This window comes from Brassica napus, chromosome C6, assembly GCF_020379485.1.
Source record: "Brassica napus cultivar Da-Ae chromosome C6, Da-Ae, whole genome shotgun sequence".
Lineage (NCBI taxonomy): Eukaryota > Viridiplantae > Streptophyta > Magnoliopsida > Brassicales > Brassicaceae > Brassica > Brassica napus.
In genome coordinates, this window is record NC_063449.1 from 11378259 (window position 1) to 11504284 (window position 126026).

At 35.2% G+C, this 126026-nt stretch overlaps 12 protein-coding genes, 2 long non-coding RNA genes, 1 other non-coding gene and 5 pseudogenes across 21 annotated transcripts in view; 6 read left to right on the forward strand and 14 right to left on the reverse strand.

Annotated features, from left to right (window-relative positions):
- The window catches only part of LOC125588955, a 1595-nt gene extending 1318 nt beyond the window's left edge, over nucleotides 1-277 (forward strand). The window contains exon 1 of the mRNA XM_048760957.1: nucleotides 1-277. This exon is cut by the window's left edge and continues 1318 nt beyond it. Coding sequence (XP_048616914.1) covers nucleotides 1-77 — 77 coding nt within the window. The 3' untranslated portion in view covers nucleotides 78-277.
- Nucleotides 278-608: 331 nt separating this feature from the next.
- On the forward strand, nucleotides 609-4725 carry LOC125588956 (putative nuclease HARBI1). The gene has a single exon (XM_048760958.1). It carries the CDS (start codon nucleotides 861-863, stop codon nucleotides 1461-1463), a length of 603 nt encoding a protein of 200 aa, XP_048616915.1. The 5' UTR covers nucleotides 609-860; the 3' UTR covers nucleotides 1464-4725.
- A 211-nt stretch (nucleotides 4726-4936) lies between these two features.
- LOC111211678 (F-box protein At-B) lies at nucleotides 4937-7226 on the reverse strand. Its single transcript, XM_048760956.1, has 4 exons — nucleotides 7005-7226; nucleotides 6731-6936; nucleotides 6523-6613; nucleotides 4937-6428 (listed from the first exon to the last, which is right to left on the reverse strand). Exons 1-4 carry the CDS (start codon nucleotides 7152-7154, stop codon nucleotides 5064-5066), a joined length of 1812 nt encoding a protein of 603 aa, XP_048616913.1. The 5' UTR covers nucleotides 7155-7226; the 3' UTR covers nucleotides 4937-5063.
- Nucleotides 7227-7718: 492 nt separating this feature from the next.
- On the reverse strand, nucleotides 7719-13497 carry LOC111211677 (probable WRKY transcription factor 10). Its single transcript, XM_048760959.1, has 4 exons — nucleotides 10461-13497; nucleotides 10050-10332; nucleotides 9816-9962; nucleotides 7719-9556 (listed from the first exon to the last, which is right to left on the reverse strand). Exons 1-4 carry the CDS (start codon nucleotides 10519-10521, stop codon nucleotides 8719-8721), a joined length of 1329 nt encoding a protein of 442 aa, XP_048616916.1. The 5' UTR covers nucleotides 10522-13497; the 3' UTR covers nucleotides 7719-8718.
- Nucleotides 13498-30286: 16789 nt separating this feature from the next.
- Nucleotides 30287-36564, reverse strand: LOC125588958. Of its 3 annotated transcripts, XR_007325144.1 has the most exons (5): nucleotides 33418-36564; nucleotides 33207-33298; nucleotides 32759-32881; nucleotides 32239-32658; nucleotides 30287-32128 (listed from the first exon to the last, which is right to left on the reverse strand). It is a non-coding gene; the product is annotated as an uncharacterized LOC125588958 (long non-coding RNA). The 3 variants fall into 3 exon arrangements; XR_007325143.1 differs by having other exon boundaries at nucleotides 32239-32881; XR_007325145.1 differs by having other exon boundaries at nucleotides 32239-32953.
- Nucleotides 36565-39412: 2848 nt separating this feature from the next.
- On the reverse strand, nucleotides 39413-43485 carry LOC106396427 (chloride channel protein CLC-f). The gene is made up of 8 exons (XM_013836813.3): nucleotides 42876-43485; nucleotides 42397-42799; nucleotides 41726-41920; nucleotides 41082-41536; nucleotides 40858-40962; nucleotides 40192-40620; nucleotides 39870-40102; nucleotides 39413-39783 (listed from the first exon to the last, which is right to left on the reverse strand). The coding sequence occupies exons 1-8, from the start codon at nucleotides 43314-43316 to the stop codon at nucleotides 39699-39701; spliced, it is 2346 nt and encodes a 781-aa protein (XP_013692267.2). The 5' UTR covers nucleotides 43317-43485; the 3' UTR covers nucleotides 39413-39698.
- A 112-nt stretch (nucleotides 43486-43597) lies between these two features.
- TRNAS-UGA lies at nucleotides 43598-43679 on the forward strand. Its single transcript has one exon. It is a non-coding gene; the product is annotated as a tRNA-Ser (tRNA).
- An 86-nt stretch (nucleotides 43680-43765) lies between these two features.
- On the reverse strand, nucleotides 43766-45584 carry LOC106391425 (pentatricopeptide repeat-containing protein At1g55630). 3 transcript variants are annotated; one of them, XM_013832063.3, is made up of 2 exons: nucleotides 45325-45584; nucleotides 43766-45161 (listed from the first exon to the last, which is right to left on the reverse strand). In XM_013832063.3, the coding sequence occupies exon 2, from the start codon at nucleotides 45107-45109 to the stop codon at nucleotides 43838-43840; it is 1272 nt and encodes a 423-aa protein (XP_013687517.1). In that variant the 5' UTR covers nucleotides 45110-45161; nucleotides 45325-45584; the 3' UTR covers nucleotides 43766-43837. The 3 variants fall into 3 exon arrangements, with proteins under 3 accessions (XP_013687517.1, XP_013687516.1, XP_013687515.1); XM_013832062.3 differs by having other exon boundaries at nucleotides 43766-45204; nucleotides 45325-45581; XM_013832061.3 differs by having other exon boundaries at nucleotides 43766-45584.
- A 13878-nt stretch (nucleotides 45585-59462) lies between these two features.
- On the forward strand, nucleotides 59463-61382 carry LOC106430389 (PRA1 family protein G1-like). Its single transcript, XM_013871169.3, has one exon. The coding sequence runs from the start codon at nucleotides 59809-59811 to the stop codon at nucleotides 60364-60366; it is 558 nt and encodes a 185-aa protein (XP_013726623.1). The 5' UTR covers nucleotides 59463-59808; the 3' UTR covers nucleotides 60367-61382.
- Nucleotides 61383-64867: 3485 nt separating this feature from the next.
- LOC106395812 (high mobility group B protein 10) lies at nucleotides 64868-68784 on the forward strand. Its single transcript, XM_013836161.3, has 6 exons — nucleotides 64868-65898; nucleotides 65983-66061; nucleotides 66214-66376; nucleotides 66475-66519; nucleotides 66596-66918; nucleotides 67006-68784. Exons 1-6 carry the CDS (start codon nucleotides 65714-65716, stop codon nucleotides 67174-67176), a joined length of 966 nt encoding a protein of 321 aa, XP_013691615.1. The 5' UTR covers nucleotides 64868-65713; the 3' UTR covers nucleotides 67177-68784.
- Nucleotides 68785-70161: 1377 nt separating this feature from the next.
- LOC106396448 (photosystem I reaction center subunit V, chloroplastic) lies at nucleotides 70162-70968 on the reverse strand. The gene has a single exon (XM_013836839.3). The coding sequence runs from the start codon at nucleotides 70800-70802 to the stop codon at nucleotides 70317-70319; it is 486 nt and encodes a 161-aa protein (XP_013692293.1). The 5' UTR covers nucleotides 70803-70968; the 3' UTR covers nucleotides 70162-70316.
- Nucleotides 70969-71255: 287 nt separating this feature from the next.
- Nucleotides 71256-74204, reverse strand: LOC106391844 (annotated as a pseudogene).
- Nucleotides 74205-75656: 1452 nt separating this feature from the next.
- Nucleotides 75657-78838, reverse strand: LOC106392225 (annotated as a pseudogene).
- Nucleotides 78839-86530: 7692 nt separating this feature from the next.
- BNAC06G07520D lies at nucleotides 86531-87642 on the reverse strand. Its single transcript, XM_013836123.3, has 3 exons — nucleotides 87321-87642; nucleotides 87157-87249; nucleotides 86531-86948 (listed from the first exon to the last, which is right to left on the reverse strand). The coding sequence occupies exons 1-3, from the start codon at nucleotides 87427-87429 to the stop codon at nucleotides 86770-86772; spliced, it is 381 nt and encodes a 126-aa protein (XP_013691577.1). The 5' UTR covers nucleotides 87430-87642; the 3' UTR covers nucleotides 86531-86769.
- An 11426-nt stretch (nucleotides 87643-99068) lies between these two features.
- LOC125588960 (F-box/LRR-repeat protein At2g40920-like) lies at nucleotides 99069-100781 on the reverse strand. Of its 2 annotated transcripts, XM_048760962.1 has the most exons (4): nucleotides 100585-100781; nucleotides 100473-100497; nucleotides 100256-100369; nucleotides 99069-100162 (listed from the first exon to the last, which is right to left on the reverse strand). In XM_048760962.1, the coding sequence occupies exons 1-4, from the start codon at nucleotides 100716-100718 to the stop codon at nucleotides 99188-99190; spliced, it is 1248 nt and encodes a 415-aa protein (XP_048616919.1). In that variant the 5' UTR covers nucleotides 100719-100781; the 3' UTR covers nucleotides 99069-99187. The 2 variants fall into 2 exon arrangements, with proteins under 2 accessions (XP_048616919.1, XP_048616918.1); XM_048760961.1 differs by having other exon boundaries at nucleotides 99069-100369; nucleotides 100585-100779.
- Nucleotides 100782-100872: 91 nt separating this feature from the next.
- On the reverse strand, nucleotides 100873-106348 carry LOC106391037 (annotated as a pseudogene).
- Nucleotides 106349-109396: 3048 nt separating this feature from the next.
- LOC125588952 lies at nucleotides 109397-114061 on the forward strand (annotated as a pseudogene).
- Nucleotides 114062-114589: 528 nt separating this feature from the next.
- LOC111198805 (proline-rich protein 27) lies at nucleotides 114590-117436 on the reverse strand. 2 transcript variants are annotated; one of them, XM_048760953.1, is made up of 6 exons: nucleotides 115815-116083; nucleotides 115663-115743; nucleotides 115446-115592; nucleotides 115242-115366; nucleotides 115082-115177; nucleotides 114590-115016 (listed from the first exon to the last, which is right to left on the reverse strand). In XM_048760953.1, the coding sequence occupies exons 1-4, from the start codon at nucleotides 115894-115896 to the stop codon at nucleotides 115329-115331; spliced, it is 348 nt and encodes a 115-aa protein (XP_048616910.1). In that variant the 5' UTR covers nucleotides 115897-116083; the 3' UTR covers nucleotides 114590-115016; nucleotides 115082-115177; nucleotides 115242-115328. The 2 variants fall into 2 exon arrangements, with proteins under 2 accessions (XP_048616910.1, XP_048616909.1); XM_048760952.1 differs by lacking the exons at nucleotides 114590-115016; nucleotides 115082-115177 and having other exon boundaries at nucleotides 115184-115592; nucleotides 115815-117436.
- Nucleotides 114590-118040, reverse strand: LOC125588953. Its single transcript, XR_007325142.1, has 2 exons — nucleotides 117974-118040; nucleotides 114590-114933 (listed from the first exon to the last, which is right to left on the reverse strand). It is a non-coding gene; the product is annotated as an uncharacterized LOC125588953 (long non-coding RNA).
- Nucleotides 118041-125498: 7458 nt separating this feature from the next.
- LOC125588341 overlaps nucleotides 125499-126026 on the reverse strand; it is a 3912-nt pseudogene continuing 3384 nt past the window's right edge.

The following is a 126026-nucleotide window of genomic DNA, read 5'->3' on the forward strand; positions in this document are numbered from 1 at the left end:
GAGGACTATTCAATATTTGGAGAACTACAGAAGAACCTAATGAAGAGAATCAATGTGGTTCAGGAGATGAAGAGTAGCAATCTGATTGTCATGTTTATATATTATGATATAATGTTATTATTTTTATCGTGTGTTATAGGTTTTCATGTGTTTTAAAATACTTTTATATTACTTTCGTGTGTTAATAGATTGTCATATTCTAATGTTCTAAAATATTTATATATTATTTTGGCGTGTTAATGCATTATTACTATTTTTATATATCTAATAAAATTTAATTTTATGTTTATTAATTTGCAGGCATTTCGAATCTGTCAGTTGCGTTCACAAAACATCCAGACACTATCTTACGAAGAGAGAATTGAGTTGTGGAATTTAGAAAATGAGCAATTTGAGGAGTTAATAATTCAACCAACTTTGAGTTATTATGATCGATATTTTCATAGAGCACCTGCCCGGACAGACGGAGGTTTAGGGTGGAGAAATATGTGGTCTCGACTTCAAGAAGATGATGCTGCTTGTCTTCAACTCCTACGAATGTCACTACCATGTTTCCGAACACTATGTAACATGCTACAAACGAATTATGGTCTGAAACCAACTTCAAATGTAAGCATTGAAGAAAGTGTGGCTATATTTTTGCGTATATGCGGGCACAATGAAGTTCAAAGAGATGTTGGGTTGAGATTTGGCCGAAATCAAGAGACTGTGAAAAGAAAATTTAAAGAAGTTCTTAAAGCGACGGAATTACTTGCATGCGATTATATCAGAACTCCAACAAGAAAAGAACTATACCGAATTCCTGAAAGACTTCAAGTACATCCAAAATATTATCCATTTTTAGTGGATTTGTTGGAGCTATGGATGAGACTCATGTTTGCGTAAAAGTACCACCAGAATTACAAGGAATGTACTGGAATCGACACGATAATGCATCGTTGAATATTATGGCAATTTGTGATCTGAATATGCTATTCACATATATATGGAATGGGGCACCGGGATCTTGTCATGATACAGCCGTTCTCACAATGGCACAAGAAAGCGATCCTGAATTTCCTTTGCCTCCAATGGAAAAGTATTATGTCGTTGACTCGGGTTATCCAAATAGGCAAGGATTTTTGGCTCCATATAAGTCATCACGAAACAACGTTGTCAGATATCATATGTCACAGTTCAACTATGGTCCTGCTCCACGGAATAAAGAAGAATTATTTAATCGATATCATGCGTCTCTACGTTCAGTTATCGAGAGAACTTTTGGAGTTTGGAAGAAAAAATGGAGGATTCTTTGTGGTTTTCCAAGATATAGTATAAACATACAGCAGAGAGTGGTCATGACTACAATGGGATTGCATAATTTTATAAAAATTTCAAACTTTTCAGATGCAGATTTTGCTGAAGTTATGGAGAAACAGGAGGATTCAATACACAAGCAGAGACTGATTTTCATACCGATTTAGATGATGTGGAAACAATTGAAGTGACAGATGGAGGACATATGTCGCAAATAAGAGATAATATTGCAAATATGCTATGGGAAAATCAATAAAATAAACTTATTTTCTTATTGTAATTTATTTCTACTTTATAAAAAATGTAAATTACTTTATTGTCAAATAGAATTTTATTTTATATATTCAGTACTATTTAGTTTATAAACACTATTCAAGCATTTTGATATAAACTTTTACGTTTTCTATTTTAAATAACAAATTTAATTAATTTTATTAAGTTTCTCTTATACAAACCGCAGTTAAACACCATTCAAACATTTGTCCCGCACTTTTTATTATTTTGGTCACCATTCACATATTTCTTAAACAGCTTTTATTAGATGAACCGCACTTGTCCCGCAGTATGCGTTTTTCTAACACAAACCGCTCTTAAACCGCACCGCACTAATCAATCCGCTTGTTCCGCACCACCCAACCCGTTGTTACCATTAGGAGCCTAAATAGTATACATGTTAACTTCAGTTTACGTATATTATATGGACAAAATAGCAGTGGTTACATATGTGATTTCATTTATTTTTTAATAATTAATTTTGAATATAATTTTATTTACAACAGTGACTAACCACACCTTATTTCTTTCTTTTCAGATTCAAGTGTGATTTACCATAAAACTTGTCCCGCACCTTCAACTTTTACAATTAATGAATATTTTATTTATCAAAAACAATGGCAATAAAATTGGTTGAATGTTGCCCCATTTTTCTTCCCGCCATGCGTTACACTTGTCCCGCGTTTAACACTCATAGCCTATTATTGCTCTAATGAGCGCTAAGTTATCGGAGTAAACTTTGAGTGATCTGACATGCAAAAAGACGATCACATCGGAAGAGTTTCTACAATCAAGGGTGAGTTGATGAAGTTTTAGACCTCAAATCCATGTGTTAGGGTTGAGATGGACGACTCTAGCGGGCTTAGTTGTATTAAATCCAACTTTAGGTTAAATTTGGGCCCGAGGCCTTTTTGCTTTTATTATAAAGTTGGTACACAACAAAAAAAGAGTTGAGATGGACGGTTCTGAAAAGGTTGAAGCCAATTTTCGTTAAAAGTATTTTTTTTTCATATTAAAATTAGTTACCAAATATAAAAATGTTTAGAAATAAATAAATAAAAACTAAAAGATTTCCTATATATTCACGCAAGATTGAATTGCAATAAAATATTTTTATTTTTATTTTAACTATAAATATATTTTATTATACAAAATCTATAATTTTATTTAAATTTAAAAATATAATTATTTGTTATTAAATGAATTTTTATTATATAATAATGAATTTCTATTCATAAATTTAAGATCTTGAGGTTAAAATTTTCCTGAAATCAAACAAAATTTAATTTCCACTTACATTATTTCTTATTTTATATATTAATCTCAATTCTTAAAGATCCAAAATTTTCATTTCTTTAAATATTAAAAATAAATTATGTACATATTTAAATCTGTCTTTTTAAAAATGAAACAGAAACATCTTTTAGAACTAGTCATACATCTAATCTACTAATCTAGAGTTTTATTTTTGGATTTAACTTATTAGCCATGTGTTCTATCTATTTTTTTGGACCTATTCAAACTTTAATTAATAGTTGATATACAGTGTTTTTGACATCTTGTATATATACTTTTTTAATTGGTTTCAATTATTTATCGAGTCTTCGTAGTGATTTTTGAGTCATTATAGTCTGGAGTTGCATATAAGGGAAGTAAAATCATCTGGAGCAAAAGAGTAAAAAAAACCCGAATTGAAGATTTTCACGAGCGGAACAACCTTGCAGGTTGTTCTCAAGCGTGCGGAGCAACCGAGTGTCTCTTCCCACAGCAGAGATTTTTATGGAAACTTATAATATTTTGGAATTTGCCGTAATCATCCCAATTTTCTTTCTAAGCCGCCAGGAACCTTTAGATATATTATCTTCATCTTTTATATGATTTCTCTACGCTATTTTTGGAGAAGAAACCAGACTCTAGAGCTCCATTGTTGCGATTTCATACCTTATAAAGGGACAAGGCTATCTCTCTCGATTTAGAGAAGAATCCTTTGAACCGTATTTCTATTTCTTTTATAATTGTAGTGATGTATTATTCAGTTTTTATCTCTCTGTTCTCTGTAGCTATGGCTGAGTAGCCACCTTTCTTAGTCTAGGGTGTTAGCAGGTCACAGATTCATGAGTTAAACACAAATAAGGATTGATGTTTTGATTGTCTCCATTCATGATTACGCTTACTGTCTGCATTAAACTAATCATTTAGTGTTTGAAACTAGGTTTAATTTGATCATCAAAAGTGTTTTAGGTTGCTAGAAATATCATGAATGGGCGATTTGTCCCTAACCATCGAAAATAGATATTAGGGCAAATTGTGAACTTATCAAACCTGGTCTTAATGTTTATCATCTTTCTCTTATTCGAATGACGGTTTAGATATTAGGAATGCATGATAAAATAATAGATGCCATGAAAGTGGATCGATCTTGCTTTGTTATCCGAGTTTAAGACTTGCTGCGAATTGTTTTTTGAATAGATGTTTGGCTCATGCTCATTGATTTCCAATTATTCACCCTAGGCTTAGCTTTTTTATAGTCTGAAAACCTAAATCAAATCTGTTACTTGCTCTTTACAATTTCTCAACCTTTAAAACTCTCATATTGTTTTAGCTTGATATTGATCCATAAAGATAAAGTGTAAACTGGTTCTCTGGAATTGAATCTCAAATGCTACATCTACACTGTTAACTTGCGGTAGATAAAGACACAATTTTAGTGTATCAATAGTAAATATAATATATTCTATTAATTTAGAGTCTTATTTTATAATTAACATTTACTTTAAAATGCCAAATGCCATTAATATTAAATAATCAATCTAGTTACTCATTAAAGATATTTTAGTAATACAAATTAATGGTCTTTTTTAACGCCTAGTTAATTATGCTATTATAACAATGAAAAATATTACATAGACGATTCTAAAGATAACAATTCTACCAACTTTATGAGAATACCCGTCTAAAAAATAGTAATACCTATAAATTAATGGTCAATATACATTAATGTTACAAACATAAGAAATAATAAAACAAAAAAGAAATATAAGTTTTTGAATATATTAAAAACTAATTTTACAAAATATTCCAACTAATTTACATCCACTCTAATATTCGGGTATTACAATTTTCAAATATAATAATTTATTAACACCTAAAAATATGTTTAATCTATACACTATAAATTTTGGTCAAAAAAATCTATACATTGTATATTAATTGTTCTAGATTTGCTAGGTGGCAACTAGCCGGATTATTCAAGGTCCAGACGTTAATTAATTAATTTTTTTAAAAAAAAATTTACATTGACATTAAATCTATACATTGTATACACACACTACTTTATATTCAAAACATTATAGAATCTCTGAAACTATCATTACACACTACTATCATTAGCAGATAAAAATCAAACAAATCACACATTCTACTGAATCATATTTGTGAGCGAATATATAATTGATAGTACAATACATAAACTGGTGAGACGACGAGCTTCTTCCTCAATGGCGTTGCGGCGTGTGGAACTCCCAACCATCATAGCATCCAAGCTCACACCCATCAAAACACAACGTGAGCCACGGTCTCTGCTCGCAGATTGTAGCTGTGACCGTCTCTCTTCGACCAGCAAACCGTGTCTGTCCCAATCCGAGCCAATGGAGACCCGCAAATGACGGTTTACTTAGCCATCTCAGTGCTCCCGTCGTCAAGCTAACACAGTTATGGACATTGAGCTTCCTCAACTGTTTGCGTCCTCCCTCAGTTTGTCTTTCCCTTGTGGCCAGCAACTCTATCGAAGAATCTGTCACATGGAAGCAACTCCTGAGGCTTAGCTCTGTTAAAGCCTTGCAATACCGCGTGATTGTGTGGATGGCTCTGTCTGAGATTCCTGGCATGTGACCAAGATCAAGCGTTGATAATGTTCTGCTGATTGTTCCTTCATTGCTCAACAGATGGGAGATTCCTCTGTCACTGACTCTCTTACAGCCGCGGAAGGATAGTTGCATGATGGGAACATCTGACTTACCGAGTGCAACCATGCCACTATCGGTTACATCAGCTCCTGCGAGATTCAGAGAAGTTAACTTCCTGAGTGCTGAGACAATGTTGAGGCAAGAATCGGATATGCTTTTGCAGCTGCCTAAGTCAAGCAGCTCAAGATTAGTACACAACCCCAGTTTCTTCACGGCTTCGCTGGTTATGAGAGGGCACGTGGAGAGTCTGACCTCTTGAAGAGAGCAAGAAGACCCTGTGACATCATGGAATGCCAAATCAGACAACAGGAAGGCACCTCGTATTTCAAACCTTTTCAGGTTCCGGCATGAGTGAAGGAGCGATGCAAATCCAGCGTCGCTGACTCTTGGAAACCCACCAAGCCTCACTGACTCTAAACCTTTGCAAGCCTCGGAAAGGAGAAATATACCCATGTCGTTGATTCTCTTGAACGATATCTTGCGGTTGTAACAAGTTCGAACTAGAGAGAGGCTTGTGAGTTGCTGGCAATAACCAAGAGACTGAAGCCCAGTGTAGGTCAAGTCATTGTCGGGAAATGGCTCTTTTTCAGGACGGTCTTCAAGGTCCAGTTTGACAAGTTGAGGAAGAGAAGCTGTGATAGCTATGATAAGCCTGTCAGATATCAGATCCAGGACAAGAGAGAGGCTTTGCAAAGTAAAAGAAGGCGAAGGAGAAAACAAGGCAGCCTTAGATAAACAACTTCCAGTGACTTTGAATCTGTTCATGAGAAGAATAGCCTCGGACTCAAGCAAAGGCTGTAACCTTAGAGATTTGAGAGTTTCTGGCAAGGAGAATCTAACTGACTGGAAAGCGGTGGCATCAACTAGGATACCTCGGATATTTAGTTGCAGAGACTGCAAAGCATCACAAGAATAATAAAACCCAATTCAATTTCACACTTTCTCAGCTTCTTCTGAGCAATGCCTCAGCAAGCTTTTAACATATTACCTCCAGAAACGGACACCCGTTAAGCATTTGCGTCAGGTTAGATTGAAAAACAAGAGGTGAATCCAAGTCTGCCATTTCCAGGGTAAGAACCCTGCAATAACAAACAATTGAACCCAAAAACTCTTCATTTTAAAAGCTTAAAACTCAGAAACTGAACCATGCCCTAGATGACATCTCTCTCTATACATCAATTTCCAGGGAGGTTTACCGGAGATTGGGGCAGAGGGTGCCGATGGAAGAGAGCACGGTGGAATTAAGCAGTGAACACCTGAGCAAGTGAAGTTCTAGAAGGTGTGGCCCGATAACCCCACGCACAGCAGCGACGCTGAGGCGGAGACAGTTCAGAGTTAGGCTCCTGAGCCCGACGCAACCACGCAGCACGTGATTCAGAGTCTCCTCCTCCGGCGAGAAGCCCTACCCAATAGAATCGATCAATTTCATCTCTTTCACATGGTCGAATTTGAGAGAATCGGGACACTCACAGATAGATCGAGAGCGGTAAGCGAAGGCAGGACGTCCGAGACGACGGCGGAGCGGAGGGCGGTGGAAACGCACGCGACGGAGCAGAGATTCTCGAGATCTAAGCGCTTCAGTATCTCCTCCGCCAACACAGATTTCGTCACTTCCTCCATCGTCGATCCACTTCTTCCATCTTCTTCCACGATTTAAGAGACGACCGGGTGTTTGGACGCTGAATTAACCATATCCTTACCAACTTCTCCCGGTCACTAACGACCGGTTTACGACAACCTGGTAAAACCCGGTTTCTGCTCTCTAATCCTGATTCACGGTTTAGTGTTCCTTTCCGTTTGAATCGAATGCATCAATACCTTTTTTAAATTTAATGTATATTTAAACATAAAATTGTATTATTTTTATTGATATTTTAATACAAATTTTTATTTCATTGTACATAAAATAAAAATAAAATAAATTATTTTATTTATTTAAAATTATATTTAAGAATAGATATGTATATATTTAAAATTATATGGGAAATTCTCTCAAATACCCATTTTAAAGTTTTTGTCACAAAAATAGCACCCAATAAAGAAAATGACTAAAATAGCGTTTTTTTATTTTGAAATTTTTAATATTTATATTTTTTAAAAAAATTTGAAACCATATCCCCAAAACTCTGCCCCTTAACTCTAAACCCTAAGTTTAGATCAGTTAACCCTAGTGTAAAAATATATTTTTACTCTTTAATAAAACTTATTTTGGTGATTTTTTTCATTGAATGATATTTTTGTGACAAAACTTTAAAATGACTATCATAGGGAATTTCTCAAATTTTATAATCTTAGAATATATTTTTTATCTATTTATTTTAGTTAAAACATATTAAATCAATTTGTATAAAATTAAGGAAAATATTGTTGATATAAAAATTGTATAATTATAAAAAAACAAATAAACCATATTTCTAAAAAAATCTAGATATATAAAAAACTAATGATATTATGATTATAATTTTTAATAATGTTTTTGTAATAAAATTGTATAGTTATAAAAATAGAATTTTGGAAGATAAAAAATAATTATTTGGAAGATATCAATATCCTCAATGAGAGTTTTCTTAACTCATAAATTATTCATGTACCAAAGACGCAAAATATTAAGGCAGATAGTCTTGCACGCAGTGCTAGACATCCGTCTTTTGTCGTTCACATGGATGTAGAGCCCCCAACATGGTTTTTAGAGTCTGTTTGAGTTTGTTTAAGTTGATGACAAAAAAAAAGAACTAAATGACGTTTTGAGATTTGTAAAATATGATTATATTTCAATTATTATATTATTTAATATCAAATTTGAATAAATTTACATTAATGATGATATATAATTTATTACCATATTCTAAAAGTTTATCAAAAATATAAATCATCATTAGATATAATTGTACATGTCACATTTAACCATCACATTTAACCATGAGAGTGCAAGTGAAATCAATTTGCAAACAATGTCTAGAGATTAATTAAAGAGTAAGGATCCACTGTTTGATTCATATGGTTTATCTGGATTATAAATTAAATAGATAAACTCAAAGAGTAATATGCATTACAAATAATAGTTAAGCTGATCAGTACAAGTTTTTGCATATCTTGCATATTATTGTTTTATCAATGCTGAAAAAGGATTAAAAGAAAGGTCTACATATAAAGTTTTTTCTCTGATTTGTTAAAGGTTAACAATCTAACGTTTAACACCCAAGTTAGCCAACATACGCTCCATGAGCCCCTTGTAGACCTCTGTACCATCCGGTATCACATGATCAGTCTTCGGTTCATCATTCTGACCCATAAACACATGGTTCTGGTTAACCCATGGTTCATCATTCTGACCCATAAACCCATGGTTTTGGTTAAGCCATGGTTCATCATTCTGACCCATAAACCCATGGTTCTGGTTAACCCATGCTTCATCATTCTGGCCCATACACCCATGGTTCTGGTTAACCCATGGTTCATCATTCTGGCCCATAAACCCATGATTCTGGTTAACCCATGGTTCATCATTCTGGCCCATAAACCCATGATTCTGGTTAACCCATGGTTCAGCATTCTGACCCATAAACTCATGATTCTGGTTAACCCATGGTTCAGCATTCTGGCCCATAAACCCATGATTCTGGTTAACCGGTAATCTCGGCAGCTTCGGGAGTCCAGTCTTATAGAGATGAGTCATATCAACTCCTGGGTTCAACGAAGAAGGGAAGGGCCTCATGGCTTGAGGGGCCAAAGCAGAAGGATAACCGAAACGCCTCATGTCTCGAGGGGCCGAAGCAGAAGGATAAGGGAAAGGCCTCATGTCTTGAGCAGCCGAGGAGGAAGAAAAAGGCGGCCTTCCTAAACGAGCGGGCACTGATGAACGGGAAAGATTCTTTGGACCAGAACTGCTGCTACTGCGTGTAAGTGGTGCAGCGTGCCCGTGTTTCCCATAATATGTGACTAACAACATTCTCAAATCGTCTGCTGCTCTCTCCACGTGCTTCTTCACATTGCACCCTTTGTGTGAGCATTTGTAGTAACTCCTGCAATTACCATTTATACCAAAATATTATTTTTTTTATATTTAGCATCGAATATCTTAGATTTTTTCAAATGACTAAGTAGATATGGAGTGAGCAAGTATCTTGCTAGAGAGTTTCTCACAACCACACTACATATCAAATATTTGAGCTGAAAGTATAAGTGGGACCATGCTAACATTGAATATTATTGAGGCTGTAAACAAATAGTTAAATTCTTGAAGAAAATAAAAGACGGAAGAACATGGTGAAAGATACCAACCTCGGATTTGGATTTCCTTTGACAATTTTCTGACCGTATTTTCTCCAGCGATAATCATCGTTAGGTTGGTCTTCTTCAGTCTCCATACGAAGCATGACGTTGCTTGTTCTTAGGGCTGTCATCATGTTTGATACCTCATCATATTTCCTGCTAGAGAATTATGTAGTTTATATTAATGTGATTAACTACATGTTAAGTTTAGTACTATTGATTTATAAGATGTTAATTTGGGACCTTCTCTTTGGAGATGAAGGTTTGACTTCGTGTTCATCAGCAATGTCATCATCTTCCTCTTCATCTATCCGTCTCTTTCTCCCCAATTTGGATGGATCATCTGTATCTTCATCTTCGTTGGATTCTTCCTCGTCCTGGCTCTCGCTCTCATCATCCAGGGACATGAGCTTGATGGTATCCGTGTCATCAGCTACTTCAGATTCAAAAGAAGCGACTAAAGGAACACCAATGGGATCAACATGAGATTCATGAGATGGGATCAAAGCTGGAATAACATTTGAGCCTGATGATACACATGTAAATGAAAAAAAAACTTATAAATTCATTAATTTATAAAAAAAACTTATAAAAATCATTTTCGAAAATAAAAAATGGAAGCAGATTTGAGACACAAGCAACTCTATATATAACCTTCTTGAGGAGGCAGATCAAAGTGCATCGGCTGATAAGGAACATCGTTGTTGAATATCATCGTCTTTGCATGGTCGTCACCAGAATTTTCCACCGTCTCTGGAGGCTCGTCATTGGGGAATGAATACGGATTGATAAGCTGGCAAGAGAAGGTACCAAAGACAATAACAGTTAGCGTTTCGAATTGAGATTTTTCTTCTGATTAAAGATCTAAAGAAAATATAATTTTATGATTCATACATAGAGTTCGTATTGGCCGTGAAAAGTAACCACTCCCTCTGTCCCATTTTATAATATGTTTGATTAAATATGCGGGAGTTATAAACTCATACATGCTTTACTTTTTAATAAAAATGTTAATTAAAATTAAGCATTATAATCAATAGCAAAATCTGTTACAAAATATTTATAGCCATAGACAAAAGAAAATAAAAACATTTGCATAATGTGGAACATATATATATATATATTGGGACAGAGAGAATATAAAATAAAAAAATATGGAAACATACGTAATTATTCCTAAGTATTTTAATATTCAAATATCTATCATATGATAACAAATCACGTATTATAAAACAATCAGATACATATAAATACATTGTTACTTACCTGTGAAGGAGACTGCAACATTACGGATGAGCTCAATCCGGGAGAGATTTCGATGCCAAAAGGAACAGTTTTTGGGTTCTTGGATACAGCAAATGGACTCAAGTTGTCTGTCCTGATCGGTGGAATATTACGTCCTATTCTTGCAGCTACTCTGTCGACCAGACCGGGTCTTTGTTTAAACTGATTAGTTTGAAGGAAGATGTCGCTGATTGGATTTAGACCATTGTCACTTAGGCTAGTACTAGGAGGTGGAGCCCAATTCGACGACACCATGTCCATGAAGTTTCCATCACCATAATCACTCATCTTTTTTTATACGGAGATGTCAACAAACATACACACAAAACAAAGAGATCACAGAGTAGCATTTCGTTGTAAAAAAAAAAAATCAAAAACGAAATCTAATATCAAATTTATGAAAAATATTTACCGAAACAGCGTATAAAAGATGTAAAGGATAAACTGTTCTCTTCGGAGAGGGAAAGCTAGCCTGAAAAGAAGACGACACAAGAAAAATGGATGTGATGCATATGAAGGATATGATGAAGTCTTTATATAATAAAAACTAATCTTTTTTTTTTGTCGGCTACCCATAGTCATTCCAATTTTGGCAAAAAAAAATTATATGGTCAAACTTGTATCATCTAAATGACACAATGCATGAATATAAATTTCCTATTACGTTTTCTATCGTATTTGGTTTTTATGAGGAGCGTATATCCCGGTTCAGTTATATTAAAAATGTACCGCCATATCTCGGTTCAGTTATATTAAAAATATACCGCCAAACTATTGAAACCAAACCGGCTCCTTAGAAAACCAAAAATGATAGAAAAGGTAATAAAAAAGAACAGGGATATGTATTCTTTATAAAAACCAAAACGATAAGTATTAAAATATTTTCATGCAAAAACAATTTCATCTTCTTTGTCTGTATTTTTTATCACCAAGAAAAATGTTAAAAATGGTTAAAAAAGAATCCAGTAAATTTTTATTTGTTTTAATGATATTATGAATATCTTAGTTTTGTAAACATGATTGAGGTTTTTATTTTATATATCACAAACTAAATTAACTACAGAAACATGAAATATTATTTTCCAAAACCAAATTAAATCATTTTAAAAATATTCTTTTAGTGTAAATCATATAGTTATTAATTTTATGATAATTATCACTATAACCTGAACATCAATTGTGCAAAAAACAGAACATAGTCTAGTAGATGTTATTTGACATTAAATTCGATAGAATAGCATCATAATTTAAAATTTACTAATAGTTTATTACTAATAAAAATCAGATTATATATTCATTTAAATTAATTTTAAATAATACGATTTGTTTGTAAAATGTATTATTTTTATAAAAAGATTTAAACTAGATATGTTAGTACAATAAATTACTTTTATTAATAGTCTGAAATCTCTTATAACTATAATTTATACATACATTTTAATATGTTTTAGGTTGTGTAATTTTTATTAATATTTTTCAAAATATAATCACTATTAATATAACATATTTAGACTAGACAAAGTATCATCATGATTCTATATTTATTTACACTTTAAGATTTTGAAGAAAAAGAATCTAGATTACACACATAATTCAATGAATTTTGTTTGTAGGATTTTTATTTTGTTAGATCATCAGAAATATTTATAATGTTCTTAAAACTTACTTGATTTGTTAAATTCAATCGAATATAGTATAATTTATATAAAATACTAGTTAAAATTAACATTATTTAATATTTTTAGCTGAAAAGTAAGACATCAGTTTGATGCTAAGGTGAACCAATTGGATCTTCTTTAACCAAAAATTTTTGGTTAACTTTTATTTTCGTTTTAGTGGTTAGCATAGACATTGAAGTAGCATAAACAGATTAAAAGAAAAACTTTTGACTGAAAACATTGCAAGTGCATGAAATTGGGAGGAAAATAATTTTCCATAATAAGCCATGAGTCACCTAAAAAGTGAACTCACCAGCAGACCATATAACTAATACACTTAAACTCTAAAATTATTTATTGGATTATAATAATATTTAATTTATAGCCTTTTTCAAAAAAATAATAATATTTAATTTATAAATTTATCAATTTAAAGAGAATTCCTTTTTATTTATATTTTAAAAAATATAAAAAATATTTACTTATATGATCTTATATATTCACTAAAATTTAAATATTTAGCTTTCATCTATTTTATTAGAATATTTGATGTTTTTAGAGTATTAGAAATACATATCCTAAAATATATATATGTGTTTTAGACGTAATTCTACCAACTAACACTAAAATATTTATAATTCATTAAAATAAAAACATATTTTATATTCAACAAAATACAGTAGTTAATTTATGTTTATATAAATATGATTTAATAATTATAAATTTGTAATCTTAATAGAACCATGTACTTTCATTTTTCTAAATGTTATTATTTTTATCTTATCAAACTATGTTATATTTAGAGTGACCTAAATCGAGATTAATTTTTATTAATATAATATATTTACTAATTTGTCGACCGTTAATTTATAGAGTGTTTACTGTAGATATTAGAACTAAATTTTTATTTTTAAAAAGTATGGCTTAAACTCTTTCTTTCCATGAAAAAGGTTATATGCAGGTAAGATGAATTTATAGAAATTTATAGATATTGGTTTATGTTTGTCTGTGATGGATTGTTAGAAATAATTTGAAGTGAACATTTCATTTATATAATTAGTTGTATGTTAGGATGATGGAATATCATGTGCTAATTGAAAGATATTTTTTGTCAATGCAGGTATGCAATTTTTTAGTTGAATACATGGAAAACTACATGCAGGGTTTATTATATATATAACTATGATAATTCCACATGCTGCATGAATTTAATCTTCTAATAACAAAATGTGTAAAATTTTGTTTGTAATATACCGTAAATTACAGATTTTTAAATATTGTATTTTAATATAACTAACTAAATAAAATTATTAATAAAAATTGCTTTACAAAAAAATAATTTAATATATTATACTGATATCTTTAGTGTTCAAAATTTTTTAAAATTATGTTCCAATAATTTTTTTATTCTCGTTTATATGAATTTGAATTCAGTTATGAAGAAATAATATTTTTATTACTCAGTACTACAATTTAAAAATAAATAATTTTAATATTTTTTTTATAAAATAAAAATATTATTAATATATTGAAAATTATATAAAATAGTAGATCAGTTCTTCTTATAATCATGTTGTGATATAAAAAAACTTATGAAACTGGTGATAATTTTTTTTTTGTTGAAAATTATAACTTTAATTTTTTTGATGTTTTTAGATTATATATACATGTTGAACAATCATCATATTTTTGCGTAACTAATGTTTTTATTTTCTCAATATCTTTGATTACGACTTGAATATAAAACATTTTCATAATATCTTCGTAATAATTTTAAATTAAAAAATATCTTTTAGGAATTATGTGGCAGCAAGGTTTTAATTTCTTTTTATTAACGGAGGCGTGCAAAAGTTTCCTCGGGTTAAGGCATTTAGACATGAAATTTATTTTTAAAAAAAGTTTCAACCACAATATATGTTTATCTGAATTCGGTGCAATATACAAATTCGAAGTGATTTACATTAAAAGACGTTTATTGATGATCACATCGTGAATACGAGGAGAATTTGATGAGTTTTAAAATGTAAAGAGAGATACAAGCAAGAACAATAAGAATAATGTAAACTTTAGTTCTTATGTCGTGTTCCTCGAGTGAATACCTGTAATACCCCCGAACCGTCTTAAGCATAGGTCGACCCACCGGCCAACAATCAACCAAGAACATGACCGACGGACGATCCACACCAAGGGTTGGAGATGAAAGGCCAACCGGCCAGCGAACAATCAAACAAGAACATGACTGGCCGTCCAACCCAACACCATGTTCTGGAAGCGCTATGTGACGGGTTAGGAAGGATCCGGTCAGAGTCACAAAATTTACTCCACGACCTCGACCAGTTCATCTACTAACTCGTCCCGCTGCGTCAAGGCACAAGGCCTTGCAATCCGTACCTAGAGTTAGGGTTTTCCGTTAGATCGAGGCCTAACGCTTTTCAACCCGTACTACGACCTAACGTTGTGTTAGACCGGACTAGTCAAATATCAGAGTACTCATGAAGCGCATATAAAACAATTACCTTTATTGATTTAAGAAATATTCATACATTGAATAATACAAGACTGGACCCGACCTAATGCCAAATCGAGTCAACATAACACAATTCACAATACCGTTTACAAAAGGCATGAAAATCTACACTGGCGGTCCTAACGTCCAGCACCATGCTATCCAATCATTCTTACCTAAAGGGACCTGCAAAAAGGACAACAGAGTTGGATGAGTAATCTAGTATTACTCAGTGAGCTGGCGGCCTCTACCCGCAACCTAGACTCTAACCCATACAACCCAAAATAACAATCAATCTAGCCCTAGCATGCAATAAAAGCTAAGGCTAATCAAACTGTTACTAAGTTAGACTAGGCCTCCTGCCATAATCTAGCTTCAAGTAACGGGAACCTGCATTAAAACAAGTCAACAACCAATCCCTAGTTAACAATATATACGCTTGAGTTCAGTACTCATGTAGTGTTAGACACTTAGATTATACAAGTATCATTAACCGGTCGACCAACAATCAGACAAGAACATGATCGGCCAACCAATGATACCGCATAGCTTTAATATCCACCACCCTTCACAAGCAATCCTTCAAACGCATACAAGCCAACGTCAGGCCTACACTAACCAAATACACACCAAGCCTAATCCGGTACCTAAACCAGACTTAGGACTTAATATCAGAACCTGCAAACAAATCAATCAACAACCACAACCACAACAATTTATAACTCAGTAAGTTTTTAAAAAAACTTAGTTTTAAGTAAAAACCGAATTTAATAAATTAAATTCATCACCTATAATGTTCCGTAAACTATATTTGAAAACTCTCTAAAATTATATTTTAAGCATAATATTACTATTATTTAATTTAAGTTATTTTAAGCATAATATATGCTAAACCAACTTAAATTATATTTACAATAGGACCATCCTAAACCGGTTAATAAACCAAAAACAATACTAAACCAACATGAACCAATACCTGATTCGGCGAGGAAAGAAGTGTTTCGAAATAAACAGTTGAATGGTTATTAACTGTAATGGTTTGATCATGAAAGAGTTAGTATGAATATTAACAATTAAATTATCGATTAGATTAATTTAAATTTGTAAGAATACCTTTGAGTCTATGAAAAGCAATTCAATTCCCATGAATAAGTTTGGCTTTTGGAAGTTGCGAGTTTCCCAACAATGAATCCACCTAACAAAAAGTTCGTTGTTATAAAAAATCTTCTTCAAGGTCATTAAAGGTTTTTGGGACGGCAAGAGTTGATGGTGGAACCATTTTTTTGCTCGAGTGCTTTTAAGTTTTCCTTGATAGTGTGAGGTTGAGGTTGATGTTGATGGAATAATGAATTTTATAGGGAATTTCTTGATGTAAAACTATACAATTTTTTTTTTTTTTTAATATGGCATTTCCATTTTTATATAATTTACTACCATTTTAAAATAGATGTACATTTTAAGATAGATGTTTAAATCTTAATGTACTTTTTCTATTTTTAAAAATGTTTATTTCCATTTCTTATATTTTTTATTTACGTACTATCTATATTTTATATTTTAAAATAGATATTTAAATCTTAATGTACTTTTTCCATTTTTTTAAATTGTGTATTTACTTATATTATAGATTTTACATATTAAGATAGATGTTTAATGCTTAATGAACTTTTTCCATTTTAAAAAAAAATTGTATATTTACTTATTATTATATATATAATTCATATATTATATATTTACATTATTTACTTATTATTTATTTTCCTGTATATGTATTTCCATTTCTTGTCTTTTTTATTCACTTAATATCTCTATTTTATATTTTAAGATATATGTTTAAATCTTAATGTACATTTTCCATTTTCTTTAAATTGTGTATTTCCATTTGTTATACTTTGTATTTACGTAATATCTATATTTTAAATTTTAAGATATATTTTTAAATGTTAATGTAATTTTCCATTTTTAAATTGCGTATTTACTTATATTATATATTTACTTATTATTTATTTTTCTTTATATTTTGTATTTCTATTTCTTATACTTTCTATTTACTAATAATTTTATATTTTAAGATAGATTTACATTTTAAGATAGATGTTTAAATACTAAAGTACTTTTTCCATTTTTTTTAAATTGTGTATTTCTTTTTCTTATACTTTCTATTTGCGTAATATCTATATTTTACATTTTAAGATAGATGTTTAAATATTAATATACTTTTTCCATTGTTTTTAAGCTGTGTATTTCTTTTTCTTATACTTTCTATTTAGTTAATATCTATATTTTACATTTTAAGATAGATGTTTAATATTTAATGTATTCTTTCCATATTTTAAAAATTGTGCATTTACTTATTATTGTAAATATATTTATATATTTATTTTTCTATATATTGAGTATTTCTCTTTCTTACACTTTATATTTAGTTAACATCTATATTTTATATTTTAAGATAGATGTTTAAATCTTAATTTTTTTTTCCATTTTTAATGTAAAACAGCAATGTTTAATAGAAGAACTTGGACAAATAGTCAAATAGTTATATTTATGTTTTTTTTTCTTTTTTATAAAATGATAATGTTACATTATGGAGATAAGCCTTTTTTAGTGAAAAACGGTAATCTTACATATGTTTAATGTAGTTTTTCCATTTTTTTATGTTGTATGTTTACATATTATTGTTATTTTTAAATGTAAAATGGTAATCTTACATATGTTTAATGTAGTATTTTCATTTTTTATGTTGTATGTTTACATATTATTTAATATTTTTGAAATTATATATAATGTTTTTTTTATAAAATAGTAATATTACATTATGGAGATAAGCCGTCTCTTTTTTAGTGAAAAAGGTAATCTTACATATGTTCAACGTAGTTTTTCCATTTTTTATGTTGTATGTTGTAAAATGGTAATCTTACATTTGTTTAATGTAATATTTCCATTTTTTATGTTGTACGTTTACATATTATTTATTATTTTCGAAATTATATATAATGCTTTTTTTTTACAAAATAGTAATGTTACATTATGGAAATAAGCCTTTTTTAGTGAAAAATGGTAATCTTACATATGTTTAATATAGTTTTTCCATTTTTTATGTTGTATGTTTACATATTATTTTTAAAAAATAAAAATGTGAAATGGTAATCATACATATGTTTAATGTAGTATTTACATTTTTAATGTTGTATGTTTACATATATTTATTATTTTCGAAATTATATATAATGTTTTTTGTATTTTTTTTTATAAAACGGTAATGCCACATTATGGAGATAAGCCGTTTTTTTAAGTGAAAAATGATAATTTTACATATGTTTAATGTAGTTTTTCCATTTTTTATTCTGTGTGTTTACATATTATTTATAATTTTCGAAAATTAGTAATATTAAAATGTAAAACTATATTTTATGACACATGTCATCTTTCGGGAGAAGTTTTTTTGGCTGATGTGGACGCTCTATGGAGCCTCAAAAGGTCTTTTTTATTAGTTTCCATTTTTTATGTTGTATGTTTACATATTATTTATTATTTTCGAAATTATATATAATTTTTTTTTTACAAAATAGTAATGTTACATTTTGGAGATAAGCCGTCTTTTTTTTAGTGAAAAATAGTAATATTACATATGTTTAATGTAGTTTTTCCATTTTTTATGTTGTATGTTTACATATTATTTTTAAAAAATAAAAATGTGAAATGGTAATCTTACATATGTTTAATGTAGTATTTACATTTTTAATGTTGTATGTGTACATATATTTATTATTTTTTAAATTATATATAATGTTTTTTGTATTTTTTTTTATTAAACGGTAATGCTACATTATGGAGATAAGCCGTTTTTTTAAAGTGAAAAATGATAATTTTACATATGTTTAATGTAGTTTTTCCATTTTTTATGCTGTGTGTTTACATATTATTGATAATTTTCGAAAATTAGTAAAATTAAAATGTAAAACTATATTTTATGCCACATGTCATCTTTCGGAATAAGTTTTTTTTGCTGATGTGGACGCTCTATGGTGCCTCAAAAAGTCTTTTTTATTAGTTTCTATTTTTATGTTGTATGTTTACATATTATTTATTATTTTCGAAATTATATATAATTTGTTTTTACAAAATAGTAATGTTACATTATGGAGATAAGCCGTCTTTTTTTAGTGAAAAATAGTAATCTTACATATGTTTAATGTAGTTTTTCCATTTTTTATGTTATATGTTTACATATTATTTTTAAAACATAAAAATGTGAAAAGGTAATCTTACATATGTTTAATGTAGTATTTCTATTTTTAATGTTGTATGTTTATATATATTTATTATTTTCGAAATTATATATATTGTTTTTTGTTTTTTTTTATAAAACGGTAATGCTACATTATGGAGATAAGCCGTTTTTTTTTAAAGTGAAAAATGAAATTTTACATATGTTTAATGTAGTTTTTCCATTTTTATGCTGTGTATTTACATATTATTTATAATTTTCGTAAATTAGTAATATTAAAATGTAAAACTATATTTTATGCCACGTGTCATATTTTGGGAGAATTTTTTCCGCTAATGTGGACGCTCTATGGAGCCTCAAAATGTCCCTTTTATATAATGTTTTTTTGTTTTTGTTTTATAAAACGGTAATGCTACATTATGGAGATAAGCCGTTTTTTTTTAAGTGAAAAATGATAATTTTACATATGTTTAATGTAGTTTTTCCATTTTTATGCTGTGTGTTTACATATTATTAATAATTTTCGAAAATTAGTAATATGAAAATGTAAAACTATATTTTATGCCACGTGTCATATTTTGGAAGAATTTTTTCCGCTGATGTGGATGCTCTATGGAGCCTCAAAAGGTCCTTTTTATTAGTAAAATAGTAATATTACATTATGGAGATAAGCCGTCTTTTTTTTAGTGAAAAAGGTAATCTTACATATGTTGAATGTAGTTTTTCCATTTTTTATGTTGTATGTTGTAAAATGGTAATCTTACATTTGTTTAATGTAATATTTCCATTTTTTATGTTGTACGTTTACATATTATTTATTATTTTCGAAATTATATATAATGCTTTTTTTTTACAAAATAGTAATGTTACATTATGGAAATAAGGCTTTTTTTTAGTGAAAAATGGTAATCTTACATATGTTTAATGTAGTTTTTCCATTTTTTATGTTGTATGTTTACATATTATTTTAAAAAAATAAAAATGTGAAATGGTAATCTTACATATGTTTAATGTTGTATTTACATTTTTAATGTTGTATGTTTACATATATTTATTATTTTCGAAATTATATATAATTTTTTTTGTATTTCTTTTTATAAAACGGTAATGCTACATTATGGAGATAAGCCGTTTTTTTTAAGTGAAAAATGATAATTTTACATATCTTTAATGTAGTTTTTCCATTTTTTATGCTGTGTGTTTACATATTATTTATAATTTTCGAAAATTAGTAATATTAAAATGTAAAACTATATTTTATGCCACGTGTCATCTTTCGAGAGAAGTTTTTTTTGCTGATGTGGACGCTCTATGTAGCCTCAAAAGGTATTTTTTATTAGTTTCCATTTTTTATGTTGTATGTTTACATATTATTTATTATTTTCGAAATTATATATAATTTTTTTTTTACAAAATAGTAATGTTACATTATGGAGATAAGCCGTCTTTTTTTTAGTGAAAAATGGTAATATTACATATGTTTAATGTAGTTTTTCCATTTTTTATGTTGTATGTTTACATATTATTTTTAAAAAATAAAAATGTGAAATGGTAATTTTACATATGTTTAATGTAGTATTTCCATTTTTAATGTTGTATGTGTACATATATTTATTATTTTCGAAATTATATATAATGTTTTTTGTATTTTTTTTATTAAACGGTAATGCTACATTATGGAGATAAGCCGTTTTTTTAAAGTGAAAAATGATAATTTTACAAATGTTTAATGTAGTTTTTCCATTTTTAATGCTGTTTGTTTACATATTATTTATAATTTTCGAAAATTAGAAAATTAGCAAAAATATCTTTGATTTTCAAATATTAAGTATATAACTATTCTTTTGAATATTTTTTTTAAATTGTATTTTTTGATTAAATTATTGTATTATAATGTTTATGTAAATATTTTTTGTGATGTTTGAATTTGTGATGTTAGTATACTTAACCTAGATGATATTGATGTTTAACAATTTTTTTTTTCTGGAAATAGAAAATAATGATATATCAAAACGTATCTAATACTTGTTAAATGATAGTATAATGTAAATTACATCCATTATTTGAAAATAACCATTTGTTGTTTTCATTTTTTTTTAAATCAGAAATTATTTTTATTTAAAAACATTATTCATATATAATATAATAGTTTAATTTTGGAAGATTAATCTATATATATAAATTATGTATATTTTTTAAAAAATAATTTAAGATATTATATATTGAGTAACTGAATAAAAGCTGAATTTCTTATCTTGAAAATGAAATATTTATATTTTTGTCTTCATGTTATACTCACCAATCCAGCATTGATATTTATAACTCAGTATGTTTTTTAAAAAAACTTAGTCTTAAGTAATAAACGAATTTAATAAATTAAATTCATCACCTATAATGTTCTGAAAACTATATTTGAAAATTCTCTAAAATTATATTTTAAGCATAATATTACTATTATTTAATTTAATTTATTTTAAGCATAATATAAGCTAAACCAACTTAAATTATATTTACAATAGGACCATCCTAAACTGGTTAATAAACCAAAAACAATACTAAACCAACATGAACCAATACCTGATTCGGCCAGGAAAGAAGTGTTTCGGGATAAACGCTTGAATGGTTATTAACTGTAATGGTTTGATCATGAAATAGTAATATGAATATTAACAATAAAATTATGGATTAGATTAATTTAAATTTGTAAGAATACATTTGAGTCTATGAAAAGCAATTCAATTCCCATGAATAAGTTTGGCTTTTGGAAGTCGCGGGTTTCCCAACAATGAATCCACTTAACAAAAAGTTCGTTGTTATAAAAAATCTCGTTCAAGGTCATTAAAGGTTTTTGGGAAGGCAAGAGTTGATGGTGGAACCATTTTTTTTGCTCGAGTGCTTTGAATTTTTCCTTAATAGTGTGAAGTTGATGTTGATGGAATAATAAATTTTATAGGGACTTCTTGATGTAAAACTATACATTTTTATTTTTTTTTAGTTTAATGTGGTATTTCCATTTTTATATAATTTACTACCATTTTAAGATAGATGTACATTTTAAGATAGGTGTTTAAATCTTAAAGTATTTTTTCCATTTTTTAAAATGTTTATTTCCATTTCTTATATTTTTTATTTACGTAATATCTATATTTATATTTTATATTTTAAAATAGATATTTAAATCTTAATGTACTATTTCCATTTTTTTAAATTGTGTATTTACTTATATTATATATTTTACATTTTAAGATAGATGTTTAATGCTTAGTGAACTTTTTCCATTTTTTAAAAAAAATTGTGTATTTACTTATTATTATATATATAATTCATATATTATATATTTACATTATTTTACTTATTATTTATTTTCCTGTATATGTATTTCCATTTCTTGTACTTTTTATTTACTTAATATCTCCATTTTACATTTTAAGATAGATGTTTAAATCTTAATGTACATTTTCCATTTTCTTTAAATTGTATATTTCCATTTGTTATACTTTCTATTTACGTAATATCTATATTTTAAATTTTAAGATATATTTTTAAATCTTAATGTAATTTTCTATTTTTAAATTGCGTATTTGCTTATATTATATATTTACTTATTATTTATTTTTCTTTATATTTTGTATTTCTATTTCTTATACTTTGTATTTACTAATAATTTTATATTTTGAGATAGATTTACATTTTAAGATAGATGTTTAAATACTAATGTACTTTTCCATTTTTTTTAAATTGTGTATTTCCTTTTCTTATACTTTCTATTTGCGTAATATCTATATTTTACATTTTAAGATAGATGTTTAAATAGTAATATACTTTTTCCTTTGTTTTTAAGTTGTGTATTTCTTTTTCTTATACTTTCTATTTAATTAATATCTATATTTTACATTTTAAGATAGATGTTTAATATTAATGTACTCTTTCCATATTTTAAAAATTGTGCATTTACTTATTATTGTATATATAATTCATATATTTATATATTTATAATATTTACTTATTATTTATTTTTCTATATATTGAGTATTTTTCTTTCTTATACTTTATATTTTGTTAATATCTATATTTTATATTTTAAGATAGATGTTTAAATCTTAATGTTTTTTTCCATTTTTAATGTAAAACGGCAATGTTTAATAGAAGAACTTGGACAAATAGTCAAATAGTTATATTTATGTTTTTTTTTTTATATAAAACGGTAATGTTACATTATGGAGATGAGCCATTTTTTTAGTGAAAAATGGTAACCTTACATATGTTTAATGTAGTTTTTCCATTTTTTTTTATGTTGTATGTTTACATATTTTTGTTATTTTTAAATGTAAAATGGTAATCTTACATATGTTTAATGTAGTATTTCCATTTTTTATGTTGTATGTTTGCATATTATTTATTATTTTCGAAATTATATATAATGGTTTTTTTACAAAATAGTAATGTACATTATGGAGATAAGCTGTCTTTTTTTTAGTGAAAAAATGGTAATCTTAAATATGTTTAATGTAATTTTTCTATTTTTTATGTTGTATGTTTACATATGATTTTTTAAAAATAAAAATGTAAAATGGTAATCTTACATATGTTTAATGTAGGATTTCCATTTTTTATGTTGTATGGTTACATATATTTATTATTTTCGAAATTATATATAATGTTTTTTGTTTTTTTATAAAACGGTAATGTTACATTATGGAAATAAGCCGTCTTTTTTTTAAGCGAAAAATGGTAATTTTACATATGTTTAATGTAGTTTTTCCATTTTTTATGCTGTATGTTTAAATATTATTTATAATTTTCGAAAATTAGTAATATGAAAATGTAAAACTATATTTTATGCCACGTGTCATCTTTCGGGAGAAGTTTTTTTGCTGATGTGGACGCTGTATGGAGCCTCAAAAAGTCTCTTTTATTAGTATAGATTTTCGAAAATTAGCAATATTAAAATGTAAAACTATATTTTATGCCACGTGTCATCTTTCGGGAGAAGTTTTTTTCGCTGATGTGGACGCTCTATGGAGCCTCAAAAGGTTCCTTTTATTAGTATAGATTTCCATTTTTTATGTTGTATGTTTACATATTATTTATTATTTTTGAAATTATATATAATGTTTTTTTTACAAAATAGTAATGTTACATTATGGAGATAAGCCCTCTTTTTTTAGTGAAAAACGGTAATCTTACATATGTTTAATGTTGTTTTTCCATTTTTTTTTTGTGTGTTTACATATTATTTTTAAAAATAAAAATGTAAAATGGTAATATTACATATGTTTAATGTAGTATTTCCATTTTTTATGTTGTATGTTTACATATATATATTATTTTCGAAATTATATATAATATTTTTTTTTTTTTTTTATAAAACGGTAATGTTACATTATGGAGATAAGCCGTCTTTTTTTAAAGTGAAAAATGGTAATTTTACATATGTTTAATGTAGTTTTTCCATTTTTTATGATGTATGTTTACATATTATTTATAATTTTCGAAAAATTAGTAATATTAAAATGTAAAACTATATTTTATGCCACGTGTCATCTTTCGGGAGAAGTTTTTTTTCGCTGATGTGGACGCTTATAATATGTAAACATATTATTATTTATAAGCTGTTTAAGATTACCATAAATAATATGTAAACATACAGCATAAAAAATGGAAAATATACATTAAACATATGTAAAATTACCGTTTTTCACTTTAAAAAAAATTAGTAATATTAAAATGTAAAACTATATTTTATGCCACATGGCATCTTTCGGGAGAAGTTTTTTTGCTGATTTGGACGCTCTATGGAGCCTCAAAAGGTCCATTTTATTAGTAAGGATTTTATAAAATGGTAATCTTACATATGTTTAATGTAGTATATTTCCATTTTTTATGTTGTATATTTACATATTAATTATTATTTAAATTATATATAATGTTTTTTTTACAAAATAGTAATGTATATTATGGAGATAAGCCGTCTTTTTTTTAGTGAAAAATGGTAATCTTACATATGTTTAATGTAGTTTTTCTATTTTTTATGTTGAATGTTTACATATTATTTTTTTAAAATAAAAATGTAAAATGGTAATCTTACATATGTTTAATGTATTATTTCCATTTTTATGTTGTATGTTTACATATATTTACTATTTTCGAAATTATATATAATGTTTTTTGTTTTTTTTTTATAAAACGGTAATGTTACATTATAGAGATAAGCCGTCTTTTTTTTAAGTGAAAAATGGTAATTTTACGTATGTTTAATGTAGATTTTTCATTTTTATGCTGTATGTTTACATATTATTTATAATTTTCGAAAATTAGTAATATTAAAATGTAAAACTATATTTTATGCCACGTGTCATCTTTCGGGAGAAGTTTTTTTGCTGATGTGGACGCTCTATGGAGCCTCAAAAGGTCCCTTTTATTAGTAAGAGTTTTTCTATTTTTTATGTTGTATGTTTACATATTATTTTTTTAAAATAAAAATGTAAAATGGTAATCTTACATATGTTTAATGTAGTATTTCCATTTTTATGTTGTATGTTTACATATATTTATTATTTTCGAAATTATATATAATGTTTTTTGTTTTTTTTTATAAAACAGTAATGTTACATTATGGAGATAAGCCGTCTTTTTTTTAAAGTGAAAAATGGTAATTTTACATATGTTTAATGTAGATTTTCCTTTTTTTATGTTGTATGTTTACATATTATTTATAATTTTCAAAAATTAGTAATATTAAAATGTAAAACTATATTTTATGCCACGTGTCATTTTTCGGGAGAAGTTTTTTTGCTGATTTGGACGCTCTATGGAGCCTCAAAAGGTCCCTTTTATTAGTAAGGATTATTTCCATTTTTTATGTTGTATGTTTACATATATTTACTATTTTCGAAATTATATATAATGTTTTTTGTTTTTTTTTTATAAAACGGTAATGTTACATTATAGAGATAAGCCGTCTTTTTTTTAAGTGAAAAATGGTAATTTTACGTATATTTAATGTAGATTTTCCATTTTTATGCTGTATGTTTACATATTATTTATAATTTTCGAAAATTAGTAATATTAAAATGTAAAACTATATTTTATGCCACGTGTCATCTTTCGGGAGAAGTTTTTTTGCTGATGTGGACGCTCTATGGAGCCTCAAAAGGTCCCTTTTATTAGTAAGAGTTTTTCTATTTTTATGTTGTATGTTTACATAATATTTTTTTAAAATAAAAATGTAAAATGGTAATCTTACATATGTTTAATGTAATATTTCCATTTTTATGTTGTATGTTTACATATATTTATTATTTTCGAAATTATATATAATGTTTTTTGTTTTTTTTTATAAAACGGTAATGTTACATTATGGAGATAAGCCGTCTTTTTTTTAAAGTGAAAAATGGTAATTTTACATATGTTTAATGTAGATTTTCCTTTTTTATGCTGTATGTTTACATATTATTTATAATTTTCAAAAATTAGTAATATTAAAATGTAAAACTATATTTTATGCCACGTGTCATTTTTCGGGAGAAGTTTTTTTTGCTGATTTGGCGCTCTATGGATTCGAACCTCTTGCGATTATACTCTTAAGCCGGCGTAAAGCCCTAGCCGTTTCTGAGGCAGAGGGCCGACAATCCGAGATAATGGGCCGAGGTCACTTTATTAGAAGAACATGTCGAGAGATTCAATTCATCTCTAACAATATTCGTAACTGAATATGTTCTCAATTTGATCATCTTGCTTTTTGAAAAGAAAACTAACGAATATTTGATTATGTATCTGATTAACTAATTAAAAGGAAAAATACTCAAATGTTTTATGTTGGCTATGAATTCATTATGTGATTATTCGAGAGGTCGCTTATTATAAGATTCATATGTATTTTACTCAGTAAAGTCTTGCATTTAGTCACTTATTATTTTTAAGATAAATATTTAAATATTTTTTCAAAAATTTAATTAATTACTATCAATAATAATTTATAAATTTGTATTCGTATTTTAAATTTGTTTTAAAATTTAATACCTTTAAATCAGAAAATCTATTTAATTAATATCAGTTGATTGGCGATAAACACTTAATTACAATCAGTCAACCTAAAATGTATTACCATTACGTTTGCATAATTTACAGAATTAACAAATCTTGTTTTTAATTGATGAAAAACATTCAACTAAAAATCCTTTTAGGTGAAACTAATATCATTTCTATACTATATAATTGAAAATTAATACTACAAAATAATCATCTTAATTATATTAATTTTTACTAATAAATGTTTTCTATATTATTTGTGAGATTTTATATGTCCATTTATTAATTTTGATTTTATAAATATCACAATTCAAAAGGCTTTCAAATCATCTTAATCATAAATTTGTTGTATATTTACAACTTTATAATTTTGTTGATATTTAAATATTAAATTTTACGTTTGTGAATTGTTTCAACAAGATTTGTCTAACTTGCAAATATAAATATGTTTATCAGTAAATTGGAAAATAGATGTATCAAAATTTTGAAAAACACATGATAACTTGTCATACATGAAAAAAATGATATTTTCTTGGTTTTTAAAGAAACCAAAAACACACAAAATATTAAATCAAAATAAATAGCAATAAAATATGGAAAAGTAAAAAAAAAAATATTAAGGATATATGAAAATAATTCATAAATTATCTTTCCCACTTTTTTTTTAAACACAAACCTTTTTTCATTAACTTTAACTTTCTTACCTACAAATGATGGAGGGAATTATCCATCTTCTTTGATTAAAAAGATAAACTACAACAACATAGCATAAAATGGATAATTCATAAATTATCTTTCCCACTTTATTTTATTATATAAAATACATGCAATTCTTGTTAGTTCTAGAATAATGTATTTATAAGTGAAGGGAAATGATTTGTCTTCAGGATAGACATAATATCTGGATCTGTAATCTGAACTCGAATCGATCCAATATAAGATATCAGAATGGTTATTTAGTTAGAGAATATTTGATACTCGAACTTGATCAGGAAATAACTTATATCCAAGTTAATTTGAATATATCAATTATACAAGATATTGTTATAAAAATATTTATTTTCTTAAACCCAAACATGTTGTATAATTTGTTGCCATATGATGTGTTTTTGATTATTTTAATTTTAATTTATTTTTGAAAATTATGTTAGTTAGTACAAATATAAATTTGAAAAGAAAAAAATAAAAGAAATGTCAATGTTATATATTTTAAAATATTTAATTTAGAATTTGAATATTTTGTTATATCTGAAAATATCCAAACGCAAATTTATCAAAAAAAAAAAAATCCAATCCGAGTAAAAAATACACGAACAAGCAAACATGTAGTAAATTCTAAACCAAAATGCCCAAAAATCTAAAATACTTAAATAGGGTATCCGAATGCTTAGCTGTTATTTATTTTCTTCTTATTACTACGGAAATTCAGGATATTAGACTCATAATCTTCCATAAGCCCGAAATAAACTTTTAGAAATTCCGATTAAAAATATCATTTCTACTAAGGGTGGTTTGAACCCGAGACAAAAAAAAAAACCACTTATTTATCCCTCACAGCCGTAGTTTATCCAACACAAGCCTGATTTAACAATCAAAGCACTCATTTTTGTTGGAAGTTCATGGACTGAATTGGGATTTTGATGTTAATTTTTGTTGCTTGAAGTTACATTAAATGGAAATAGCTCTCCTATGTACCCATGCACATCATTGTAAGGGAGTTTTCTCTAAAACCTCATCTCCCAGGCACAATTATGAAGGCGCCAAATCTGCATGTTAAGTTGACAACTACAGACAACTGACGTCCAATCTCTGTGGGGTTTCACTTTTATATCGGTGTCTAGTTCAGGATACCTTTCGTAGCTTATGTCGTGTTCACTGTGAATCTCTTCTACCACCGCTACCCGACATGAACCTTTCTTGCCGGTTCTCCTTATGACTCCGACGAGAACGATAGTCTTGGCAATGTCTCTACTTTTTCACCAACAAACATCGACGGTCAGTTGAAGACCTATCATTCTTAATTTCATTTGCTATTATATATTTATGCTTTGTTTCCAAGAGGATGGAAAATTTGCTCTTGTGTTTGTATCCGAAAAAGTTGAATTTCTAACATAAGTAAATTGTTTTTTAAAAAAGGTTCTCTTATGTACCACTAGTGGTATTACGGCGCTACACGCCGGGTTCGTATGTTTTATTCTCTGATATTCGATGTTTAGTTTTGTAAAATATAAAGGTTGAAATTTATATTTATATTGGTGGGATTAGTAATAATTTATTGTTAAACATATATTTTCACGATTTCTTTTCAATTATGTCATTCCCATAGTGATTGTTCAGGTAGCTAATACGAACAAACCAGAGTCGTTTACTACAGTTGACATTTATCCATTATTATTTTTTTCATAGTAGAAATATTGGTTTGCAGAACGCAAAGGAGAATATCAGTAACATCAATTGAATGACGACTTGAGGCGTTGTGAAGCCAGATTTATAAAATCAATGTAATTTAGATTTAGTGTTATGGGTTCAACAATGTTAGGAGTAATGCAATGTGCCGTTAGACGAATTCATTGTCTAGATGTCAAATTAGGTGCCCAACAATTAAAAATAAAGTCTCAAATATGAAAACATGAGCCAAACGTGAAATGGCAGGTTTGGGGAGTACACACAATTTTGTGAACTTTAGACCTATTTATTTATGTTTAGTATAATGCCATGTTATTTCGCATTCTATTTTTTTTTTGTGGCGCTCAATTCAGATATATTTGTGTTTATGTGTTTATTTCATGATTTATGGTAAGTTCACTTTCACATCATGATCACTTTTCTTTTATTATGATATATCTTTTCATATTTTGGCTTCCTAGATTCCTAATTGTTTTTTTTCTTCTAGAATTGTAATCTTGTTAGAGATATTTCACTGCTGTTGGTAAAAAAATGTTTATTGTTGATTTATATTCTTACAAAATAATTAAACAATGGAAATTATTGTTATTATATGTCATATTATGTCGTACTTTCGATGTAAATTATTGTTCTGCATGTTTCTTTTGTTGTTTAGATTTTTTTTTTAAAAGTATTTCCAATTCTATTCTATTTTTCATTCTTAAATTGAGTTTGAAGTAAAAAAAGTTCAAATTTTACTATATTTTCACTCTTTAATAGAGTAGAAATTGGTGTTTACTCTATAAATAGATTAATTCATTGTTTTAGAAGTAAACATATTTTCTGAAGTAAAAGTATATTAAAAATTTGATAGAGAAGAAAGTCAAAAATTGTTTTAGAAGTAAACATATTTTGTGAAGTAAGAGAACATTAAAAAATATTTTAAAAACAGCATGAAAATACTATTTTAAAAGTAAATGACGAAAACTGAAGATGAATGGATCGAGCTGCTCCTGGATAGAAAAACGATAATGATGTGCTTTAAGGAAGACATGTTATATTTCAACGTTGAATTGGTCAATCATTTTCTGAATTGCCATGCCTACATGGAACAAATCCTTTTTATACCATAGGCACGCCACTGCTTCTAACGACTATTCATGTGTGACGTATGAATTTACATAGATAGTAACATTTTGTTTGCAGATGGAACATATAATTTTGATGGACATCAACACTAGATTTCTTATCTTTCACAGTTTCACTTTATCTTTGTTTATTTTAATGACTTTCATTGGATATTAAACTTCTGATTAGACCTTGGTGTATCTCTCTTTGTATTTTCTTTTCACGCATGCCAAATATTGTTTCACATCAGTAGTTATATTTAAACAACACCATGAACTCTTATTCTTTCTATCTCATCATCTTACCGCCATTATTTTTTGTTCATATCTAAATCCCACGGGAGCTGCTGCCGTGCTGCGTCTCATCCCGATGATGAAGCGGGTCTTTTAGCTTTCAAATCTAGTATAACCCAAGTCTCTCTCAAAGTTTTAAGTAACTGAATGAAAGGTATTAATTACTGCTTGTGGGACGTTTGCGTTGCTATAAGGGTGATCACCGAGTTGTCGAACACACTCTCCACATAGGGTCGATTAATCCCAGAATCTTTCTTACCGGCATTATCTCCCTGGAACTATACCATTAGGAATCGCTAATCTCAAGCTCATGACCTATCTGAAACCATAAAGCTTAATAGATTTGCTTGTAATTTCAACTAACACGACTCATAATATACTGATTCATAAGATAATAATTTCTTTGGTTCCAACTAATAAACAATACAAATCTTAACTAACCAAATAAAGACTTTGTAAAATCCTCAAACTACCTCCACGAAGAAAATACGTTGACATGTATGCAACAATACTCTCTCTGTAGAGTATGACACAATAATAACCTTTGGTCTCAGTTAACAGCCGAGAGAGGGTAGATCTTGAGTCCGACACAGCTGCTTCGTAAACAGAGGAAGCACGTATAAGGTGTTGCTGCTGCTGGTGCTGCTGCTTTGCATCACCACTGGCCTGCTTCAACAGTTTCCCATCTTGAAAGTTGAAACCCTTTAGTAAGTCTCAGATGCTGGAATTCTAAGTTCCTCAACGGACTCAATGCTTGGTATGTCGTTTGGTCTTTTCATGGGCGTTGAACACGAAGGTTCATCCACCTGTTTGCACCAAAGAACATTCCTATCGTCACCAGTATGTAAAAACCAGCTATAATGTTTGATATGGTTTTCCGGCTTTGTTTAATTCAGATTGAAATTTTGAAACTTACAAGTTTTCATCAAGAAGATATTTCCATGCGCTGATTTTGATCTCTACGACCTTGTGACTGTGATCACTCTTGGGCTCTATCAAGTCTTCACAGCATGGGATGATCATGGAGTTGATCTTAGCACATGCATCATTATTGAATTTCAACGAAACTGACAGAAGAAAGGGTAAATTTTCAGCAAAACAACGAATAATATTTAATACAAATCTGTAAATTCAAATGAATTAGCTAACTCAGATCAATGGAAGTAAGAAGGCTGGCGTTAGCAACATCAAAAACATCAAGAGAGGATGATACAGAACTGAGAGCTTAGGTTCTCATTGGCATCCATGCCTCCTCTGTTTAAGATTTTGAGGTGATATGTTACTGACCAGGGATTCTTAAGCTTTCCTCCATTGATGTGCAATCACATAATCTTTCCTAACATAAAATTATCCGTCTTGAAAAGTTAAGAAAACGATGAAAAAAGCCCAGGTTTTGGGACCGATGTATGTTATGAACTTTTGAGATTTGTTTATACCAGTTCAAGAGAACTTCTTGCATCGCCTTCTTCCCACTCTCAGCTGCTAAAGTGTAATTGTGATAGTTCGATTCTGTTTTCAGCATGTGAAGGTTCCACTCAGATTTAATGGACGAAGTGTATCTGTAGAAGAGAAGGAACAGTACCAACAGATTACCACAACAGTGGAGCCAAATCATGAAAGATCTCTCTCTTCTGAAAAATGAAAGCAAAGCAAAACCACACGACACATTATATTATTACAAAACATCAAAGCCATTTAACTTTTTAATTGTCTAGAGACTCAACTATTATCCTAAAAATCTGAAAGCATGTCCTAGATTAACCGAGCAAAACAAACCAAGGCCTTGTAAAAAAATTGATTGTGAACACAAAAACCAAGACGATCAGAATTCATAAGCAACGCTAAGCAAGTGAAGTTTAATTGCATAGAGAGATAATGAATAACCTTAGACAACTCGTGAAGAGCATTCTCCCTGAGTTCGAGGTTGCAGATGTCGAGCGCCAACGGCTCTGCCGCATAGAGCTTGCGGTCGTCCCCTATTAGTTCAAGTTAGAGTAACCAATTTTTCTTTTTTCTTACAAATACGAAAGAGTCCCAAAATAAAATAATAGAATAATGAAACATTCGCCGATTTAAAAAGCTTTAATCAAAATACCTTGGAATCTAGCAGCAGCATATCAATCCCCTCCCCCCCCAAATCAACTGGCCTCTTTTTGACATTCATAGCCTCCAAAAACTGGAGCAGTCGCGTCTGTACCACCTACTTGCACCGGCCTGCCTTCAATTTGTCTAAGCTTGCAAATTAAAAATCGATCGGAAAAATGTTTAGAGGTATTTGAAAGGCCAATGAGAAGGTGTATCTATATATTTACTCTGGAAAAAGCTCAGGATCGAGAAATTAAACATGCAATGAAGAGGAGAAAGTGTGATTAGCGGGTTATGTTGATTCTTTGCCATAACGGGCAGGGGTTACGTGACGGGAGGTGGAAAAAGAATCGTTAGGTTTCAGACTTCTGAATCCATTCAATTAATGATCCAAGTAGAAAGAAAGGCATCATTTAGTGGGCCTTACTTCATCACAAAACAAAAAATCCCAGAAAAAATTACATTCAAAGTTTTAACAAAGCCCAGCATACGAAGCGAACTAAATTTTCAGATCTCGATCAAAACATAAACTTACTTTAGGTGATGACAGGTGGCAGAAAACGTCCAATCCTCCTTGCTGACGTGCCGGCATGTGGAGAGAGGCAAACTTCCTTTATTGTAATAGATAGATATTTTTATGCAGTCCTCACAACTTAATTTAAGCACTTTATTTAACTCTATTCATTTTTCATTTCAAAATTCATTTTAGAATATAGTTTATATTTCACTATAAAATGGAATAATCATATATATGATTATTCCATTGTTTTAATCCTTTCATTCTCTTTTCCAAAATGAAGTAAAACTAAAGTTAACAAACTCTAGGATACATAAGTTACAAACTGAAGAGAACTTGGAACGACTTAACATGACCTTCTAGATGAAGCTTCTTCTGATATATACACACTAACACCAAAAACTTGGAACGACTTAACATGAGCATCCGATTCAGAGATTCTTCTATCTTAAGAAATCGAGGCTTTTCTTTTCCTCTGTATCAGCCTTAATTAGCTCTTTGAACATGGCCATCACTTGAATAATTGTTGGCCGCCTAAACGGTTGATCATCCAAGCATTGAGACGCGATCTTCCAGTATTGAAACAGCTCAACATCGCCTGATTTGGGGGTTACAAGCTCCGGGTCAAGAATCTCTATGCCTCTTTAGCTGTTTCGAGCACCCGACAAGGTTATTGTCTTCTCTAAACTCCTCTAGATCGATAGGTTTCTTACCAGAGGAAAACTCAAGAAGTATAACTCCGTAGCTGTAAACATTCTCTTTGGCTGTACACCGGAAACTCTGGTAATATTCTGGAGTACCTGCGAGCGTGCTCACAGCTCAGATGCATGTCTAGAGCGCTTAGTAGCATGGCCAGGGCCGGCTCAAACATATTGGAGGCCCTAGGGCAAAAATAAAAAATTGGCCCTTTAATATAACAAAATTTTTATTTTTATGATAAAACCAAGTAAGACTATAAACCTGTTTTCCCCTAATTTCTGCTATTTTATCCATTAGGTTGTCTAGATTAGTAATTACTAAGTACATTTCTATAACAACTTTTTGTATAAAAATCTCATAATAGTGTACTTCTAAATATTACGCATGTTAGTCAGCGCCGGAATACCATATAATTATGTATACGTGAACGTATATAAAATGTTTATATAATGAATATTATAAATTTTGCATAGGTTAAAAATACGGTAAGACGTTATAATAACTACAAATATAGTTAAGACCAAAAAAAACTACAAACATATCACTCATTTTATTTCAATGTAAAAGCAAAGAAAACGAAGGTTTACAAAACAAAACAAAAAGATAAAATCAATCATTCATTGGTTCTAATTAAACGATCAAATTTTTTTGTTTTAAAACGGGTACTAATCGTAAGGCTCATAAGACCATGTTTATCCCTAAAAAACTCAAATGGGTTTTTTAGGTTTTTTTTTATCTAAAAAAAAAAAAATTAAAAAGCAAACCAATCGCGGGCCGCCACGAGTCAGTGGGACCCGCAAACAGTGTAAGAAACTCACTAAAATCGGTTCTTAATTAGTAGTTTTTGTAACTGATCCTTAAGAGTTTTATGGGGGCCCACGCACTAAGAATCTCACTAAAGACCCCGGATAAACATGCTGTAAAGTCCAACCTTCTTTTAAAATAATTTTGTTGTCTGCTTCCTTTATAACTTATAGAACAATATTACGATATGTCGAGAACAGTATGATAATTTGTGTACATGGACCCCTTTGTCTCTGGGCCCTGGGCCGGGTGCACTACTCGCTAGGGGCGGAGGGAGTGGGGTCAACTGACCCCACTATTTTTTAATTTTTTTTTTGTTTTTGTTAAAGAAAAATTATTTTGACCCCATTTAATAATAAATTTTGACCCCATAAAATTATTTTGACCCCCGTGTAAATTGATCCTGGCACCGCCACTGCTGCTCGCCCTTGTCCCTAAGCCGGCCCTGAGCATGGCCATTCCAACGTCCGAGTGAGATGCCGCTTTTCTAGCAGATCATGTTTTAGATCTTTTTGCATGCGGGTGTGTCGTCTTGCCAGCCAGGAGATGGTTAGGTGATCCGAAAGTTCATTCAACTCTGGTTATTTATATGGGTTCTACTTTGTTGTTCAAATTTCTTCAATGGTACTTTTCATCGAAGTTAATTCGAAATAAACATTGATTAAAAAAAATAGTCGAACAAAAAGATCAATTAAAGTATGAGAATTGTTCTTGTGCTTATATAGAAAGATTAGAAATCCGTCTACTAATATAGGTACGGGTACATTTTTATCTCTGTTCGAAACAACACCAATTTAGTATCAATATATCATTTATGTGTAGTCAATATTAAAAACCACTTTTAGCAAAAAAAAAAAAAAAATTTAAAACCACCAATTTAGTATCGTTAATAAGTTCATCAATTTTAAAAGTTGTCTTTGCATAATTTTAAACTAGCTGATAATCTGCGTCCTGCGCGGAGTGAATTTTTATAAATATATTGTATTTAAATATTATAAATAATATATATTTTGTTATCAACAACATTTTTCACATTTGATCAGAGGTGGACATTCGAGTACCATTTGGTATGGTTCGGATCTTTGCGGTTTGGTTTGGTTCAGATCTTTGCAGGTTTGATTTAGGTTTGAGTTTGGGTTCGGATAACCTATTTATTTATTTTTTCAAAAATTAAAGCTCATATATACTTTTAATTTTTCAAAATATAAAAATAAAATAATATATAACATATAAATTTTAATAATGTATGCCAAAATACTTAAACTTAACATAAAAATTTGTTTAGCTTAAATTTTTGGATAGGAAATCAATAGATAGTTTAAGTATTTTATGTATTTTAAGTATCGTTTAGCTATTTTCAACATGTACTTATAACTATGTATATATATTTTCGAATATTTTGGACAACTTAAAAACATCTTATATGTTTTGTTTATTCTCTTAGATATTAAATTTAAAAATAATTAATAGATTTAAGTATATAAATCTGGTTCGTATATATTCAGATACCCGAAATATTTTGGTTTAGATCAGGTTCGGTTCCACTAGATACCAAAATTTTGAACCCATTCGGATATCTAACCAATTTTGGTTAAAGTTCAGTACTATATTTTTAGATTGGGTTTGGTTCTGTTTTTTGGATTTAGATTTTTTTTCCAACCCTATATTTTTACTGTAACAAAATTTTAAACAAAAAATGATGATGGTTCATATTGATTTTGGGTATGCAACAATTTTTAAACCAAAACACATTTTACTACGTACGTGCCCCATTTAGTTAATCATTAAAAACGGTTTAAGGCCCATTTAAAAAAAAAAAATGGGCTGACCTTAAAAAAATTACCATTTCAGATTGTCAATCAACACTTCTATATAGTCTATGTCGGTGTTGTGACGAATAGAAGGGGAGTTAGGGTTAGGAAATCAAATTTGTTGTGCAATCCATGTTCTCGCTAGGTGATTTTAATAGCTTCTAAATAAATCTTCGTTGTATCGATCTCTTGTAAGATTTTCGAAGAATATTAATTAATAAAATCATACACTTGCGAGAGTAATCAATTGTTTCTCAATTAGTATATTGGAGATTAGAGTAATCACATAAATTAAAATAAATACCTCTTGTTTATTTATAATATTTTTATGGTAAAATAAATCAAAATAATCATTTTATTTATTTTATATGGTATATAATTAAATTTAAATGATATTGACATAAATATATAATATATTTTAATATAAATATTTATTATCGAGACTTCATACTCATATGGTTTTCTTGACATTTGTATATTTGATGTAACAAAAAATTTAAACGATTAATCCCAAAATTTTCAATGTGATATTTTTTCGATGCAAATTTCAAAATTAAAATATTAAGGTTTCAATACTTTTCAAATACAAATTTAAAAATTAACATATTGATGTATTTTTAAATAATACATAGTTTAATTAAACGATATTAAAATAGATATACATATATATTATTTAATATGAATATCTATTAAATAAAAATTAATATTAATACGATTTTATGATTATGTATATCCTGTTATAGCAAAACAATTAAGCCATTGATCACAAAGTTTTCAATGTTGGATTTTTAACATGTTTTGTAATTTATAGTCGTTTAAAAAAATTCAAAATATAACATATAAGAAAAAAACTAATTTTTATTATATGGTTAATGTGATTGTTTAATTTATTTTAATAATATAAAATTAAACAAAAAGTGAGGAAGAATATAAAATTTATTATCAAATATTTATTCTTCATAATCATTAATTGTCATATATATGTTAATCATATCAGATAATACTGAAGCTTTTATTTAAGAAATGAATACGCTTTTCTTATATTTTAGGTTAATATAATGTTTCCTAACAATTGGAGTTTGGATCTACAAATTATTCAATTGATTATTATGTTGCCATGTAAGCTAAATTGACATCCTAATTAAATGACACATCACTAGATCTCTTTTGTAATTAGTACACGATATATGTTATAACTTTTTAAATGATTCTCAATTAATATATAAGAGATACAGAAAAAACCATTAAAAATGATTCTCAATTAATATATTGTTTCTAGTTATACTGAAAACCCATTACTTTCTCGTTACATTTCACTAGGTGTCTTCCTGCACCATGTGCAGTAAAAAAATTTAAAATATTTTTTAACAGATAAATATAATTATATTTTAAAATAAAATTTTATTAATATTTAAAAAAAAATTTCGTATCAATATTTTAATATAAATTTAATTTAATTAAACATAAAAATTATATTTAAGAATATGCATGTATATATTTAAAATTATAATCTTAGATAGATTTTTCTATCTATTTATTTTAATTAAATATATTAAATAAATTTTTAAAAGTTTCATAATTACCAAAAAATAAAATTAAACAATATTTATAAAATTTGTAGATATATAAGAAAATAATGATTTTACGATTAAATTTTTATAATTTTCTAAAAAAAATTGTTTACTTTTTTGAAAATTTTAGTAATAAAATTGTGTAATTTAAAAATATATAATTAAATTAAATTTCGAAATTTATAATGTCATATTTGAATATATTTATTTTAATGATGATTTATGAGTTATTTCCATATTCTAAAAAAAAATTCCAAAAATATAAATTGACATTAAATGCAATTTTTAGTGTTATTACTATATTTTAAAAAGTTTACCAAAAATATAAATTAACATTAAATGCAATTGTCCATGTCATATTAATGTATAAGACATGTCATCAATTTCAGTAACTATGTCATATTTGTTTTGTGAAATTGATTGTAGAAAGAACACTTGACAAATATAGTCTAATGGATAGCTAATCGCTCTTTTCAACCTCGTACGAAGAAAACAAAGTGTTTAAGAAAACTCCATCAACATTTTTTTTAAAAACTTCAAAATTCCTAACCTTAATTTAACAGTTGTACAAGAGTGAAGGGAAATATAAACAAACACGATGAATCAAAGAAACTATACAATTCATCTCATTTATAATAGATTGTCGATTCTGAATATCACAAGGTTTGCTAATACCTAATGATACAAAGTAGAGATCACCCAACACATGTCGTATATATGTTACACTCAATTTCTCTCCGATTACTATATGATAAAGAGTTTTACTTTGGCGAGAACAGTACAAACTAAATAAAGAGGTCTTTATTATACGATCATGCTTTCCTCCGTTCTAATCATTTTGACATCAAAATTAGGAAAAAGCTTTACCAAATGGTCACAAACCCCAAAATCAATGCCCATTTGCCGCACCAACCTCCTCGTACTTGTCTTTTCTCCGCTCCTTGATCATCGATCTCCTACGACTCATTTCATCTCTGCAAGTGCAAGCCACAGCAACAAACAGATAAATATGGAATTCAGATTGTTTCAAACATTTCTATTATGCTATTTTCTTGAATACCTGAGAAAAGTCCAGAAGGAGTCGTAATGAAGAAGGCCAAGCACTTTCCTTTTCTTCCCTTTGTGACTTGCTTCACCTCGTTTAACGACAGGTAATTGCTTCACACCTCTTGCCTCCATCAACTCTTTGGCCACACCAACCGTCGCATCGGGGTAACAAGTAAGCAAACCACGTTCTTGGCCGCGGTAGGTTATTTTCTTAGTACATACAGAAGAAACCGGACATGTGTTCTCCTGCAAGAGACAAAAGAGTTCTTTCAACTCAACTGCAAACAAAAAGAAAAAAAAAAAAAGAGGGAGTTTGATACGGTTTCACTACTTACATCTAAGATTGTAGAGACCTTACTAGACAAGTAACGTCTGATGTCTCCCTGTGTTAGGATTCCGGCTAGAAACTCATCTTCATCGACCACCATAAGGCAATTCTGGTGGCTGTCTTTCAGGATCTTTCTTGCTTCTCTTAGACTTGTTCCCAGAGAAACCTTCACGTAGTTCTTTGACATAACCCGAAAAACCTTTAACTCTTCCAGAATGGTTTCTTCATCCAAGAAAGATTTGTGGTCAGGGTTCTCTATGACGGAAAGCTCAAGGGAGTTTGTATTATCCGTGTGTCTCCAAGCTCCTTCTGTAGTTTTACGATCGGACGGTGAAAGGGAAGAGTATCCTCTTCCTGTGCTGCGACCCTCAGATGAATCACTCTCTTTGCCTTGGTTTGCCACCGAGGGAACCCATATTGCTAAGCCAACTGCTCCCTGTTATAAATAACCGACAGACAGACAGACAGACAGATCAGATCAAGAACAAATATTATAAAGATTTGCCCTCCTGTTAACTGGTTCATTTCATAGTTTCAAGAAAGGCTTTACTGCTCGATCAGTTAAACAAGCCAATTCGGAAATAATTTAATGAATCTCGCCATTCTTAGCGATTTTACGCCATGTATAACACGACACGAATCAGAAAAACTGAAAGTGAAAACGTTTGTTTACCATGAGAGGAAGCAAAATTCTATAATCTTTCGTTAGCTCGAACAGCAGTAATACTGATGTTAAGGGGACTGAGCACATGGAAGCTAGTGTCGCTGCCATACCAACCTGCATTACATAAAATGAGGGCATCTTGATGAGTCAAAATCAGTAACAACCAATGTTGCATTCTTAAATTTAGAAAAAGCTACATTGAAGTAAGGGCCTGCGACAAGGGAATACAATACCAGAGCGTAAGCTTGTGGTTGAGCAACAGCAGCGTTACCAGGAATAGCTCTGTTAATAATCTCAGCAGCCGAACCTCCAAACACAGCACCAACAGCAGCACCAATCATCAAGCTTGGTGCGTATAGGCCGCCTACAAGCCCAGAGCCTTTGCACAAAGCTGTAGCCACAACTTTGGCTGCGGCTAACTGAGCTAATAACCAAATTCCAGGAGCTGAAGCACTCTTTCCAGTATGCAGGATTTCTTCAACATTTGTAAACCCCCAATACAAAATTCCAGGGTACTTGAGAGCAATCATCCCAGCTCCAAGCCCACCTAATGCAGGGCAGACAATAGCAGGAAGACCAAATTTGTCTTTGATGAACTCGAATGACTTGGTAAACCAGGTGACGAGATGAGAAAAAACAACGCTGACAGCACCGCACAGCATGCCTAATATTAGGTACAGAGGGAGCTCTGGAGACAAGTGAAAACATGTTCGGAAACTTATAAGCAGCTGCTAGCTGAACCAAATTAATAAGATACCAAGACTCTTTATGTATGATATATCACCTATCCATCAGGACACTAAATCATAAGCTACTCCTACTACAGAAATTATACCACAAGACTAACTGAAAGATTTGCAATTGAGGTTAAAAGTACCTGCAGCGGACTTCAGGTCGTACGAGGGGACTGTGAAAGCTGATTGAGTCCCAAGCAACGCATTTGACACAGTCGATGATATAACAGAGGCCAAAATTATCATTGCAGTGGTAAATGGAGGCGAGTTCTCGGCACGTAGAGGTCTTAAAACAGTCTCAATAGCAAAGAAACACCCCGCCACAGCTGCATTGAAACCTGTAACCATAAAGAGATATCGGCCAAATCAGATTTATAACCACAAACGAAAGTGCAGCAAATTGAGTTCCTTATTGGGAAGAACAAATAATTGCAGTGGTCTCATATATAGTAAGAAACACCATTACACACAAATATAACTTCAAAAATAACCATAAGTAAACTATTTTCATTAATTAATTATTTTCGTAAGACACATTTGTAGGATATATAGTACACACATGTGTAGGCTACAGAGCACATACAAAATTCTGGAACTAAGAGAGTGAGCTTAACGAAGGACCATACAGATCGAATAAGCCAAAACGATCCCATGACCCTAGTACAAACACATATCGATCGAGCTCACCTGGCTAAAAATAATGTAAAGGGGCAATATACTAGAGAGAGTGAGCTACGCAGCTGTTCCAATAATTAACAATCCACTAATACATAAATATCAATTATGTACAATTTTAGAAGAGGTAGGACTATACCAGATGCAATCCCAGAAGCGGCACCAGCTGCAGTGAGAGCTATTCTCCTTTCTCTGTTGTTTTCCATCATTAGTGCAAAACCATTGGCACAGGACTTCCCAATGTCGACGCTAGGTCCCTCAGGACCCAGCGAACATCCTGTACCAAGGGTCACAGCAGCCTGAATAGCTTTAATCACCGGGAATATACCAGCGAGTAAATCAACTCCTTGTCTTTGAGAAGAAGTGGAGTGCCTGATCTGATCCAAGATCTCGAGCAAACCATGCATCATCCCTACGATAACACCCCCAGTGACAGGAATCAAAAGAATCCGATGCCACGTGTCGGCTAGTCTCTGTAGGCGAAGCCAAGCAGCACCCTCGTTGGGAGTACCAGCCCACGCCCACTCATGAATCACATGAACCTAGACAATAAAAAACTACTCTGTTGAATCAATTTAGATTCTAATTAGATCGAGATCTGAGATTGTACGTACGTACCCCTTTGTTGAAGCCTGCGACGCAGATTCCAGCGGCAACACCGATAAGGCAGCCGATGAGAAGGAGAGCCCACTCAGGCGGAGCGCTATCTCCTAAAACGTCGCTGCCGTCGTCAAAACCGTACTCATCGTCATTCCCGTAATCGCGATCATCGACCCCATCTTCTTCCCCGGCAACCACACCAGGCGAAGAAGAGGAAGGATGGTGGTGGTGCTCTCTATCAACTCTGACGTTCTCCAACCGTTTTAAGCTTATGCGACGCCCGGAGAGAGAAAATCTCCGATCCAGATGTTTGAAGAGATCTCTAACTCCTCCGGTGGAATTTCTGATGGCCGGAGACTGAGATTCAACATCTAGATCACCGTCTCCTCCGCGAATGCCGGCTTCATCGTCGTCAGTGGATCGCAACAGATGCCTGTCCTCGGCTCCTCCCGATGACATATCTAATTAGTAGCCTCAGTTACCAGCACATCATCCCACTCTCGCCGTCTGAGAACGTCTCCGGGATGATTATATAATGATAATCTACGCCTCAGAGATTCTTCGCCGGTTGTCTTCAGATTCAATCGGCTTTCAGATTTACCGTCTTGATGACGAAACACGCGTCATTCGTCGTTAGAGAGCCTCAGTTGTTAGGTACAGGATCCAAGTCAGCGCTTATGGGCCTTTATTGGGCCTTCGTTATTCAAAGAGAAGTTTAATTAGTTTTTTGTAGACAGAAAGTCGATATGTCCGAGTGGTTAAGGAGACAGACTTGAAATCTGTTGGGCTTCGCCCGCGCAGGTTCGAACCCTGCTGTCGACGCTTTCTTTTTAGCTTTTTTTTTCTTTCCTAGTTCGTTCTCTTGAAACAACACCCTATAGCTTATATAACATATTGAGAAAGGATAATGAACATACTAAAATTAGAACATCTATATTCTCTTAACAGTTACCACAAAAAAATGTCTTTTGAAACAAAAATTAGGATCTTGTATATTTTTTGAACTTTGAAATAAGATGAACATAATGCCCTTTCTCCACCATGTCCTTAACCACCTCATGAGCCTCTAAAAGCTTCCCTGCATTCCTCAGATTGTTCACCAGCGTACTATACACCACAAAGTTAGGGTTACACCCTCTTGACTCCATCTCCTTGAGCAACAACCGTGCCTCTTTAAACTTCCCGGCCATACAAAACCCACGGATCATTGAGTTGTACGTGAAAACATTCGGAAGCTGCCCCTTCACCGTCATCTCTCTAAACATCTCCTCTGCTTTCTCCAGCTCCCCACCTGATATATACCCTGTGATCACAACAGTGTAGCACACAACATCCGGGGTGCATCCAGCTTTCACCATTTCGTCCATAAAGTACTTGCAAGCTTCTAACTTCCCGGCCCGGCTCAGCCCATCTATCAGAGTGGTGAAATGGATCACACTGGGCTCAACTCCCACTTCCCTCATATGGTTCAATAGGTTCAGCGCCGCGAGAGGCTTATTCCCTGTTGCAAGATGGTGGAGGAGGATGTTGTATGTGTGCAGGTCCGGAGAAAACCCGTCTTTAACCATTTCATCGAGCAATCTGTAAAGCTTATCGGTTTTGCCTAACCTGAAGCTTGCAAACATTACAACGTTGTAACTCAGAACATCCGGCGAGAACCCGTCTTCTAGCATCTGGTCGTAGACCCACTCGATCAGCTTGTAGTGTTTCACCCCTTGCAAAGAATGCAAGATAGCGTTGTAAGAGTGTTTGAAAGGTCTGTAGTTGAAGGTTTTGGACTTGATGAACTGCTCCACGACTTCTCTCGCAAGGCCTGCTTCGCCGCAAGTGCATATCAACAGATTAAACGTCCTAGCCGTTGTCGGGTAACCGTCTTTAATCATCTCGTCGACGAGCCTGCACATGGCTTTATACTCACCACACTCCGAAAAGATCTTCATAAGCAGATGATAACAGTTCGCAGTGTGTCTGAAAGACTCTTGTCCACCACACCAAACGAAGAACTTGTAAGCTAGCTTAGCGCACCTTGTCTTGTTATCAAAGCTAAGTCTTTTCAAGATCCCAAGGAGAACCTCTCTCACTAAAAGTCCTGAGATTGGTACATTCAACTCATCTAAAGCTGACTTCGTATTGAAACCAGGACAGTCTTGCTTTAAAGTATCGAGAACCTGAGACGCACTGAGCTTAGTACTCTCCAGAAACGTCCTCCTAACAGAGATTTTCTCATGTTCCTCTGCGAACCCAAAATCCATCTCCCTAGTTTCCCATGTTATCTTCAACGTCTCTTCATCACCATTGGTGCGACTAGAATCGCAGAATTTCCTCGAGGTTAGAAGAAAGCGAGAAGCTTTACGGACAACACGTGTGCCCGAATGAGTTAAAGAGTTCATATCAAAAGCTTAATCCAATCTAAGTTTCTACGAATCCCATCTGAATTAGACGATTACGGAGAAGAGCTGCGAGTTACCTTTGACGACGAAGGAGGTGAAATCGAGGGGTAGAACGGTAAATTTGACGAAATCAGTTCCACTCCGGTCGTCTGGTACTTGCGCTTTCTTACCCAACAGAAGAGAAGATTCGCCGAACCGGATCCCACAGTTGTAATGAGGATCCGACCCGAGTTTCCGGGGCCGTTAATGAAAACTGGGCCAAGGCTTGGCCCGCAATATTATCAACGTGCCAGCACTGGGAATTTGAATCATTATCGGTAGCCCCGCTTCTTTTGACCCGTCACAAACAAGGTGGGTGCGGATCGAAAGATTTAAAAAATTTGTTTTGCAGATATGGGTTGAGTGTTTTTTACGCAGAGGGTACACACCGATCCACAAATTTAAAAAATAAATTTTTCATATAAAAAATATTTGGGCAAATCTCCAAAATAGCACCTTTCTAATTTTATATCACAAAAATAGCATTCAAAAACTAAAATGATCAAAATAGCATTTTATCTTTTCAAAATTTTAATTTTTTTATTTTTCTAAATTTGAAATCTTATCCCCAAAACCTCATTTCTCAACTCTAAACCCTAAACCCTAAACTCTAAACCCTAAACCCTAAACTCTAAACTCTAAACCCTAAACCCTAAACCCTAAATCCTAAACCCTAAACCCTAAACCCTAAACCCCACCATTTAACTCTAAACCCTAAGTTTGTGACTTTTGATAAAACATTAAGTGCTATTTTTGTGACTTTTGACCTTGAGTGCTAGTTTGGGAACAAAAACTTGATTTAGTGCTATTTTTGTCTTTTTCTCAAAATATTTTCCTAAAAATATATAAAATATTATAAATATATATTAGAGAAAAAGACAAAAATAGCACTTAATCAAGTTTTTGTTCCCAAACTAGCACTCAAGGTCAAAAGTCACAAAAATAGCACTTAATGTTTTATCAAAAGTCACAAACTTAGGGTTTAGAGTTAAAGGGTGGGGTTTAGGATTTAGGGTTTAGGATTTAGGGTTTAGGATTTAGGGTTTAGAGTTTAGGGTTTAGGGTTTAGGGTTTAGAGTTTAGGGTTTAGGGTTTAGGGTTTAGAGTTTAAGGTTTAGGGTTTAGAGTTTAGGGTTTAGGGTTTAGAGTTGAGAAATGAGGTTTTGGAGATAAGATTTCAAATTTTGAAAAATAAAAAAATTAAAATTTTCATAGGATAAACTTAGAAATGTGCTATTTTAGTCATTTTAGTTTTTGAGTGCTATTTTTGTGATATAAACTTAGAAATGTGCTATTTTGGAGATTTGCCCTTTATATTATTTCAATATTATTTTTTAGAAAACAATAATATATAATTAAAATAATTATTTTTAATATAATTAATATTATCAAAAGCTGTTTCGGCGGATTACTAGCAAGTTTTATCAGGATGAATAGCTAATCGTGAGAATTTGATTTTTGAATAGAAAAATGACTCGATCCGTGGTGGGTCGGGTCGGGGTTGGTTGACCCGCAAACTCAGCCCTGTAATCTCAGGAAAAAGAGCTTGACAGATCGTGAAACAGAGGACGTGTTACATGCACTGGTGGAAGTGTAACTTGCCGTTACAAGTTAGTTATGAGACGATGACGTGTCGATTACTCATTGGTTCCAGGATATTACTTTGGTGTGAAGCAAATAAGATCTGGAAGATTTGGGCTTATCACAATATTAGGAAAATAAGATATTGTGTTAAGGGTATTTAACCTGATTGCCTTGGGTAGAGTTAGGTCAGCCGTTAAAGTGATAAAAGCTAGAGCAAGAGGTTTGTTCTTGTGAGCTTATTGAAGACGAGTGACTTGTTAGTGCAGCTCGTGCTTCTGTTTAGTGAGATTAGAAATTGGTCTGTCTCTAGTCGTGTGAGATTGAGTGTAATTCGGATTAAACATATCTAGGAAGATTTTTTAAGAGATTTGTAATATACAAGAAAGTGTTCTTGGTATCTCGTGTTTTGTTCCTGTTACTGGTAGTATCTGAACTTACATTTGGTATCAGAGCAGGAAACCTCTGTGGTATCATATACTACTAACAGGTTGAGATCTTACGGATTTCATGGACACCATGAAGAAACTATTTGGAATTCAGAAACCTATCATGCTGGACAGCGGTAACTTCGGTCATTGGAAGGTAAAAATGCGACAGTTGATCAGAGGAATTGACGAGGATGCATGGACTGCAGTGGAAGAAGGTTGGTATGTTCCTACGATGATGACTGATGACAAAACACTGGCTCCAAAGCCAAAAGATAGGTGGACTGATCAAGAGAAGGCAGCGTCGAAATTCAACTCCAAAGCACTCACTGCGATTTTCTCTGCAGTTGATCTAGACCAGTTCAAAATCATCCAAGGGTGTAAGTCTGCTAAAGAAGCATGGGATATCTTGGTCAATCACTTTGAAGGGAATACCAGTGTGCGAAGAACAAGGATTAATCACTTAGCTTCAAAGTTTGAAAATCTTTGGATGGGTGATGATGAACCAATTGACGGATTCATCTCAAAGATCAGTGAACTAGCTAGCGAAGCCTCAGTTCTTGGAAAGAAATACGATGAGAAGGATCTGGTGAAGCAATTGTTAAGATGCCTTCCACCACGGTTTGAAGCATACAAAGCAGTACTGGATATAGCTGTCAACACTGATGAGATGAAGTTTGATCAATTGTCTGGCATCTTGAAGGTTCACGATCTGGAGAAGACTAATCGAAATGCAAACTCTCAAAAGAGCATCGCATTTGCAGCTGACTCTAAAGAGCAGGACCGAATCACAAAAATTGAAGAGAACTTGGGATTATTGGCTCGAAACTTCAAAAAATTCATCAAGCGAATGGAGAAAAGAGGAAATCGATCCAACTCACGTTTTCAGAAAAATGAATCAGATCGTGGCAACTCTCAACACACTAGGCAAGACTCAAAGAACTCTAAGAAAAAGAGTTGCAGTGTCACGAATGTGAGGGCTATGGGCATTTTTGCAGCGAGTGTCCTCTAGCTAAACAAAAATACTGAAGTGCATTGACTGCAAGGGGTTTGGTCCACACTCGAATTGAATGTCCTAACAATCTAAAAAATGACAAGTCACTCGTGTGCTTCAGTGATACAGACTCAGAAAGTGACATCGATAGAGAGGAGCTACATCTGAACTTTATGGCACTTATCTGTGAGGAAGGAGATCCGAAACTAGATTCAGCCGTGAAAGAGGATGAAGATGATCTCAACAATGATCTTGAAATAAAATACAAGTCTCTGTTCGACAAATTTGTTGAGCTCAGTCATGAGAACCTGCAACTACTAAAGGAAAATGTCATGCTAAAAGCTCAGATGAACATCTTGGAATTGGAGAAACCTTCGAATCAGGGTGCTGAACTATCAATCCTTAAAGATTCAGATCATGAGATGCTGTCACTAAAAAGGGCCATGACAGAACAAGAAAGGGTGCAGAAGCAGTTTGAGCAGAAGGTAAATCATCTGAATGACCTACTAACCAAGGAGATGGACAAGAGCACATTACTTGAAAACCAACTTGCTGAAAATCTCAAGAAAGTAACTACTGGCACCACAACTCTGGATCATCTTCTCACCATTGGCCAGTGTCCTAGCAGCAGTTGGGGACTAGGTTTTCAAGGTTCCACATCCAAATCTGCTGGAGAAATTGTGTTTGTGAAAGGAAGTTCAAAAGAAAAAGAAATCCAAGTCTCGGGAGAAGTTCAGACTAGTAATCTGAAAAGTGAAAACCTGAAGAAGACTGCTACCACACGACGAAGAAATGGGTGTCACTTCTGTGGAAAGCGTGGTCATAACATCAGGTTATGCTACTTCTGCAAAAATCAGTATCAGCGAGCTTGGAGAATGAACCTTTGCTTTATGAAACCGTCAATGTATGGTCATGTTTGGATAGCCAAGCGAGACCTGTACCCGAACTACAAGCAGAGAACTTTGATCGTCTCACACATCCAAAAGAGTGAGATACACACTGACACAGAGCAACCTATCATTTGCAACTTCGCAAACTCATCCATTGAAGCTGAGTTAGTAAGCAACATCACTTATACAAGTGCGGAGTCCAACCCACAGTTTGACACTCCATGGTATTTTGACAGTGGCTGCTCAAAACTTATGAGAGGGAATCATAATTTATTTGAGAAAGTCGATTATATCATAGGAGGCAAAGTTACCTTCGGGGATGGTGGTCAAGGAAAAATACGAGGAGTAGGCGAATTGAAGAAGACTGTTCTTCCTCGACTTATTAATGTCTTCTATGTGGATGGTCTTAAGGCGAATCTCATTAGTGCCAGCCAACTTTGTGATGAGGGATTAGAAGTTATCTTCAACGGCAAAGAATGTCGAGCAGTCGACACAAAAGGAAAGGTGGTTCTATGCGGAGTGCAATCTGGAAACAATTGTTATATATGGAAGCCTTCACACTTGTGTTACTCTGCTAAAGAGTCTAAGTTGGATCTTTGGCACAAGAAACTTGGACACATGAATACTAATGGTTTGACCATACTGGTAAATGCTGAAGCTGTTAGGGGAATTCCAGAACTAGAGAAACAAACAGACACTGTGTGGAGGATGTTATCAAGGCAAACAAGTTAAGGTTCAGCACAAACAAATTTCTGAGATCAGATCCAAGGGGATACTCGAGCTGGTGCACATGGATCTTATGGGACCAATCACGCCAGACAACATTGCAGGTAAAAAGTACATATTTGTTCGTGGAGATGAATTTTCAAGATACACTTGGGTGGACTTCCTGAGGAACAAGTCTAACGCACTGGAGAGTTTCCGCATTCTGGTATTACAACTCAAACAAGAAAAAAGCGGCATTGTGCAGATTAAGAGTGATCATGGAGGGAAGTTTCAAAATGAAGAGTTTGATAAATTATGTCACAGTCAAGGAATCAAACATCAGTATGCAGCTCCCAGAACTCCTCAACAAAATGGAGTAGTATAAAGGAAAAACAGGACACTGCAGGAGATGGCTAGAGCTATGCTCTGCGGAAACAGTGTTCCATCAGGCTTTTGGGCAGAAGCTATAGCCACCGCATGTTATGTCATAATTCTTGTATATGCCAAGCCTAACACAAAGAATACTCTGTATGAAGTGCTCAAAGGAAAGACGCCAAACCTCAGTCATATGCATGTCTTTGGTTGTCTGTGCTACATCCTGAATGATAAAGATTATCTTGGGAAGTTTGATGCAAAGAGTGATGTTGGGATGTTTCTAGGATATTCGACAAATAGCTTAGCATACAGAGTGTTCAATCAACGCACTAAGTTTATTGGAGATAACGTGAATGTTGTGTTTGATCACAATATCGGCTTCTATCAAGCACGAGTAACTCAGACGATTGAGTGTGTCACACATCCAGCTTCAACATCCTCTGATGTAAAGATCAAAGATGAATCAGAAGGAGAGGATGATCAGATTGAGGAACAGCGAGTTGATCTGGATCGAGCCAAAGTGCATAAGAATCACTCTTTAGCTGATGTTATTGGTGGTGTGTTTGATGATAGAGTCAAAAGAAAGAAGCAGATCGATTTCAAGGAAATGGTCAAGCTTGCTTGTTTCATGGCTGAGATGAACGAGCTCGAGTGTTTTGTCTCCTTGATTGAACCTAAAGAGCTCCAGGAAGCATTGGATGATGAGTTTTGGACAGAGTCTATGCATCTGGAGCTCGAGCAGTTTGATCGGTTACAGGTATGGGAACTGGTACCACGACCTGACGGTGTGAACATCATTGGCACTAAATCGATCCACAAGAATAAGACTGATGAGAAAGGAAACGTGGCCAGAAACAAATCTAGACTTGTGGGACAAGGTTACACACAAATCGAGGGTGTGGATTTTGATGAGATATTTGCTCCAGTTGCAAGACTAGAATCAATCAGATTGTTATTCGGAATGGCATGTAATATGAAGATCAAGTTGTATCAGATAGATGTGAAGAGTGCATTCCTGAATGGTGTGCTACAGGGAGAAGTCTATGTCACACAGCCTAAGGGGTTCGAGGATCCTCACTTTCCGGATTATGTTTACAAACTCAAGAAGGCACTATATGGGCTTAAACATGCCCCTCGAGCGTGGTATGATCGACTACAGAGTTCCTGACTAAGGCTGGGTTTCAGAGATGAGGAGTTGATAAAACCATGTTCATTGGAGAGAATGGGAGAGACATTCTTATCATTCAAGTCTATGTTGATGATATAATATTCGGAGGAACCTCTCAATCCATGGTTGATGAGTTTGTGAGAACAATGACTAAGGAGTTTGAAATGAGTATGGTGGGTGAACTAAGCTATTTTCTTGGGTTACAAGTCAAGCAACTAGATGATGGGATCACAGTCTCACAAAGCACATATGCAAAAAAATTTATTAAGAGATTTGGGATGCAGACGAGTAAGACAGCCAATACTCTGATGAGCACAACTACAAAGTTGTCACGAGATGATGATGGGAAACATGTCGATGAGAAGCTGTATCAAGCCATGATAGGCAGCATGTTGTATCTTACTACGTGCCGACCTGATTTGTGTCTGAGCGCTGGTATATGTGCTCGATACCAAGCATGTCCAAAGGAACCACATATGAATGCAGTCAAACACATTATTAAATATGTGAAAGGTACGTTGGATTTTGATCTTCATTACACCTTTGAAACTAACTTGAATTTTGCAGGGTTCTGTGATGATGACTGGGCAGGATGCCTGGATGATAGACACAACACATCTGGTGGATGTTTCTTCCTTGGAAACAACATGGTAGCATGGAATAGCAAGAAGCAAAGCTGCGTTTCTCTCTCAACCGCCGTGGCTGAGTATATCGCTCTAGGCAGCTGCTACACCCAGTTACTTTGGATGCGCCAAATAATGGTAGATTACGGTATCATCTCTGACCCTATGCTAGTTCATTGTGATAATATGAGTGCTATAAACTTGTCTAAAAATCTGGTTCAGCATTCGCGTACCAAACATGTTGACATTAGGCATCACTTTGTGAGAGAGTTGGTTGAGATGAAAATCGTGATCTTGGAGCATGTATCAACTGAAAGACAACTGGCTGATCTATTCACCACACCTCTGGATTACAACACATTCTTAGGTCTTCGAAAGGCCTTGGGAATTGTGAATCTCTGAATAAGTCATGTCAGAAGAAGAGAGCTGCTGTATATATGTGTTACTGCTTGTCGATAGGTCACCACAGCCCCAAAACATTGAGCCAACAAGTTCGTCTGTGCAGCTTACTCCTTCTAACTTCACAACGGTACAGTTGTTTGATTCGCTGGTGAAAGGCACTCATCTTAGACCAGGATGCTGCAACATTTTCGGTCTGAGCATTGATCATTGTCTGGATTGAATGAGGAAACACAACAAAGACTGAGTGAAACAGAAAGAAGGAGAGTATCATATCTAACGCACTCGCAACATAGAGTAATACAAAGATAACTCTAAGTAAGAAAGGCCTGGAATGATGGATACTCGTTTTTAAGTTGTATGACACAACATTCAGACTCTGATTTCGATCACTATCCTGAGTAGGCAGAGTTGATGTCGACTCTTCGAGATAGCTCAGTTGGAGCAGGGTGTAGCCCCACTTTGTCTCCAGTGTTGACAACTATTTCACTCATTTGAGTTGAGAAACAGTCTCTTGTGGAAACAACAACAAGGTTTATTATGTCTGTCGAGTTGGAGAGACGGACTCACAAGATGTTTACACTGTGTTTTAGACCATACAAATGACTGTGCTGTAGGAGCTAAGGTGTGAGTGAGTTGCACGGAAGGATCTTGTTTGTGACAGCTACTCGACTAAGAAATAGCTACAGACTTGGGTTGTTCTCACTAATTTCTCTTAAAACCTGTTTGGTGGCTTAGTACGAGTGGGAAGCAATCTATGTAGCTCTCTTCTGGACGTAAAAAACATCTTTGAGTATGCCTTCTGGCAAGTTTGGCAAGATGATGTTTCTTTTGGTTGATGCTTTGCTCACGAAAAGTCAATAATCAGCTTCACAGACTCTCTCTCGCAAATGTAAGTGATGTTATGACATGGTTTGACAAAAGGTAGTATGCAAAGGATTTATTTTGAATTCATCTTTCATTTTCTTTGGGTCATACATATTGGGCCTGGTTTTGTGTTTCTAACGGGCCTTATGAGTGTGCTTAGGGTTTGTGTTTGCGGCTTAGCTGACCTCAAGTGCCACACTCCCTTTTTCTTGGCCGACACACTTTATCACTGATGCAACCATGGTTGAGCCAGATGACTATGCAACAAAAGATAAACCGGGATGGATGAATGGAAAGCTTGAAGATGAACAATAAGGTGGAGTGGAGCATGCTAACCATATTTTTTTCTGTGAAAATCATGTTAAACAAGCTGGAAAAGATGTGATCAGACTCATGGATGACTTAGGCCTCTTTCTCAGCCTAAAAGAGGATCAATATCCAAGTTGAGGATCCATTCTCTCTTTCTGAATGGCCAGCCACAAAATTCAAGTCTAAGAAACAAAGGGAGCAATTGTTTGCTTGGTTTATTCTGAACCAGAGCTAAACCAGTTCGAAAATCAAGTCAAGGATTCAGTCCAACCTAGTTTTCCTAAGTATTTTCTTATTTCTGCAATTTAGGACTTTTCGTTTTCCTTCTTCTTCTCTACTTAAACTCTCTTTTGTTTCAGAACAAAACATTCACCTTTTTTTATAAAAATCTCTCTAAATCTGTGAATCCTTTGTTCATCTTTGAATATCGATTGCTAGGAGTTCATTCTCTGCAAGTAAAACCTGTCTTTGATCGAAATCAGAGTTCATTGTCTTGATCAAAGACACATCTAAACAAGATCTGATCAATCCATAGATCATTTCTGAAGATCATCCAATCAAACCATCTATCATCAACAAAATCATCCCATATCTCTCTCAAATCATCAGATCATCCTTCAAAAGAATCAGGGACAGTTGAATCTCCTCACCAGGGATTCATCAAGTGGTATCAAAGCAGATTTGAAGGCTCTTGATCTAGGGTTTGATTCTACCTTTTCAAATTCTTCTCTGTTTTTGGGGTTTTATTTGTCAGATCTCTTTCCAATTTACTTTCTGTTTTTGGGATTATTTCAAATTCTCTGTTCTTCTGGGTTTTGATTTTGTTTTCTCTATTTTATGGGTTTCAGTTTCAAAATCTCTATTTGCTGGGTTTGATTACATGTTCCTATGTTCATACCTAAGGTTTTTGTTGGAGGAAACAATCCTGAACATTTTCTCTCATGGGTTGAAAACATAGACAACTTCATTGACACGAATCAAGTACCTTCATGGGAGAAGTTACGCCTTGCCATCAGTCTATTGTAGGGAGAGGCTAAAGCATGGCAGAGAGCAGAGGAGGAAGCACGCTGGTATGATGAAGAACCGGTCAACACTTGAGAGTTTGTGAGGCTTCGGCTATCTGTTATTGTGCTAATTTTTCTTGTTGAGATTGTAACAGGAAACCATGGCTGGGGATGTCAGTAAAAGAAAGGAGGCACCAACTATGAAATTGAATAAATTTCAGATGGAAGCAGTGATGTCTGAGATCATGAAAAGAATGAAAAAGTCTGATCTTTTACAAAAGAAACATGCTGATGATTTCTTTGATGATTTCTTTGATAATGTTTCTCAGGTTCAGAAGAAAGCTAAGACCAAAAGGAGTAGCCAGGATGTATACATTGCTACTAGACGTCCTGAGAGAAACCCACAGCTTGACCTATTCAGTTCCTCCACAAAGAGTTTGCTAGAAAAAAGACAATACTTGTTAAGTAAAGAAAAATCGGGTTTTAACAAATCTGAATTGTTGCAGGAAAGGTCACGACCAGGGAGGCTGCTGGACACGCCTATTAACAGGAGCAGAGGGCAATCTAAACAGTCCAAAGAAGAAACAAAACTTGCCCATAGTCGTGATGATCAGGAGTTGCTGCGGGGAGCTCTTAAGCGGATGAGTAGTCCCCAAAACATTACTGATATGTGTAACCAAATATTTAAGGATTTAGAGAAGGACAAAAGACAGAGCACACGACCTTCCTCAAAGGCTACTGACCGAAGGAATTGTAGCAAGCAGGAACAGATTATCCAAGAGCTGAAAAGAGAGCCATCTATTAAGATAAGTAAAGAATCTGAGACAGAAAATGAGTTTTCTCTTTTCTCTCCTCAGTCTGAACTTGTTGTCAATAAAACCTGTGATGAACTAACTTATCTTGAACCGGTGCAACCGAGTAGAATTGTCTCAGTTTCTAAGGTCTCAGAAGAACACTCACCAGAAATAGACAAAAGAGTTTAACACGAGGTGAAGTGATGGAGCAACAGAGCAGCTTGGAGCTGAGCACAATTCATAATTCTTTGTTCCCTAACCTGCAAGAGCATTGTAAGGAACTTAATAAGATTATTTCAGTGCCTGGATTGTTTGTTTTGGTGTCTACTAAAAATGAAAAACGTTTTGGTATTGAAAATGTGAAAGAATTTTGTGTTTCAAACTCTGTTTTTGATAACATGATTTATTCTTTTAAGAAACTTGAACCAGATAAATTTTCTGGAGAAAAAGAGTTTTCCTATGATAGTGACATCAATCATGGTCTTGTTTTGAGTTTTGATCAGTTTATGGAACATAACAAAAGCTTTGAACATCCTGAAAAGTCATTAGAGCTTATTCTGCAACAGCTTGTTTTCTGTTCTAAAAAATCGCTTGATTCATTTGTCTTCAAAGAAAATAGCTTTGTTTTGAGTTGTTCTAAGCATAAAATAGCCACTGGTTATTTGTTTTCTTCCTCACATGTCTGGAAAGAGTTTATGGTTAGGAATTTTCAGAAACCAAAATCACTGAGAGATGAAACCGATTTTATTTATAATTCTATTTTTAAACTTGGTATCTTGTGTTCTGAATCTGATAAACCTTGGCATGTTTTTAGATCATTGCTTGAGAATTGTGTTGCTTTAAGCTTTGATGATATTCTGGTTTACAATACTTTCTTTGATAAGCAAGCTGAGCCTTGGTTAAGAGATTCTCAGTTTGAACTTGATCTTTTGTGTTCTGAATATAAGGAACTTGTGCATGTTCTAACATTTTTCTTTAAGAACCATGTTACCTCGTGCCTTGATACAATTCTGGTGTACAATACTTACTTTGATATGCATCATCAAGGTCTGAAACATTTGCTGCATGATATAGGGAAAGAAAGTTTGGTTTTTGATCCGAACAAGGGCATGTGTTGCATTGATAATTCTGGATATCTAGTCTCTATTTTGAGTGTCCAGGAACAACAGGATCAGTCCCAAAGGAGCAAAAGCAAACAACGTCCTTATCAGCCAAAGATTTGGAGATGGAAGTTCTCGAGGAAGATGACTTCAAAACTCCAAGGAAGTTTTTGTTTAAAACCTTACTTTGATGTTGTTTCCATGCTTATTTTCTTGATCATTTATCTCACTTCTTACTTGTTTCCTTTTGATGTAGGAGATACAAATTTGAGGACAAATCTTTTCAAAGGAGGAGGGGATGATGCAACCATGGTTGAGCCAGATGACTATGCAACAAAGGATAAATCGGGATGGCTGAATGGAAAGCTTGAAGATGAACACTAAGGTGGAGTGGAGCATGCTGACCTTATTTTTTTCTGTGAAAATCATGTTAAACAAGCTGGAAAAGATGTGATCAGACTCATGGATGACTTAGGCCTCTTTCTCAGCCTAAAAGAAGATCAATATCCAAGTTGAGGATCCATTCTCTCTTTCTGAATGGCCAGCCACGAAATTCAAGTCTAAGAAACAAAGAGAGCAATTGTTTGCTTGGTTTATTCTGAACCAGAGCTAAACCAGTTCGAAAATCAAGTCAAGGATTCAGTCCAACCTAGTTTTCCTAAGTATTTTCTTATTTCTGCAATTTAGGACTTTTCGTTTTCCTTCTTCTTCTCTACTTAAACTCTCTTTTATTTCAGAACAAAACATTCACCTTTTTTAATAAAAATCTCTCTAAATCTGTGAATCCTTTGTTCATCTTTGAACATCGATTGCTAGGAGTTCATTCTCTGCAAGCAAAACCTGTCTTTGATCGAAATCAGAGTTCATTCTCTTGATCAAAGAAACATCTAAACAAGATCTGATCAATCCATAGATCATTTCTGAAGATCATCCAATCAAACCATCTATCATCAACAAAATCATCCCATATCTCTCTCAAATCATCAGATCATCCTTCAAAAGAATCAGGGACACTTGAATCTCCTCACCAGGGATTCATCAATCTCTCTCACCGGCGACATGCACCTAGCAAGAAGAATCTCGCGGATCTCAAAGCAGAGGGATCTTGAATCCGATCCTCCACAAGTCTCTAAGACAGATCCGATGAACACTCACGACATTCCTTCGGGATCGCGCCCATCCTCGCGGAAGCGACTTCGCCGTCGTGATTCAGCCGGTGCTACCCCACCTCCGCCTGAGCACACTGAGCCAGAAATTGAATCTCTCTCGGATGAGGAATCCTCCGATGATAACCCTGATAATCCTCTAGTTGAAGCTGAGACTCCGGAAAATCGCTCCAAAGAACAAAGATATGAGGAGAGTCAGAGTGTTTATCAAACTAAAGCTCAATACTACCCCGAGTTACTGCGACCACAGAGAATGCCAATGTCCAGCAAGTTCTTCTCAATGATGGCGACTGAGCGGTACAAAGACCTCCGAGGCAGGAAGTTCATCCCTCAACAATGTATCTCTCTCACGGACGACAATCTCTCTGATGTCAGAAGGGTTGTGACTGGAGCAGGTTTGATCCACACTCTCACTGATATCGATCCGTATCAGCCAAATGTAGTAAGAAAATTCATCGCTAATCTCCTTGATGCTGAGGAACGAGATGATGGTGTAGCTGTGTATGTCAGACGCTCTCTTGTTGATTTCTCTCAGAGTCTGATTAACTCTCTTTATTGCATTCCTGGGTTTGAAGAAGATCCCAACTGGATGGATGAAAGCATTGATGAAGTCTGTGGATTTCTCAGTGATGGTAGAATAAGACGGTGGGAGAACATGAGCTCGAAGTATCTCACTGCTACAAATCAGGTTTTGTACAAACTGGTCTGCTCGAACTGGATTCCTACCATGAACTACACATCTATGAATCAGAAGCGTCTCAGGTTTGTCTACATGCTTCATCATCATGACGGTTTTGATTTTGGGAAGCTGGTTTACGACCAAGTTATGGCAATGGCAGAGAACACTAAGACAGAGAAGACTCGTTGCATCATGTTTCCTACCTTGATTCAGCAAGTTCTTCTCTTTCAGCGCATTGTACCTCCTGACACTCGCGCTGATGAATTCACTGGCCTCCCAAAGCTGGTCGTCAAGGACGTTAAGGCTGGTCGTGGATCTGGAGCAGACTCAAGTACTGCCAGCCTTAAAGAAGATATCGATTGTACAATTGCTAGCCTTAAAGCCATTCGAGTTCGCCTGAGGAGTAAGGGAGTAGTACAGTTTCTGTCTCTTTACCTGTTGCTTGTCTAACAAAGATGATTTTTATCTTAATGTGCACCTAAGCAGGGGGAGACTATGTGCAATATGTGCCTCATCCGGGGTTTGATGGTGACGAGGAGAAGGATGGAGATGATGAATACGAGGAGGAGGATGGAGATGATTATGAATGACGACCGCGTCACATCTGAGTTTCATGTGAAAGCCTGATATTGATGTTTTCTATCTTGTGGCATCTAAGACTTAGATTATGTGTATCGGCTGTGTTTTATGAACCATGTTTGCAACTTATTTAAGAATGTGTTTCAGCTCGTGATTTGTGGTTCGTGTGTTCTAGTTATCTCCATGGTTGTGTTGTATGTTTGGTTTCATTGTAGGGTGCTTAGATTGTCACATTCAGATAAAAAAGGAGAGAATGTAAGCTCAGAAAAATGAGCTTGACGGATCGTGAAACAGAGGACGTGTTACACACACTGGTGGAAGTGTAACTTGCCGTTACAAGTTAGTTATGAGACGATGACGTGTCGATTACTCATTGGTTCCAGGATATTACTTTAGTGTGAAGCAAAGAAAATATGGAAGATTTGGGCTTATCACAATATTAGGAAAATAAGATATTGTGTTAAGTGTATTTAACCTGATTATCTTGGGTAGAGTTAGGTCAGTCGTTAAAACAATAAAAGCTAGAGCAAGAGGTTTGTTCTTGTGAGCTTATTGAAGACGAGTGTCTTGTTAGTGCAGCTCGTGCTTCTCTTTAGTGAGATTAGAAATTGGTCTGTATCTAGTCGTGTGAGATTGAGTGTAATTCGGATTAAACAGATCTAGGAAGATTGTTTAACAGATTTCTAATATACAAGAAAGCGTTCTTGGTATCTCGTGTTTTGTTCGTAGTCTCTGAACTTACAAGCCCTACGTGCCACCCACTTCTTTTTTGGTTTATACGTACACGTTTATTTAATTTCGGTCATATTGTTTTTTCCTCTTTGGTTGGTTGACCTGAGAACTCAAAAGCGGCGTCCAGCGATGCTACCACCGGAGAATCTTCCAATCACGGCGGAAGAGAGGCATCATTCTTTCGGTGAGGTTATCTCTCTTTCGGTGCAAAATCTAATTGCGTTTGTTTCTAGTCAACGTCCATGGTTGGAGTTTCTAGCATTAGGTTCTATGGACCTTCCTACCTCTTTCTCTTCCGCCGTCTCGCGCTCAAAAGTCAACCTCCGCCATTTCGTGGTTAACTACTCTCTCATGACCGCGGCTTCGATCACACTCTTCTTGGTTAGTAATCCGACGGCTCTTGTCACCGTTGCCACTTTTGCTATCTTGTGGTTGCTCTTATGCTTTTGTAGGGACCATCCTTTGGTCTTGTACGGTCGACAAGTTAGTGACAAAGTGATCTTCTTTGGATTGATCGTTGGCTCCTTCTGGGGATTGTGGCTCACGCATTGCTTCTTGAGTCTGGTTCTTGGGGTCTTGACAGGTGTCTTGCTTTGTTTGGTACATGCCGTCCTACGTAATCCAGATGACCTCTTTGTACAAGAAGAGGAAGTTGTTGTTCCTTCCAATTTTCTTCATTGGAGCTAAAAAACTTTGTGCTTATGTTTTCACTTTTGTACTACGTATGTTTTGACCTTTGCGGTGTGTATAACTGTAAGCTATCTGATCATATGAAATAAACCATAATTTCTATGGATAACCATAACATACAATTTCAAACCAAAGATGTTTCACTTCATCTTGACATAATAGTTCAATCAACTATAAAAGCTTATAGAAAAATTATATGTGCTGTTGTTGTAGGACTACATGCACTCGGGAAAAGGCCTTGGTAATACTGTTCAACTAGAAAATTATGCATGGATCCATTAATTAGGATTGCACTAAGCTTGAAAGATCACCATCCTCTATATTGGCTTGAGGCTTTCACAGTTATGCTTCTCTTGTGTAACGTTTCATAGCATAGCACCATATCCTCATACATCCATTAACTAGTCATCCGCAATGTATATAATCTATTAATTTAAGGGGAAATTACATATTTACCAGTGTTTTTAAAACCGGACCGACCCGATGGTTGGACCGGGTTCGACCATGAACCTGTTATATAGCCGGATTGGTCTAGTAATTGGTTCGACCATGAACCGGCCACATAGCCGGATTATATTTCAAAGTTATTAAACCAATAAAAACCACTAAAACTATCAAAAATCTATAAATCATCCATATAAACAAGAAACTAATTTATTTTTATAATATTTTATGTTCAAAATTGATTTATATTTTAACTACGCATCATGTTTACTATACTTTTATATTTAGATACTAAAAAATATTAAACTATATTATTGAACCAGGTTTGACCCGGTCGAACCATATTAAACCGTGACCCAAAATATTTCCGGTTCAGCTTCCGGTCCGGATTTAAAAACACTGATATTTACCACTTTCATGCTATCACTTTTCATTTTTGCCACCACTAGAATGACATTTAAAAAAATACCTTCTTCATTAAGTGACAAAAGACTTTTATGCCCATGTTCTTTATATAAATAATAAATAAATATTTAAATAAATAAAAATCTAAAAAAATAAAAAATAATTTTTTTAATTTTTTTCTGAATTATACTATTTAGAAATTCAAATCCTAAACCCTAAAACTCAACTCTAAACCCTAAACCATCAATCCTTTTGAAATACGAACCCTAAACCCTAAACCATCAATCCTAAACCCTATTTTTTTTTAAATAAACTCTAAACCCTGAAACATCAACTCTAAACTCTAACCCCCGAAACATCAACTCTAAACCCTAAACCCTAAACCTTCAACTCTAAACCCTAAAACATCAACTCTAAACCCTAAACCCTAAACTTCAACTCTAAGCCCTAAACTTTTTTTATAGTTGATGTTTTAGGGTTTAGGGTTTAGAGTTGATGTTTTAGGGTTTAGAGTTGAAGGTTTAGGGTTTAGGGTTTAGAGTTGAGGTTTCCGGTTTAGGGGTTAGAGTTGATGTTTCAGGGTTTAGAGTTTATTTAAAAAAAATAGGGTTTAGGATTGATGGTTTAGGGTTTAGGGTTCGTATTTCAAAAGGATTGATGGTTTAGGGTTTAGAGTTGAGTTTTAGGGTTTAGGGTTTGAATTTCGAAATAGTATAATTAAGAAAAAAATTAAAAAAATACTTTTTATTTTTTTAGATTTTTATTTATTTAAATATTTATTTATTATATATATAAAGAACATGAGCATAAGAGTTTTTTGCCACTTAATGAAGAAGATATTTTTTTAAAATGTCCTTCTAGTGGTGGCAAAAATGAAAAGTGGTAGCATGAAAGAGGTAAATATGTAATTTCCCCTTAAAAGAATTAGTTAATATGACATATTTGATTATTTACATTTATAATAAACCAACTATGAATTTGATTTTTTTTTTAATTATAACAAAATCTATTGATAAAGAATCTAACAAAATCTTACTAAAAATTTATATATATTTTTATAAAAGAATACATTAATTAATTTTGTAATTAGTAACATAATATTATTATAAATAAATGTTAATTAAAATTTTTATTATTAAACAAGAAAATAGAAAATACTATTTTATAAATTTTATAATTATATTCTGCATTATATAAAAATAGAAGTTATTTATGAATTAAATATAAAATATATTAAATAGGTATATTGACAATTTTATTTAGAAAAATATTTCATTTCAAGAAATTATCAATACTCATCATTAAAATGAGTTAAAATTCATAAAATTTATAATATTCTTATACAAAAATAAATTTATTAACATAGGTTAATATTTTATATCTACAACTATATGTTATCTATTTATTTATTTTAGAACTCTCAACAATATATAGTTTGAAAACGTTTATATACAAAATATACTGGTATATAATAACTTTTAGTTCATATACTATTTAAAATATATGTTATTAGAAAACTATGAAATTTTAATATTTCATTTAAAATATTAATGACAAATCAAATTTTAATTATAAATTTATTTTTTTATTTTAATTATGAAAAATTTGTTGAGAAAATTAAGAAAGCATTACCAAAAATTCAAATATTTTTTATAAAATAATGAATTAATGTAGCAACAAAAAAATAATTCAAAATTCATGTAATCTTTCAAACTCAAAAATAGATGTGTAAATTTCCAAAGTTTTCTTGATAAAATATACAATTTTGAAAATAAATATTCAAACTCAAAATGATAATATTTCAAATTTTACAAAAAATAAAATCAAAGATAATAAATAATAACTTTTTGAAATGCACCACTAAAAACACGAACTATATATATGTCGTAAAAATTAAAGCAATCTAATATTTTAGAATCTTAATTAAAAAAACTTAATATCATAACATCCAAAAATATCATATATCAATTAAATTTGCAAAAATAATATGACTGATGCTACTATGTATAAAATTTACTAAAATAATAGGACAATATTAATTAACAAAGCAATATTTTTACTTAGAAATCCCAAAAAGTAATAAAATGAGATATGTTAAAGTATATTTTTAAACACAAAATGTAAATATAAATTATCTTAAACATATGTATTTTCTATAATATAAATAAATAAATTTAAAGATGTATTATATGCAAAATGTATAAATGAAAGAAAAAATATATATTTTGGAGGAGGTTCTTTATTTGATTATTTTATATTGTTATTTTATTGTACATAACTCGAAAATATATTCGTAAGTAGTAAAAATTATAACAAAATAAATGGAAAATTGCCACAAATACCGTATTCATAGTACACTTTTCATGTTTACACTAACCACTTTTACCATCATTTTTAATGAAGAGAAAAAGACACTTATACTCCTAGAGTTAACTAATCTAGACTTAGGGTTTAGAGTTGAGGGGTGTGGTCGGGTTTTTGGAGTATAAAATTTAAGATTCTAATGAATATATAAATAAATACTTAAAAATATAAAAGAAATTTAAAAAAATAGTTTCAAACATAATTTTCTATTTTCAAAAAGAAAATTTGATTTATTATATATATAGATAACAAGGGTATAAAAGTCTTTTTCCACTTAATGATGAATGTATTTTTTTAAATGTCTCTTTAATGGTGGTAAAGATGAAAAGTGGTACCATGAATGTGGTAAACATAAAATTTCGTCAAAATAAAATGTATTAAATAAATCACTATATATTAATAATACCGAATAAGAAATATAAACAATAATATTATAAATTTACAAAATATATAACACTAAAATGAAAATTGTATATTTAAAATATTTATAATAGTATAAAATACATTTATAATATGAAAAATATCCGCACGAACGTACGGATCAAAATCTAGTTAACTATTAAGTAATGGTTCGACCCAATTATCTCTTCCGGGTTTAGACAGTAATAGTTTTTTATGGACATAATCTACCAGGTATATATATTCGTTTAACAAACTTATTAATATATTCTAAATAAAAAGTTATAATTTGTGGTCCATTTCAACTTTTTGATAAAAAATTGAGAGATTTAGATCTAGTTTAGTTGCATTTGTGTTTTTCACTTTCAAATCAGCTCTAATATATGTGTGCGTGACTTTTCCTAATACTGGGAAGATTTGGGCTGAAGCCCAGTTTCGGACTGAAACCCATAATTCTTCAGATCCGAAATGAAACATATAATATGTAATATTATTTTTACCTACCGTCACTCGATCATGTAACTTCTGAACTTGTCCTATGGTGTTTGTTAATTTGAGCTAATGCCACTCAATATGATAATATTTATTTTAACCAATATATATATACATGGCTAATTTTGTTCAAACACAAAACTTATTCACATGCTTCGGACTGAAACCCATAATTCTTCAGATCCGAAACGAAACATATAATATGTAATATTATTTTTACCTACCGTCACTCGATCATGTAACTTCTGAACTTGTCCTATGGTGTTTGTTAATTTGAGCTAATGCCACTCAATATGATAATATTTATTTTAACCAATATATATATACATGGCTAATTTTGTTCAAACACAAAACTTATTCACATGTTAATACCGAAACAAATCTATCAACTAGTTATATTTAAAATTTTGCCCAAAATGGCTAAAATGTGTTCAACATCTCTATTACTAATACTTTATTACTAGTTATAGATTAAAATTTATTTATTTATACGACATTTGTCACATATCTCAAATCTTTCACAAAAAGTAAAGATTTTGATATAAATTATTTACATTATTTAACTCAAAATGAAATCAGCTTTACTAAGAAAATTCAGTATATATATATATATATGTATAAAGATAAAAAAATTTGTTATCGACAAAAAATTATAATTATATTTTGAAACATTGCCAAAAGAGTCATTAACATATATTCAACACCTCTATTACTATATGTAGATTTGAATTTATTTAGTTATATATATATATATATATATATATATATGTTTACTATTAACTTAATTCAACCCTTAACACAATTTTGAAAGATTTAGAATAAAATTAGTTGCGTTATTTTTATTTCAAATGAAATTATCTTTACTAAGAAAAATTAAGAATATACGTATAAGGATAAATCTTTTGGTCAAAATATAAAAATTAATCATTTTGACCAATTTTTCGATACGGACAAAAAATGGGATTATATTCTAAAATTTACTAAGACTATTAAAATGTATTAAATATCTCAATTATTATTCATAGATTTTAATTTATTTATTAATTGGTACGAAGACTAAACAAAATAGAAATGAAGTAATATCTTGGTGAAGATAAACCAAAAAAGTGTATAAATACTAGTCCCTGGTATCAGATTTGAAGAAAACATAGCATTGCTTTCCCTTAATTAAACCCCCAAACATGCAAGTTTAAACAATAGAAAAAAATATTTCCAACCTTCTTGTCACAAAAAAAAAAACATGTCGACCAATGAGACTTTAACTGATTCGCAACTTCAAATGGTTCCCGCCTATGGCTCTTCTTCAGACAACATGAGCGACGGCGAATCCTCTCGTACGGCTTCGTACAATGATCTTGTCCAAAACCCTAATCTTTTCTTGGACAAGCTCCGTGATTTTCTCGAAAAAATTGGCAAAACTCTGGAGTGAGTTTTGCATTTTTTCCTCCCTCTATTTTTTGTGTGTGTTTTGTGTGTTTATACTAAAGAATAATCTACATCTAACTGAAGGTTTCCTACTGTGTGCGGAGAGAGTCTGGATCTGCATCAGCTTTTCGTGGCGGTCACAAAACGAGGTGGTCTTCAAATGGTATATATCTCTCTATATGATCTTAGTTTCATATTTAGCATGCATGCTTCCAATTGAACATCAAGTTTTAAAGCTTTTGTTGTTTCTTAAAATCTATATATATATACGTAATACAAATCTTGTGTGTCTTTGAAATCCTGGTGTGATTCTAGGTGATCAAGAAGCGTAAGGCCAAAGAAGTGACTGAAGCATTTAACTTGAAGAAACCATTGACCAACGCAGCATATGTTGTAAGGAGGATTTATCGGAGGATGCTCCTTGAATTCGAGCATGTGTATTTCTTTGGACAACCACTTTCTTCATTCTGGGAGAGAGGTCTGATAATAATAATTATTATAATAATCATTTTTTTTTTGTCTAACTCTGAGATTAACAACATAAACTATGTTCTCCCCTTTTTTGTTTTTTTACAGAAGAAGATGTGAAGCGCCTTGTGGAGAACGGTGTACATGACCAAGGTACTCAAGTTTACATGCAAGCTGTGTAATTAATTGTATCAATTAGTCTTGAGATTTTGCATTGTGAAACTTTCAGGTATACAACTTGGCTCCATGATTGATGAATGGATCATCGATGGGAAGTTTGACGACGGCTATCTTGTGACCGTAAAGATGGGATCACAGGAGCTCAAAGGAGTGCTTTACCACTCTGCTACTCGCGAAACTCCTCGAAGACGCAAGAAGAAAGCAAAACTGTCTCATGTGGATTCTTTGCGCCCTAAGTTCCGCAGAAGCGGTTATAACTTCTTCTTCGCCGAGGAACACAAGAGGCTTAAGACTGCGTACGCTGGGCAGGAACGTTCCCTCCTCAAGGAGATCGGGAACAATTGGAGGAACCTCTCTCCATCTGATAGAGAGGTAACGAAGTAAAACTCTCTCTTGAAACATAAGGAATAATATTTGTTTTAACGGGGTTTTGTTTTCTTGAATGATTTATGAAAATAGATTTATCAAGGAAAAGGGGCTGAGGATATGGAGAGGTACAAGACGGATATGGCTGCGTACAAATCCTTCGTTGATTCTTATGCGGCGGGAAGTGTTGCTGCGACTGATGATGCTGTGGCTGAGGCTGAAGCTGAGGGTGAAGGTGAGGATGAAGCCGAGGCGGGTCTCTAGTCTGTCTTATCTGCTTGCACCTTTTTTTTATTTTTCAGCATTTTATAATTTAATAATAAGTTGTACAGTTGGCCATAAATTTACATGCGTGTAATCTTTGCCAACTTTTACATAAGTTGTTGTTGTCTTTCCTTTGTTCTTTCTGTTTTTCTGTTTCCCTTTGAGAACTTTTAATTTAATCATAAGTTATTTAACTTTCTTAGTATTTTATTTCTGCAATTTTTCTTATAATTTTATATTAACATCAATTTTATGTTAAGGATATTAGCAGAGAAAATGGAGATTTTTGTGTGTGCCCGCGTTGGTGGTTTTTGTAGTATTATGGTTTTAAAACGCGCTGAAAAAGGGATACCCTTCTTTTTTAATAGTTGTTTATTTTTATTTTCTAGTATTATGATTTTATCCTGGTTGTTTTTTCTAAGTTTCTCGGGATATTTTCGTTTTCTGCCGGCTTTTGTAATCAAAAAGATATCTGTTTTGCTCCGAACTTCATTGTTATATATGGTTAGCGCAGATTATTCGGCGGGTTCTAGAGTAAAATTTTCAGAAAGGATCTCTTCCGTAACAGTTTTAACCAAAGAAAAAGATATATCTTCATCTGAAGAACTTTTATCGTGTAAACAATGAAGTTAACTGCAGCCCGTTGTGATGTGGAAAAAAAAATTGATTGTTAAAAAGCGCGGAACAAGATCATTGTAATAACAATGTATTTGCAACATCCAACAAAATTTCGGTATGGACTTCATCATTGATGTAACTTGTAGTTATATTTGTCAGATCATATTTTCTAAAGGATTATATTGTTTCTCAAGAGCTTGTTTTGGTTTTTTTGATGTGATGTATCATATCAACATTTATGTTAATGTCTTTGATAGACAATATTGAATAAATAAATTTTAAACAAAAAAAGGCATGATTTTAGCCATAATATAATACGTACTGAATTAAATTGGGTACAATAATGAAATGCATATCAAAAAAATGAATATGAATATAATAAAATTTCTGAAATCAGTGGATTAGAGATTTTAATATTTTCATGAAAATATCTAACACCATATCCAACTCATTCCTATTTTAGAGATTTATATGATAGAATAAGAATGTTATAATTTTTTTCCATTTATTGAAAAAACTATTTTCCTTTTATATATAGAAATTAATCTAACATTCTTCTAAAAACAGAAGGAAATATATATGCCATTGAATACATTGAAACAAAATCTAATCTTATTTTGTCCTATCTTAGAGATGAGTTGGAAATGATGTAAGCAGTTAAACATCTATATTATTAAAATTAAAGTACTTTTGTGAATTGTTTGGAAACATGGAGAGCGGTATAAAAAAAGTATAATATTGTTTAGAAACATGAATATCAATATTTTTTTTGTCATCATATACAGACTCATACTGACTTTGTGAACCAAACTGGTAACCCTACATCCATGTGCACGGCGAAAGACGATTGTTATCAGTAGGCTTACGTTATTTAGAAAAATTAGAAGTACATTATATTATGAGAAACTATCTATATAGACCAGTTTTAAAATATACGAAAATAATCCAGTCTAATTACTTAAAAACATTTTTTGTCTAAAATAATCATTAAAAAATAAACTTTATATACATATTTCAAATAAAAATAATAATTCAAAATTGATTTATATCAAAAATTGATTCAAAAATATACATATATTCAAAAATTTATTTTTACTAAAATAATTTCCAATAGCCATTATAAAAAAAAGTTTTCAATATATATAATAAAAATACAATACAAAGTCCAATTTTAAACACCAACTTAAATTATGGTTTTATATTTCACATTAAGTTTTAAAAATATAATATATGTGATTATTTTTATATGATGATACATATAAAATACTACTAATTATAAGATTACTTATATGATGGTACGTATAAAATTTGATTAATTATATGATGACATGAAAAATAAATAACAACATATTTTTGAAAAAATACATCTACGTGGACGGGCGCGCAGATCAAAGTCTAGTATTAGCTTATAATTTATGTTAACATCAATTTAATTTTTTAAGGCATGGCGTTAACCATAAAATAATACATACCGCATAAAAAATGGGTACAATAATGAAATGCATAACCAAAAAAATGAAGTTTCTGAAATCATATGGATTAGAGATTTTAATGTTTTCATGAAAATACAGTAAAAACTTTATAAATTAATAATGTTGGGACCATGATATTTTTTATTAATTTATAGAGTTATCAATTTACAAAATTTTATTTTTTCAGACCTTGCAGTATATACATTAATTTAACTTTAAAAATCAATTTTTATACGATTTTACTATACTATTTGGTGTATATAAAATATGTTCCAGAATTTAAGTGTTGTTTTAGATATAATTTTACAAAATAATATCAAATATATTGAAATGTTAAGAAAACACAAAATAAATTGTATTGTGAATATAACATAAATAATATAAATTTTTATACTTATATAAACTAAATATACATATATAAATTATTAATTTATGATTTTAATGGGACTATATATTTACATAGGATTTTCTAAAAAAAAAACTTATTATCTTATCAATTTGTGTATTTTGAACCATCTCAACTCGGGACCGAACAAATTATTAATTTACTGTGTTTTTTAATTTATAGAAATCTAACAATACTAAAAGCAGGATATACTCAACTCTTAGTCTGTCCACATCAGCACATAAAATAATCTAATCAAAATGTGCCACCTCAACTTAAAATCAACCGTAACTGCTAATAGAAATTTTATTAATATTCCGTGTTTATTAATTTATAAACTTTCTACTGTATAGATAAACTAAGCACTTAAGCATACTAGCTTTCTCACTATCGAATTTTATCTCTTTTTCCATTGTGTTTATCGAATTTTATCTCTGTTTAGGAAATTTAAATGTTGCAAGACGAAAGAGACAAAGCCCCTTTACATTTTTACCAAAAAAAAAAAAAAAAGAGACAAAGCCCCATAAAATAACAACAGAAAAAGGGTGATGACAACAAAAAAAACAACAACAGGAGAAGGGAAAGAAGGATAATAGAATAGGTAGCTTGCGATACAAGTCAAACATATACATACACACGAAACAGAAATTGATTGGAAAAAAGAATCAGCCAAAGAAGCTAGGATCATAGCCATTGCTAGAAGTGGCCAAGACATAGTAAGCAACGATGTGACCAATAGAACCCCAAGCAAGAACATCAACAATGTTGAACCCAACTGGATCGTTCGACTTCAGGAGGCTTACGTACTCCTTAGCACGATCATCTCCTGCTTCGAAGTGGGTTTTACCGTTCTGCTCCGGCACCTGTTTGGCAACGTTCTCTCTCTGGAAGTTGAAGAAGACGAACCGGCCTAGGAAGAGGGAGAGACCGGTGCTGAGGCTTATGACGACGGATGGGCTGAGCTCGGCTCTCACGACGGCGGAGGAGGAAGATCTTCTTCCGGAGGTGGTGGATAGCTTGGGTAAGGCAGAGGAGGAGCCACCGAGGCGGAGGGGACGGAGGCCGTGGAAGGAGATGGAGTTTGGGTTTTTCTGAGAGATTACAGTGGAGAAAGTTGTGGGAGCGAGCAAAGCAGATGCGCTTGTCGCCATGTTAATCTTCTTCTTCTTCTGAGTGTTTCAGTGCAATAGAGAATGAGTGGTTTTGGATTTATGATCTTTAGCTTGGGAGAAGACGTTAATTTGTGAGGAGGATACGATTCCGGGTTTGATGATATGGCTATCTATCATTGGTTCTTTTTGGATTATGAGATTTCAGACCAATAATGTGCCTTAAAAAAGTACCTAGTTTAGGCGGTTTCAACATAAAATTCAAATTTGCGCTAAGGCCCTCACAGTTTATACGTTTTTCCTTAAAAACGCCTAATTTTTACTTCTGCTCGAATTATTCCACGCATATTGCGAAAACAAACTATCAATATTTACGTTGAAGCCCTCTAATTTTAACGGTTCTACTTATAGCCCACATTTATTTTATAGTCCGACACAACACAGAACCAGCTCAAAAGGATCAAATCGAGCCCTTATGTCGGCCAGAGTAAAAAGTTTATGCAAACCCAAGCTGAACTTCAACACTTATGTACAAGTACAACATACATGAACTGCAACACTCATAAGAAGAAAAACATAACTAACTAAATCGACTCTCTCTCTTACTTGTACAACACATTCATTATTAACACCACTAGAGATTCGGTTTATTACTGTTAATTTTTACAGGACTGTGGCTCTTTTATTCTTCTGATAGCTCGAATGGTTTATAGATATGAATCAAGGTAAGAGTAGTTGTGGTGCCTTCCATACTCAAGGAGACTACCATAAGTGCGGTCCCAAACACCGATGAAGAGAGCTTCCGTGTCAGGACTGAAGGATATTCCCGAGATCTCCCCAAAGAAATCAATCTCCTGCTCTGTCTCATACCCTTTCGAGACATCGTACACATGGACAAAGTCAGCTGGCTCAGCCGTTGCCATGTATCTCCCATCAGACGTGTAGCGGATGGAACGGATTGCCCCAAGGTTACCCCTCAAGACAGCAACAGATTTAGAGAGGTTGCGTACGTCCCAGACCCTGCAGGTCTTGTCTTGGTTACCTGTGGAGAAAGTGAGCCCATCCGGGTGCCACGCCGATGCAAAGGAGAAGTCTAAATGTCCTACTACCGTTCCCAGTGTCTGTCAGGAAATATCCAACTAGAGTTAGAAGAAAAGCGAATTTTATTTATTCAGAAGATTTTTGAAGATAGAGTGAGTGTCTCTCTGCACCTTTCCAGTGTTGGGGTCAGAAGGCCCTCAGGGTTGTCTCCCACAATCGTCAATAGTTTACCATCAGGACTCAGAGACGTGTGCTGACAACAAAAATGTAAAGGATAGTGTTATTAGTAAAACTTACTGCCACAAGTGTGTGACGCATCAAGGAAAAGTCAAGAATCAAGAAACAAGAAGGGACTTACATTGACAGGCCAAGGAAAGCGAAAATAGTTCAAAAGCTGATATCTCTCCATATCAAAATCTCTGACTCCACAATCATTATTTGAGGCGATGAAATGAAGCGCGCCACTGCAGAAAAGCAGACGCCAAAAGGATATGTTACAAGTTGGCAAAAAAAAAAAGACTACATGGAGCAAAAAAAGAGACAAGCAAGTACACCTGGGTTTGTTATAGATCTCAATTGCATTGGTGATAGCATTGTCATCATAAGTTGTTCTCCAGCAAAAGCTCACACCAGGTCTATCAAGATGCTGAATCAATTATCAACAGTTAGATTAGATTGCATGTACATGAGATCATTCATCCATCCATGCTTCCTAACAAAACTCTAGAGAGTTACCTTGCATATAATTTCTCTTTGAAATCCACCAGCAACTAAAAATTTATCTTTCACAGCAAGTGAACTCACTTGAATCTTTGTAAATTCCTCCAACAAACTTCCAGGATGTTTCTGCAACCCACACAACAACCTACCATTAGCTAGCTGATGTGGAGATTAAATTTTATAGAAGAAGAACATTCTAACCTCGGATGGGGAAACGTGACCTTGAACATTGAGAACCTCATGCTTTCGACATGTCAAAGTAGAATAGTGGTTCACCAAAAAATTTGACATAAGGTAGACATCGTGCTTAGATGTTGCCCATACCAAATTTCTCAACTACAATACAAAAAGATAAAATTGACTTTTTTACATGTCTCCACGTAAAAGCTTTGAATGAATGTAAAAAAAAAAAAAAAAAAAGAGGCTATGGCTTTTTGAAGATAAACCTGGAAATGAATAATACTTGATTTGATAGATCTTGAGTTCCGCCAGAAATCATAGAAAAGGGACCCTTTCTGTGTGACCATGCAATCCTGAGGATGTGATTAAGCAAATGAATGAGGTATGATAACAGTTGAAAGCATAAGGGTGAGAGAGAATGAGGGAGTAAGAGTTACTTTGGCCGATGAATCACCAGAGTTAGGGACATTCTCATAGTTTATGTACTGTTCAAGTCTAGTTTGTCTGTATTGGTCTCTGCTTATGGTAATACTGAGCCTGTCCCAAGGAATGCCCTGTATGTCTTTCCCTTTCCGAGCTTGAGCAGCTGAAGTATCACCTATTTTGTTATTCTGTAACCCCCCACACAGCATAAGAGTAAGAGATTGCGAAGAAAAACACTCACTTTCCGATATTAGCTATAACATTCCACTCAATAGGGGATTATAAGACTTACAGAGTAGTCAAACTCGTCGACATCAGAGTCCCATGCATCCCCATGAAAATCATCATCTAAACCGTCATGAACCTCTTGCATTTGATCACCAACATGGTTCATGTAGGGGGCAGGATCCTCCGGTTGGAAATTGGACATTTTTATTTTAGTTGGATGATAAAGGGGCACCTGCATATATGTGGAAGATCACCTTTATTTACAGAAGCTACAATAGTAGAATCCAGTTGAGCAACAAGCTCAAAACACAGTGTCCTAACAAGTGAAGAACAATGTATAAAAGAGACAGCATCTAAGATTTGAGACTTGGGGAGACCATAATTTATCTGCTTGAGTTTCAATTAAAATCTAGACAGTAGATACTCCGAGATCCAACAAGCAAAGCACAAGTAAAGAAAGCAAAGATCAAAACATCCGAGAGCCCTCTGCGCAAACATTTTTAAAAAGAGTCCATGTCCGATTTCTATGTTATCCAACGAACAAAACGACTTCGACGGCTCAGACACACACAAAAGAGTTCGGTTTCAGCAAGCAGCAAAACGAAACCAAAGTGAAAACAATACAAAAGTACAAAGCGATGGTAATATAGAATAAAGAAGAACTAAGGAGCACAAACTCAGTAACACGCACAAAAGGATTGGCTTGCCAGAGAGAGAGAGAGAGAGAGTCCAGAAAACAAGAACAAAGCGAGAGACAGAGAGGGCCCGAGATTTATCTTCCTCCTCCTTCACAGTCCCTACCAAGGGAGGTCCCAATTTTTTCACAGTCCCTACCATTTTACCCTTCCATTATTAAAATTAGCTCAGACTATTGAGGGACTGATTTGTCTTTACCTCATTGCCCTTTATGAAGAGTAATAAGTTGCCATCATTATGTAATCTAAACTCTCGCCAATGCGTTAACAAAAATCCAGCTTGTATTAGACCAATTTGAAGAGAGAGAGAAAAGAGAGAAAACGTGTGAGAGGAAAGCACCGACGTCCGGCGGCGCGTATGCGCGCGTGCCGGCGCCGGTGGCTCCCTTCTTGTCGATCTATGCTAGGTTTCCCACTGTGCGCGTCGATCTGCTGTCCTATCCGATATATTTTCGGATCTGGACTAGGGTTTTATCGCCTGAAGAGATCTGTCTACGGAGGGTTTCAAACGGCGGTAACCTCTCCTTCTCTGGATTCGTGGTGAGGTAGTAGGACGCGGCTCGTCGTGACAGCTTGTTAGTTTTTTGGGTTGAAGTTAGGGTTTATTCCGGGAGGCGGAGGCTCCGTTAGTTCCGCCGTCGCCGTTCAAGTTTCCGGGGGGTGGAGGCTTCTTCAGTTCTGCGTCGCCGGCAAAGTCTCCGGGAGGTAGAGGCTCTCTCAGCTCTGCGTCGTCGGATCATGCACCAAGAGGTGAAGGCGTCCTATACCTTGCCTCGTCGGCTCTTGCTTTTTCTTCTTCTGGTTAATTTTTAGATTAGTTTCTTAGGGCCTTTGTGTTTGTTTATGGCGTTGGTGATGTTTGAGACCCGTGTGTGTTCTCTCGTTGGAGGAAGAGAGAAGCGTCCGTATCAAGATGGTGATGTTTTGTGAGCCGTTGTTGTTACTCTGGTGTGTGCTCGAACGGTGGTGGTGATGATCTCGTTCCAGCGATTGATCTCGCCGGTAAAGATTACACTAGAGTAAAAGACGGCGGTGGTGAAGAGTGTGTGTAGGTCATGGGATCCGGTTTGTCACGGTGAGGCATGTTCCTATAGTGGCCGGTGAGACGCGTCCGTTCTCCGACGTAAGTGCTCCCGGTGGCGGAGACGTTTGCGGGTCTGTTTTTCGGGGTAGAGCGAACCGCGAGTCGGCGAGTTTGGGTTTGAGGGTAACGGGCTTGGGCCTAAACGAGTGTTTGGGCCTTTAGATCTTTGTAACTCACTTTGGGCTTCGGCCTTTTTGCTAATATAATCCAGTTGGAAAAAAAAAAAAAAACAAAAAAAAACTCTCGCCAATGTTAAACTCTTCTAATCATATTCACAAATCCACTACTACAAGATTCCTAACTACTACTAATAAGTATTAGTATCAGTATATTCGTGTATATATAGGGAAAAAGATTTTACAATATCTCTCATACTATTTTTGTTTTTTTCTTCTCTACATTAGATTACAACATAAGGGTTTCAAAATCAGCTTCATTATACTCAACGCTAATGTCAAATCTACATTATCAACCACAAGATCTCCACCATCAAAAGATTTTCTCTGTCCCTCCCTATCTTCTTCTTCTTTATTAACTTAGAAAGAACGAAAAAAGTGGTGACCAAAGTTAGATGAGGAAGGAGATAAAAACCAACTAACATGTTTCTTCTTCTTGGAATCTGTTCTCTCTCTCTCTCTCTCTTGTATGTGCAGACGTTTGGAGCTGTATTTATGCAAAACTCAGCAGAAGATGTTCTCTTATTGTTGTTTTTTTTCTAACAGAACAATCTTCCTCTCTGCATAAAACAGAACAAATTTGTGGGGTGTTAGTTCATGACATTCTTGTTCACCAGAGCCGAGTCAAGGCGAGGAAGGACTTACGTGAAGCTGGGACTCTCGTATATTTTCCAGCATTTCAGTTATTTCCATCTGCTTCATCACTGTGGCGTGTAAAGCCTGCAACCACCACTGCAAAATGTCAAACTCCATACTGCAACTATGCAGAGTTTGTGAGAAACAAAACAGCAATTTATTACCCTCTTTGTTTTCTCGAGATCAAACTCAACCGATTTGATTCTGTCTAGAGAATCCATCAGCAATCTCTCTTTCTCTACGGGGATTTCAACCGGTTTGTTCCTGATTTCCTCATACTTTTTCTCAAGTTTATGAATACGCTCCAAACAAGGGCCTATCCTGTCTTTCATTGTGGTCTCCGTTGGAGTTGGGGTGAGAGTGCACCTACTCTCATCTTCCCTTGGACTTGAGAGAGTGATGGTATGCTTCTTTCTCGAAAGCTCAAACGGGATATAACGGAAAACTGCTGCTAGTTTCAGCAAAAACGAGAGTATCCTTTTGGCTAGGCTCTCAGGTTTTATGCTGTCAAGTGTTCCCTTTGAACTGAGATCGTGTTCGAGCATTTGATAATGGGATTGCCTTTCCTGGCCTCTTCGGTTAGTAGGTATGGCAAACTTGTCATCGCAACTATAATAGCCGTTAACATCTGACGTCCTAGCCTGCGTAGATCATATTGTTTCCCGTCAGTATTAAGAATCGAGAACGGATTGTTGACAAAAATGTGTACACACACAATAAAACTCACTTCCTCATAAGCTGATCACATTCTTCCAGTAGGAGCATTAGAACAAGATACAGATTCCGCTGCTGAACTCTCAGCTTGCATAGCCTAAAATTCGAAATTGGTTTGTTATATTAACCGGAAAGAAAAGTGGTAGAACAAACAGAGATATTGGGTTGATAGCGCCATTTACCTTAGATGTATGTATACTAATGTAGGATGAAGAGTTTTGCGGGTCACTCAGCTTCCTGGTAATCTGCCTAAAGAGTGATGATTCTCCACGGTAGATGAGCTAATAGAGGCACAGGTCTAAAATGAGCTTCATATACAACTTAAGACTAATACAAGCATACTTCTACGTAAAAGTTCCCAAGCTTACCTTCATTGTTTCAGGATCATTCCAGGGTCCTTTATTAGAGCGAAGACACCCTCAGTCGCCAAAGCAAGAGCATGAACCTCCCAGGAAGTCTGGCAATTGACTACAAGCACAGAACATTTGGATAACCATCTGGTAAGTAAGTAGTGGCTACAAATGATACCAGGTGTAGTATGAATGGAAAGCAAACTACCTTGAATCAATGACTTCGTGTAATTTGGATGGGTTGTAGCACCTGCAGCAGCAGCAGAAATAAGATAAGACTACAAATGGCAATAGTTGAACAAAGAGAAAATTAACTAGGTTGAGAGCTTATACATGTATTTTTTGTGATGGTTTTTGCATCAAGAAACTTCTGAGCAGCAGGCCAAAGCATCTTCTTGAAACCTGTTCCAGCATTTACAATGTACATTCTGTGCAGCGTCTGCAAAAATAAGATGTAACTTGCAACAATCCGGTATGTATTCAAAGATGGTATAAGATGTAAATTGAGAAACTCAAGTACCTCAGGGTAGTAGCTATTGTCTATCTTCGCCATGGCAGCCACAAGACTTGCACCTGCTGATGTAAAATTCTTCATGCCCTGTGATTAACATGACACCGCAAAGCTAAGAATATGAAAGCACTAAAAGAGCAATACCAAAACTTTAGGAATAGTATAAATAAGTACCAGTCCTTGCACATCCAGTATTGTAGTGGAGGAATAGATACGGCGTTTTGCTGCAATCGAGCACGCAGGGAATTTCTCAAGGAGAGCTCTCTCAAACTCTTGCACGTGGTATTTTAGATATCTGACAATGGTGGTGATACGCATAAGCTTAGAGGGATGAGCTTTTCCAAGTCTTTCAATGTAGACATGAGGATAGTATTGCAGAACTTCTTCAAGCTCTTCGAATTCAAAATCCTAGCATCCACCCACATACACATACACATACACATACACAGAAGTAAATAAAAACAAGAGCTTGATAATGGAACAACAAACAAGCTGGTGGTGCCAAACTTAACTCAGTGAAACCTTACCTCTAGTATGGTATCTGTCCCGTACTCTTTTCTCCAACTAAGCATCTGGATGGTTTTCTCAATGTTAAGCTTCAAAAATCTACATACATAACACACATCACATTGTAAACTCAAAAAGACTAGAGTTCTTATGTAAACAAGGACAAACAAACAAACCTGAGAAGAGTATGGTAGTCATCGTGTCTTGGAGGTAACAAGTCTCTGTGGAGAAGGTGACGGCGAAACTCAAGCACAAGGGTCTCCTCTTTCTCATCTTCAATGGAGGCTACTGGAGGAAAACGATAGTCAATTTTCCTTTTGCCTCTTTTCTTCAAGGAATGAGTGAACTTGGTTGAAGCGTTAATAGCCTTCTTCTTCAAATTGCCCATGCCCTTTCTTCTTCTTCAGAGATATCAAAGTCTGATCTTCTCTCCCTGATCGCGTCGAGAGAACCGTACTCTTCAATGCCTTGAAATAGACAAAGTCAAAAGTAAGTATCTTTAACGTCTAACATGAGACAGAAGAAACAAGAAGAAAACTTTACCAGGCATATCAGTTAAAAAAGGGAAGGAAGGAGGCTTCTAGTTGATGGAGAGGACATGCATTTGAGTTAGATGAGTATCACTCATGAGGAAAACAAACCTGGAGAAACAAACAAAAAAGGCAAGGAAGGGTTGTTGTTATTCAAGGTATGAGAAAGGAAACTAAATTAAGAATCTATCTATCTTAATAATTTGAAATCGAAGCAATGCGGAATGACTACAATACAGATCCCACCCTCGGACAAGAGAACACCACAGGGAGGGCTCCAATAAAGAAAGCTCTGAAATTTACCTTAAGATGAAACCACACCATCTTCTTTCTGCTGCTTCTACTTCTTTAGTCTTTGAGTTTCGCTACTTAATTATTATTATTATATTCCCCCTTTTTGCATCTTTTTTATTTTATTTTGTTTTTAAAATAAAATGAATTCTATAGGGGGTTTGGTATTCTCATGTTGGTCCCTCCAATGGTCCCTTTTTCTGTAAACAGACAATAGGGAAGGTAAAAAGGGATATGGCAGCTTCCGTCAGTAACTTTTTCTCCTCCTTTTCTTCCCTTCTATTGAATTATCGAATTTAACAGGTTATATTTCAACATTACTTAAAACGACAATCTAATCAGATGTTTTAAAAAGGTTTGATTCACGTATCTTACACTTTGTAAAGTTACCTTAAGATTTTCTATAAGAACTAAACGTGCTTTCTCTAAAAGCAACAAAACAAAAAAAAAAGAGTGTTTTGTTTTGATCGCAACTAAAGGTGGTAATTAATTCGAGTAAGTTGACTTTTCATACAACCAAACCACATACTGTCTTTGGACACGTGCCATGACCAGTCTACTGTGTTTAATGCATGCCTCCCATCATTTTTAGATTCTATACTAGGATTCTTGATTTCTGTAGCATTAAATAAATACAACACTCTGCTTTTTTTTTTTTTTTTTTTTGTCAACATTATTTCCATTGAAACAGCCCAAATAGGCAATATTACATTGGTTTCGAATACAAGCCTGTTAAAGTTAACAAATTTAAAAGTCCAGATAGAGAATCGGTGCAAGTGCTGAGTATCCGTCCACGTGTTCGACGCTCTTCGTGCCTGAGACGGCAATCATGGGCCGCCGTGAAGCTTCTACCCCCCGTGAACATCTTCGACGTTTCTCTATCTTTATGATTTTCTCACTGGAAACGGCAAGCTCGCCGAAGTAAAGTTTCTCCGCTGGTGATGCTTTCTCTTTAAGGCTTGAATTCCGATACCAATCGAACTCCATCTTTCACTCAAACCGTTGTTTACGCTTGAGAAGATGAAACATGAAGAACAATCCAACCCAGTTTTGAAAGGACACAACAAAAAATCGCATAAAGCGAAACTTAATCCTCAAAGGAAGAAAGAAATCGCCAAAGCGAAGCAAAAGATTCAATCTATGGATTGAAATTATTTTACAACAAAAACAGAACAAATCTCATCCTCCCTCTGAAAGATTGAATTTTGGTAAGAGGGATGGGAAGAGATAAGTCTATATGGGTTCTCAATAAACATAAATTCATTATTTTCTTCTAAATAGTCCTTTTTCAAACTGGTTTCGAATAATACCTGAGGCTGGTGCAACTCCTCTCTTATCTATCACCAATCTTCAACCGTTTATCTTTTTCTTTGATGGTTCTTTTAAAAAATTGTTTCGCCATTCCTTTAAAGTATTTACTGTTGGTTACTAATAAAATGGGTCCAACAGTAAATGAGAATGGTCCCATCAGACATAACAGTACGTTATAAAAAACAGCTTACAACATTACTTCGGGGGAAAAACCATTTACATCATTATCAAATGATTTTTATCTTTTTTTTTTACATGATTATCTTTTTACCCGAATAAAAACGACACAAGCCACTGTCGTTTCTTCTTCTGTCCAACCGCATCATCGAGCCATCATTTGCCATTAAGTTTTCACTCTGCCCTTCAACTTCGTACCGGCAAATAAATCCGGGTAAAAAGCATTTAATGATCGGATACTCCCACCGGCAAATTACCCACTACTAATTACATAATTATTGGTCAAAAGATTTTCATTTTTTTTTCATGAGAAACCGATGGTCCAAATTGAGATATAATGCATTTTTATGATTACATCTCTAAGATATTGTGTATATTCACACACACACATGCATCAACTATGTTTACAGAATGCATGTACAGTATTCTCTTTGACGGTTTCAGTATACATAGACAGAGAGGTGTTGGTTATAACTTATGAGTATGACTTGAAAACCGAATTGACCAGCTTTTCAATATATAAAACCAAATCTGTGCCGACTACAGAATCTAGTGTTGAGCAAAAAATCATCTAAAACTGTGTATGCACTCGGATTTGTTGTATACAGATCATATACTATAGTACATTTCTAAATTCGCCCTTGTGAATATTCAGACCTGATAGTAACGTTTGCAGAAATTTTATAAAACTCTAGAAAAAATGTGTATAACTAGGCAACAAAGATGGCCAAACAACAAAACAAAACACCTAAAAGTAAATATACTTTGATTAACTTAAAAATTGGGATATCCAAGAGGAAAAAGATAAAAGAAAGATTTGGATAATTGGATGTGATGGAGAGAATCCAAGGATGGAGAGCAACTTGACATTGTGACAAAGAAGATGGCGAAATCTCCCTTCTGCAGTGCAGTGCTGAATAAAAGTCCTTTTGAATACATTACAAAGTTCATAAATAAATAAAACCAAAAAAAAACAAGGAAATATCACTTTCTTCACAGAATGACAGCCATAGTAATAATATCTAATACCATTCCAAAGCCCCAAATATTCTCCAGTTATTGGACGTTTTTGCTACCCTTGCACTCTGTACTTACATTTCATACAATTTTTTTTTTTTTTTTGAAACACTACATTTCATACAAATACTACACATTTTATAAACCAAAGTTTGGTTTAAGCTTAAAAATTAATACGCTTATCAGTACATCGTCTTTCCTACAAACCTAATATATACACGTCGACATAGGTATATAACTGGATAAACAACTGGTCAAGGTACAATTAGAATCGATGAAGATTTTTTATATTGTATATAACTTGTTTCAGCATTATAAACGAAGAAATATTACACTTGCAAATACAATACGTTTTAACCATATAGCATGTACTTTTTCAGAAATAAATTTAAAATGGGAAGAATTTGTATTCTCAAAGACTTGTTTGTGAATATGGAAAAGCAAATCTCACAAGTCTTTGAGAATACAAATTAAGGTCGGCCGGTCTAACTATGTTAGAAAGAAAAAAAATGCAAACTCTCGCTCAAATAATTGCGTGGTATGGAGTCCTCTAGAAAGTAAATTTGTGTATCAATAATTTCGATAATGATTTTTAGTCATAACTCAAAGTCTCAAACTATCATGTTTGGGCTTTTGGAGCTAGCTTTGAGAACAAGCCTGACAAGTCTCTTTAACCCATGGAGTCAACTCTTTGACTTTCTTTTCCTTCTGACCTTTGAAAGTTATTGAACTTCCCGTGAATTGTTTTGCTACAGTCGATGAACATTTCTTATAAAAAGTTTAAACACATAATGCACCAATCACCAGCGATCACGTGTCTCCTTATTCACGATTAGCAATGTAGCACGCGCGTATTGACGGAGGATATGGATTAGCAAGTCAAAGCTGCATCGAAACAAATAATTACTCCAGTTCCGTACATTAGAGTTAGAGGTTGGAATGTGTCGTGGTACCTGTTGAGTAACTATTCTTCAGCCGAGAGATTGGCCCTATTGATGTGATGGGATAATGGGGCCACACAAAGGAGACCCCACAATTGGAAACAAAGAATGTAAATTTCATGTTTTAACTTTTGGTTAAATCAAACAAGTAGCCCGTTAGTATTTTGGGTCTTTGTACTTGGGTTTCGGCCGTTGGGCTTGGTCCGTTCTTTTTATTAAAACAAAATTTGATGGAAAAAAAAAATCAAACAAGTATAAAAAATTGAAAGGATAGCTATAAACACACCATAAAAGTATTCAAACATTCGAAACAATGTTACACGTGAATTACTCATACTAACAATAATTATACCCAAAACCACGAGAATATTAAAGAACAAAAAAATTCAGGGACATTCAGTGTCAGAGAGATTTAACAAGACCAATTAGTTTAAGTTTAGGATAAAGATAAGATAAAGGTAATACTTCTGCCCTAAGCGCGGACCGACCGACCACTAGTATCATATAAAATCATCAATTAGTAATAACATAAGTGTATTTAGTCTAACACATAAAAAAAATTAAATGAACTCATTTATTATTCTCTCGTAATCTTTTATATAATTAATCTAATAATAAATTCCATGATTATACGATAGATTATTCATACATGTTTACACATGAAGTGATCATTACCACATATAGTTTTATTAATAGTATAAATTTTTCAATGGTTTAGTTATGTTTAATATAAGTTGTATTGGAGAATCTTCTCGTGTATAACATTTTTTTTTTCATTTTTACGTGAATTTGAAACTAAAAACCTTAATGTCAACTATTCAACTATGAAACATTAATTTAATTAGTTACATGCAATCAGTTATTAAGATTTGATCTTACATTCTTATATATGAACTAAGTGATTAATTTTATCACTAAAAATATTAAATGGATCTAAACGGGTTGGAAATTTAAATGGAATTAGTTAAAAAAAACTAGTTTAAATAAAATGTGTTTATTTACTTTACAAATTGTAACAATGCATATGATACATTTTATTGAATTTTCAAAAATGTAAAATATCTTGCGCTTTAAATCAGGTAGTTTAGGTTGTTTGGAAAAGAACGTAATAGAATAGTCGTTTGATGTCAAAAAAAGGTTGTTTGGAAAGAAAATATATGATAAATAATTAACTATTAATTATTTGAATAAAATAACATTTGAGTCATTAATTTATTTTTTGCATAATTTGGTTTATAAATTGCATTTTTAAGATATTTGGTTATTTGGAAATTAAATATAATTAATATTTGTAGGTATATAATTTGTATTTAAAAATTTTAAGTACTCATTTGATTCTCAGTTTGGTTTCTATATTTCGGTTCCAAAGATATATGATATGCTCGGTTATTTATGAAATTCAGCTTAATTTTGTTTTTTTTTTTCATTTTGGTACGATTGAGTGCACCCGGGTAAATGTACCCAAACCTATATATTATCTTATATGCCTCATGAAAACCTTATATTCCTTAAGGAGATTCTACCACGTGAAAACGCTCTTTAATGGAACTTTAGCTTTAGCTGGTCATGACCAAGAAACCACTGGTTTCGCTTGGTGGGCCGGGAATGCCCGACTTATCAATTTATCTGGTAAGCTATTGGGAGCTGATGTAGCCCATGCCAGATTAATCGTATTCCGAGCCGGAGCAATGAACTTATTTGAAGTGGATAAGTTATATAAGAAGAATTTATTTAATTTCAAAAATAAATCTGCGTTTTTTAAGCGCGGATCAAAATCTAGTAAGTAGGTAAATATCCTCAAAATGATTACCACACTGTGGTACAACCTAGACCGGGAATGCTCCTGAAGGAGTGGATGTGTTGGTCCAAGCTTATCATTCTTATCTTTTGGTGATTAGCACTTTTCCCTTGTAATTAGTAGTCCGGTTTAGATTCTATCACTGCTGGATGTAAGGTCTTCGTCTCATGTGGTCGATTTAGGTGGTTAAGAGGTGGCTCTATCTGAGTCGTAGGAAGAGTTCATCTCATCGGGTGAAATGGGCAACGAACAACAAACCGGGTAGTGTAGGATTCAATCAAGTGATCTTAAGCGATACTAGGTTAGTTCAGTTGTCCTAGTGGTTCAATCTCTTGAGAGGTTTAAAATCATGTGTAACTCCAAAAGTTGGTGAATGAAAGTTGATGATGAGTTAAAAAAAAAGCAGAGTTTAGGATACACTAGAGTGAGTCCCTCAATCTTGCATAGAGACCCAAAGAAAGTTCCTAAAAGTTATTGTTTAACCGCCTGAAAAAGCCAAATGAACACGAACAAAACAAGACACCGAGAGACTTGAACTGGAATTTTATAAACATGCAGCAAAATAATGAGTGTCAAAATCTCAAAAGAAACACTCAAAAGTAATTCAAGTTCTCGAGTTCTCCAGATGAAGCCGACAGTGAATGAATTGTTTGAAAGATCGTGTCTTTGAAGCTTCTCCAACCTCTTAAACGTTTCAGGAACTGGACCAGAGATTGCATTGTTTTGCAACAGCCTACACCACGAACCTTAAGTTCATCAAAGAACAATTGAAAAGACTAAGGAACAAGAATGAAACATAGCAAGAATAGTATATAACTTACAGTTTGTAGATAAGTGAGGTCTCCGAGGCAAGGAGACAATGTACCAGACAAGCTTTGGCTAGGAAGTCCTATGTTTCATACAAAGGCAGATCTAGAATTTTTTTTTTGAGTGGGGGCATAAAGAAATAAAAATTAATAAGAATTTATTTTAATAATTTTACGTAGTTCTTTTAAAAAATATTTTAGTAAGGATAAAAATTTTAAAAACATAAACTAAATAGTTAACTAAAAGAATATTTAGTGTTTCAATAAAAATAATGAACCTCTAGCAAAATGCAATGATAAAAAAAATTGGGACTATTTGTTAAAAATAAAACTTATTTGAATGAAAAGAGTTGATGTATTAAAAAGAGGAAGGGAGGAAAAAAAATATAGCACGTGGACAGAAGAATAAATGAAGAAACAAACAAAAAACCGTGCGAAGGGGCTGTTTCGAACCTTGGTTGACTGTGGTCAAAGGTGAGTTTCAGCCAATTAAGCCATAAGATCGATTGTAAGTCTGGCAAAAATAAAGGTAGTTGTAGAGTTTACTGGGGGCAGCTCGTTGTCTTTCCTAGATCCGCCCCTTTTATATATATAGAGTTTACTGAGTGCGCTATGGGTTTCGGTTAGAAGCTGTAGGAACCGCTGCAATCAGGGTTTGAGGGCGCCCTTCTCTCGGTTGCTCGCTGCAACTAATCGGTTTCTCATCTAGTTCTCGGGTTGTAAGGTCCGAGCCCGTCTCGCTTTTATTCTGTTTAACCGCTTGCGTTGTGTTGCTCTTGGTCCGTTCCATTGTTGTTGTCTGTAGTTGTTTGTTGTTTCTTTATTTTCCGCTACTAGTTTCTTTTTGTAAAGTCTGTCAAAAATTTAAAATTGGTATAATATTTTACATTTTACCAAAAAAAAAAAAAAAAAAAGACATAACTCTCAAATGTCTATTTGGTTTCTTTGACTTGTGTACTAGAGAAAAGAGAAGAATTGCAGTGCAGAGATATAGCCATCAGGAAGTGACCACTATTCCCAGCTATATGGATTAACTGAATTCACATCCCAGTTCTCCAGAACATTGTGGCCTTGTGGGGATCGTTCAATTCATTCTTTATAGCCAACAAATCCGTCACTGCTCATTTCAGACCAGAAAAGGAAAAAAGGAGAAAATTCAGATTGAGATAACTAAAGTCTGTTAGTAAAGTTGACATTTCACTTTTTACAACGTTTAATGCCTAAACAGTTTCCGTCAACAATAGGTAAGTGTCATTTTTTTTTGTGACAAAACAACCTATCGGCAAAATTTTACAAGTGAAACAACAAGACGTTTAAAAAAAAAAAGTTTGAAATGTGAGAACCATCATCGATAATTAACTCACAAAACAAATCTGTAGTTCTAAAATTTAGGACTTGATTTTGAACAAGCATCATCATTGTTGTTCCTTAGTCATTATGAACAATCTTCTCAACCCATTATCCTCTCCTCTGTTTCACAATCAACGTAGATGAAACTTACATGATTTTACCATCAAAAGAGAGTGGTATTTTAACCAAAGAAAAAAACAGAGCATTTTATCAGAACACCATCCGTTAACTAGTTTATTGGAAATTCTGTTGTATGCGAAAAAACATAGCATCGTAAGGGTATAACATGATAATACAATTCACGTCGTTGGAAATGCGCAGTTATTAATAGAATAAACATAGGTACTGCTGAGTGCTATATATTTATTTTCGGGAAATGACTTGATAATAATAAAAGCCATTATTTAAAAAGTCTAAAACATGAAAGATTAGAAAAAGCCCATACGTTTTAATACATGCCCTGAGAAATGGGTCCAAAATTTATTGAAAACAGTTAAAAGAAGCCCAGAAAAGGCCCATGTAATCACTTTCCGCCTCCGCCTCCGCGGTTGGCCGATTCGGTGGCTTGGTCAATGGCCATTTGAATCACTTCCTCAAGTAAGTCTAGAGCCATAGGATCTTCGCGCGCAGCCTCCAGGATCATCGGATCAACCTCGACAGCCGCATACCTCCTCGACGGATCCGGAGCGATGCGGGCCGAAACTGCACAAAAAAAAGAAACAATAAAAAAGCGAGACATATCAACAGCACACCACACTCTCTCAAAACAACTTTTATTATCTCTAATGGCGTTATCCGACGCCGTTAACAAGATTCTAGCGACGAGGTGTACGGTTTGGTCTGCGGTCAGAGCTTCAGCGCATGATTCAACCACGATGATCTAGAGAGAGAGAGTGAGAGAGTTACTTACCGTCAGCTGGAACGACAGCGAAGAGAGCGAGCACCGGAACTGGAGCGACGACTGGAGCGATGACTGGAGCGACGACCGCCGGAGCGACGACCGCTGCACAAAAAGAGAGAGAGAGAGAGATTAGTTGCCTAGAGAGAGAGAGAGAGAGAGATTTCCGGCGATACCTTCTTCCACCGGAGTTGGAGCGGCAGTGATCACCACCGGATCTTCCTCCTTAGTTTCTTCAACTTTCTTGAGTGCTGCATCATCACGTTCACCGATCATCTTCTTCATTCTCTCTTTTTTTTTTTTCTTTCAGAGTAAACCGTTTTAAAATATGCAGACAAATGAAAAATAAAATACAAAGCTGAATATAAAGACGATATTGATAACATTTTTTAAACAACCATAAAATCGAATATAATATATATTTTCTTACCTTTTAAATTTGTTATGTTATTACGATATGACTTAAGCAAAGTCATAATCCAATGACAATGATGGATCATGCACAACTCGTATTTATTTTGCAGGATTTTTCTGTTACTATTTTAATTTTAGCTTACTTTATGTGACTAAATTGTACTACATAGTTTTCATTTTACATTTTTAACGGTTAGAACCAAAAAGAAACTATTGTCAAGGGACCAGATTTAATTTGCCTATTTCCATGGCCCAGATCAATATTTCATTTTGGGCTGTGGAAAAAGATCTTCATGCTAGCTCATACTCTCTACTTTGCAATGGCGACTGTAGCAACCCTCTTTGCAAATATGAGAAAATAATTCTTCAAAGAAAATAATATATTTATTTATTTATTTGAAAAGATATTCTTTGTACTCTTAAATTTTCGTCGTTTTGTTTCGTCGCAAACCCGATGCACACAGAACCAACAAATATAGCTTTTTGGTATTATTACGTATTCGACGGTCTTACGTCACTTTACTACATATTTGATCTCAAGAAACTGTACATATTAACACGTTATTATTCTTTCTTTCTTTTTCTTTTGGTGCAAACGTTATTATTATTTTGGTAAAATATTGCCGTAATAATTTTTCAAATATAACAAAAATTTCATACTCGACTGAACAATAATAAGTCTAGCTAGAAACACCTGGGTAAAATTTTTCATGACAGTTTAGAGAAGTAGACAAAAACGTCTATTAATACATGACATTTATTAATTAATAAATGTGATTTCACTTCTTCTTTATCATTCCCAAAATTAAATCTGAGGGAATTCACACAGAAAAAAAACACAATTATACAAAGAAACACTAAATTGCATAAAATTAGAAGAAAAAAAAGGTTTTAAATATCGTTATCATATTAAAAAAAAAAAGGAGAGTTTCATTTCTTGCATGTCACGTATACAGACATGATTACAAATTCATGTTATCTGCTTTAATCTTACCCGTTCATATAATCAACGATCAACATTTATTCTGCAAGGAGAGGCAACAGATTGTGCAAGATTTTGCTTAACCGCTTTGGCTCTCTCTCTCCCCTCTCACGCGTTTCACTGGTCGTTTACATGCACGCGCTCAAGGAGCTTATTTATTTGATGTGTGGGCCCCATTATCAAAGAATTATTAAAAACTTTTGAAAGATCACATACAACAACAAACGTATCACGTATCACGTATGCGGATATGAAGTTATAAATTCTACTTATTTCTTACTTGCGTTGTTGGATAATTCCAATTAACTTGAGGAGCAAGTTAATTCATTAAAGTGGAGTTTGATGGATTAAGGAAAAAGTAAAACATATCGAGCTTAAGAATGTTTCCATATTATTATTAGGAAAAGATGTAGCTTCGCCCTTAGGAAAAGATTTAGCTTCTTCCTATATAAAGAGTTCTCATGGAGAGATGTTCCATCAAGAGAAACACATTGAAAGATTTAGTTTTGAGAAAGTTTCTAAATCTAATAAGAAGAGAAGTTCTTATAATCTTTGTGTTTGTGCAACTTTAATTGGTATCAGAGCTCCAGGTTTTGAAGGTCGTTTACAAGAGGAGTTGTAACTTCGATCAAAACATGGGAGACGATTCTCAAGCACGTGATAAAGGTCTTGAGATGAAGAAGGACATACGATGTCCGATGCTAACATCGACCAACTACACCGTATGGTCGATGCAAATGAAAGTGATGCTTCGTTTATACGAAGTTTGGGATACGATTGATCCAGGGAGTAACGATGCAAAGAAGAACAATATGGCGATTGCTCTAATCTTTCAATCAGTCCCGGAGGCGCTAATACTTCAGATTGGAGAACATGATACATCGAAGAAGATTTGGGAAGCTATCAATCCCGTAACCTAGGTGCTGATCGAGTGAGAGAAGCAAGGTTACAAACTTTGATGTCTGAGTTCGACAAACTGAAGATGACAGACACATACACGGTGGATGACTACGCAGGAAAACTTTCAGGCTTAGCATCGAGAGCAGCCGCGTTAGGAGAGATAATGGAAGCATCAAAGCTGGTAAAAAAGTTTTTGAAGGGACTTCCAAGAACGAAGTTCATTCACATCGTAGCTTCGTTAGAACAAGTGTTGGATCTAAATTCAACAGGATTCGAAGACATTGTTGGGATGTTGAAGGCTTTCGAAGAATGCATCAAAGAAGAAACCCAAGATGAAGATCAAACGAAGCTAATGTTTGTAAAGAATGATGCACAAGGTCGTGGAAGCCATAGCAACTCGCGAGGAAGAGGCAGAGGTAGAGGTTATGGTGGAAGAGGAAGAGGACGAGGAAGGTCTAATGGTTCTGATGGTCATAACAAAGGAGGAGAAGCTTCGGACAAGAACAAGAAGGACTACTCTAAGGTTAGATGTTGGCGATGCGACAAGATGAGGCACTTCGTGTCACATTGTCCTACATGACCAAGAGAAGAAGCTAACCTAACGGAAACACAAGAAGCAGATGCATTATATATGCATGAAGTAGTATTCCTCAACGAAGAGAGAGTGTTTCCTAAGAGGTTTGATGAATGCGATGGAAATACGAGTATATGGTACCTTGACAATGGTGGAAGTAACCATATGACAGGCAAGAGAGAGTTCTTCTCAAACCTAGATGAGAGCATCAAAGGCAAAGTCAAATTCGGTGATGGATCAAACGTCGAGATTGTTGGGAAAGGTTCGATCACGTTCATCGGAAAAACAGGGGAGAGAAGAGCACTCAAAGATATCTACTACATCCCAAGTCTTAAACACAATATCATAAGTCTTGGACAAGCAACCGAGATGGGTTGTGAGGTTAATATGAAAGAAGACTTACTGATGCTGAAAGATCCCCGTGGAAGGCTATTAGTACAAGTCGCAAGGCAACCAAACCGATTGTACAAGACGCCAATGGAGGTTGAATATCCGAAGTGTCTTCAAATACAAGAAACTGATGTTACATGGACAAGGCATGCACGGCTAGGACATGTGAAATTTGGAGTCATGAAGAATATGGTAGACAAAGAGATGGTAGTAGGGATGCCTCAGGTGATACACGATAAAGATGTGTGCAGCGCCTGCTTAGTTGGAAAGCAAACTCGAAAGTATTTCCCACCTAAAGCAAAGTATCGAGCATCACACGCATTGGAGTTGGTACATGGTGACTTGTGCGGTCCGATATCACCATCAACACCAGCAAACAATAGATATGTATTTGTCTTAATTGATGATTACTCAAGATATATGTGGACGATGCTGCTAAGAGAGAAGAGTGAAGCGTTCGATCGGTTCAAAAAGTTCAAGGAGTACGTGGAGAATCAAACGAAGCTAAAACTCAAGACTTTTCGCACCGATAGAGGAGGAGAGTTCACATCCTCTGAGTTCGTTCATTTTTGTGAAGAAAACGGTGTAACTAGACATCTCACCGCATCGTATACACTATAAACAAACGTGGACGAAGAACCAGGATCATTCAAGCTTCCTCATATTGATGTTACAGAAGAAGGAGATGGTGATGAGCATCAAGATCACCAACACCAAGAAGTAGCAGAGAACAACGATGCAAACCAAGACCAGCATGTAACATCAAGATATGGCCGTAACATCAGAAAACCAAAGCGGTTCGATGATTACATCCTACTTGCTGAATTTGAAGGTGGCAGACTCTTGCTCACCATCGATGGTGAACCAGAAAGTTACATCGAAGCTGCAGTGATACAAGCTTGGATCGATGCAATGAAGGCAGAGGTCGAATCTATCATCAAAAATAAGACCTGGAAGCTCGTCAAGAAGCCGACAGGTGTGAAACCGATAGGTTTGAAGTGGATCTATAAGATCAAGAGGAATGCAGATGGAACGGTGATCAAAAACAAAGCAAGGCTAGTCGCAAAAGGTTACGTGCAACAACAAGGCATAGACTTCGACGAAGTATTTGCACCAGTTGCTCGGATAGAAATCGTACGACTACTCTTGGCGTTAGCAGCAACTAATGGATGGGAGATCCATCACTTAGATGTGAAAACTACGTTCCTGAATGGAGACTTAAATGAGGATGTATACGTTACTCAATCAGAAGGCTTTGTGGAGAAAGGAAAGGAGGATCATGTGTACAAACTTAGCAAAGCACTATACGGTTTGCGTCAAGCTCCGAGAGCTTGGAACATCAAACTCGACTGTGTTCTCAAGGAGATGGAGTTCACGAAGTGCACCAAGGAACCTGCGGTATATCAAAAGAAACAGAAGGGGGAGCTTCTGATCATAGCTATATACATCGATGACTTGTTTGTAACATGGACTTCGCTCAATGTTATCAAGCAATTCAAAGATGATATGTCAAGAAGATTTGAGATGTCAGACCTCGAGATGCTTACATACTATCTTGGTATAGAAGTAACGTAAGGAGCTGATGGCATTCACATCAAACAAGAAGGATACGCGCAAGGTATACTTGTCAAGACGAAGATGGAGTCATGTAACTATACTCACGTTCTGATGCACACGAGTTTGAAAGTATCAAAGGCAGAGGAGGAGCCTGAGATTGATGCAACATCGTATCGAAGCACCATAGGATGCTTAGGAGAGAATCATAGAGAAGCAGTGAAGCATCTATACTCACGTTCTGATGCAACATCGTGTCGAAGAAATGCGATGCACCTATTAACGGTCTATGGAAGTTCATTGGAGTTCAGAAGATCAACATACCTAAGATTCAAGTTGGAATTAAGGGGGAGAATGTTGGATAATTCCAATTAACTTGAGGAGCAAGTTAACTCATTAAAGTGAAGTTTGATGGGTTAAGGAAAAAGGAAAACATATCGAGCTTAGGAATGTTTCCATATTATTATTAGGAAAAGATGTAGCTTCGCCCTTAGGAAAAGATGTAGCTTCTTCCTATATAAAGAGTTCTCATGGAGAGATGTTCCATCAAGAGAAACACATTGAAAGATTTAGTTTTGAGAGAGTTTCTAAATCTAATAAGAAGAGAAGTTCTTATAATCTTTGTGTTTGTGCAACTTTATGCGTACCTTTTGTTTCTTGCATGAAACTCACACATTTTTGTTTAAAAAAAAACATTTTAAAATATGCAGACAATAAAGAACTAATGTGGAACTTTGAGATTTTGCAAAACAATAAGTATGAAAAATGATATGACGCAAGGGCAGTGAAAGTATAGGTTTCAACTTTCAAGGGTATAACTAATGACCCAAACTTCAAACCCAAAAAGATGTGAGGAGAGCTCTAACCAATGCTGGTTTCTGATAGAGACTGTTTCTGTAGCCAAAATGGTATTTTTTTTTTGCCAAAATGTGAATTTCATATAAATATGAGAAGGGTTTGTAAAGGTACAAAAGTTTAAACCAAAGTTAAGTTAGTCTTGGCAAAAAATAAACAAGACTAAGCTAACATCCAATGAGTTCCAAAAGATTACTCATAACGTATCCAAAGCTGCATCAAAGGTTGAAATTTCTTGAGCTTCCTTTTGCCAAGGATAACATCTTTGATGAAACGATCAATCAACCGGAAAATAGTAGCCGGACTCCGAGCTTCTCCAACATGGAGCCTGGTGTTTCTCTCCGTCCAGATATTGGTAATTGTTGCCTGCGCCACTATCATTTTTAGAGTTCTGCTGGTGACTGTATCACGAAGTGACACCCATTCGGTGAAGGAGGTCCAAGTATGGAATGCCCTGAAAGAGTATCCAAGTCTGCGCAGAACCAAGTTCCAGATCTCTTCACTTACTTCACAATTTAGGAACAGATGGGTTCTGTCCTCCACCGCTTCGCATAAAAAACAAGAGGGAGAGATGTTCATACCCCATTTCAGCAGCCTTGATCTGGTGGGAAGGCGATCTTGGTAGATAACCCAGGCAGTAAACGCGTGTCGGGGGACATGACCCTTGAACCAGATGCTTTGTGTCCATTGCTGCTCTGGTTCTCTGTTTCGAACAGCTTCCCAGGTTTTGCTGGTGGAGAATTCTTGCAATTCATCACCGTTGATGTCCCACAAATAGGTATCGTCCATTTGATTTAGAGTGGGAAGGGGAACAGTGGTGAGATAAGTCTGCAGTTCCTCAGCTAGAGGAGAGCGAGCTCCCCTTAGTAACCATCCCCTGTCATTACAGGCCTCTGAAACAGTCGCATGGATGCATATGGAGAGCTGTCTCGGTCCTGATTCTCCAAATCTGTCAAGAAGAGGCCCCAGTGGTGTCCAATTGTCGTACCAGAAGCTTATACAGCGACCATTGCCCAGTTTAGGTCGCAGGAATCTAGAGGCCAGGCCACGCAAAGAGAGTAAAGATCTCCATGTAGATGAGGTAGTCATGTTTTCATCTAAACTCCAAAAGCTTTCATCCTTTAGTCTATAATGGTGAAGCCAGCTTGCCCATAGAGAATCAGTCTTCTTTAAGAGGTTCCATATTAGCTTTAGGCAGAGGTTCTTGTTCCAGAGGCCAGTGTCTCTTAGTCCTAATCCACCTTCCTTGCGAGGCAAACAAACGGTTTTCCAAGATACTTTAGCAACGCATCTCTTCGTCTCAGTACCTCCCCATAGAAACTGAGTACAAAGACTTTCAATCTTCTTTATACAACCCTTTGGAAGCACAAACGCTGACGTCCAAAAATTAATGGAACCATATATGATAGATGATATAAGCCGTCTCCTTCCTGCAAAGGATAAAGCTTTTGCAGACCAGCAGTTGAAGTTCGCAGAGATTTTATCCAGGAGAGGCCTATAGTCGGAGATTCTCAGCTTTCTATACATTAGAGGAAGTCCCAAATAGCGGATTGGCAGTGAACCCAAGTTGAACCCAAGTTGAACCCAAGGCGAGAGATGTCTATGATTTTAACCTGAAGATCCTTCGTTTGCGGATGAAATCCAACAGACCCATCAACATATTTCTTTATCAGCAGTTGTGAAAATACCTCTAGGGCTAGAACAAACAGATAAGGCGACAAGGGATCACCTTGCCTCAATCCTCTTGTTCCTTTGAAGTATCCACAAGACTCTCCATTTATAGCAACTGAGAAATGGGTTGACGTTAAGCACTTTTCGATGAGCTTCCTGAAGCTAGGCGGGAAGTCGAGTGCCTCCAAAGTAAATAGAATGAAGTCCCAGTCGAGTGTATCAAAAGCTTTCTGCAAGTCAATCTTTAACATACACCGCTTTGATATTTTCTTCCAGTTATAGCCTGAGACAAGTTCTGTTGCTAGAAGTACATTTTCCACCAATAATCTTCCTGGAACAAAAGCAGACTGCGAGGAGGATATGAGGGTTGGAAGAAGGTCCTTGAGCCTGTTCGCAAGAAGCTTTGACGCCACCTTGTAGACCGTGTTACAGCAAGAAATCGGTCTGAACTCAGTGATCTTAGTTGCATTCACTTTCTTTGGTACAAGAGTGAGAATTGTTGCATTCCATTGTTGTAGCAGTTCTCCTGTACTTAGAAACTCTTGAACAGCATCTATCATATCACGACCAACAGACTTCCAGTTACCAATGAAGAACTCAGCAGGGTATCCGTCAGGTCCCGGAGACTTGTTCTTTGGAAGAGATAAGAAAGCTTGCTGGATATCGAGGTCTGTGAACGGGGCCGAGAGTGCATCAACAGCACTAGGTGAGCATTTAGTTTGCAGAACCGCGGCAATTTCAGATGGGGCGGAGGTAGTAAGGGCGTTGACACCACCAAGGAGGCTCTGATAATAGTCAATAGCGTGCTGCTTTATTCCCTCTAGAGAGTCAATAATATTTCCATGCTCATCAGTCAAGAGGTGAATATGATTCTGATTTTGCCTTGCCTTGATCACCCTATGGTAGAAAGGAGTGTTTGCATCACCCTCAACATTCCACTGAATTCTCGAGCGTTGTTTGAGGAATTTATCTTCTGCTCTGGCCAGGGTAAGCCACTTGAGACGAGCTATTTTTTCAGATTCAGCAGTTACAGGGCATGGTGAGGATAAGGAGGCGCTCTGGCAGTTGGTGAGATCAGAAAACGCCTCATCCACCCGCTTTTCAAGGTTAGAGAAGTTCTCCTTGTTGAAAGAACGGATGATCGGCTTCAACTCCTTAAGTTTCTTTGAGACACAAAGCTGTTTCGAGCCATAGAAAGGAAGAGCATTCCAGGTAGACTTGATGAGAGCACTAAACTCAGGATGATCATTTAAGTGAGCAAAAAACCTGAAAGAACGTTTCTGAGGAGGCTTGAGTTGGTCTAAGAAAACGCAGCATGGACTATGGTCTGAAATTCCCGGTTTTCCAAATACTCCAATCGAATCCGAGAATTGCTCAACCCAGTCCTCATTACACAAGATTCGATCCAGCTTCTTAGAGACAGAATGATTCGTCCATGTGAAGTTGTGGCCACTAAACTGAAGGTCCGCTAAAGAGCTTCGTTCAAGGCATTCACGAAAATCTCTCATACCTCGAGAAGATGAGAATTGATCAGCAGAGGAGTGTTCCGTAGGGGAGATAATCTCGTTAAAGTCTCCCAAAACAATCCAAGGAAGACCGCAAAGCTGAGATGAAGAGGAAGCAGATTCAAGTTCATCCCATAATAGTCTTCTTTCTTTTCTGCAGTTGGATCCATAAACAAAAGAGACTTCTATTTCAGTAGAATGAAACGGGAGCTTGACAGTGCAGGTAACCATCTGAAGTGATTTGGCGATGACGTTGACCTGAACTGATGGCTTCCAAATTAGCCAAAGCTTACCGAGATCTGAGAATTCATAGTTGCTCTCTACAGACCAACCTGGTAATATACTTTTCATAATAGAATCCGCTTTCTCCCGCTGTACATGCGTCTCAATGAGACATCCAAAAAAAGGGTTATATTTCCGAATCCATTTTTTGAAACCACGCCGCTTTACAGAGTCATTAATCTCTCTTATATTCCAGCAAAAAAGATCCATTAAGAGGGTAAAATTTAGAGGATTAAAGGGCCTCTAGCCCGAGCCTTTGTGTTAAAACGCTTCTGATATATCTTAGAGAAAACCTTAATGAACTGGTCTTCATCAGCCGGGTCGTCTGCTTCACTAGACAAAGTTGTATCCGAAAGTGATCCAGAACTAGACTGCTCCTTTAGATGGCTCTCCGTTGATAAATCTACAGAAAAGCTTCGCTCACTGAGGTCGTATTCCACTGTAACCCTACCATTCCTGGGGGAGACAGGAACTATAGGCGAAGGGGAAGGAATAACTGCAGGTGGCAGGGAAGCTGCAGGTGGAGGATCCTTTGGAACTGAGGATGAGACAAATTCTGACTGGTCCATTGTTTTTACTCCAACCTGCTTGTAGACAATTTGTTGCTTACCAACAATTGGGAGAAGGTTCTTGATAGGAGCCTTTCCCTTCTGCTTGGCCGTGTCTTTCGGGAGGTGGTTTGATCTTGGACAAGCTGCAGTGACATGTCTGACAGAGTTGCAGATTGTACAAGTAGGAGGAGCAGCCTTACATCTCGAGATTGTGTGCCCAAACTTTTTGCAGTAGGAGCACAGAGACGGGAGCCAAGGGCTAGTGACACCAATCCTCCTTGTATCACCATTCTCAAAACGTGCATTCACAAATTCGGGGAGAGGCTTACGGGGATCAATGACTGTATACACCTAAGCAACCTCAATGTTGGTAAGGTTTTCTGTAGCAGGGTGTAAGCAGACAGGATGGCCCACAAGTCCCGCAGTCTCCTTCAGAGCGTCTTTATTGAAAAATTGCAATGGGACACCAGTGAATTCCAACCAGGCCGGGACCATGTTGAGTTCAGGTTTGCATTGCTGAATCCCAGGAGACCATTTTGCTACAAACATTGTCTGGTCGTCAATCTGCCAGAAGCTCTGAGCCAGAATTCTGCGTCGAGTATTTGGACAAGGCACTCGAAATAGGAACGAGTTCCCTTCCATTTTGTTAATTGTTATGTCGCGCTTTTGTCGGCTCCAGATACCATTGACAATGGCATGAATGGCACCACGAGCAGGAGGTTCTTCATAGAACTGACCCAGAATGAAGTACTCCCAAGCTTTCTTATTCTTCTCGACAACAGAGTTCGGAATAGTGACGCAGGCTTCCCCTGAGTCAAGCGTGTAAGGCGTCTGCTCTGGTAGGAGTTTCACAGACGACTCCTTGACGTAACCTTTCCAAAAATCAGTCGGGTTTTGCAAGCCAACTGCAGGTTGAGAAGGGGGTTCACTAGAGTTTGAAGCAGCACCGAGCTGGTCCTTATTTCCAGGTACAGATTGGGTATCTGTAGCTAGGGTTTCAGGATTGGGGTTTTCAGTTTGCTTGGCCAGGTCTCGATTAGAGAAGTTCTGGGCAGGCGGCGGAGACATTGTCTGAGCGGCGGAGCCGGCCAGAGGCGAATCTGTGACTTTCGATTTGACGGCTGAAGAAGCATCAGGCGTCGCAACTTTGACTGAACTGTTGGAGGATTTGGTTGTTCCAGTAGGGAGACGAACCGGAGGCTTATTTTTGGGGGGTTTCTTTCTTGCCATGGTGGCGGGTGTGGGCCGCCGCCGAGATCGGCGACGGTGGAGGAGGAATGAAAGAGTTCGCGTCGTGAGAGAAAAGGGGTTAGGCGCGTGGTGCGCGTGATTTCTTTTCCCTCTGTGATTGCCAAAATGGTATTTCTAGCTATACATATTTACACTACAGGTTTTCTTGAGTAAGTCGCATTGTATGTTATAGCATGGACCAGTTTATTCTGCTGGGTACCGATGTGTTCCAAGAGTTAAAGGACTGGAGAAAACTGACAACTGAAGTTATAAGACCATGATTAACTCGGGGTTCTTAGAGTGGAGTTCTTAGCGGGAAATTAAGAAACTGTTTCTTAACTTTTAAGTAAAAAGGTTAAGAACTGTTTTTTAAAGTCCTTATTTAAGAATCAGCTCTTAGCTTTTTTAGTTAAAAGTTAATAAACAGTTTCTTAACTTCCGCTAAGAACCTCATCCTAAGAATCCCGGGTTAATCATGCTCTAAGTTCTTGGTGTCTTTACATTGTGCTCAATTTTTCTTTACTATTCCCATAAACAACTAAAATGCATGCAATTTATAACACACAGTTATCCTAAGAAATATTAAGCTGCACAGAATTTGTGTGTTTTTAGAGGTTATTATCATTGCATTATATTGTGCCTAATTTAACTTTTCAGGTAAGACAAGCATTCTTGAACCACAGAATGAGAATTAGTAGTGCAAGATCTTAATCGCCTTACATAGTTCGAAAAGTAGAAACGTGTATGTTGCAGTTCACAAAGTGTGGAAACATGTATACCGTATTTTCTTATAATACATGACCTAAGAAAATAAAGCAATCCGAGTTCAAATTCATGCATAGTTACATTCAAATGCAAAGGTGCAGCCAAAACAACTATAAGAAGCACTAGTATGCACACCACAAGATAACAAGAAAGGCAATATAATACGTATACGTACGGTTTTAAAAGAACATATTTAACGAAAAACAACGCGAAAGAGAGTGCGTGCTTGATACCAATACAAGAACACACGATTAAACTCTATAAAATATCATATAAAACCAGCAATTAATAATAACATAAGTGTATTTAGTCTAACACACAAAACAAAATTAACAAAAATGCATTAGAGAGGTAGAAAGCAACGTCTAATTCAAGTCTCCAAGTACACGAGACTCTCACTCTGATCCATCAACATCACGTTAACGGTCGATTTATCAATACTAAACCAGTGGTCCGGTATTCCTTTTATTTCGATCTTTGTCATATCATTGCTTCCAAGGTCATACAAGAGAATGTGAAAGGGAGAAAACATATCCACTGGTATAAAGAAAACCTTGTTATCGTGAGTTGTACCTTTCATGTTGTATATAGTTATGTTATTAATAACCAAATGTAGCTGGGAAGACTGCAAAACCATAGTTTTCCTTGACCAGCTGTTCTTGTTCCCAGCATCTTCCACAGCCCATAAATCAAGCATACCCTTTTCCCTAAGATTGGTTTGGTCAATGATAGTTACTTTGCCACCATACTCTATAAGACTCACATTCTTCATCCTTAGAAGCACTTCATCTCCGTCCCTACGAGGTACTTGGATCATTTTGAAGTCTCTGGATCTAATGTGGAAGCTCACAAGCACTAAATTATACCTACCAGTCCAACCCATGTAATATATAACCCCATCAATACACATTCCTCTTTTGGCCGGAATGTGAGGAAGAAAGTCTGGTGCGGTTGGAGACGCCTTTTTCCAGGAACCTTTTCTTCCAGCTTTTAGGACAAAGACCCGATGCTCTGACCTTATCTCTCCCAAATCTTTCACGTAGACACCAGTTGACCAGAGAACATTGTACTGGTCGATAACTGGGTCATATCCAAAATAGTAACCGTATGCGTCTTCTTCTGTTTGGGATTTGATGGGGGCAGGTAAGGTGACAAGTTGTCGGGTGGCAGGGTTATAGATCCGCGGCTTGTTTATAAAGGAGTAGCACATGAAGCCACAAAGATTTTGTAAGACGTAGCCTCCCACCCGAGGGCTGGTCAGATTGTGATCAACCACAAAGCGATTAGGATTTGTAGTGTCTGGAGCCAATGATAGTGTTACAGAGTGACTGTAGTCATTGCTATCCTGCAAACACATGTAAATCCGAGGACGAGGTCTGGTTGGGACTGTGAGAAAACGGTTGCTGAAATATCTTGAGCTGATAAGCGATGACCAAACCTTTGACACACACTTGAATCTCATCAGAGATTTTGCCGGCAGTCTCGCAAGGATCTCCTCCATCACCACATCATTAGGAATCTCCCTCTGCTGCAGTCTTCTTCTCTTCATTCTCTTTATGCAAATCAAACATGTTAATTAGTTTGTATAAACCTAGAAACCTAAAGTTCGAAGCTTTAAGCAAAAGCGAATATGGGGGGGGGGGGTTTCTATTTACCTTGTGGCTGAGACGAATCTTCTTGCTGCAACAAAGAAAACAGAGAAGAATTTCTATGATTAGTTCAAAAAATCGAGGATTGGAGAAGAGAAATTTGGGATCGGAGACTAACGCTTCGGCATCAGGAGGAGGGAATTGGCCATGGACAGGGGAGAAGTGATCAAGAGCTCGTTTTAGGGATTTGATGCTAAGCTTTTTCAGCGACTGTGGTTCTATTGATTCGGCCTCCGTCGTGGGAGCCGGCATCGTTCTTGCGGTTAGGGTTTACCGAGCGAGAGAGAATGAAGTTGTTAATGGTTTTGTCTTTTAATAGAATCGATGATATATACGTTGAGCTCTTTTGTTTTATTTACACATCTACCCTCCAATTTCACGATTGGTTGCGCCGGAAACTACAATAAAGAAAATTAACTTCTTCTTTTATTGGAGAAATGATAGAAACAACATGAGAAACTTCTTACATTCGTTTTCAAGCATACCCACAATAGACATTAGTAATTTAGTTACAACAAAAGCTATTTCCTGAGTCTCTCTCTCTATTTTAGTTATCGTCATCAGACATGAAAGTTGGTCTTCTTCTGAGAGACTCAAGCACATCCGCCGATGGTCGACCACTCTGTTTACCTCCTCCAAGGCTCGACCTTAGCTTCGGAACGCTCATTGCGCTCAGAGGCGGCGTTGCAGCTCCACCGTTCACTTCTCTCAGTACCGACCTTGCCGCTTTAGCCGCCATTGCATCAGCGGCCGCAGATACCACTCTCGATTCCAATCTCGAATCCCTAACATTCTCCTCCCTTGCTGCTGTTGCTGGTTGCTCTGGTTCGCGGCTTCTATGACTTGTCCCGCAGCCAACCCCTTGGTTAGCCATGGACCTTGCCTTTGCAGCCTCGTGCTTCTGCATATCGTAGACGAGCTTCTTTCTGAAGCTGTTTATCAGCGACGAGCATTTCTTCTATCTCGTTCTTGTAGTCTTTCAGGAGCACACGGAGGCAGTCCATGAGCGAGCCTGTGAGAGGACTGTTCTTGCTCTCCAATAGTCTCTTGAGTTCAATGAAGATTGGAATCGTGTTCTGAATCAAACCCTTCCTAACAGCTTGCGTTATGGCTCTTCCTTTGGCAGCCGCCCCGTTGGAGTCTCCACCTTCTTCTTCCATCTCTACTGTCTCAGACGAAGATCCTCTTGAAACTGATAAACGGATCTCTTTGCACGCCAAGATCTGAAACGCATCCTACACCGCGAGAACAAACACGGTAAGAGAACTCATCGATGGCGACAGGGAAAAAAAAGGGCTCAACAACTTCCAGCTAGATTGGAAGTTACCTGTAGAACTGACTGACCAGTTACATCTTCTATGTTGAGCATTCCATCAGAAGCAGCTGCGAGGACCTCTGCACATAACTTTGCAAATGTGGCCAGAAGATGTTCTGGAGCCATTTGTTTAAGCAGAGTAACGTAGATCTGCATTCTTTTAGACCTAGCTCTTTCATCATTTCCTCTGTAGAACGATTGCAACCAAAAAACACACCCACTAAATCATCCACGCCAAAATGACAAGTTACATATAGAACATTAACTAGGCTATGTATAAGCATAAGACGAGTACCTGATAGAAAAAGCTTGATCCTTTGTTCTTGATTGCTTAGCATCTGAATTATTGTGGCCATTGTGGGCGTGGCAATCGTTTAACACATAAATAGCTTCCACAAAACTGTTGTAAGCTAAAAGTGGTGCCTTGACTATAAGCAAAATGGGGATAATATTAATCAAAATACCACCGATTATACAATAACAGGGAATAAAGGAATGCCTTTCATGGTTGTTCCCAGAGTTTCATACCTTTAAGGATGTTTCCAAATAAAAAGTCTGCAAGTCGACGTATCTTTTCAGATTCATCCACAAGAGATAGAAGGAAGCCAAGGAAAAGAACGCCTCTCCACTTCACATAATCTCTCTGAAATCAAAATAACAAAACCTGCTTATAGGATAGATTTTTCAACAATGGAAGGTGAGGAGTCTGTGGAGAATGGCAATACCTGTAATAACCTTGAGAGAAGTATGAATGTCTGCCTTCTAACAACTTCACAAGGATCCCGAAGACGTTTAGTAATCTTTGGGATGTAACTATTTGGGTACACAAACCATCAGTCTTTGTCATGTAACAATTACGTATTTTTAACATTTGAGAAAAGACTAATGAAATATTAATGTTCTGTGAATAACTTACCACTCTATCATGGCTGTATAGTGAACACAAAAGTCTGTCATCGCCACTACAAGATTGTTACGCAAGGCTGCACAATCACTCTTTTCAAGCTCCTGTAAGAGCAAGGCATCAAGGAGCTCACATAGGTTACAATAAACAGCAGAGATAAAGGAAGCTGCCAGTCACTGAAATTTTCCTTCCCAAAAATAATCGAAATGATAAGTGGGCAGAGAAATCAGCAAAGGCAAATCCACCGACCTGTGCAAAGAGAGGGATATATCTTTTAGCAAGCTTCCCGTCAGCCAAACAAATCTTCGCCATGGTCAACCAAGACTGACTATAGAGAGGAGGAGCTTTCTGCTTCAAGCAAGCATTGGCTTGTGGCAATTTGTTTTTCAGCTTTGAATCAGAACTTCCTGAAGTGATTACAGTATGTAACAACGGAACAATTTTGGTCGTGTCAGCTGAAGGATATATAATGACACAAGATCCAATGGTATATACTGCTGTGATTGCTTTTGATAACTTCTTGGATACAGAGTTCAGTTTCTTGCTTCTCCTACTTCCAAGCATTGCTGGTGTGGCGAAAGAAAGATTATTACTGGAGATCCCCTCGATGTACTTCTCAGTGACCTTAGATGCCTTAGATAAAACTTGTTCTACCCATTTCTTGACAAGCACATCCGACTCCTCCGGGATACGCGCCTTCTTTACGCACAAAGTTTTTAATGCTTTAACATGTGCATCGACCTGTCATTGAATAGCATTTACTAAGATCATGAGACACATGAAACCATACATGGATTAGCGATAAAAAAATCCATCCACAAACCAGTGAATAATATAATCTGATCGATTCAAGCATTCAACAGTTGCACTAAAACCAGGTCCCATTACACAGATGTAGAGGAAAAAAATATATCTATCTGAAGGAATACGTCCAATACAAAACCCAGTATCTTGCTACGCCTTCGAAATTTGATATCATATATGAGATCGAAAAGCTATTAATCCAATGATTACCTCAGCAGAATGCAGGTTAAACTTTTCGATTTTCTTTAGCAAATTGTCGGCCAGATCTGCAGCAGGCTCTGGTGGCAGCTGAAGGGAAACATTGGAGATAGTTTGCAAAAGAAAAACTCGATCCCCAGCCCATGTAGAAGAATTACACTCTACACCCTCTTCATCACCTTGTCCATCTGTTCCTTCTGAAAAGCCGCATCATCAAAAACACACATTCAAGAACTGGTTTACCTAGGGCAGTAGTTACAATTGAAACCACGCTACTAAGAGCAATAAGTAGAGACGTAAGCGAGTTAGTTTAGATGCCGTATAATGAAAACTGGCTAACCTTGCAAGTCATTTTTGTCTAGCAACTGCCAATGATGGTGAAGAAACTCCCATTCGACAGACTTTGGAAGAAAAACTGACACCTCTGAAAGAAGAAACCAAGCCCCGGCAGGAGCTGTCCATTTATTTATTGGCATTGAACGGTTTAACCAGAGTGATTCAGATTCCTTTATGATACTCTGCAGCGCAAGGGCAACTCTTGGTTTCAGTTGCTTCTTCTTGCCCAAACTTACACATATTTTCTTTACCCAAGGGGAAACCTCGCTGTTGCAGAGCTCCCTTAGGAGAACCAAAACTCCTTCTGGAAACAACGCTTCAATGTCTCTGTCTAGATCTTTTGAGCTAGAGCTCCAGTTGTCTGGGAGAGAAGCACTGCCCTGAGAAAGGGAATTTCCCGCTCGCGATATTCTCTCCAGGACTAGTTCATGAAAGACATTCTCGCATTCTTCTTGGATGCTAGTTTCATTGTCCACGACCATCCGAGGGACAGAATGTAACCATTCAGTGGTTACAACTTCATCTGTACATATTCTGAAGGCCTACAGTGAACAGAAAAAGACAATGATTTACATTATCAAATAAAGAAAAGGGAGCGAGAGGCATATGAACAAGTCACTGATTTAACCTATATTTAGAAATAAGTTAGACAAGATTTTAGTACTAGCAAAAGAAACAATTGTTATACGTTCCCTCATTCATCCAAATGACTAAGACGCACAATCATTCATTCATTCATATAGAACATTTCGGCCCTCCAAATTTGGTTTCCTCAAATTTAAGATAGTAAAAGACAAAGCATACTCGTATCAAAGTAAGGGAGAAGGAAGACACTGAGTCACAGAAAACATACCACGGAAAGAGCTGAAATTGCAGCCTTTCTAATACTTATGAGCGGATCAGAACAAGATGTACCCAATGTCTTTAGGATACTAACATGAAAGCAACCACCCAAAAGGGATGTCAATTTTGTAACTAGAAGAAGAGCTGCTCTCCTGGTAGCCGCCTTCTCATCCACACATCTCTTCTTCAAAAGGTCAGTTATTCTACCTTTTCCCTCTGAAGTCTCACCACCAGTAAACCCAAGGGTTTGTTTCAGGATCGACCTACTCCTTCCATCACCAGACAAAAACCCCACAACTTGAGCCAAGTTGGACAAAGCTCGAGCTCTAATTAAAGCGCTTGAATCTGAACACCGCTGCACTAAGGCATTAACACAACCCAATCCCCACGAGTCTTCCACGCTATCCTCTGAACTAATACTTCCAAAGGGGTTTCCTAATGAGCTCATCATCAAAGGTATAAGATCAACAGCTAATATCCTCAGATTAGATTTCCCTTGACCCATCTTCATCACAAAATCAACAAACTCCGATTGGTCCTCAACCTCCATTGCCTTTACTATCTCCAGTATCGCCTCCACAGCAAACCCACGCGGCTCAGCCTTCTCAGGCGCCTTGTGAACCAAAAACTTAGGCAAATTACAAACAACTTTTTTCAACTCAGAGTTATCTTTAGCCAAACCCATAATCTTCCTTGACACAAATCCCAACGCGAAGCTTCTCGCCTGATGCTTCCCCATCAAAAGCAACGGTGTCAAAGACTTCGAAATCTCAGCGGCTGTCAGAGCTCAACACTCCACCCAGAATCCTCCCGCACATTTCCATCAATCGATCGTAATTCAAAACCTAGTAAAGGAATCTCGCTCACAGTCTGTACCAAAGACTTCAAGCTATCGGGAAATCTATCCAAATGAACAAAGCCCAGAACCGAGCCCAGACGCTCCAGCACTCTAAACACCAACTTCGCATCGAACCCACCCTCTTCCGTTTCGTCCCCATCTTCACGCCCTGGGTTTCTAGCGTTCTTCCTCGAACCACCACCGCGTCCTCTCTTCTTCTTGTTCCCTTGAGACGACGCCGCAGCTCCCGAATCCTCCCGGCGACGAGGTTTGAGGTAGCGGCGAATCGATCCCAGCAGAGAGAGAAACGCGACGGGGGAGAAGAAAGTGAAAACGGGGCAGAGAGAGATAGGCCTCGGAGGCTAGAATAGCCAGACGGCCGGATTCAACCGGAGAATCCATGGCGGCGGAACGATGAAGCCGTAGAGGAGAGGCTGACGTAGAACCGATCGAGGATTTCATCGTCGTCTGTGTCGAGGAGAGACTTGAGATCCGCGACGAGTTCGTGGTAGTGGGATTCATCGTCTCCTCCTCCTCCTTCGAATCCTGCGATGATTCTAGCGAGCAAAAGCTCCTCATCCATGGCGAGTGATACTGAGAGGACTTGGGATTCTTAGGGTTTTATGTCACTGTTCAAAACATTTTGGGATTCCCGCGATCTGACTGCTCTTATCGAAATTTAAAATTGAACAAGGAAATAAAGTTAGGGGCAAATTAAAGAATTTGAGACAAAGTAGAGTCCTTGATGCGTAAACTCGGGTTTGGAGGTTACATGCCTGATTAACCCTAGTCTTTTAATTGCGGTTCTTACCTTCGGGTAAGAGACATTTCTTAGTTTTTGCGGTTTTTTATAAAAAAAACTAACAAGCATCTCTTAAATAAGAGATATAACGGCATGATTAACTCTGGTATCTTAGTCGGGGTTTTTAACTCATGATTTGACATTTTTTTTGTTTTTTTTTTTACATTTTTCGGCTAAGAGACGGCTCTTATATCTCTTACCCGAAACTAAAAACCTAAGTTAAGAGACTAAGGTCAATCATGGTCTAAAAGCCGTCTTTTAGCCAAAAAGTGTAAAAATTAAAAATTAAAAAAATATCAAATCATGAGTTAAGAACCCGAGCTTAAAAACCGGAGTTAATCATGCTCTATGGTGTGTACAAACAAGAGTGTATAACCAATATTAGCTGGTACGTAGCTCAAGTAACAGCAAACATAACGTGGTCGACTTTACGATGTTTCAACTCTTTTTGCTTCTTCTCTGTTTTCTCATTTATTCCCATTTCTTACAAAGCATCTGGTTCAGGGCCGTGAATGTGGAGCGGTCGATCAGGGCCCGAATATAAAAATAAAATTCTTAAAAAAAATTTCAACAATATATACATAAATTATAGTTTAAAACTTCAAAATTTAAATACAGTACATACTAATTTAGAGTTTATATAATTTATAACAGAACGTTAAACATATAAAAAATGTTAACATATTCAGTACATGTTAACATATTTAAAGTGTAGTTGTGTGTTGGACGTATGAGTTTAGATACGATACACTTTTACTCTACACTTTTTAAACAATCAGGGTGGTTTTTGTGATGCTGCCCAAAACCAGAGATCGGTTTTGTCGATACAAAAAAAAAAACATGGAGCTTCGACAACTCCTCCGTAACTGTTTCGACTTCAAATTCGAATCCCTCTCATCATAAAAACGCTTTAGGCTCAAGCAAAAGCATTTTGATTCAAATTTAAGTAACCCCACACATTTTGTTTTGCCACTTGATGTAATAGTTTGTTCTCAGCAAGTAAATCGATACAAACCAAATTAATTGTTAATTTGAAACCTTCATTATCAGAGGTATGGCATCATACCTTAACTATATTGCCACATAATCAATCAGAAACTTGGAATATACTTATGTTTTTCATGATTTAGTATAAATACGTAATTTAGGTCCTTGAACATCTTTAAGCAAATCAACTTTTTTGCCGTGCTATAAAAAGAATAAACTATCTGGTCACTGCTTACTTTTACGTGGGTAGATAGAATCTTTAGCTTCCATCAATATAGTATATTGGCATATGCAACATTTCCAGTTCGAAAATATACTTCAAAAGTTGTGGCAATAATGACTTACTTATAGAAAACTCAATGAGTTGAATGATTTCAATTTTGATTACTAATATGTACTGATACTATTACCAAAACAGTAATCATGTATCACAATTTTATATTGTTATAAATCCAAAAGTGCTACAGTATGTATTAATTCACCTTATATAGTAATCTACTACACCAATTTTATGCGTGTGATCAGGACCGTCTCAATTATTTTTTGGGCCCTGTTCAAAAATATTAGCGATATATTTAAAGCATAATGAAATAGCTTTAAAAACTAATAGTTCTATTTATATATATTTAACGTTCTTTTATAAATTATATAAACTCTAAATTAGTCATTACTGTATTTAAATTTTGAAGTTTTAGGCTATAATTTATGTATATATTGTTGAAAATTTCTTTAAAATTTTTATTTTTATATTTAGACCATATTCGACCGCTCCACATGCACGTGCTATTAGACGGCCCTGCGTGTGATAATAAACATTTTCTATCTACTAACTCATGGTAATTTAGTTGTTGAAAGACCCTCTTTAATAACTTATCGACTAGACTCTTTAAAAATTAAGCTCAGAGAAGAAAGACGGTTGAAGAAAACCCGAGAGAAAAAACATATGAAAAGATCTACTGACTTCTCTCGGTAATTAGGGAGGAAGACATTCAAAGGAGCATTCATTCAAATACACGAAATCAGCAAAGAATTTGAGTTTATAGAGAAAGTCGTTTCTCATATGGTTTATTGTTTTGAGCTGATTTTGATAGTTTTTCTTTGTAATTGAAAGATATCTCTGTAATAAACGTTTTTCAATTAAATAAACTCAACACATTCATATTTTCATATGGAATAAGCTGAGTTTAGATTCCACAAGAAGAAGAGATTTCCGATAGTATAGATTTCTCCAAGGTCAGAATTAGCAGCATGAAATGAAATGTGTGTGAGAAATGGATGCTCATGGCTTAGATCAATGCAATGTATAAAAACATTGGGGGGCAAATCAAACATTTTATGAAAGTTAAGGGGGTTCTTATTAGTTACTTAAAAAATTGGTAGATGTTTCGAATGGTTGTTTGTTGTTGTTAATTAATAATAATAATAGTACCTTGTCAAATCACCTTGGTCTCTCTCTCTCTCTCTCTCTCTCTGCCCCGGCATCGCTTACGGGATAGGCGACGAAAATTTGAATCAGATTCGCCTCTCTTCTCTCTCTCTCTCTCTCTCTCTCCATACCCAAACAATACGTCTCGCTTAGGGTTCCTTCCTCCCTCCCATAGATCTGATCGTTTCCCGAGAAAACTCCAGATCACACAGATCAGGTAACCTTTCCTTGTAACACCTGAGATTCATCGACATTTTTGCACCATTCTCTGATGAAAGCTGAATCCATCGATTGAATTTCAGATTCCGAAGGAGAGTGAATCAAGTTTCCAGGTGTTAGTCGCAGCTTCCTCTCCTCATGGTGAGTTTTCGCAATCGATTTCTCATTAGACGGAAACTTGTTGCTGATGATGTTATCACTATTGACTGTGGCTTTTGTTTTGGAGGAAGAGTCGTTGTTGCTCTGGCTCCTCAACGAAGATCACAGCGCCTCATGGGCGGCCATATGCAGCAGAGTAATGCTGCTGCGGCTGCGACGGCGTTGTACGATGGAGCTCTTAACAATGCGCAGGACCTGGAAACGAGGCTGGGGATGCCGTCATGGCGCGGTGGCTCCAGTCCGCTGGTTTACAGCATCTTGGGTCTCCTGTTGCTTCCGCAGGTACTGATCAGCGTCATCTCCCGAACCTTCTCATGCAGGTAGTAACTTCTTCCTTTAGATTCTTGCATATACTTTTATATGGTTTCTTTAGTATGCTCAATTCTTAGCTCTATATGTTTGTGATCAGAGCATGTATCATTCTTAATTATAAAGTTTTGGGTATATTTTTTCTGCTAAAGCTTCTAAATGTGTGGAAGTAGGATTCTTAACTGTGTGTCATGTCCATTGGGTTCTATACATGTGATCATCGTTTTGGTCATTTTTTCTGTTTTCAGTGGACAACTCCTTTATGATATATTATTTTGTATTAGGGTTATGGAGCACAAACTGCTGAAGAGAAGCAAAGACTTTTCAAATTAATGAGAAATCTTAATTTGAATGGGTAATCTGCTTCTGAGCCGTATACACCCACTGGTCAAACATCAGCAGCTATGCCCCCTTCAGATGGGTTTTATTCACCTGAGTTGAGAGGTGACTTTGGAGCTGGCTTGCTAGATCTTCACGCAATGGATGACACAGAGCTGCTGTCCGAGGTATGTTTGCAAGGGAAATTAAATCACATAACTTTATTATTTTTGCCGGTTTGTGACCACATACGGTAGGATGAGGAATATCTTTGAGCTCTATCTTGGTTGTTGCTACTTTTTTTTTTGTTAACACCCCCTTTACAATCTTTTATTGACGCTCACCTACCGGCTATGTATGATTCAGCCCCATTATAATCATCTTTTGGACATAAACTTAGTCGGCTTTTGATTTGGGACCTGGATACCGTTGTTAGTCAACATAATTACTACTGTTGTGAAACTTATCATATAGATATTGAAGTTAATTACTTGTTCAAGTAATTCATTAACTTAGAGGAGCTATTGCAATAAAAAGGAGTCGGGAATGTGGTCTGTTTGGTGGAATTTTTCTTTCATTTTCCGCTGCTTAATGATAATTATTTCATCGTAATAGTCACCAACTCATTGATTTCTGAACCGTTTGAGCCATCGCCTTTCATGCCAAGTGTCAATCAGGCTTTTGAAGAAGATTTCAGTGTGCCAGCTAACCAGCAACAGCGACAAGAACAGGACGCTGAACCTTCGAGCCCATTTCCTAGGAGTGAAAAAGAAAGTAGTGGAAGAGAGAACAGTGTAGCCAAAATAAGAGTAGTGGTATGGCATTTCTTTCGATCTTGTTACCTGGTTTCCCACTGCTTGGTTGTAATTCAAGCAATGGTCGTCATCACTGGAGAACTATACATATTTACATATTTATTCAGGTAAGGAAGAGACCGCTGAATAAAAAGGAAACCGCTAAAAAGGAGGACGATATCATCACTGTCTCTAATAATTCTTTGACCGTTCACGAGATCAAATTGAAGGTTCGTGTGTGCGCTACATTAAAAGATAACATGACATCCATGATTCAGTTCAACGAGATGAAAGGTCATAGACCCTCTTCATTTTATGTTTCTTTTTCTGATATTGAATGAAACTTAATCTTTGTTGGTGCAGGTGGATTTGACTGCATATATGGAAAAACATGAGTTTTGCTTTGATGCTGTTCTGGGTGAGCATGTTTCAAATGACGAGGTAATTTAATAGCCTTAAGGAATTGAAATCTACCGGCAACCCTAGTGGGGTGCGTTATTGTACTTCAAGATGCGAGATAACATAGATTAGTTTTAAAATAAACTAACCATGTGAACTTTAAATTATAGTCTAGCATTCCTGTTCGTCCACCTTTTTTCTAGTTTGATTTCCATTTTAAGCTGTGTTATATATTCTAAAGTTGTTTACTGTTCCCTTGATCAGGTGTATCGGGTCACGATAGAGCCAATTATTCCCACGATTTTTCAAAGAACCAAAGCTACCTGTTTTGCATATGGTCAAACAGGTACATAATTATACTTTTGCCATGGGAATTATTTCTTAGGTCAATGTTATTGTAATAAGTCTAGTATTCCTATCGCCTTTTACTTTATACTCGTTAATATTATCTTTTTGCTTCTGTGACCTTGATAATGTTTTGCTTTAATTAGGTAGCGGTAAGACATTCACAATGAAACCACTGCCTATACGGGCCCGTTCAAGATCTTATGAGGATGTTGAGTCAACCAGTATATCGTGATCAGAGGCTTAAGTTGTGGCTCAGTTATTTCGAGATATATGGTGGAAAGCTCTACGATCTTCTCTCCGAGAGAAAGTTAGTGTTTCTTTTTCTGTTCTCATATCTTTTAAATGGCACATTTGGTATTATGAGTTTTTTTTTGGAAAAATGCCGCTGGACAAAAACGTCAACAGCTTGAGCTGGCACATTCAAATTTATTTTCTTCATTTGTATGCCATTGGACATTGTAGTATATATATTTACTCTTCTATCAGTCTCCATACTCTAATACTGTTTGCATGTTTTAGAAATGCATGTGAATAGTTGGCTGACTAATAAGTTGTTGCTGAGCAGGAAACTTTGTATGCGAGAAGATGGTAGACAACAAGTTTGCATTGTTGGCCTGCAAGAGTTTGAAGTTTCGGATATTCAAATCGTAAAGGATTATATCGATAAAGGGAGTGCTTCAAGGAGCACAGGATCAACTGGCGCCAATGAGGAATCTTCTAGATCACATGCTATTTTGCAGCTTGTTGTCAAAAAGCATGTGGAGGTGAAAGAAACTCGACGAAATAATAATGATAATAACGAATCACGAGGGAAAGTTGTTGGGAAGATTTCTTTCATTGATCTTGCTGGCAGTGAAAGAGGTGCAGACACCACAGACAATGACCGCCAGACAAGGTAAGATCATCTTTGTCATCTGTTAAAAGAGTATTGACCTCCCCATCTATGTAGAACTTAGGTTTAAAATGATTGTTTGGCCTCATGGATAAAGTAAATCTACCTTCTACCGTCAGGATGACTACTCTTGATCTGAACTGTTCTTTTTAACTATGGTTGTTTCTTAGGATTGAAGGTGCAGAAATCAATAAGAGTCTCTTAGCTCTCAAAGAATGTATCCGCGCGCTGGACAATGACCAGCTACATATTCCATTCCGTGGAAGCAAACTAACTGAAGTGCTCCGTGACTCATTTGTTGGAAACTCAAGAACTGTGATGATTTCTTGCATCTCTCCAAACGAAGGATCATGCGAACATACCCTAAATACATTAAGATACGCCGATCGGTATGTTTTTGATGAGCTAAAAACCTTTCTGAGATAACTCTCGGTTTCATCTCTTGAACTCATGTCTGTAATTTACTAATTTTACAACAGGGTTACAAGTCTATCTAAAAGTGGAAATAGCAAGAAGGATCAAACCTATAACTCGTTGCCGCCAGCTAATAAGGATGCGTCTTTGGCTTCTTCTCAACTAGCTTCAAACGATGCAGAAGATGTTTTTGAGCCTCCGCAGGAATATAATGCATAGGAGACAGGGAGAAGGGTAGAGAAAGACAACAGCTACTCTACTTCGGGTATTGAATTCAAGCAGCCTACAAATTACCCATCTTCATATCCGGTCAGCTTTAAAGAAGAAAGTGGAATTCTTTTGGCGGCGGCTCCACCAGTCAAAGGATTCAGTCATCTTCTTATTCTCAAGACGCTTCAGATCAGGAAGAAAAAGTGAAGAAGGTATCACCGACTCGTAGGAAAGTTCCCCGGGAGGAAAAACCAGAAAGATATCTAAACTTGTCAAAAAGAGATTCCATCAGTGCGTCTGATGTTCCTGCGACGATAAACTTCAGACAGCTCAATAGTACTACCGCCAGTCGGAACACGAACGATGGTTCTTCAAGGCAATATGAAACAATAACGGAGCCACCTTCTCCTGATGAAAACATCAGTGCACTGCTTGAGGTAATAACCCCATCTGGTTCCAGGGAATGTAATGAATTTTGCAAAATTAAGAAATCTGTACTGCGGTTTAATTATAATTGGGTTTTGATCTCTGGCAGGAGGAAGAGGCCTTAATTACAGCACACAGAAAAGAAATCGAGGATACGATGGAGATTGTTCGCGAGGTACAAAATAAAGCCATTCACCTACTTTGTTATTGGCTTATGTCTTTTGGTTATTGCAACATTGTATTGGGTTTGAGCAGGAAATGAAATTACTAGCGGAGGTGGATCGGCCAGGGAGCATGATTGACAACTATGTGACACAACTGAACTTTGCCTTGTCCCGTAAAGCAGCTGGGCTCGTAAGCCTTCAAGCCCGTCTAGCTCGGTTCCAACACCGTCTGAAAGAACAAGAGATCCTTAGCCGGAAGAGAGTTCCGCGCTAGAAAAAAAAGGGAATGAAGTTAGTTTTTGTTCCAGCCAGGTGATCTTTTCTTCTACTAATGCACACGACTCTTCCATCCTCATGTTTTTGTGAATTGGGGAATGTGTTTTTCTTTTCAATTTGTTTCATTTTGTGTTTTTTTTTGTCCTTTGTCAACATTTGTATCCAATGTCTTCTACAAACTTATTGATGATGAAATGTTGATTGAAGTTCGTTATACTGACTCTGACATAGTAGCAGTCATGTGGAACTCTTATACATAAAACAGTTCGTTGTATATTTGTAACACATTTGTGTACAGTATTTGGGGTAAATTGTGAAGCTCGTTTGTTTATGTGTCCTATCTGGTATAATAGTTGGTCGTGATACATAGAACATGGATGTCGTGTAGTTAAGATTAACTCTTTTTATAAAAGAAAGTTAAAATTGAACCTGGTCGACACTTTCATAATTTGAAAACTTGTCATAAATATTTGGAAGAATATACTATAAACAGATTAAAAAAAAAAAAAAAAGGATGCTAAAGATGACATTTTTGGTGGGTATTGGATAGACTTTCCATTGCCCAACATATTGGATAGACAAAAACATCCATGCACCATTCTCCTAATAAATCGTCGTAAACAAAACTTTTCTCTGTTGATGTTTCTTGTAGCTCAAGGAATACACTATCTACAACAGTGCAAACCTAAATCATTGACGGTAATGCAATTCGTATTTGATTCCAAAGTCTTAAAAAGGAAAATATTAATGGCGTATTATTAAAACAAGTGAATGCATGCTAGTATTCCAAAGTCTTAAGAAAAACGACGCCATGAGATTGGTAAAACAAACGATATTCGATCAACCGAGGACGCCATCGTCCCCGCCTCCATCTCCGCCGTCGTCCCCGCTTCCATCTCCGCCGTCGTCCCCGCTTCCATCTCCGCCGTCGCCCCCGCCTCCATCTCCTCCCTGTTTCCCCATTTCTGCCGCAGCCTCAATCACCTCCAGAAAGTATTTCTCGAGAGACATCCGTGCTCTACGAGACTTGGCTCTCTCGTGAGCCGAACGGTTCTGCAGACGTTGACTCTGTCTTCGGTGGGGCACCTTAACTCCAAGGGCACGAGCAAGGAGAGCCGGGTCAACCTCCCCTAATGCAAGTATCCACGGCTGAGCCACCACCTCAAGAGCTGAACAAAAGAGAGAAAGAGAGTCACCAATTAGAGAGAGAGAGAGAGAGAGAGAGATTTTTTACCGGCGACCGGAGCCACGGCGACTGGAGCCACGGCGACATCTTCCTCCGCCTCCACCGGAATTGGAGGAGTAAGGAGAGCACGGAGAGCACGGAGACCTGAACAAAAGAGAGAGAGAGAGTCAGAGAGAGAGAGAGAGAGAGTCAGAGAGAGAGATCTTACCAGCGACAGCAGCTTCCTCCGCCTCCACCGGATTTGGAGGAGCAAAGAGAGCAAGGAGAGCCGGATCAATCTCCCCAAATGCTAGTATCAACGGCTGAAGTGGATCCGATCCACAACCTCAAGAGCTGAACAAAAGAGAGAGAGAGAGAGTCACCAATTAGAGAGAGAGAGAGAGAGAGAGAGAGAGAGAGAGAGATTTCTTACCGGCGACCGGAGCCACGGCGACGGGAGCCACCGCGACGGGAGCCACCGCGACTGGAGCCACGGCGACTGGAGCCACGGCGACTGGAGCCACGGCGACATCTTCCTCCGCCTCCACCGGAATTGGAGGAGTAAGGAGAGCACGGAGACCTGAACAAAAGAGAGAGAGAGAATCACCAAGTCACCACGAGAGAGAGAGAGAGAGAGAGAGAGATCTTACCGGCGACAGCTTCCTCCGCCTCCACACGATTTGGAGCCATCACGACGGCGACAGCTTCCTCCGCCTCCACCGGATGTGGAGCTTCAAAAAAAGACGCGAGTTAACGATATTTACACCAAGGAAGAGGATATATAAGATCTGTACGCACGTACCTTCTTCCACGCTCGTACGCATGATGACTGCTGATGAGTCACCAGCAGCTTCTTCAGCAAACGCATCCTTCAAGTTGCTCATCTTTTTTGGATTCAATCGAAAGAGAGAATTGCTCTGTTTTTCTTTTCAGAGGGAAAAGTTTTACTAACCGCTTTCATTTGTCTCTCTCATGCTCACGCGTTTTATTGCTCGATACATCTTTTTTGGCACGCGCTCGATACATCTTTTTTTTTGCACGCGCTCGGTACGGACCTTTTTGTTTCTTGCATGACACGCACACTTTTTTTTTTTTTTTTTAAATGCAGACAATAAAGACTAATGTGGATCCTTTTAGATTTTGCAAAACAATTTAGTATGGAAAATGATATGACGTGAGGGCAGTGAAACTATAGTTTTCAACTTTAAACGTCTAACCAATGCTGCTGGTTTCTGATAGCTAGCCAAAATGGTCCACTTCTAAGCTAATACATGATCAGTATTTTTGGGGGGTGTGGAAAGATCGACATGCTAGCTCATACTCTCATTTTGCAGTTGACGAGTTTAGCAACCTCTTTGCAAATATGAGAAAATAATTCTTAAAAAAAATAAGATATTTTTTTAATCATTATTCTTTATCTGAAAACATATTCCTTGTACTCTTTTCGTCGTTTTGTTTCGTTGCAGACCCCCCACGTGCATCTTTCTCTCTCCTAACAATCTACACAGCACCAAAAAATAGCTTTTGGTATTATATATTTGATCTCAAGAAATTGTACATGTTGTCACATTATTATTTTGGTAAAATATTGCCACATTATTTTGCCAAAGCTAACCATATAACAACGTTTGGCAGAGTCCACAATAAGTCTAAAACACACCTGGGTAATTTTTCACGACAAAGTTTACGGAAGTAGACAAAACTTCCACGCACCATTCTCGTCATAAATTGTGATCATTCAGAATCAGATCACATATATATATACATATATATATCCAATGATTTGTTAACAGTAAGTTAGCTCGCGAGTGATGCCGAAGAAAATCTCTTTGTTGTTTCCAAGTACAAAGCGTCTGCGCTATACAGGCAGCAGCATCACGTTTTTATGATCGGGTTATTCTATGTCAGTTTTTATTTGTATTTGATGGTCTACTAATTAAGATATAATTGTGGTACTAGTAATAAGGCGCCATCTGATTTAAAAATGTAAAACTATAACATATATAATATATTTGTTAAATTTATATAGTATTTACGTATAAAATAATTATTAAAAACTTTTGAAAGATCACATACAACAACAAACGTATCACGTATATGCATATGAAGTTATAAATTCTACTTATTTCTTACTTACGTATCTTTTGTTTCTTGCATGAAACTCACACATTTTTGTTTAAAAAGAAAAAAAAAACATTTTAAAAGTTGCAGGCAATAAAGACTTATGTGGAACTTTGAGATTTTGCAAAACAATAAGTATGCAAAACTTCCTATCCATGTTTTTCGATTTCTATATTTTTCTCTTATGTTTTGAGGGCTTGCAATGGTAGAGCGGACTCCTTGGCGAAATCTGCTCATCATATTGCCTCCCCTGCTTTGTACTAAACTTTTTAAGCTTATGAAATCTATAAGTTGCCCCCAAAAAAAAGATGTCATGCATGTCATATAAATTAGCTCTAAAAATTATAACATGTTTTTAGAAAATATCATGCATGAAAGAGTACAAATCTTCACGTTATAGTATATAGACATATCTACGGTCGTATTTGATAAACTATATCTTGAAGAAAATTAATGTCCAGTGGTGAATCGGACTTCCTTTTTCCAGATAATCAGACACAAAGGTTAAAGTGCAGGCATAAAACATGAAAATTGTGTGCATTTTAATTTAAATTACTGTTCATTACTAGTTTTTCAGAATGTTTATGCTACTGTCCTTTTCCCACATATTATTTCCTTGTTACGGTCAGACCTTTGCTACGAACCTTGTTTAAGTTGTTACATGCATCAAGAAGAAACTAAGCTTTCAAATACTCCTAGACCGGTAGACCATCTTTAACGAACAACAACGAGAAAGAGAATGCGTGCTTGATACCAATACAAGAACACACGATTAAACTCTATAAAATATCATAGAGTTGAACGGTTCTGCAGACGTTGATTCTGTCTTCGGTGGGGCACCTTAACTCCAAGGGCACGAGCAAGGAGAGCCGGGTCAACCTCCCCTAATGCAAGTATCCACGGCTGAGCCACCACCTCAAGAGCTGAACAAAAGAGAGAAAGAGAGTCACCAATTAGAGAGAGAGAGAGAGATCTCAAGAAACTGTACATATTAACACGTTATTATTCTTTCTTTCTTTTTCTTTTGGTGCAAACGTTATTATTATTTGGTAAAATATTGCCGTAATATTTTGTCAAATATAACAAAATTTTCATACTCGACTGAACAATAATAAGTCTAGCTAGAAACACCTGGGTAAAATTTTTCATGACAGTTTAGAGAAGTAGACAAAAGCGTCTATTAATACATGACATTTATTAATTAATAAATGTGATTTCACTTCTTCTTTATCATTCCCAAAATTAAATCTGAGGGAATTCACACAGAAAAAAAACACAATTATACAAAGAAACACTAAATTGCATAAAATTAGAAGAAAAAAAAGGTTTTAAATATCGTTATCATATTAAAAAAAAAAGGAGAGTTTCATTTCTTGCATGTCACGTATACAGACATGATTACAAATTCATGTTATCTGCTTTAATCTTACCCGTTCATATAATCAACGATCAACATTTATTCTGCAAGGAGAGGCAACAGATTGTGCAAGATTTTGCTTAACCGCTTTGGCTCTCTCTCTCCCCTCTCACGCGTTTCACTGGTCGTTTACATGCACGCGCTCAAGGAGCTTATTTGATGTGTGGGCTCCATTATCAAAGAATTATTAAAAACTTTTGAAAGATCACATACAACAACAAACGTATCACGTATCACGTATGCGCATATCTATCTATATATATAAAGTTGGATTTTTCCCTTCTTATGACATATGGAAGGGGGGTTTGTTGACATGTGTCTTCATGTTTTTTTTGTATTTAAATTCTTCTTCTTTTAAATTATTACAATTTTCTCCATCAATTTCTAATTGTGTATTATCTAATCATTCTCACACTTATTGGTCTCTAAAATTCAAGAAATAAATAAACTAATATAAATATATTTTAAATATTTAATTTATTCACACCTAAAAATAGCAAGACTTTTCATCATTTTATTATTTTTTACTAATTTTTATTATTTCATTTACAAATTATATTTATTTCACTATTAGTATCATAAGATAATTAAATTAAGAATAAGAAACTAGACAACCAACACATAAACTAAGAAAGCGTGCCAAAGGGAGAATAATAATCGAAAGGCCAAAACCACCAAAAAGAAGGAAAATATATGCCTAAAACACCGGAATCACAACCAGTAGCTAAAAAGTAAGAAACACCTCACAAACTAAACAAGAACATAGAAGACGACATGCAACTGGAAAACTACAAAGCTCTGGATAGAAGGGACCAAAGCTCCAAGAGATTAACTCCGCACACATATACCAAGAAAAACATGGAAAGAAAAGAAACAACTTGAGAGACGGAGAAAGGAAGACAACCACCAAAAAATCAGAGACTAAACTTGAGACCAGAAATAACCTTCCAAGCCCACATAGCATACACGAACGAAAACATTATCCAAATCTCGAGTGGCAAACATGGTGAAAGGGAGAGCCACCAGAGATGCGATGAAAGCTGCAAAGAGATGCAAGAATAGAGAGGGAAAGGGAGACATAGCGAAATCAGAAAACTATGGAGCCGTCCTCGAGCTATGAAAGAGAGCATAGAAGTCAGAACACCAAAAACTAGATCTTGAAAACCAAAACTAACAGAGACTATTGACGGTAAGCCAACGACGAGGAATATAAAATCAAAAACGAATAAACTCTTACTCAACCAAGGAGATGCAGTTCCTAACATCAGCTGAAATCTAAGAAAAAAGAGGAGCAGTCAATATTGTCTGGAACAGCCTACAATGCCATGGGAAGAAACCGAACAACTGAAAACTCATAAACCCGATCTGCAACAAATACCATATAATCTCATAGGTGAAGAAGGCAAGAAGAACAAGAGAAGAATGTGAGTCTTTTTCCGGTGATGGTGAGAAGCACCGCACACCAAAAATGTAACAAAATACATAGACGGTGAGGGCTCAAGTTTAAAATATGGGGAGAGGGCAAAAAACATCTTAAAAGTTATAATTTTCAAAAATATGAAAAAAATATAATACAATTTTGACGATGAAACCGTTAATCTTAGAATCAACAAATGCGTAGATGCAAAGTTATTGAAATTCAATATTAGTTTACGTTAGAGGCTCATTTGACTACTAACAAGTACTATACACACAACAACACATTATTAAAAAAAAAAAGCAAAATATATTAACTTATCACCTACAACATAACACACTAAAAACATAAAAAAATCTTAACAAATAAAAACGACAACATAATTACATTATCCAAAAAAAATCATGCTCTTAGCAATAATAAAACAATATTCCGCGCGAAGCGCGTACACCCCCCTAGTGAAGTTATAAATTCTACTTATTTCTTACTTGCGTTGTTGGATAATTCCAATTAACTTGAGGAGCAAGTTAACTCATTAAAGTGAAGTTTGATGGGTTAAGTAAAAAGGAAAACATATCGAGCTTAGGAATGTTTCCATATTATTATTAGGAAAAGATGTAGCTTCACCCTTAGGAAAAGATGTAGCTTCTTCCTATATAAAGAGTCTCATAAAGAGATGTTCCATCAAGAGAAACACATTGAAAGATTTAATTTTGAAAGAGTTTCTAAATCTAATAAGAAGAGAAGTTCTTATAATCTTTGTGTTTGTGCAACTTTAATTGGTATCAGAGCTCCAGGTTTTGAAGGTCGTTTACAAGAGGAGTTGTAACTTCGATCAAAACATGGGAGACGATTCTCAAGCACGTGATAAAGGTCTTGAGATGAAGAAGGACATACGATGTCCGATGCTAACATCGACCAACTACACCGTATGGTCGATGCGAATGAAAGTGATTCTTCGTTTATACGAAGTTTGGGATACGATTGATCCAGGGAGTAACGATGCAAAGAAGAACAATATGGCGATTGCTCTAATCTTTCAATCAGTCCCGGAGGCGCTAATACTTCAGATTGGAGAACATGATACATCGAAGAAGATTTGGGAAGCTATAAAATCCCGTAACCTAGGCGCTGATCGCGTGAGAGAAGCAAGGTTACAAACTTTGATGTCTGAGTTCGACAAACTGAAGATGACAGACACAGACACGGTGGATGACTACGCAGGAAAACTTTCAGGCTTAGCATCGAGAGCAGCCGCGTTAGGAGAGATAATGGAAGCATCAAAGCTGGTAAAGAAGTTTTTGAAGGGACTTCCAAGAACGAAGTTCATTCACATCGTAGCTTCGTTAGAACAAGTGTTGGATCTAAATTCAACAGGATTCGAAGACATTGTTGGGAGATTGAAGGCTTTCGAAGAACGCATCAAAGAAAAAACCCAAGATGAAGATCAAACGAAGCTAATGTTTGTAAAGAATGATGCACAAGGTCGTGGAAGCCATAGCAACTCGCGAGGAAGAGGCAGAGGTAGAGGTTATGGTGGAAGAGGAAGAGGACGAGGAAGGTCTAATGGTTCTGATGGTCATAACAAAGGAGGAGAAGCTTCGGACAAGACCAAGAAGGACTACTCTAAGGTTAGATGTTGGCGATGCGACAAGATGGGGCACTTCGTGTCACATTGTCCTACACGACCAAGAGAAGAAGCTAACCTAACGGAAACACAAGAAGCAGATGCATTATATATGCATGAAGTAGTATTCCTCAACGAAGAGAGAGTGTTTCCTAAGAGGTTTGATGAATGCGATGGAAATACGAGTATATGGTACCTTGACAATGGTGCAAGTAACCATATGACAGGCAAGACAGAGTTCTTCTCAAACCTAGATGAGAGCATCAAAGGCAAAGTCAAATTCGGTGATGGATCAAACGTCGAGATTGTTGGGAAAGGTTCGATCACGTTCATCGGAAAAACAGGGGAGAGAAGAGCACTCAAAGATATCTACTACATCCCAAGTCTTAAACACAATATCATAAGTCTTGGACAAGCAACCGAGATGGGTTGTGAGGTTAATATGAAAGAAGACTTACTGATGCTGAAAGATCCCCGTGGAAGGCTATTAGTACAAGTCGCAAGGCAACCAAACCGATTGTACAAGACGCCAATGGAGGTTGAATATCCGAAGTGTCTTCAAATACAAGAAACTGATGTTACATGGACGTGGCATGCACAGCTAGGACATGTGAACTTTGGAGTCATGAAGAATATGGTAGACAAAGAGATGGTAGTAGGGATGCCTCAGGTGATACACGATAAAGATGTGTGCAGCGCCTGCTTAGTTGGAAAGCAAACTCGGAAGTATTTCCCACCTAAAGCAAAGTATCGAGCATCACACGCATTGGAGTTGGTACATGGTGACTTGTGCGATCCGATATCACCATCAACACCAGCAAACAATAGATATGTATTTGTCTTAATTGATGATTACTCAAGATATATGTGGACGATGCTGCTAAGAGAGAAGAGTGAAGCGTTCGATCGGTTCAAAAAGTTCAAGGAGTACGTGGAGAATCAAACGAAGCTAAAACTCAAGACTTTTCGCACCGATAGAGGAGGAGAGTTCACATCCTCTGAGTTGTTCATTTTGTGTGAAGAAAACGGTGTAACTAGACATCTCACCGCATCGTATACACTATCAACAAACGTGGACGAAGAACCAGGATCATTCAAGCTTCCTCATATTGATGTTACAGAAGAAGGAGATGGTGATGAGCATCAAGATCACCAACACCACGAAGTAGCAGAGAACAACGATGCAAACCAAGACCAGCATGTAACATCAAGATATGGCCGTAACATCAGAAAACCAAAGCGGTTCGATGATTACATCCTACTTGCTGAATTTGAAGGTGGCAGACTCTTGCTCACCATCGATGGTGAACCAGAAAGTTACATCGAAGCTGCAGTGATACAAGCTTGAATCGATGCAATGAAGGCAGAGGTCGAATCTATCATCAAAAATAAGACCTGAAAGCTCGTCAAGAAGCCGGCAGGTGTGAAACCGATAGGTTTGAAGTGGATCTATAAGATCAAGAGGAATGCAGATGGAACGGTGATCAAAAACAAAGCAAGGCTAGTCGCAAAAGGTTACGTGCAACAACAAGGCATAGACTTCGACGAAGTATTTGCACCAGTTGCTCGGATAGAAATCGTACGACTACTCTTGGCGTTAGCAGCAACTAATGGATGGGAGATCCATCACTTAGATGTGAAAACTGCGTTCCTGAATGGATACTTAAATGAGGATGTATACGTTACTCAACCAGAAGGCTTTGTGGAGAAAGGAAAGGAGGATCATGTGTACAAACTTAGCAAAGCACTATACGGTCTGCGTCAAGCTCCGAGAGCTTGGAACATCAAACTCGACCGTGTTCTCAAGGAGATGGAGTTCACGAAGTGCACCAAGGAACCTGCGGTATATCAAAAGAAACAGAAGGGGGAGCTTCTGATCATAGCTATATACATCGATGACTTGTTTGTAACATGGACTTCGCTCAATGTTATCAAGCAATTCAAAGATGATATGTCAAGAAGATTTGAGATGTCAGACCTCGAGATGCTTACATACTATCTTGGTATAGAAGTAACGCAAGGAGCTGATGGCATTCACATCAAACAAGAAGGATACGCGCAAGGTATACTTGTCAAGACGAAGATGGAGTCATGTAACTATACTCACGTTCTGATGCAGACGAGTTTGAAAGTATCAAAGGCAGAGGAGGAGCCTGAGATTGATGCAACATCGTATCGAAGCACCATAGGATGCTTAAGAGAGAATCATAGAGAAGCAGTGAAGCATCTATACTCACGTTCTGATGCAACATCGTGTCGAAGAAATGCGATGCACCTATTAACGGTCTATGGAAGTTCATTGGAGTTCAGAAGATCAACATACCTAAGATTCAAGTTGGAATTAAAGGGGAGAATGTTGGATAATTCCAATTAACTTGAGGAGCAAGTTAACTCATTAAAGCGAAGTTTGATGGGTTAAGGAAAAAGGAAAACATATCGAGCTTAGGAATGTTTCCATATTATTATTAGGAAAAGATGTAGCTTCGCCCTTAGAAAAGATGTAGCTTCTTCCTATATAAAGAGTTCTCATGGAGAGATGTTCCATCAAGAGAAACATTTGAAAGATTTAGTTTTGAGAGAGTTTCTAAATCTAATAAGAAGAGAAGTTCTTATAATCTTTGTGTTTGTGCAACTTTATGCGTACCTTTTGTTTCTTGCATGAAACTCACACATTTTTGTTTAAAAAAAACATTTTAAAATATGCAGACAATAAAAACTAATGTGGAACTTTGAGATTTTGCAAAACAATAAGTATGAAAAATGATATGACGCAAGGGCAGTGAAAGTATAGGTTTCAACTTTCAAGGGTATAACTAATGACCCAAACTTCAAACCCAAAAGATGTGGGGAGAGCTCTAACCAATGCTGTTTCTGATAGAGACTGTTTCTGTAGCCAAAATGGTATTTCTAGCTATACATATTTACACTACAGGTTTTCTTGAGTAAGTCGCATTGTATGTTATAGCATGGACCAGTTTATTCTGCTCGGTACCGATGTGTTCCAAGAGTTAAAGGACTGGAGAAAACTGACAACTGAAGTTATAAGTTCTTGGTGTCTTTACATTGTGCTCGATGTTTAGATTTAATAAATTGTGCTTCTCAATTTTTCTTTACTATTCCCATAAACAACTAAAATGCATGCAATTTATAACACACAGTTTTTTTTTGATTAAACACAGTTTCCCAACGGCTTTCCAGGTCCAAGAGACTAATCTGTGTCGCTGCGGCCCGAATGTTAAATCCGCAGTGGCCGGGAATCGAACCTAGGTGGCGGTGCTCACAGCTGTGAGTCCTTTACCACCAGAGCTAGACGCCCCGGTTTATAACACACAGTTATCCTAAGAAATATAAGCTGCACAGAATTTGTGTGTGTTTTTAGAGGTTATTATCATTGCATTATATTGTGCCTAATTTAACTTTTCAGGTAAGACAAGCATTCTTGAACCACAGAATGAGAATTAGTAGTGCAAGATCTTAATCGCCTTACATAGTTCGAAAAGTAGAAACGTGTATGTTGCAGTTCACAAAGTGTGGAAAATGTATACCGTATTTTCTTATAATACATATGACCTAAGAAAATAAAGCAATCCGAGTTCAAATTCATGCATAGTTACATTCAAATGCAAAGGTGCAGCCAAAACAACTATAAGAAGCACTACTATGCACACCACAAGATAACAAGAAAGGCAATATAATACGTATACGTACGGTTTTAAAAGAACATATTTAACGAAAAACAACGCGAAAGAGAGTGCGTGCTTGATACCAACACAAGAACACACGATTAAACTCTATAAAATATCATATAAAACCAGCAATTAATAATAACATAAGTGTATTTAGTCTAACACACAAAACAAAATTAACAAAAATGCATTAGAGAGGTAGAAGCGCAACGTCTAATTCAAGTCTCCAAGTACACGAGACTCTCACTCTGATCCATCAACATCACGCTAACGGTTGATTTATCAGTACTAAACCAGTGGTCCGGTATTCCTTTTATTTCGATCTTTGTCATATCATTGCTTCCAAGGTCATAAGAGAGAATGTGAAGGGAGAAAAACATATCCTCTGGTATAAAGAAAACCTTGTTATCGTGAGTTGTACCTTTCATGTTGTATATAGTTATGTTATTAATAACCAAATGTAGCTGCGAAGACTGCAAAACATGCATAGTTTTCCTTGACCAGCTGTTCTGTTCCCAGCATCTTCCACAGCCCATAAATCAAGCATACCCTTTTCCCTAAGATTGGTTTGGTCAATGATAGTTACTTTACCACCATACTCTATAAGACTCACATTCTTCATCCTTAGAAGCACTTCATCTCCGTCCCTACGAGGTACTTGGATCATTTTGAAGTCTCTGGATCTAATGTGGAAGCTCACAAGCACTAAATTATACCTACCAGTCCAACCCATGTAATATATAACA

Coding starts and splice junctions, on each gene's coding strand:
- LOC125588956 (XM_048760958.1), top strand. CDS start 861: ATGGATGAGACTCATGTTTGCGTAAAAGTACCACCAGAATTACAAGGA.
- LOC111211677 (XM_048760959.1), bottom strand. CDS start 10,521: ATGATATTCAACAACGATGTTCCTTATCAGCCGATGCACTTTGATCTG. Junction 10,333..10,460: donor TGATCTGCCTCCTCAAGAAG/GTTATATATAGA, acceptor GTGTATCATCAG/GCTCAAATGTTATTCCAGCT. Junction 9,557..9,815: donor AAAGGAAATCCAAATCCGAG/GTTGGTATCTTT, acceptor TGGTAATTGCAG/GAGTTACTACAAATGCTCAC.
- LOC106391425 (XM_013832061.3), bottom strand. CDS start 45,247: ATGAACTCTTTAACTCATTCGGGCACACGTGTTGTCCGTAAAGCTTCT.
- LOC111211678 (XM_048760956.1), bottom strand. CDS start 7,154: ATGGAGGAAGTGACGAAATCTGTGTTGGCGGAGGAGATACTGAAGCGC. Junction 6,614..6,730: donor ACCCTCTGCCCCAATCTCCG/GTAAACCTCCCT, acceptor TTGTTATTGCAG/GGTTCTTACCCTGGAAATGG. Junction 6,429..6,522: donor ACGGGTGTCCGTTTCTGGAG/GTAATATGTTAA, acceptor GATGCTTTGCAG/TCTCTGCAACTAAATATCCG.
- LOC106430389 (XM_013871169.3), top strand. CDS start 59,809: ATGCTACCACCGGAGAATCTTCCAATCACGGCGGAAGAGAGGCATCAT.
- LOC106395812 (XM_013836161.3), top strand. CDS start 65,714: ATGTCGACCAATGAGACTTTAACTGATTCGCAACTTCAAATGGTTCCC. Junction 65,899..65,982: donor AAAATTGGCAAAACTCTGGA/GTGAGTTTTGCA, acceptor ATCTAACTGAAG/GTTTCCTACTGTGTGCGGAG. Junction 66,377..66,474: donor TTCTTCATTCTGGGAGAGAG/GTCTGATAATAA, acceptor GTTTTTTTACAG/AAGAAGATGTGAAGCGCCTT.
- LOC111198805 (XM_048760952.1), bottom strand. CDS start 115,896: ATGAGCAACTTGAAGGATGCGTTTGCTGAAGAAGCTGCTGGTGACTCA. Junction 115,744..115,814: donor GCGTACGAGCGTGGAAGAAG/GTACGTGCGTAC, acceptor CTTTTTTTGAAG/CTCCACATCCGGTGGAGGCG. Junction 115,593..115,662: donor GGCGGAGGAAGCTGTCGCCG/GTAAGATCTCTC, acceptor TCTTTTGTTCAG/GTCTCCGTGCTCTCCTTACT.
- LOC106396427 (XM_013836813.3), bottom strand. CDS start 43,316: ATGTCATCGGGAGGAGCCGAGGACAGGCATCTGTTGCGATCCACTGAC. Junction 40,963..41,081: donor AACCACAAGCTTACGCTCTG/GTATTGTATTCC, acceptor TATGTAATGCAG/GTTGGTATGGCAGCGACACT. Junction 39,784..39,869: donor TCCTTCTGGACTTTTCTCAG/GTATTCAAGAAA, acceptor TTGCACTTGCAG/AGATGAAATGAGTCGTAGGA.
- LOC106396448 (XM_013836839.3), bottom strand. CDS start 70,802: ATGGCGACAAGCGCATCTGCTTTGCTCGCTCCCACAACTTTCTCCACT.
- BNAC06G07520D (XM_013836123.3), bottom strand. CDS start 87,429: ATGAAGAAGATGATCGGTGAACGTGATGATGCAGCACTCAAGAAAGTT. Junction 87,250..87,320: donor TCCAACTCCGGTGGAAGAAG/GTATCGCCGGAA, acceptor CTTTTTGTGCAG/CGGTCGTCGCTCCGGCGGTC. Junction 86,949..87,156: donor CGCTGTCGTTCCAGCTGACG/GTAAGTAACTCT, acceptor TTTTTTGTGCAG/TTTCGGCCCGCATCGCTCCG.
- LOC125588960 (XM_048760961.1), bottom strand. CDS start 100,718: ATGCCGGCTCCCACGACGGAGGCCGAATCAATAGAACCACAGTCGCTG. Junction 100,498..100,584: donor CCTCCTCCTGATGCCGAAGC/GTTAGTCTCCGA, acceptor TCTTTGTTGCAG/CAAGAAGATTCGTCTCAGCC. Junction 100,370..100,472: donor AGATTCGTCTCAGCCACAAG/GTAAATAGAAAC, acceptor ATTTGCATAAAG/AGAATGAAGAGAAGAAGACT.